The following is a 144,179-nucleotide window of genomic DNA, read 5'->3' as shown; positions in this document are numbered from 1 at the left end:
GATTCTACAAACCTGAGCTCAGGAGCACACTTGGAGCTTGGCTGCTCTTGCTTAGGGAAGGAGTGGGGCCAGCTAAGAAAATCGAGTTCACCATCAAACAGGCACCATGTGGGAGGCTTTGCAACAATTGCAGAAAGAAAGATGGGAGGAAAAAGGGATAGCAAATTGGTCTGCAAAAAGGAATTGCATCAGAACAAGTATGGATAAGTGATGTAATTCAGAAATTCTTTGGGCTTTTTTAACAGCTTCTGGAGAGCTTGTCTGAACACAAACTTGAAAGTGGATTAGAAGGTTAGGCTGGCAGGATCTAAACTTTCAGGTATTTCTTGAGATCCATGCTTTGTTCCAGGCTCTGCTACTGGCCTGGAAGGAAGAAGAAATTTGGAGAGGATATTTAATCTGTCTTTGATTTCCTGTAAAATCAAAGCAGTGATACCAACTACCATGAGAACATGTGGAGATAAGCTGAAGGAAAGTTATTAATTATAATAGTAAAATCATTTCCATGATTGTCCATGGCAAGTTTCCCAAATTAAACTCTTGAGTTAACTTTCAGTAAATAAAAATCCCTTGTTTATGCCTCTTTCCCCCTCATGTCCGGAACACAAGAGGGATCTCAACTTTCTGTTGCTTCCACTTAATTGGATTAGTCAACTACCTCCAGAGGTATGTGCCTCAGGTCCAGTTCTTGCTGACAGCCAAACCAATGGGCCATTACATGAGGTAGATGGAATCCAGCATCAAAGCAAAGAGCAATTTGGGCTGGAGAGATGCCAGGACCTTTTTGTGCTTAATCAAATACCTGCATGCACAGAGATTTTTTTTTTCTCATTGCTGCCCATGCTTCTTTATTGTATGTTGAGAAGGATTAAAGCCTCTGCTCGTGAGCAGGGTTGTGCTACCCTTATCTCCAGTGCCCAGATAAAACCAGTGTGGGGTTGATTGTGATGTGGGAGATCAATTCTCACTTCCCAAAGCTGGGGGCTCCGGGGAGTGACAGCGAGTGCTGCAAACAGCTACCTACACATGGGATTCTTAGCAGTGCCTCCATATGATCATCTCTTCATCTCTTCCTGTCACAGATTCAACAAAGAAAATTGAGGCTTGCCATTGTTATAATGTGGCAGGGGGCGGCTGCAAGGAGAAGGGAGCGCAGAGATCCTGCTGAGTCCTTCTAATGAAGCTGTTGCTGCAAAACAGCTTCCAAAACATCTGTGAAGGTCCCTGGAGAGCCTGTCAAAGCCGTGGCATTGCACTAGTTTGTGTTGCCCTGGTATAGACCTCGGCAGTGTGCTCTGTGCTCTTGGCTGTGGTAGCTCAGTGTCCCCATGGAAATGTCACTCACTGCAGCAAGGACCACCTGCACCCTGAGAGCAGCTCCTAAACAGACATGGGAAAGCTGGAACTGTCTCAAAGCCTCTCTTTTTCCTGTTCTTCAAGAGACTTTGAAGTCTCTTGAAGAGCAGAAAAAAAGTCAGATAAATATCCAGTCCAGCATGTGTGAGAAATTAATCCCCTCGACCTCTACAGAGCTGAGTGCAGCTGTTTTGCAAATTGACCCCTTTGGTTTCTACAGCTCAAGAGAATTGTGTTTACTGTGTTATTTCTATCCTGCTATCAGTATCCTCCTGGGAAAATGATCTTTGTGCTCCATTTCTGCTGAGGAGTTTGGAAGCAGTGGCAGAAGGATGGTAACTGGGTTTTGCTTCTCCTCAAAGTTACTGTGGGGCCAAAGCCAGTGCACAGCTAAGGCAATCTGGAGAGATCTGCTAATCAAATTGTTGGCCAGCCTGCTTGGCACAGCCCATCCCCTGCTCTGGGCCTCAGTTTTTGTGTTGAAACGTGGGAGATGGTGCTGATCTTTGAATTACTTTGTCTGGAAGAGGAAAGAGATGTTTGAGCATTGCTTATGTGGGACCCACCCTCCTTATTCCTAGTACATGGAATTGAGAGCTTTGCTGCAGTAATGGGCTAACATGAGGAGCAATGAAAACAAAAGAGTTTGCAAAAAAGCTCAGGACTGGCCTCAGAGATGCAGCCTTCCCTAGAGTATCTGCTAAAGCTGTGAGAGACCCGAATTAACTTATTGGGAAATTTTTAGGGCTGGGGCACTCTTTACAGCCCACAATACATTCACAGCTCCTTCCCCACCAGGTGCACAGTTTTAGGTTCTTTTGGTGTGAGGGTTGTTGGGACTTTTTGGTTGTTTGTTTCAGTTTGTTTTTTGTTTTGTTTGGCTGCTTCCACTCCTCCCACTTTTGCTGTGCAGATATTCAGCTTTTTCACAAGCCTTGGGGCAACTTGCCCGTACAGATCAGGCAAGCTACAAAGACTCCTCTTGAAAGTCTTGTCCTGGGGGTCTGCATCTGTAAAACCTGGCTCTATAAAACCAGCATCTGGGTATGGTTGTTCCCAGCACAGGATAATGTGTGAAGTCAGGAATTCCAGTGTTAGTCCTGGGTGTGGATTTGCTACTCTGACTTGCTTTTTCTTTTCTCTTTCTTTTTTTTTTTTTTGCTTCTAAGGAAAAGATATTCTTGCTTTATTTCCAGAGGCGAGCCTTTCCAAAGTTGTGAACACAAGAGCTTGCCAAATATTAGCTTTCAAGGTTTTAAGTTGCACAGTGTTTACTCGAGTTACCTCTTCTTGAGGTCTATATAAAGAGTCATGTTTGCTCAGGCACACTCCTAAAAGCCCCAAGACAAGGCTCTGGAAGGAGGTATGCAGCAGCAAATGTAAATATTGCTGTTCTTAAAACTGGAAGCCTTCTCAGTAATCTATAGAAGGAAATAGTAACCTGAGGAAAAGGCCTTAGATTTGGAGGAAACTTTATATGATTTGGAGGTGAAGACTACAGAACAGTACCTAGAATTGATAAAATCCAGAAATCCAGGGATATTGTAAATACAGTTTCTCATGGCCAAGGCTTAGCCCTGCAATCACAGCTGCTCTCTTCTGTTCCCCAGTGTTTCCCTTTGCTGTCACCAAGGCAGCATTTTCCCATACCCCAGACTCTGAAGCAATTGCTGGGAACTGTTTTTAGGGATTTTGCTGGAGAAACTCTGCTGGCCTCTTGCTGTGGGACAAAGTTAGAAACAAAATATTTGTTGTACTTAGCTGAGTGATCCCCTCCCACCTTTTGTCAGTAATTGGTGTCATTTTTCTGAGAAGGTTGTGGAAATGTGAGCTGAGCTTCAGGTGCTCTGTGATATGACAAACAGGAGAGGAATTTTGCTGAAGAAGTGCCTGGATACAGTGCAAATAAAGAAAAAACAATAGAATTAAAACTCAACCACAACATTTACCAGTCTCCCCACCTGCCTGTATATGCAGGTATGCTGAGACCAAGTTCACATCATGTTTCCTGCAGTGGAGAAAGAGTGAGCAGAGTGCTGGCTTGGCTGAGGAGAATATCTCCCCTTGCCGTGCTACTTTTTCCATGCATCAGGCACATTTCTATGTATCAACAGGCAGCCCACCGAATTCCCACTTCCTTTCTTCCTTTTATGTACACAGCTATTATCAGCCTTAAATAAATGCAGCTGCAGCAGAAAAAAAAACCCAAAAAAACCCCCAAACTCCTGTGCACGAGTTTGTGCAGAATTACGTAAATCATTAGTAAAGATTTCAGCTTTATCTAGTTTGTGCAGAACTATGGCACTTATCAGTGTATTTATCTAATTCCTGCGGAATTACGGCACTTCTCAGTGTATTTATCTAATATCTCTGCTCAAGGATGAGCCGAGGCTGGGGCAGCAGGAGCGCTCCTGCGGGGTTCTGGATTTGTGGTTTCCCGGTGCCATCTGCTGGCACACAGCTCGCTTGTGCCTGGAGCCCTCCAGCTCCTCTCGCAGGCAGATGCTGCAGCTCTTCGCAGATGCTGCAACCCCGATCCGCCCCTCCTGGATGATTTCTTGGGCTTTGCAAAGCGAAATTCTCCCTGCAGCCAAGCACCTGCGAAGCCGCTCTGCTCATGGTCCCCTCTGGAGTTTTGTTCAGCTGGGAACCCCCTGGGCTTTCCACATTTCCCTTTGTCCTGCTGTAATCCTCTCTGCTCCATGGGAGCAGCTGAGCACCCCCAGATGCAAGGGGAACTGTAAATGGAGTTGGTTTTTTTTTTTTTTTTTTGTTTGGTTTTTTTTTTAAATTTCCTTTTTTTTTTTTTCTTTTTTTCTTTTCTTTTTTTCTTTTTTTTTTTTTTTTCTTTTTTGGTAACCTTACAGGCTAAACTTTTAAATTCATGTGGTTTTGAGGGAGAGGGTTTGTTTGTCTTCTGTGCAGAGTGATAGCAGTAATTCTGCTGAGGTAGGGTTATGAAGACAGTGCTGGGAGGCTTTCAGAGCAATGGAAGCTTTACTTTTGTATAAATCGCTGAAATGACCTGAAAAAGGAAAGAAAAACAAAAAGAAAAACCCAACAAAACAAACAACAGAAAACCCCCATCCATGTGACAGAGGATGTAGGGGAGTTTTTCCTTTTTCTGTCTTTTAAAAGTGATGTGTGGCAAGCAAAGATGAGCTGTGATAATGACATTAGTTGGTGATATTCCTTGACTTTTGCAGTTAGCACTCCAGATAACCCGTGAGAGCTGGGTTTATGCTTTAAATTTGCACTTTAAATTTGAGTTCACTGCCTCCATCACAGCATCTGCTCTGGGATGGTGTGTGCTGCAAGGGAACTGCTCTCTTTATCTTCCTTGCTCCTGGGAAGAATTTTCATGTGTGCCAGAGTCGTGATGGTGCCCACATGCACTGCATGAGTCTAAAGACAGGACATGTGTCAAAGCCAAGTCACTAATTCACTTTTAATCTTCCATTTTTTAGAGGTAATATATAATTCTGTGTACAGAATATCATTGTTTTATATATATATATATATATATAAACTTGCTTCATGCACCTTGCTTTGACTTCAGTCCAGGTTTGCCCTGGGCTTCCCTTACTTCTACCTGTGGGGAATTTGCACCAGTTAACCACAAACAAAGCAGAGTTTCTGACACTTAAATTCTGGTATGTGAGGAGTGGGTAGTGACAGGACCTAGCTGGGATCTGTATTAGCACGTTTGCAGATACAGATCAGAGGTTTGAAATCCAGATGACACGAGGATGAATGAAGAGGAGAAATTGCTAATCAAATTCTCCAGGGCTGCAGTGCAATAAACCAGGGTAACCTGATGGAAAATGTAATCAAGCCTTCTAGTCTGTTTTTCAGCTACATCTAGGCTTCAATTTTTCAGCCTTTGTGCCTCCCTCTCACTCTGACTTTAAAAGGAAGGAGGATGTCTGTGAGGATCAATGAAGTAATTTAGTTTTGCCAAGAGAGTCCAGTAATCCTGCTGAACAGATCTCCCAGAGATTTCTTTCTCTTAATCGGGGAAATATTGTAAAGAAATTCTCAATCTTCAGCCCATTACTAGTATACCCAGTAGTGCCAAAGTGCCAAAATATATGGCGCCAAGGCAGAAGCATAACCTTGTGGTGGAAATGGATTTTTTACCCCTCATTGGGTCAATAAGTGGCTACATTTGAGGGTTGTTTTCTCTATATTGCATATATAAATCAGCTTTTCTGAGTTTAAACATCTGATTTTGTGCTGGGGGATATTGGTACTTGTGTTCACTGCCATCTTTATCAAAATGATTCAAATTAATACAGAATATTTAGCAATAAAAAGCATTTGTGGGCATTACAATGGGCTGCATGCATTTTTTTGAGATGACAGGATGCAGAAAGCATTGCCCTCACATTACTGGATGGAGGTGTCACCTTGTTTAGAGATTTTACTGGATACATAATTTCAGATATTCTGACATTCCTGTGGAATGAAAGGAGCTGAGCAAGTTCATAGTGGAGTTGCAGGTGTTTGTTTTCTACAAAATAGAAAATTTTCCTCTGAAAAATGTGGTGTAAAAACTCAGCAGTAGCTGTCATACTGCCTCCATTTTGAATTTGAGCCAATATTTAACCTAAAAAAGTCATGATCAAGCACTTTGGGTTCTACAGTACTTCAGATCCATCACTTTTCATGTTTTAACATTGGCCAGGTGCAAGAGGATGCACAGAATTGCTGCTTTAAGTCTTAGAAGGTCTCTGCAAATTAATATCTTCATTTTTCCTTCTTTTTTCCTAAAATTTGCTTGCAGGTTGCTTGCAAACCATTGTTTTGACAGAAGCAGCCTAATTAGCTTTCAGGAAAAACGATAAGCTGCCAGCAAGCTGTAAGCACCAGTGGGACCAGATTGCTTTTAGACAGAACTTTTTTAGTTCCATCTCTAGAGGTAATTTGAATGTCTACAAGGGGATGTGTCTATGTATGCTGGGACAGTCTTACAGGGAGGTTGTCAGCTCTTCCAGGCCAGTTAACAAATTTAAAAAAAAATAGATGGAGAAACACTTGAGTGATCAGACCTCGCAACGGGTATCACCTTAAAATGGGGTTTAACTGGCAGGGTTCAATGAGGGTGTGTCACAGCCATTTAAAGGATTTCAATGTGTAATTTAAAGTGCATTTCAGGCTGTTCTAAATCATGGGAAGGATGAGGGTGCAACTTATAAAGCACCTGAGTCTGGGGGATTTGAAACAGCAGCTTGTCTACACTCGTGCTGCACGACTTTTAGGGGAGCTTGACGAAGCTGGAGGATGCTCTGGCTGCTTATAAAACACACAGGTTTGATTTGCTACTGAAATAGAAACAAAAGTTCAGGAGTCCAATGGAAGCAGCTGCCCTTGGAAGCTCTGACATTGTCTGCTCTCATTGCCTGCAATTTTCTACATTTCTGCCCCATTCCTGCAGGCCCCAGGACCTGGGAACTGGCTGGGCTGGAGAAGCTGCCCCTTGTGCAGTCAGCAGAGATCTGTGAGTGAGGTTTGCTTTCACTGAGCTTTCAGTTTCATGGGGGATGAGCCTCTGTGCCAGAGTCAAAACGGGATTTGAAAGAAGATTTTTGGTGTTTCCATATATCAGTGTTAACACTCACTGGGAAGGAACAGGAGAGCTTTTATATTTTGTTTTTATGTTGCCTCTGCATTGTTTTGCACTGAACTGATTTGGTTTTTGGGCTTGCTCAAAATTTCCATGTGGTTTAACCCAGAGATGGTTATAGCTGGGAGTGGAAGAGGGTTTACTGGTATTTGAATGGTAAGAATGCTGAACTATTTAGGGGATTCAAAATAGGAACTGCTACAGGAAAACCACAAGGGCTCTTATTAAGCCATTGTACAGTAGAGGGAAGACTCTTGTTTTCTGGTGGTCACTTTAGGTCCCTCAGGGTCCACTTTCACCTGAGGGCTGCCGAAAGCTGTTGGGAAAGAAAGAGTTGGAAGCCAAGAGCTTCTACCAAGATCATACTTTGCTAAATTCTCACCAGGATGCTGGTGTTCAGGCCCTAATTTCTCAGCTTCCTAATCAGAAAAAAAAAGGGAAAAAAAAAAAAAAAAAAAAAAAAAAAAAAAAAAAAAAAAAAAGGTATATTTCTTTGATAATATCAAATTTTGCCTGAAAATCAGTGACATAAGCCACTTGTAAGGAAATACAAAGGCTGCAGTCTGTGCAGGGATGTTGTCTGAGTTGCAGCATCTTCTTGAGATTTCTGCTCGCCACGGCCACAGTGCGGCAGCAAAATCCGAGCAGGATTCCCCATCCTAAGGCATCGTCGGGAATGGGGAATGAGCCCGTGGAGCTCCACCGGGTGAATCCTGCTATGGGGAAAGGCTGCTGGGGCTCACCTCCAGCAGTGCCCGCTCCCTCTGGGGCTTTGCTGCTGCAGGAACTGGGCTGGGTGGGAGTGACACAAACCTTTCTAGCAGTTTCCAGAAAGTTTTGGTTAGTTGTGAGGTTTTTCGAGGAAATTATTGAACTTTTTTTTTTAGCCTCTCTCTGAGGGTGCGTTAAAGGCACAGCAGAAATCAGTCTGGCTTTGGAGCAGATGTGGTTTATTTCAGTCCTGTCATATTGTTCTTACAGCTCCAGGGTCCTGTTAGGATCTAGAAACCCAGCATAAAACCATTCCCTAACCAGTCCTTGAAGCCTGAAGAAAAAGCAACAAGGAAAAGACCCTTAAAAAAGCATGGAGGCAGAGGAAACTTCCTCTTGTGGCTAAGGATTTCTCTAGAAACAACTAAGAAAATGAGTCTTTATAAAAAGTCTAATTCCCTTGGGATAAAGTCTTCAAGCGTTTGAATGCTTCTTGCCTAAAACTCCACTGGAAATACCTTGGGAGGTGACTGGAAAGCAAAGTTTTATCACAGCCCTGGTTCCAAACCCACTTTGGCCTGAGTCATAACTAATAAGCAAGGACAGGGCTGAATGGCAACTAATCATCTATTATAAAAGAAAAATACTGCAGCTCAAAATGAATTTTTGCCTCCTGGTACATAAATATTCATCACTTCTCTGCTTGTCTGGGAGGACAGGAATTTCTTTGCAACCAAAAAAAAAAAGATGTTGGCTGTGTCTGTAGCACGCCCAGCTCAGCAGAAGGGAAATGCTTGTTCATTATTTGCAGCCATAATTAGTAAGGGACACCAGTTAAAGGAGCAGGTGTTTGCTAAGCAATCACCAAGTGAGATATGAGGCTCTGGGAGCAGCATGGGCCAGCACTTGCTGGGAGGAATGTGGTCATACAGGAAAGCAGGGCAAAGCACCACCAGGTGTGTGAACTCTGCAGCAATTTTTTCTGTCTTCTTCATGAATGGGTTAGAGACAACTTGAATACCTTCCTCAGTTAACACCCTTTCCTATAGATGGAGTAATTTACTAGTTTAAATAGGAAATAACGTAGTACAATCTATTTAAATGACTCATCAGACAGAGTGAGGCTGATCCAGCCCTCTGGTTTCCACCTGTCCTGTAGGAAGGGGCAGGCACACATGTGCTGCACCCCCAGAGCACAGGCTGTCACCTCCTGCATGGCACCAGGGGCCTGTTCAATGCTTTTATTCTCTTGGCTTTTCAAGTTTGCCAGAAATGAGGTAAACACACCTGTCAGAGTGATGTGGGTGCCAAGGAATTTTACAGAGAGATCGTCCTGAGTGGGATTGCAGGACAACCTGGGCACCAGGCCCAGCCAGCACAGGGTGTGAAGGGCAGGTCCTGCCTGAGCAGCCTGATCTCCTGTGGCTGACAGAGCTGACCTGAGCTCCTCTGAGCTGACATGCCCAGTGCATGAGGGAAAGGGATATTGCCTACCCAGACTGCAGTAAAACCTTCAACACCATGGTGGGTTAGTGGTTGGACTCAAGGATCTCAAGAGGTCTTTTCCACCCTTAACAATTCCATTATTCGACAGCTGAGACAGAAATAAATTATCTTGCAGCTTACAACAGCTGGATGCAATAAAGAGGGTATTGTAATTTTAAACTTTTCTTTTGATCGCTAAACAGTAATTATAAAAGAAAAATAGTAAATCCACCCAAAAATGGAAAATTTGCCCAAAATGGATCTTTATCTTCTGGTTGATTGTCTAGAAAAACAAGAATTTCTTTAAGGTGCTATTGATCAAAATGAATGCTTATCTGTGTTCAAGGCTGAACACAAGGCTGGAACACTGGCACAGTCTGCAGACTCCTTATGATTTTCCACCACACTTTGCAAATGAAAAGTTCTAGCAGAGAATCTGTACTCATTTCACTGCAAGCGGCTTTTGGAGGGGTACTCTGACCATGAAGGTAACCTGGATAACCTGGAAGGTTGGTATATTCTTTTAGAGAAAGGAATTAAACAGAATTCTTACAACCCCATGCCTAGGCAAGCCTGATGAAACCCTGGCCTTGGGGATTGCTGTTCTTGGGAAGGTACAAACCCTTCAATAGGAGGTGGCACGAATACTCTGGGTCTCACCAGATACATTTTTGTGCATCTCACTGTTTCTCTTCCTCTTCTGTGTATACTCTTAACCTCCACGATAAATCTTTTATTTTCCTCCCTCAGTTAGTGCTCAGGCTTTCAGCCCCTCAGTGCAGTGCCAGCTTTGGAGAGGGGTTGAGTGAGCACCTCCCTTTCTCCAGGGCCCCGTTCCATCAGCTCAGTCAGTCTGTGATCCCTCAATGTGCCCAGATCCTGTTCTTTGGTGTCATTCCTGCTTGCACACGTTCTCTGAACTTTTGCTGGCTGTTTGCATAACCAGGAGTGTATTTCCTGGCTGGCTTGTGGCCCTGGGATCTGTTTATGAGCAGTAATCCTGGATGGGGCGAGCTGGTGCTCAGAGCTGTGGCCTTGTGCTTTCACAGGGTCTGCCAGGTCCTTAACCCCTTGTCTCATTCAGTCACCTTGATTTAATTTCTGGCCTCTCCTCCACCCCAATATCACTGTACTTGGAATTTGTACAAAGATAAGATTCCCACATGGGATCCTGATGATGATCTGAGGGAAAGTGCCTGGTACCACACTGCCTACTTCAGTTCTTCTCAAAAGTTTCTAAACATTTTCCACCTTCTCACCACGCAACTGTAAACTGAGACTGTTTTGAAAGGCAAGTTTTCAGGATATGGAATCATTTACAGAGACTGAACAGTAATAATGCTTCAAATGCACTTTGAGCTCAAGCTTTTGATATTTCTGTATACCCATTTGTTATCCATCTCATTTTCAGATTCAGTGGGGATTTTTTGCAGACTGCAATTCTTCCTCCAAGCCATCTATCTACTGAGTGTCAACTGATCACCTTTAGTGTCTCAGGCAAGCCAGGAGACTATTTCTTTGCTTTTCCTCCTGTGTTTGCCATTTCTCTTGCTGACACCTGATGTCCATTTGGCACCAGAGCTGCACAACTGCACGCTGCTCATCCCCTGTACCTTTTGTCTCTTCTGTCACCAGACCTGCTCTCTCTGGTGTTTGGACTTTCCAGCTCATCTGAGGGTAAAACCTGCAGCTCAGCCAGAGGGGAGGAGTGTTTCTGTGCTGCTGAGACAAGGGCAGACAAAGCCCATTTGTTGCCTGAATGCTGCAGAAATGCCCTCCTTGGCAAAATGTAGAGGCAGCCAAAAACCAGCCTGTGCCCATGGCCTTGGAAGCTCATGATGGGGATGATCCAGGTGTGTCTTTATTTATCTCCCTCATGTAAGAGTGGTGCTGTTCTGAGTACTGTGCCATGAAGTTTAGTGGGATAGGAAGTGGAAGAATTGTGGTGATGTCAGTCAGTATAGGTTAACAAGCCTTTTTAACCTTATTTAATTCAGGTACAGAGCAATTCCTATGCAAGACAAACAAATGGAGAATCTGAGCTGTTTTGCCATAACAGCTACTTCTTTTCTGTAGAGTTCAGCTGCTGTGACCATTTAAAAATGGAAATGCAGTTAATAATGAGATCATGTATTTGACAGATTCACTTATATGTGCGACAGAACCCATGGCCTTCCATGACCAGAAGGAAATAATATTCTATAACAGGGCTATGATGTGGTTTCTCCCTGTCAGAGAGAGGCAGAGGAAGAGAGGGGAAATATTCATTTCAGGCAGAGGAGAAGGAGAGGTTTCCATCAAGTCTGTCTTGAGTTGTCAACACTGGAGAGAAATATTTCATGCTTTTTTATAACTTTACTAAATCATATGGGAACATCAGGCTCTGAATAAAGAATAGCATGGAGGAAAAGAATGACTCAAAAGTTGATCTGTCTTACTGAAAGCACAGCTAAACTCTGGGCAAGCACTATTCCTGAAACTGTTTTCCCTGCTCTTAAGGTTTATCCTTGAAATCTCTGATTTGCTACAGCTATTGGAGGAAATGAATGCTGGAGTCTGTACAGGATGTTTGTAGTTCTTCTAGTGGTATAAAAATAACTTTCCCAGTTTTGATTAAGTTGAGTCCTCATAAAGATCATTTTGGGTTTATGTAATGAAATCTGGCAAAAACCTCAAGATATTTTCTATTTAACTACCAGTCTTAGAAACAAGATTGTCAGTGTACATCATTGATATATCAGCTGTTAGGAGTGATAGACTTGTAAAGAAGCAGCATTTTCCTGCCATCTTAGTGCTATAATTTTGAAAATCAGTGTAGTAACCTTCACTTTTAAATTAGACTTTATTCCTTACTCTTGAATTTTACCCTTTTTTTTTTTTGAGATTCAGACTGCTAAAAAAGATTTGTTTCCTTCTCTGAATGTGACATTTTGACCCTTTAAATAAGATAATCCTAAATTTAATTTCTCTGTAAAAATTGTGGAACTAAATTTCATACCCATGTAAGTTTTCACTATTTCTTCTAAAAGCACAAAATATGATTGTGGTGATGGTGCAACAGCTGCTCTTTGGATAGGCCACAAATTGGAGCCAGTCTGTAAGATTTAAGAAGTTTTATGCTATATCTGACTTTCTCAGCATTCCTACTCCTTCTCACAAAGGTTTAAAGGTATGTAAAATACAGCCCTGTGAAACATTCACAAAGGCAAATGAAGCAATAGCCCACACTCATGTGGGTTTTTCTCCTGTGCATCGAGAACCAAAAAGGGGAAGTGTTTTCATCTTGCACCATTTTTGGGCAGACAAATTCAACCCAAATACTAATACATAATTTTTAGAAAGGAAATTCTCCTCAGGTGGGAAGTGATTTACTTTGTAAGAATCCACATCTGACCTGGTTAATCTGCTCTGTCTTTGGGAACCAGGGCAAGACCAATAATTCTACTGAGAAGGTTTGACCTGAAGAAACCATAAGGAACCCTGTGGTGTGACCAGTGAGTTCCTCTCCTTGGAGCTGAGATACTGGAAAACATTTCTGTTCCCAGGTGATCCCTATCACATCTCAGTGGTGGAAGTGCTTACCCCACTGGAGGCTTTGACACAGGATCTGGTGCTAGGTGGACTGGGCTGAGTGAGCAGCAAGGTGCAGGAGCATCTGAAGGGGGCTGGAGAGCAGGCAGAGTCCCCATCTGCTAACCAGACCTATTAAAGCAGTGTTTAAAAGGCTGTTGAAGCTCAACTTCTCCTTCACAGCTACAGAGGAGAAGGGTTCAGGCAAACCTGATTGTCAGCTTGTGTCAGCCAAAATAGTCACTTGAATTTATGCAGCCAGTTCAGGTTTTTCCAAGTGATGCAAAACCAGGCAAAGTGGGAGAGTCTCACTGAACTCAGGGTTTCCAGAGCTGAATGAAGAGCAGAACTCAAAGGCCAGACTATCTAGGAAGAGTTTAGTGAGATCTCTGGGAGAAGAAAAGGATCTAGAATAGCTTTTTTCTCTGGAGAATGTAATTCTTTAGCAAAAGGTGGTGAAGGGGGCAGGAAGATCCGTGTTCGGTGCTTGAGTACAGGATTAGAGGCAGTGGGAGGGTAACCTTGAAGGCATCTCCTAATTAATGAATTTCAACTGCACCAATATGAATAGGACTGCAGTGTTTAGCAGTAACTCCCCTTGTGCTGTCCCAGAGCAGTGGAGCTCTGTTCCTGTGTGCCCCTGTCACCCCACGCCCTGGATGCTCAGAGCTGTGTCCTCTCTCCTCTCCCAGGTGGAACAAGTAAGTGTTTGCATGCTGAATCCCTGCTCATTTCAGGGTGTTGTTTTTTGTGGGTTTTTTTTTTTGTTGTTGTTGTTGTTGTTGTTGTTGTTTTGGTTTTTTTGTCAGAGTACCTTTGCTTTTCCATCAGGATTGCATCACTCTTGGAATGTGTCTTCCCCATCTAGTTATGGAACATTGTGGAGTATTAGCCACAGGCAGAGAAGTGATGTAAGGGGAGCCAGGCTGGGCATGGGCAATAATTCAGGGTCTGACCAGAGAATATTGCTCATTTTTGGAGGGTAAAGTTACCATCTTCATGTTTAAAATATCTTCTGTTAAAGGAGTCTAGAAGAAGAGAAAATACTCTTGATGTTTTTATCTGACGTTTTTCTGCAGAACTTTGTTTTCTGTACCTTGTGATCTCCTATTAAATAGATGTAGATTGGTCCTAAACTACCAAGAGCATTTTGTGTCATCTGGGATAGCAAGTAAAAGTTGTGGACATTCCCTGAATTGATCACCTCTTCTAGGGTTGCTTTTGACTGCAAACCTTCTTTCCTATACCAGACTTGAAGGAGTTTACTTGTGGTGGGGAGAACTTGTACTTTACAAACGAACAAATATTTGTTTCCTTTACCCAGTACACACTCCCTTCATTTCCCTGGTTCCCTCTCTAACTCTCCAATTTACTTGCATGTTTTCAAAATAAGAGTCTGGAAGGATTCCCAGTTTGCTCCACTTAGGCATCATCACAATTATAATTTCACATTTGGCCTTCAGCAGAACAGAGTGTCTCATCTCTTAGAAAGGAATATTCATAGGAAAACAAATAAAAGCACTCACCAGCTGGTGCCTGGTGAATTATACTGTTCGAAGTTCAAGGATATTGAGGATAGTATGTGCTGATTGGCATTTATATGGATGTTTCACTGGCATCATTTGACTCTTTCTAGCACTAAATTCAGGCAGACGTACAGCAGTGGAGTTTTGGTCTTGCTGTGTGAAAAAGATGTTTAAGCTCTCATGAATTTTCCTTGTTCCCTGTAGAGACTTGACTTGCAAATGGTCTAGGTTGGTTCCCCTCTTCCCTGATCCCACAGAATTGCTCTGGAGTCCTTTATAAAGCAGAGGTGGAGGCAGGCTGTGGCAGCAGCTGGCTGCCAGGAGTGCCCTGATTGCAGTGTGATCCCAGCCAGGAGGAGTGGTGGGATCTGCTTGCCTCCTGTCAGCCCTCAACTCATTGTGTTGGACAATTCTCCCCCTTTCCTCCTCCTCCTCCTCTCACACCACCCAGAAAGGGGCTTGGAAAACTGCACATGGGGGTTAAAAGGAAAGTAAAATGCTCTGGTGTTTTCCCCCTGGTGTAAGAGGAATCATGTCACAATATCCTTCACACGGATCACAGCTTGCAACATGGAAATGCTGTCTGTGGTGAAAGAAATTTTAAAAAGTTAACATGCAGGAATACTTTCCCCTAGAATCTTGGGGGATTTGGAGCCCTGGTTTCCACTGAAATAGATGAACAATGGAATTGCATCATTTGTCTCCAGGATGTAGAAAAAATAAAACATTTTGGTGCTAAGGCTGCACTGCAATAGTGGTAAAAATCCTGATTTTTGAAGAACAGAGTCTCTCCCAACTTGGCTGCCCCTTCTCAATACTAAATTATTTGCATCAATTGGAGATTTATAAAGAAAATTAACAACAAGATGCTTAAAGGATACATAATGTTGGAACATGCTGCCATGTGATTTATAGAAATGCCATAAAAACACATACATGCATTATAAATGCATTTATGCATAACAAAACCCTTTAAAACACCCACACTCAACAGGTTGTTTTTCTTCTCTATTTTCTTTTGCTGCATCTTAGTTCTAGCTACTGAGGATGGTAGATGTACAGACATAATTTGGTTTGGTCATTCTGTACTGAACCCTTCATTCATATCCCTGTGCAAAGCAGAAAATGCTTTTATTCCCAACTTATTGACGCCTGCCTATCTCTTATCAGCTGTGCTGAAGCTGGATGTATAAAGCACCTGGCTGTCAGCTCTGGCTGTTACCTGGAAACATCACTCAACTTTTAGTGCTCTTTCACCCACCTGGTCCCTAGGTTTATATTAAACTCAAAAGGTTACTGTTAAGGTTTTTATCAGGGAGGCAGGGGGAAGAGCAAGCTCAAAGCACTTCTGTTATACATATATATTTTATGTCAGCCTCCAACTGCTGAGACAAGAATTAGGTGGAGGTTTTTTTCAGGCTGCAGTGCCATAAATCTCCAGACTGGCTCTTGTAGTTTATCGGGGCTGAGTGGCTGCGGTGATCCTCCATAAACAACTCAGACATGTGGAAGATGAATTTTAACGAGTGTTCTCAAAGCTAAGTGCTACCTCTTGCTTCTATGCCTCAAATTCACCCATTTTTTATTTTTATGTTGTATCAGAGGCTGCTCTGTTCTTCTTTCCCCTCTAATTATCTACACTCAAGCTGAATTCTGTCAAACCCAGAGAAAAGGGAATATAGCTGTGTACACAGAGGTGGTGTTTCCACCTGGCCTCACTTATGCAAGGGTTTAAACTCCCAGTCAAAACACCTGGACTTTTAAAGAGGAGGGATTAGACACTTGTGCCTAGGGATTGTTTCATTTGGTTTTGCCTGTGCAAAAGGCTTTTGTGCTTCATGTCCTCTCTGTAAAATGTTCAACCTTGTTCTAGGAAAGACTCCAAAGTAAATTAGAGCAGCCTCAGGGGCTGTTTTAAATCATAGCAGCTGAGGCCTTACCCCAGCACTTCACACTCCACCCTGTGTCTCTTCCACCAACACTCTCCATAATAACCTCAGATCTTCACCTTTTCACAGAGACAACTCTTGGCTTTGCATCACTGGTAGGTTTTCCTAGGTAGGCTGGGAAATCATCAGATATGGTTCACAACAAGCAAAGGGAATGAGAAACAGAGCCCGCTGGCCTTGCTGGGAAACAGGCAGTCACCAGTTACTGTAATTCAGTATTCCTGTTTATATTCTGGAGCACGCAGACTGACGAAGTAGGAAAAACACAGCTACAATAATTGCTCCTGGGTATTGTGCTTTCATTTACAAACAAAACCACTCCTGAAGCTGCTGAGGATAATTTCCCTGGACTTCCAGCATTGTGCAATTGTTCCTATGCCTTCTGCGGGGTTTCCACTTTCCTCTCAGCTCTGACAAATAGTGGTCCCCAACAGAGGCAGGACAGGGAAATTGATGGATCAGTGGAACGATCCAGTACCAACAAATTTGTGGTTACAAAAATAGGCAGTTATTCTTATCATTTCCTTGTTCTGACACAATTTCCTGCCCTCCTCTCAGGCTGTTCTGAAGATTGCCTGGATGACAGACCTGCTTTGAAGCCTGTCAACCCCTCTGCAGAGCACCTCTCCTGTTAGGAACTGGAGAACAATGCCTGGGAGCAGGGCGAGGGGCTGTGCTGTGCTAGCAGCCTTTGATCACACCTGGCACCTGTCCAAACAGGGCCTGCTTGTGGGCCCTGCTGGGCTTTAGCATTTCTGATCATATCACACTGGAGTATGGGAGCTGTGCTTTGCCTGGGGAGTTTTATTAGCCCTCCTACAGATTTAGTCATCTCCATCCCTCTTGGGGCAGCTCAGAGCAGGAGAGGGATGTGGGACTGGAGATGCTCCTGATCGAGGTGGTGAGGGCATGTCTGCAGCAGCCAAGGCAGGAAGGTGAAGGAGTTTAATTAACAGGGTTCTGCCAGCGCAGTTTATTTTGACAGAAGAGGATTAATGAGCTCTCACAGCTGCAGCCCAGCTGACAGGTCTGTGTGTGATGAAGTTTGGCACGGGGGGCAGTGTGCAGATGGAATTGATAACCTCCTTGGCACGTGCAGCTGTCCTTGGCATAGGAACCACGATGGGCTTTAACAGTTCCATCAGGACCCTGAGGGACCTATCTACTGGTGGCTCTGAGGATGTGTGTGACACCTGGCCTGGCTTTGCAGGTTTGTCACCTTTAGCTTGCCGTTCTCAAACTGTTAGGTTTAGTTATGGCCATTCTCAGCTCACCTTTGGCAATTTCTGGGTCTTTAATATTAAAAAGTAATTGAATTTAAAAGACTAAAGAGTCCATAGGTCAGTGTTTCGTAAAACAAAGTCTATTTGCTCATGGGATAACACTTGGAAAGCAACATTAGGTGAGGCTCTAAGTAGATCTTTGGCCATGCCTACATGCAAACACTTGCTCTGATCCAGGAACTTTAATACTGAAAACTCATTCAACATCCAGGGTTATGTACAAGACTAACCCTTAATGTCAGTTGTTCTATGTTATTCTGATTAAACAGTACTGGAAATATATATTACCAACAGGGATGGGATCTGTGCTCCAGCTTTAGGCTATGGATTTCAGCTTAGTGAGAGTTTTGTGCCATAATAGAGTGATAAGAACCCTCCAAATTATTAGTAGTAGCAAAAATAAAAAAGCAAGTAAGTATTTTTCCTGATTCGAGTCTGTTGTAAGGAATGTAAAGCTTGGGGTTTAGCTATCAATTATTAGACAACATGGTTGAAAACTGCTGTGTTAAAACCTGTATAACTTTCTTCCTTCAGCTACCCCAGATCACAATTTATGAGCAGATGCCTGTTCCACCAGGCATGGTTCAAACTAGGAAAATGCTCTCTTGAAATGCATTTTGGTGAAAATAGACATAAAGGAAAACAATAACTTACTTGGTAGAGTCTAGAGAAAAGTAAAACTGTTACATTCACTCCTGGGCCTGTGCTCTGTCCTCTAGATCCAGGACTAGGTCTGGAGCACACAATCTCTAGTTTGTGTTTGTGTCTTCTTCCCAGCAGGATCACTTTGTGAGAAAGCAGGTAATGGTACACCAATAATCAGCTTTTAATAACTCTGTACTTGTAGAAATGGGAAAGGATATTCAGGGGAAATTTTACAAAAATATTGAAAGACTGGGCTTTTTTTATTTGGTTTTTTTTTTTTTTTTCCCAGCCCTTTGTTTATCAGTTATCTGCATTACTCAGACTCTCCATAGCTTGTGAAGCTAGCATGGAGAGCTGGCTTGGCATAGCTAGCCAGCCTCCCCTCTTTCAAGGACCAAATGTCTCACTGCAGGTCTGGTAAGAGACTGGGCTGGGAGCTGCAGACACTGGGGTCCAGTTTTTCATTTTCAAGAAGTACAAGTAGAAAACCTCAACCACAATAACTCACTCATCATTTCCTCCCCTACCAAACACTTTGATATTACTGGAAGGACCAAAATTTCATATTTTATCCCTGACTCTCACTGGTTTCCTGTCTAACCCTGAGCCAATCATCAAAAAAACCCCTTTGCTCTTATCAGTCTTTTTTTTCTGACAATACTTCTAAGATGTATGAGGATGCATTGGTTTAATGGTGGAAAATTCCTTGGAGATTCCTGGATACAATTCCTTATTTAAATCCCTGACTACACTTTTGTTCTAGAAGTTGTCAGCTGGTCCCAGGAGCCCACAGACCCACTGCTCAGCTCTGCTCTACTCTTGGGATGAATCAGAAGCTGAATTTTCTAATGTTCTAAAAGCTCATTGTTTGCACAAGAAACAGTCCCCAGCATTGCTCCTCAATGGATTGTCAGGAAAATGACTGCACAGATTCTGAATTATAAGTTCTGTCACAAAATGTAGCCTGTTTAAATGGCATTTAAAAGCTAATAATGAATCCTGAGTGGTTGAAACAATTGTCTCACATCTTTGTTCTTTCTCTCCTTGTACAGCTGATGGAAATGTTGTCAGTGCTGTTCAAATGCTGAAGCTGCACACAAACACGAGCATGGGATTGAAAAAGTGAGGAGGAAGCTTGAGGTTGTGATGGTTTCATGTCTGTGAAGTTTAAGCTCAGGTTTGCCCATGTGGCATTTCCACTGTTGAGACATAGAAAAAAAAACGGTTAGTGACATTTCAGAGCAGAGGATCCAGCCCTAAAGAATGCATCACACATTTAACTGATAAGGTGTATCATAATGATGTTAAGTGGGATTGAAAATATGTGGCCTTTCAAAGTAACCAGTTGGAGCTGAAAGCAAGTAGTGAAGCCATAACTAATTATCATTATTCATTTATTAATCCCAGACTTACTGACATGCTTAAATCTCCTTATAGTCTTGAGTGTATTCATTTGTGCAATTGCACAGAATGACTTAAACCTTGCAGTTGGGTTAGTTTGTGTTCTGGGAATGGCTTAACACTCAAAGACCTGGGAGCAAGCACACCCTTGGTCCTGTTCCAAATTCTGCCTGTAAACCAGGTGCTCAGCTGCAAGGAAAATGGGCTGCAACTCAGGGACTTGTAAGTCTGTATTTTGGGGTCACCAGGTCTCTGGGACCCACTTGTCCAAAAGAAATGAAACATAACACTTAACTCCTTCAGGAGATTTTACTTTGGGGTTTTGAAAAGCCTTGATCAGCTGCACATCTGAGGGGCTGTGTCCCAGGCTCACAAACGCCCCAAGCAATCTGTCAAGCCAAGGGCTGTAAACTCCTCAGTAAAAGTGGTGCTGACCAGGTGGGTGCAAACAGAACTGCTCAAAATCGTGATAAGGGCATCTTCAAAGCTTCTGGTGGTGCTTCCAGTGAGCACCTTCCTCTTGTAGGTGAGATAAGAGGAGGAATTACTGACAAGCTTTTAACTTGATTGAGCTGCAAAGTCTTGTTACCAGGTACATTACCAGTGAGGTCAGGAAAAGGAGTTTTAACCTACATGGGAGGGAAATTCAGAAAGAAATTCTTCCCTGTGAGAGTGGTGTGGCCCTGGCACAGGGTGCCCAGAGGGGCTGTGCCCACCCCATCCCTGGCAGTGTCCAAGGCCAGTGTGGAAGAGGATGGGGCACTGAGCATCCTGTTCTACTGAGAGATGTCCCTGCCCAGGGCAGGAGGCTGGAATTAGGTTAACTTTAAGGTCCCTTTCAACCCAAACCATTCTATGACTCTCTTCTTCTATGATTTGATCTCCTTGTGTCCCTGTGCCCTCCTCACAACCCTGAAGAAATGCTGCTGCAAACAGGCTATGTGAGGGGGGGCCATACAGAAATGCTTCACTTGCTGCCTCTCTGAAAGGTTGCAGATGAACCTGTAATTAGGAAAGGAGCCAAACCCATTATTTTCAGCAGCCTCACATTGATCCACATTGGCCAGGGTTTGGTAAAGGCTGAGAAGGTAATTTTTTCTTTCAGCAGTCAGAATACAGGGTTACAAAATGCAGGCAAAGAAGAAAAGTTGCAATCTTTTTTTCTTTGCTGAGAAGACAGGTCTTCTTTCCCTTCTGAGAAAATGAGATATTCACACAAAAGATGAGTAGGATTTGATAACGCCAACCATGGTTCTCAATTATATATTTTCTCTTCCCTCACAGGAATTGATAATGACATCTTTAATAAAATCCAGAAGAAAAACATTTGTGTGCCGAAGAGAAGATGTACAAGGGCTCCTTGTGAGTATGGAAAGCTAATAAGAAATCTTGCTTAGACATACTCATTTCAATTTCTCATACTGAAATGTTTCTGTTTGCTGTATTTGTAACTGTGCCTTTCCTTTCTTCTTTTTTTTTTTTTTTTTTTTTTTTTTTTTGGCAATGTGTTTTACAGGGGGATTTAATTAATGCTCAGTCTTAAGTCATACTTAATGATATACTGTTATAATAATGCATATCTTGGCTCTTGATGGCTTCAGATTACATTGGATGCCTTCATAAATACCCTCACATTTATGTTTTGGTGACATTTCCACAGTTTCACATTTTCTCCTCTCTTCCCCTTAGCCTGCCAGTGATGTAAATTCCCTATCCCAAGGATCTTCCCACTAATGTCCTTCTTTCTTATTCTTAGTTAGCAGTGAAGTAACAAAGAACTCGATATTCAGCATTCTGTGGCCTTATCAGCATCCTTAATACAGCTACATGATGCCTAAGACAAGAAAATTTCTCAAACTAATGTTTTGCAGAGCCCATGTTTGGGTAATATTGTAACAGTTAATCAATTTATCACTTTATTGCCACTAAGTTGTGGCAAGCTTTTCTCATTTGGGTGGATATTGGCTATGAGAATTTAATTTCTGTATCTCTTTCTCCTATTGCACCCAAGGAGCTCTGTTACATTTCATTTTGGCAGAGGTACACACAAGCTGCTTTCCTTTGCTTCTCCCGAAATCAGCAGCCACCTTTATTAGATTGCCTTTGGGCATGTTTACAGTTTCCTCTCTCTTGGCTGCAGCCTTTGACAAAACAGGCACAGAACTATATTTGATACACATTTTGTGGGATCACACACCTAAGAGAAAAGTGCTTTAAAGGCTGTGTTGTTTTAGTTCTAAACTTATCTAATTATCTGAATCTGATATTTTTCTTGGTTTAGATGAAAGGGAAACAAAAACATTAGTGGCAGAAATTTCCTTTCTTCTCGGTTTTCATCTGAGATCATTGATTAGTTTTCTGATCTCAGCCAACTTCCCCTTAGATTTTTGACTGCATGAGCTGAGTAAAACTGTTCTATTCAGCATGTAGACAAACAGGAAGGTTTATGCAATTTAGGAGTTGCTGTATACCTATAACACTGTCTGCACTAACCAATGTTGTTGTTGAGCTTGTTCTGGAACATCAGGATCTGTCCCTTCAAACATAACCTTTAAGTCAGGAGGCAAAATAAAGCATTGCCAGTTTTTTGGGGTTTTTTTCCCCTGTTCCTTTAAAATTGCTCACGTGTTCAAGCAATAATCTCCCTGATGTGTAGCTCCTGAACTGATGGTTCCTGATCCTCATTTTGTAGATCCACATCTACAAAATGTAGGGGCTGTTCACAGGTGTGAACTTTTACTCTGCAGATTGTGTTGAAAGAATTGGAGTAATGGCTTTTACGTCTTCCCCACATTTTTATTCAGTGGTTAGAGAACTATTCTTTGCACTGTGACAAACCCTTCCCACCTGTCCATGACCATTTCTGTTTTGCAATGGCACAACGTGGTTGCATCACCGAGTTTCACCCGATGGTGTGAGATGGGTGTCACTACGTCAGCGACGCTCCTCGTAGGCAAGGTGTAATTTCTGATCACAATGACACGTGTGGAATGTAAACTGGTTCCATCCCCAAGCCTGTCTTTCCCCATCTCGTTGCTCTGCACCTCCTGCAGTGATCCCACCCTGCAGGGATGTAGAACACGGCTCAGGGGAGTGGTGGCTGGGTGAGCTCTCCGGGAAGGTGTGAGACCCAGGGTGCTCCAGAAAGAACCTGGCACCGAAGGCGTTCTCGGGAGGTGTTTGCCTCTCCACGCTGTGGCAAACTCATGAACAAACACGTGTGGGACCATCTTTCAGCTGCAGACACGCCAGGTAAGCACGTCACCTCACCCTGTCCTGCCTCAGTTTCCTTGCCTGGAACGCAGTTGCAGCCCTTGGCTCTCTTGTCAGGACCTGGAGGTGCTGCCAAAAACTGTGTTGGGAGCTGCAGCCAGGAACACGCGTTACGTGGCAGCAGCGCTGCTGTTGATTACATTTCCCTTGGCCTGTCGTCATTCGTGTGATTTCCTTCCTAGCTCCACCCTCGCCCAGGGCTCTCCAGGGCAGTGCTGCCGGCCCCCTGCCCTTCCATCCCCGGCCTCCCTGCGGTGTCGGGGTCGGTGGGAGCGGGTGCTTTGATCGCGGTGTGGAGCGGGCGGGCAGGATGCAGGTCCGGGAGGGGATGCTCCCAGCGCTAGGAGCCGCAGGGGGATGCTCCAAAGGGGTTGTCCCAGGAGGATGCTCCCAGGGGGATGTTCCAAGGAGGATGCTCCCAGGGGGATGCTCCAAGGGGATGCCGCAGGGGGATGCTCCAAAGGGATGCCCCGAGGGGGATCCTCCAAGGGGGGTGCCGCAGTATGATACTCCAAAGGGATGCCGCAGGGGGATGCTCCCAGGGGATGCCTCAGGGGGATGCTCCAAGGGGATGCCCCATGAGGATGCTCCAAGGGGATGCCGCAGGGGGATGCTCCAAGGGGGTGCCGCAGGGGGATGCTCCCAGGGGATGCCGCAGGGGGATGCTCCCAGGGGATGCCTCAGGGGGATGCTCCAAGGAGGGTGCCCCAGGAGGATCCTCCAAGGGGATGCGGCAGGGGGATGCTCCAAGAAGGGTGTTCCCAGGGGATGCTCCCAGGGGATGCCGCAGGGGGATGCTCCCAGGGGATGCCTCAGGGGGATGTCCCAGGAGGATGCTCCCAGGGGATGCCTCAGGGGGATGCCCGGGAAGCGGCGCGCAGTCGGTGCCGGCGGGGCGGGTTGCGGGCAGCCCCGGAGGTTCGGGGGCGGGCGGGCAGCGGAGCGCGCAGGGAGGCGCCGGCGGCGGCACCGCCCCGGCAGGCGGGAGGGGACGGGCCCGGGCCCGGGCGGAGGTGACAGAGGCGACAGCCGGGACAGCCACACGTGCCCGGCCGGGAGCGGCGGAGCCTGTGCGATCCATGGGCGGCTACGGGCGCTGCGCGGCGCCGGCCCCGCCGGCAGGTAAAGAGGGGAACACGCCCCGACAGGGCAGCCCGGCGGGTTCGGGGAGGGTGCTGCTGCACTTTGGGGCTTTTTTCTCGTTGTTTGTTTGTTTGTTTGCTCGTTTGCGGTCTGGCGGGTCTCGCCCGCTCGCTGCCGGCTCAGTCGCGCTCGCTGTTCCGCTGTTGGTGCTTCCCACAGAACCAACTTTGCCGCGGGAGGCTCGGGGTTACTTCGCTTTTTTGCCGTGTGTCGCTTTAGTGATGCTGCTCCGGGGACTCGCACCTTGTGTCAGTAATTCTTTTTGCTGGCTTTGATGTGAGAAAACGATGCTGGGGAAATTCTCCCCTCCCTCAGGCAGCTCTGACTGAGCCGACGCATCCCCGTGTGCACTTGCTGACTGAAATTGAGTTGGTTGGCTGTTGACTTTGACTAAATAAATAAGCCACTTAGCAGTAATAATAAAACAATCCCTAAACTAAAAACAAACAACAGAGTGGAACATTCACACAAGTGCACTGACATAGCAGAGTTGTTTTAAGGGTAACTTTGAGGGAAATCTAGTGTGTAAGGCATAGTTTGGCGCTTTTTTTCCCTTTTTTTTTTTTTTTTTTTAGATCTGTTCATACGATTGTGAAGAGAAATAGTTTGGATTTTCATTGATATTCGCCTAGCACAGCTGTGGGAACTGGCAGGGATCAGGTTGGTGCCCTCAGTTTTATGACAGTCAAAGCGCTCTGAAAGCTGAATTGCTGCTACGTGGCATTAACAAAATAGAAGTTCTCACCTGGTTATCTTACTATTAGTTTACTGTGATTAAACTGTAGAATTTGTCATGTATTTTGCAGTAATTCTCAGAAGATGATACTGTTGAGTGAGTCGATTTAGCTGTCAGGATGAATGAGTGTATTTGAGTAATAATCTTGCTTGTTTGATTTCTTGCTGCTGTTCAATGCCATCATAAAATAGCTTATCATAAAGCAAATAAACTTGCATGTGCTGCAGCCTGAAGACGGATTCAGTATGTGTAGTTTCACTTTGCTATACCCGTGGAAAGCAAAAACCAAAAATGTTGCAGAGAGGAAATTCTCGTTTTATTTCTTAAAAATTTTGCGCTTTTGTAAAAATAAGAACTGTAAATTTTGTGCTGTTAAGAGAAGTTTAATTTTGATTATATTAAAGGAGCTGTGGGATGGTTTGTAGATGAGTGGATTTAAGGTGATTTAAGTTATAAATAAAGGAATGAGGAGAGGCACTGCTGTCATTGCCAGGAAGGTGGGTGTCTAAACAGCCCAGGGATTCCTGTAATCATCCCCTCCTGGGACAGTACATGAGGCTGTAACAGTGCTAGAAGTGTTGCTTGTCATGTAATTCAAGGTAATTGGAACCATAACTGGCTCAATTTCACTAATTTCACTGCAGGTTTTTTTCTCAGTGTCTTTTGTATTTGGTAATATAAGCAGCTGCTTTTGGACTAACTGCACCTCTGATGTGAACAGATGATTGTTAAAAAGTCTACCTGCTGGGGCAAGGAGCACTCCTGAGGAGAGCAGTGGTTGCACCTTGGATGTTGAAGTTCCCTGGGGTTTGGGACTGTCTGGTGAAGCTGGGGTCAGGTTGTGTGTGTGGCTGGAGTGGGCTTGGGATGGGGGATAAAACTCACCCCAGAAGTTTCTTGGTTGCTCCCACTGACATTTCCAGGCAAAGCTGAGTTTTACTTTTCCTCCTTTAGCCTACACTGGGCAGATTTGCCCATCTTATCTTTAATTTCTCATTGACAACGTGAAGGCCCCACCAGTGGCTGTCAAATGCAGGCAGGATGTGTGCAACAACTTGTGCTGTCATTTTGTTGTGAGGATTTTGGGTTTTGACTGTTTTGTTCACCATCACCTGTACCATGGACTAATGATGGTGTAGAGTTTTGAATTCCAGTCTCCCAAAGTGCAGGGACTTGGGGGTCTCCTCACCTGGGGTCCCTCTGCCTGGGCATGGGGAGAGGGAAGCTTTACCTCAGCAGAGCAGAGTGAAGCATGCCAAGAATGCTCTGCATTTCCTCTGTGTTGTTTCCACCCTTGAGTGGAAAATTGCTCCCGATTTCCTCAGATTTGGAGGATTTACATTGGCACTCTTCCCACATTCCCATTTTACTTCCAGTTGTACTTATTAGATAACACACTTGCAGAGAAGCTTGCTAATAACAAAAACTACATTTTTCTTCAATCTATTCCCATTTAACTTAAGCAGTTAAATGTTCCCTGGGTCTAAGGGGTCTGTTTCTTAAGGCAGAATTGTGAAGATGTTGGAACCATGAGTGCCTTGAACTCTGGTTTTAAATCGTGTATCAGTCTAACAGCTGATCCTGAGTGCTCCTCTGTTTTCTAAGATGTTGATGCTGTAAAATCAAGTCATAGAACCAGATGGAATATTCATATTAAGACAATTTATGTATCTCAATATCAAGGCTTTCTTTTGCTGTAATCCACATAAGTTTTTCTGTGATCCACATGAGAATTAATTCCCCATTGTCCTCTGTGTGAGGGTTCTAATGAAGACCAAGAGTGATAAGAGAAACTGGGCCGATCCTCCCACGTTAGATCAAATGACTGATCACCTTTTTATCTACCTGGCAATTTCTGCCTTGGAGAAATCAGCTTGGGTGTAACTACAGGTTTACCAGCATAGCCTTGGAGTGGGTTGATTGCTGCATGGGCGGATGGTTTTGGTCCAATTTAGGGATCAGCAGGAAGGAAGCCTTGTTGATGGAGACTTTGTTTAGGTGTTCTCCATCTTCGCTGGATATTGGGTATCTTGTGAGCTGTAAGGCACTGTGGATGTGCAATCTGTCTGTCCTACCCTGAGGATGTCACCTCCTAAGGCAGATTTGACTTTTGCCACCCCTGTGGGCTCATACCTTGCTTAGGTAAACACTTGCAGGAGTATAATTGTATTTACAGTAACTCATCAAAAAGCTACTCTGGAGTGATATAAAGGAGGGTCTTGCTCTAATTTTTTTGAAATATTTAGGGATTACAAAATTTTCCTAATCAAAAACTTCAGTCCTTTAAAAAGCTACACAGCCAGAGGCAATTTTCATACCCTTTAAACTATTCTTTCAACTTAGAAATTACTTGGTAAAATATTTGTAAGACTGTGGAAAATAAGATGTTAATTACCTTTTCTTGAAACGTTCCTAGATGGTTTTGAACTTGGGTTGTTTTGCATTACATTATATATTCAGACAAATCAATTATCTTGGGGGGGAAGCCTGTGGTTTGTGCCAGTTCAGATGTTTGGATGGTGTAACATTAACCAGGTTCCTTGAATGAACCTCTCTTTCAATTAAGAGAGATCATTAGAGAGGAGAATGCAGAAGTGGGAACAATCTGAGTGATGTGGAGTAAACAGAGAACAATTGTTTACAATTTCACATAATTCAAGTTGTTAAAGAGGTTAGAATAAATGAGTAAGATTCAAAGATTTTTTTTCCTAAGGTCCTCTTCAATAAAAAAAAAAATCTTCTATAGCTAAATTATGCTTCTGTTTCACACAAGCATAATTTATCAGTGGAACTCATTACTCCAATACCTTCCTGTTGTTAAAGATAGAAATGAATTTAAGAGTTGTTTGGCAAATTAAGAGAGAAAACGTCTGCTGGGGCTGTTAATCACAAAGATGCAGATACAATTTCTAGCTGAAGCAGCTCCTAAATCACAAGTTCCTGGAAACCAGGAGATTATCTTGCAGGCAGAATCACGGTATGATTCCCTGACCTTATAGTCTTCCCCTGAGCATCTGTTTTTGGTCAGTGAGAGGCAGCTTATTGGGCTGAGTGGATATTTTGGAGTGCTGTGGTCCCCTTGTGGTCCCCTGTGCGTGATGGAAATTTGGATGGGTTTTCCTGGGATCGCTGCTGTTTTGTCTGGAATGGTTTCAAGCAGGTGAACATCAGATGCAACTTCAATTTTCACACTTGGGGGAAAAAACCTGAAGTAAATTGTGTGCTCGGTGCTGTGTTTCTTTAAGTTTTGATGAACTGGCTATTCATAAAAGTAATCTGTAAAGAACACAGATGGAGTTGACCTTTTACAAAGCTGCACTACTGCTGCAAAGCTCTATTGTGAAATAATTGGATTATTGTGGGAAAATCTGGAGCATGTAATAATTTTAGATTTGATTTCTATTCTCTTAAATGCACACTGCTTTTCTAAGAAGACTTTTTTTTGTTCTTTTCTTCCCATAAGCAGCCTGCTGACCTTTGGGCACTTTTTTAACCCTTGCTTCTATTCTTTCACTGCCTCCTATCAAACCCTAGGTCGGGACTAATGGGGACAAATTGTGTTTGTGCTTTCCTATTGACTTCCACTGCTGCTTTTCTGGGGAAAACAGAACTGGGAGCTGGGAGTCTTCCAGTCTGCCTGTGGAATTGAAGCTGGAACTTCGAGCCTGATCATGCAGGTGTCCAACCCCTGCTGCCACCAGGGAGGACACCCATGTGGGTAGGTTGGACGCATGCTGTGACCACCTCTGGCCTTAAAGGAGAGCCTCTAGCAATTTCTGGTGGGCTTTAGCTCCAACTAATTGATTTCCTTGCTTGCTCCTGGTGTTTTGGTCAATGCCTGGTGAGAGCCAGAGCGCAGTGACGCAGGGGGTGACTTTTCCTCCTGCCGTGGTGGGTGCCTGCTTCTTGTGTATTTACACAGATGCTCCTTCACTGGCTTGTTTTCACTTTCCCACAAAAACAACTTGCTAAAATGCAAGCTAAATAGTAACGTAACTTTGAGATCTTTGTTTGGTTTTGTTGGCCTTTTGGGATGGGGAAAAATAAAGGGAGATCTTATTCATATCCTTCCTTTCTGGGATGTACTTGTACCCTTGACAATTCTTCCTGCTGCCCACTCCTGGAACTATAGATGTAGTCTGTGGAGTAAATTTTGCTTTACTGGAAACTTTAGGTTTGGGAGAATTTCATTGTTTTGGGAATTCTTGGAATTGTATAGCTTTGCTGCCTTGAGATCAGAGCTAATTTAGAAATAAAACAGTTCTGCTTTTGCGTAACACCATAAATTAAGAAGCAGCTCTGTCTTTTTGGGATTTATGAGTGTGCACTTTCATTCTCTCCTCCCAAATAGATCAGCCCTGCTCTAGAAGTTAAGTTTCTAGCCAGGACAGGGTATAAAATCTATATTGGTTGATAATCTTTTAATAGGGGTGAATGGAAGTGAGGGGGCCACGCTGATTTATTTGAACAGGCATTTGTCTGTGTTGCCATTGATGTGGAGGTGGGGATGATCAGGAGCTGTCAGTGAGGATGGGGCAGTCTCTCTCTCAGCTCACTTTATCAGGATTGTGAAAGTTCTTTTTTTTAAGTCTGACTCATTTAAGTGAGCAGAGATTGAGAGCTCAGTTCTTTGAGATTTTATTGGGTGCAGGCTCCCTTTGAAGTAAAATCTTACTGAACCTAATGGTTTTGACAATTTCAAATAAAAAATATCCAAATGAATGAACATAACTCATCCCCTTGCTGCTGCTTCCCTGGGTTTGAGGAGGAATTGTTTTACTGTCTTCCCTCATGGGAAACATCTGCAGATCCAAATGGCAGATCATTAATGCTCGTTCAATAGCAGGCTTTGTTCCCAGTTTCTTTGACTTGGAAACAATTAACTGGAGAGTTTTGTTTTGTCTTGTTTTCCTTTTTGAATGCAAACATCTAATTCCAGTTATATATTCCAGTGGATTTTGTAGAAGTCCTGCTATTTGGGATTGCTTGCAATTATTTTAGAATAAATGCTCCCTGCCCAAATTCAGATAGTGTGAACAGTGCCTTTGTGGTTGGGGTGCAGTTTTAATTTATTTTATTGTATAAGTGGCTGAATTTAGTTCAGCTGTGTAAAGCTGTAAGATACACATCTCATTACAAGCATTTGTGTTCAGGAAGGCTTCTCGTTCTTCCCATTCACCAAATGCTTCATCGTAGCATTTAGCAAAAAATCTCTCTGGTTTTTGATAGAAAGCAAATGAAAGTTGATCAAACATTCACCTACTTGGGTGCAAAAATTGTCTGAACCAGGAAACCTGCAGATGTGTTTAGCTGGCTGTGAGCAGTTTGTACTTCAAGACACTTGCCACATTGGTGACTCCTGTCCATACCTGCTAGACAGAGGAACTGAATGTGAATAGCTCTTAAATCCATTTTAAAAAACATTACTACATCTTTAAAGGGTTTATTGACACCTGCTGAAAAATTCTGGATTTGAGCTTTATGTGATTTTAATCCATGAGCCAAACCAGGAAATTGTATAATTATGACAGCTGAATTAAAATACCTGTTAGTCAGTATTCACCAGTACTAAACATCCATGATTAGTAAACTCAGTGTTTTGTTGGTTAATTAAGGGCTAAGTAGTCATAATTTCTGCACTTAACATTTACTTTGAGAATATGTGAATGGAGCACGATAATGACAAGTGGTCAGCTTGATCTATTCTAAATTATCCTGCCTGGAGCTATGAGTGCATGAAAGGAGGATTAATAAAAAAAACCCCACTGTTGTAGCAGTGTACAGAGGAGTAGCCAGTGTGGTTGGGCAGCAAGAGCTGTAAATATGCAAATATGCTTAAGGGAAGGTATTTAAAGTTTAGGAAACCACCCCACCCTGCCTATGGCAGGTTTGCCCCAGATGAATCAGGGCCAAGTAGTTTTTTTAAGGACTGCATAATGTGTCTGCAGGTTTTCACGGAGCAGGTTTGTCATAAAGGATTGTAGAAAAACTGAAAGTGAATTTTAAATTGCTTCATCAGGTGTCATCCTAGCTCAGCAATGCCAATATTCCTGTTTTGTGGAGCTTTTCTGATTGGATCACTTCCAGGAACCAGAATGAACAAAACCAGGCTTTTCTATAGTTGAGGTTCTCTGAAGTTCTGCAAGTGAACTCCTAAACAGGTCACTTGTTATTCACCCTAGCAGAGTATTCCTATATTTAATTTTGTCCCTTTTATTCAAGCTTAAAATGGTTACTGGAATCATAGTTTGTGGTCTACTTACGATGCTGCTGCTGCCTGTATTTAGAGACTTCATCTTTAGCAAACCAAAACCCCACTTTTAAGACTTTGGAAGTGCCAAAGTGTAATTGCCAATGCACATGAGTTAAATTTACAAACTTCACCTGATCTTCTCAGTGGAAAAATAATGCTGTAACAGAAACTGGAGACAAGGTGAACATTTCTAGTGCCAGGAAGCTGAAAATTCAGATGGTGAATGGAAAGAGAAACCTCAAAGCTGTTTCTTTCATGTGAAAAATGACTGGCATTTCAAGATGTGTGCTGGCATATGTCCAATCTTTACAGTTGGAAAAAAAAGGAAGTTTAAAGGAGTTAAGGGAGTCTTAGGGTTTGTGCTGCTGTTTGTATGCTGAACACTTTGCTGCCATGACTTCAGGGGAGCAGTGTGACTGGTTTCAGTTGTATGCATTGGCTTCTTCATATTTAAAGTACTAAATTATTGTCCAGGGTGAGATCTTCAAACACTTCACTTCACCAAGAGGTTCCTGAGAGCTTTCTCTGTCTGTGGGTTTTCCAGTGTCCCTTCCAGCTTTCTCAGGGTGATGCACAACTCCAGGTATTGAAGTGCTGTTATTTTCTGTAGGGAGATCTGCAGCTCTTGCAGAAAATCAGGGCTGCTGCTGGTGCAATTCCCTCATTCAGGGCTGTGCTACAACACACCAAACTCTCTTTTCTTCAGGGTTCTTCAGTCTCCTGCCTTTGGGAATTTAAAGGATGCAAAAGCACTGGTTTACTTTACCTGCAGATATACCCGAGCTGTGTGGAGATGTTAAATGTGAGAGGATATTTAATCACCCAGATCAAACCAGATTCAAAATAATCTCAAGTCTCCCACGTGCCCAACTCTCACTGTGAGCTCTGAGCCTGGCTTGTGCCACGATGCTGTTGGAAAGAGGAACACGCTGTAGTAAGGATAAAAAAAAAAGGCAAGGACATTTTTGACCTGCTCAGGTTGTCATCAGGCCATTTTTATGAATCAAAAGTGTTCTGTTAGGGTTATTTTGGTAAATTGTTAAATAAAGAATTGCACAGAGCTTTTAATAGACCTTTCCTGTATAGTCACTGAATTTTGATAAGAAGTGTGACAGTAATAGTAGTTATTTAGGGAGAAATGCTGGCACATGGACAAGTAATTTGCATATAGTCACAAGCTTCTTTTATTGAAATATATGCTTTCAGTGCTAGTAAAATGCAAGGTTTGATTTGGCCCGTGGAAATGAGTCTCCGATTTCCTTCCTAGGTTTGTTTTCCCTGGGAGTTATGGAAAGGGAGGATATATTTCTGTGCACCTCTTGATATAAAAATAAACCTTTTGTTATGAGGGGGAGTGAGCAGGGGCTGGAAGGAGAGACTGAGGAGGAAGGAGGCTGCAGGCCTGGATTCCCACCAGAGCAGGGACCAGCCACTTCAGCGTGGGTGTCCCTGCCTCCATCCTGGTTTTGTGTGAGCCCTGATAAACCTCAGTCACTCTAGAGCTCTTTTTATCTCATTTTTATTCTGCTTGTACCTACACCTCCCATTCCCCTTGCTGCTCATCTTCCCCTCTCCCCCTGCTCCTCGAGGTGCCCTGCTCTGGGTGCCAGCATTCCCAGGGATCTTCTGATGGGGTTGGGGACAACGAGACAAATTAGGAACCAGATACAGTCAGTGGTGAGGGAATGTCCCAGCTGCTGGTGGGATCTCAGCAGAGGGCACAGAGCTTCCCAGGAGAAGGATCTGCCCCTGCAGGGTCTTCCTTGGGGTCTGGTTTGAGGTGCCTGGCTGCAGCAGGCAGATCTTTGTGCACAGGTGTCCCTGGAGAGATCTGCTGCTCAGCAGGTGTTGTTTGCACTGTACAGATCATATCTGATTGTCCCATTCTGGTACAATCCCACGAATTAGACTGAAAAAGGTTGAAAGGGCCTTTTTGCTTGCACAGGTACAATTGCAAGCCACAATATTTTGAAGCAAGCTCAGAGAGTGGAAGGAACTTGTGAAATATGTTTGTAAAAATACACCCAAACACTTCCTCCTTCATTTCCTCTATACATACTCATCATTTTTCTTCCGTTTTAGAAAAGACAGAAGCAAAATGAAAGCAATACTTTCATAAGCTGGAGGCAGGTGCAGGGTATTTTCTCAGTAACTTTCACTATCAGATGCTATTTTAAGATGCTTGTAGCAGCTGGTCGTTCTCTTACTTCTCATAGTCACTGTCTGCTCATAAATGTTGAGAAAAAAGCCCTCCAGGTTGTGCAAAAGAGTCTCTAAGGAGTTAAAGTGTCCTTGTTCCTCTCTTGATGCTAAGTGGAGGAGGATGTGTGCTTGTTTCATGTGTTTGTGAAAGATGAAACTCATCACATTTGAGCCAATTAAAAATCAAAAAGCCAAGCATGAGATGTAAAAGCCCAGAGCCTAAAGCCCATGAATCTATGAGAAAACCCTAAATCCAAAATCCAAAACAACAAACCCCAAACCTAAAATAGCAAATATTCCTTTAGCTGCCTTTATTAACTGCATGTAACAAACAGGTTTTTCTTTAAGCTTTGTATTTCCCCTGGATGTTACTTATGATCTTCTGCAGAGGCTGTAGATTTCTTTCACCCCACATCAAGCAAATCAAGCTGGTTTGTTTTGGTTATCTCGTTTCCATTGAAGCATGTCAAATGGTTTCTCATGAAGCACTTGTACTACTTTGGCTGACAGCAACAGGTCAAGTCTCTTTCATTTTATATGTTTAAGTTTAGCATCCCGCTAGGCTCTGCAAATAAATCTGTTCCAACAGAGCAGTGGAAGAGAGCAGGGTCTGTATCCACAGCCTGGCATCATTTAAAGCCCTACAGGGAAGCTGAAGCACGGTGGGAATATTTGGAAGCTGCCCAAGCCATGACCCTGCTTTAGCAGCAAATCACCTGTGCAGTGAAGACTTCACCTGCACTGCATCAGTGCACTCCCTGTGATGCTTGTTACTGCTAAAAATAATTTAATTCTAGCACTGATTTCCCCTGGGTAATTAGCCTGTGCAGAATCAGATTGAGATTAGATGCCTTTTTTTTTTTTCTTCACCCCCACCCCCCCCTTTTTTTTTTTCCTTTTTCTTTTTTTTTCTGGTGACTTTTCAAATTTAAGTCCAGGTATTTGCCATATGCTGCATGGAGAAAAGGCTGTCTCAGTTTCTCCATATGTGTAGAATTCAGTGTCCCTTGCTGCCTTCTGGGATCATACCCAGCTCAGCCTTCCACTTTGGACCTGTTTATTTTTTCTGCTAAGGAAGCACAATGCTTGCTTGAAGGTGTTGATGATCCAAGGAACATCCTGGCCCTTTTCTTTTAATAACTGGTGCTGGTTTTGGAATGCTCCAGGGCAAGCTGGTAATGCTGAACAAAGGGTTACTTTATTTGGATGATATTTTCTTATCTCTGTGGCTGTTGGTGCTTAGCATAAAGCATTGCCAGATAAGGTACTGAACTATGCCATTGCAAAGAAGGAAGTGTCGGTTTCTTTAGAAAAAGTCATTCCATTCCTAGTAATGGCTGTGTTTGAGCTACAATGATATTAAAAACCTGGGATACGTGGTATGTTCTGTTATAGAAATAACCCCCAGCACATACAGTGGTTGTTCAGCCAGCAGAGAGCTATTTCCCTGATATTTTCCTTTCTCTCCCAGGGAGGAATGGTTTCATTTATGGCTTCTAGAGCCAGAAGACTCAATTTATAGCAAAAAGATAAAAGAAAAAGAAAAAAAAGAAAAGAAAAAGATGAAAAAAAGTCCTCAGTCCCTTACTCCCCTGCTCCCTTATCACCTTCTTGTCAGCCTTGTTTCTCAGTGCACTGAATTCAGAAATTATAAACCTAATGGAGGTTCTAAACTCATATTAGAACTTTGCTCAGTCCAATATTGTGTTGCATAACGGAAATGTAATTATCTAACAGAAATGTAATTCTCCTTTCTTGCAATTTGTACAATGTCTCATGAAGTAAGTTTTAAGTCAGTGAATGTGCCAGACAGGCAGAGATTGGGGTGAATATCCTATTCCAGAACAGCCAGAATCAATAGAGGTTTTACACTGAGGGAATTCCATTTGTTCCCTCCAATTTGAACCTGTGTTAATATGCATTCAAGTGAGGAGCATCTTCCTAACATGATGCACGTGTTAGCAATTTCAGCAGCCATGGATTTAAGTGTTTATTAGCATTTAGTTGTAGCTGAAAACGCACTGAATTCAACCTCAGAGGTGGCTGGCATGAGCACTGACCCAAAGTTTTCACCTTCACCAGATAAACAAATGAATACAAGAATTAATACATTGAATTAATCTAGAGCTATAGTAGTGCTGGCCTGGTGCTCAGGTGTGTTTTTGTCATCTTGGCTGACTTTCAGGGTGATACTTTAAAAATATTAACCAGGAGCATCTTCAGTGTGTGTGGGGCACTGCAGGGAATGGTTCCATAGTGAAGAAAGACAATTTCTTCCATAATTTCCAGTGTGTAAATCAATTTGGGTTTGTTCAGTTTATTTGCTTGGTTATATTGAGTGCTTTTATAATGTTTTCAGAGCGTCTGCAGTGTTTCTCACTTGTGGCTTTGCTGGCTTCCTGTCAAGACAGTAAGTGAAGCAGAATTGCAGGATGATTTCTCTAGGCTTTCAGTGGCATTTGAAATATCTCTTACAGCCACCTGGTAGAACATCTAAAAAGTCATTTAACTCTAAATATTATATGAATTTAAGGGAGTGCATATGGAGTGTTTTGCTGAAAGAAACCAAAGCACATAAAAAAATTTAGAAATCCCAAGGACTATAATTAGAAGATGCTTAAGGGAGGAATATTAAGGGAAATATTTTTTTAGTCATAGTGAGCTGTGACCAACTTTTCTGTCTGTAATCCTTTCTCTCTTGTCCCTATTGCTCCCGAAAGGGGAGGAGATGACAAAATACAGGTGCAATCAAAAGCAGTCTCTCTGAAGGAAGAGATTAAAGTATGTGGATTCTTCTGAGCATTTGAGATTTGGCAGTGTATTAAAGAGAAGGCTGAAGGAGATAGACTGCAAACATTATTTTTTTCCTTGTTACATAAGAACAAGGAGCCGTTCAATTAAATAAAAAACAACAGAGTTAAATTGATAACAGGAAGTGTGTCTCTTTGAATGTTTTCTGTTTGCAGATTTTTGCCACAATGTGCCATTGAAAGGGGAAGAATAAGGAGGCCAAGCTGAGACCAAGAATTTGGCAAAGTGTGTTTTTTCCCTGTGGTTGCTTAGGGAATATTTGGCCATACACTTGGCCATGAACTTCTGAGGCTGAGGAAGGAAAAGAGAAAACTTCTGGCCTGTGGAGGATAAGGACTACATGATGAACATGTTGGTACCAAGAGCATACTTTCTACATGCAAGGGAGAATTCCTCTGTCTTTAAAATAAAGTGTTTCTATTGATGCTGTTCTGTATGGAAGAGAAAAGCAGAGGAAATTGATGTAGGAAGAAAGAAGATTTGTATGTGTGAATATGAGCTGGCCTGGCACCCCTGGCTCCTGCACCACTGGGGAGGAGGGTGGTCCCCATTCCCAATCTTCCAGTGATCTCCCGAGGGAACATTTCTTGTCATGGTGGTGATCTGTGTGTCTTCTGAGGAGGTGAAAAAGGGCATAGGCAGATGGCTGATGGCAGAGTTCATTTGTCCTTCAGACTGCATTTACCCTTTTCTCAGACAAGAATACATTCGTATTTGTTGTGTATCATAGCCATCATTTGGGCTAATTTATCTGTAAATACAATACTTATATAAGAGAAATTGTAGCTGCAGCAGGAATGTGGGTGTAAGTGTTTAGAGGCAGAGTATGGTTAAACTTCCAGGCAATCCAGTGGCCAGGGATGGGCTTATTTCTCCCGATGGCCTCAGTTCAGGCAACCTGCTGCTCCTGTGCAGCAAATACACTGATGTGTTGCTGCAGTGTAGGAGCTGTGAGGTGGCAGCTCAGTGGAGCCATCCCTGCTGTCTTGACAAAACCCTTTTTAAAGATTTTTTAACTTCTTGATTCCACCGTGGTTTCTGCCGGGCTTGAGGAGGTCTCTGCTCACTCCGGGTTAGATGCAGGTTGGTCTCACAGTGTGGTCCCTGCACCATCCTTTCTGAATGGGCATTTCCAATCAGCAGCTCAGGCAATGTGACTGGGAAAAAGAACATTTGACTTGGGGAAGGCAACTGGAAAAACCTACAGGAACAAGTCTGCTGCCTGGTTACAGAATCTCAACGCACACCAAATCAAAACAACGGCAGTGGGTCCTCGAAGTGAGAGGGGTGGAGAATAACAGGAAGGGAATAGGAAGCAGTAAGTGCCTTGGGAAGTGGATGTTGAGCTGGGCTCTGCCTTTATTTGCGACATCTTGGCTCCAGCAGGTTTCAGTACAAGCAGGCGAGCCATGCAGAGAGCACAAGCAGGAGATGAATTGTTGAAACGACTCCCAACAACGTGTTTCATAATGTTTTGTGCACATGTTTAGCCCAATAACTTCTGTTGCTGGCACGTGGTGTAATGCCACCAGGGAGGCCTGTGGCTGCCTTGTCAGGATTTTATGGAAAGAGGGAAGGGCCTGAGTGAAAGCTCTCAGCTGCTCTGAGCAAACCCAGCCATGTCTGGTGAGGCTGTGCAGGGCATCAGGGGCTGCTCCAGCATGGGCATCCCTCCATCCCCAGTCAAACTCCTTCTCTCCTTCTGTAAATCTGCTGTGCTTCAGCCCAAGTCCAGTGAGAAACAAAGGCATGGTGGGCCTTTCTATGTGAAATCTTCCTTTGTGAGGTTCAGAAAATTGTCTTTACTTAGTGGTTCTGTAAAAGGAAAAACAATTTCAGTTGTCCATGTGCACTTCGATGTTGTTGCTGTGTTAAGCTGATACATCTACACTAACATGCTTTCTTGTTTGGGCAAAACCTGTTACTGCCTTTTGAATGCATGCTTTGTTATTAAGCTTATTAATTTATTGTGTTGAATATAATAATGTTGATATTATTTATCTGCCAATATAAATGGGGGAGGGGAGGATTGTGCAGCTTTAGTTACACAGCAATGCAGTTAGTGATTTTTTTTTTGTAGATTCCTGAACACTCTGCAAATGTGGCGAGCTTAGTCATAAAGTTATTTAAATAAGTTATTAAGTAACTGGTTATACAGCCTCATTCAAATTAATGAATGCAAGGGTAGATTTCTTTGAAAGCAGGCAGTAATTTCTTTGTGTGGATTAATCTAACAATTGTGTTTCTGTTGCCTGTCCTGGTGTTTTTCCTACTAATCAGGAAAACAGTGGGAAGTTATTTTTTTGTTGAGTGTGCAATATTTAGGAGGTAAACATGCTGCCAGTTTAGGGAGCAGCCCTCATGTAGTTAATGAGTGTATATTTGTGAGGACATGAGTACATGAAGACATGTACTGTAACCTCTGTGTGTGACTGTAAAAGAGTAAATCTGCAGGTTTCACCAGCTTTTTGCTTACTGAGTGTTGATGATGGTTTGACCACCTCTTTTCACAGAGTAAGGATGATTGTTCAGCTGCTAACCACGGAAGAGTCTGTCTGTGAGGATATTCCTGTGCACGGAAGTGTCCCTGTTCCCTTACCATGTACATACAGTGAATGATTTTGTTTCAGCTCTTTTATTCCTGACCCTCCCAGCTGTGTAAATGCTCACAGTGAATCAACTCAAAGGTGAGTCCACCAGCAGGTTTTCAAAAATTATCCACCCATCCATTTTTGTATTATTTTTCTCTCAGTTGCCTACTTTACAAGGAAAAATAATTCTGCAGTTTTCACTGGCAGTGGGTTAATGTAAGGGAGTATTTTGGGGTCCTCATGTTCAATGTGCCCTCTTCAGCCTCAGCTGCTTGGTTTGTGGAGCTGTCTTTCTTATGTGCCAGCAACAAACACATTCTGTAAGAATTCATGTAGCCTTGGAAATAGCCAACAAAGCCCTACATGGCCTGGGAAAGTGGCAGCAGAAATGTCAGTGACAGCTCTGCCAGCATGTTTCGTGTGCTTGCATTATCACGATTTAACTCCCATCAGTAAGCTTTGTACAGAAACAGTTTCAAATTGGATAAATCTCAAGTTTTCACAAATCAGGACTTGACAGACAAAGAAATATAATGTCCCCTCTTAGCAATCATGAAGTAGTGGGCAGACATTGCATTTTTGTGTAGGAATAAATACTTGCTCTGGCTGTTTTCCTCCTAAATAATCAAACCTACCCACCAGATTGCATTTGGAAGCACTTAGTAATGTGACATGCTCCGTTTTAACTGTGCAGAGAGATGACTGAAAGTTTTAAGATGAGGCAACATGAATCATAGTCTTGAGCGGCTGTTCACTTTTGTGATTGACTTGCCTCCTTCCTACGTTCCTTTTAGTCACCCTGGGAATCGCTGGAGCTGTTCTGTGCAGGAGGCATCGCTGAGATCCCCCTCGCAGCCATGGACTTGGATAAACAATCTGTGTGGGGATCCCTGAAACAGAAGACCCGGCCGTTCCTGCAGAACCTGAGCGTGAGGAAGACGAAGAAGAGGTCTGGCAAACTGCTGGAGAGGAAGGGCCACTCCTTGGACCGCTGCCTCAGCGTGTCCGTGCCCGACATGCTGGAGGTGGAGACTCTCATGGAAGAAGAAGAAGAAGAAGAAACGACCTACTCGAGTGCTCAGGTGCTGTCGAGGTGCTCCCCCCAGAGCTTCTCCAGGTCTGTGGTGTCCCTGAGAAGCAGGAGCGCTTCGGTGAAGGCGGCGGGAGAGGACTGGCTGTGGGCGGCACAGCAGGGGACAGGCACGGAGGTGACAGTCACCCCCCCAGACACACAAACTGTGGGCATTCACCTGCTGTCCTCACGAGGAGCTGAGGCTGTGGGCAGCCCTGTGTCCGTGGGGAAGAGGAAACCCAGCGAGGATCTCTTTGAGCTGCTGCAGAGCTCCCGCCTGAGTGCCGCGCTGAGCGACGACGGCACAGAGGTGGGTGCTGGAGCAGCAGCCAGGCTCAGCGGCCACCTCCCGTGGGCTCCTGGTGCCTCTCCTTAATTTTTTGGGGTTATAAAGGGATGGAGGATCCAGCCAAGGCCAGGTTGGGCAGGGCTCTGAGCAGCCTGGTGTAGTGGGAGATGTGCCTGGCCCATGGCAGGGTGCTGGAATGAGATGAGCTTTAAGATCCTTTCCCACCTTTCTGTGGGGTTCATTCCTTGACCCATTCTGTTCAAGGAATGAATGAGCAATACAAACAGGCTAAAACTTTGCATGATGTGCACATTATCCAAGACTAATTCAGCTATCTTTCCTGTCAGTTCGGGGCTGCAAATAACACCTCTCCAATTTTTTGTTATTCTTTTGTTATTCTTCTATTTTATTTGTTATGATACTGCAGGTTTTTCAGATTTGTTGGAGTTGCTTGCTCAAATCAAAAGTTGCTGCAGTTCTCTGTGCTCTGAAATGAGGTGCTGATACATTTGCTTTTTAGTTAATATAGTTACCAGAATTGCTATGTAGCACAATCAATTTGCCATCCACCCACTCAGGACTCTGGTGAAGGCAATAGGTGAAGGATGGCTGAGCAGGGTGAACTCTGCCTGTACCTGGAATTAATCAAAACAGGCATGCAATGGGAAGCAGAATATGTAGCATCACCCTCACGACTGTTTTTTGGGGTTTTGTGGTGATGATTTAAAGAGGTGAAAAACGGAAATGTTTTCTCTGCACACCCTGTCTTGTCCCTCTTTCCTTCCCCCCTGCCTCAGTGGTCAGCATTTGTGTCTGGACATGAGGATCAGAGACCAATCCTGTCATGAAACTAATTCCTGCCTGGCCTGAGCAAATTGGGAATCCTGAGGAGCTGTATGATAGCTTCATTATATAGACAGCAGGTGAAGATCGTGGCAGCAGGAAACGCTTCAGGCAAATTTTGTTTTATTTATATTTTATGGAAGTATGTCTGCTCCTGTTGTGTACTCTATGGGAAAGTTACATTTTGAACTTTCTGAGGCCTTTTTCTCGTTACCTGATTTTTGCAGTTGTGGGAGCTGCCTCTGCAGTCATCCAAGATGCAAAAATGGGAACTGCTAGTTTTTGTTTCAAGTCTTCCCTTGGGAATGGGGATTTCACAGGTTAATTGTTTTTTAACTGCACCTTCAAAAGGATGATTAGCGCTGGTGTGGGGAAAATGGTCCTTTCTGATATAAACTGCTTGTTTTGCATCTCAAAGGCCTGTGTATCATACCAAATGGGTGTTGGCTCCCAGTCTGCTGTGATGCTAAGTGTCAGACCGGTAGTTACTGACCATCACTTGTGGTTTAGTGTTGCAAAATTGTTCATAAATTGGTTTCATCTGCTGGAGTGTTTATTATTTTGGGAGGTATCTAAGAAAAGCGACTAAAATAGTATAGTGCTTTGTTTAACCTCTGCTCAAACGTTACTCGAAAGTTGTAGCACCTAACTCGGTATATGGTAAATATATGAACTCTCATTATTTTGGAAGTTTTTCCAGGTTGTTTTAATGATAGAGGCAGTTTTTTCCTGCTGTTGTGTGCCAGAAACCCTAATCTAAAATCCACCTCAGCACAGCGAAGTTAATGCTAAATCCTGCACTGATTTTGGGCAAACTGAGTGTTCTAGGAGAATGAAATACCTGTATAGTGATGAAATAGCTTAACCTCAAGTCAAGTTTCATCCAGATGCACAATCTGAGTCTGGCTTATTTTCTTCACCACTTAGATCTTTCCCTAAATGTGTATTTCTATATTTGCTAGTGTGTGTAAATCATTTGGTATTTGCTTGTATGGCAAATCATCTCGCTGTGTGAATATGCTTCCTTACTGTAATCTGCCTCCAGTGCAACTTACAAAAATCTTTTTCCTCGAAAATGAAAGGAGAGAGTGAAGCAAAGGAAAGTAGAAATTAATAAGGAGTACTGAGCAAATTTAATTATATTGAAGCTGGTGAAAAACAAATTCAATATTGGAAAGAATCCATGTCAGGGAGGTTTGAACTGAATGATCTTTAAGGTTCCTTCCAACCCAAACCTCAATATTCTATGATTCTCTGACAATTTCAATATTCAGCTTCGCTTGTGCTTAATTGAACAGCTACTGGATTTGTGCTGTGTGTGTCTCGGATGGGAATAGTTTGCTACAGAGGTTTTTGGTCCCTGAATGCTTGGTGGGGTTGCTCAGAGGAGCACAAGAGTTCACATTGTTCTTGTGTGAGCATCACTCCCCTGCCCAGGGAGGCAAACCAGCAGGAAGGCAGATCCCTGAAACAAAACAAACTAAAAAAGGCAGAAATGTAGGTTGAGCTTCTTCTCCCCCTCGATTGCTTGTCACATGCCACCTACTCATTTCCTGGTTGTCTTTGGCCACCCGATATCGTGAGATGCTGGCCGAGCCCCGTGGGTGAGATCAGCGTGTTCTTGTGGTTTCCACATTTGTCTGAACCCTCCCTGCAGAGCTGGGGGTGCTCAGCACAGCCCATCCTCACCAAGGCTCTGCCCACAGGTGTCATTTTTCCATTTGTGGTGAGATTTGCTCTCTGTTCCCCATTGCACCCAGCCAGGCAAGCCTGAAGAAGCATGTGAAGTTGCACTGAATGAATCCCTGTGGGATTCAGGTTGTAAAGGGTTCCTGTAGTGCCATTCTTTTTTCTTGCCATTGGGTTTTGTCCATGGCCACGTGTCATTGCTGAAGTGCTCTGATGTCTCTTTATCTCCTTGCCAGCACTTTGCTGTGAGTCACTGGCAACCCAAAGCCTTGTCCTGTTGCTGATGCACTCAGGGGTCTTGTATAATTCTTTGAATTATACAAATTCAAAATAATTGAATAATTTGAATTTGAATAATTCTTCTGCAGAAAACAAGGGGACACAGAGGTGGGAACGCTTGTCAAGAAGAACTTTATCTATGTGTATATATATGTATATATATATATATATATATGTGTGTGTGTGTATATGTATATATTCTTACCTCTATGCTTGCTTGATTTGTTTTCATGCAGATGCATTTGGGGCTGTGACCCCTCAGGGTGTGCCCACTTTTGTTTAAAATTGAGAAGTGCCACCTTAGTTTGATAAAATCAAGGTTTCACGACCATGTTTTCACCAAGACTTTTATCTATATTCAGGGAACTCATTGCAGTTAGCTACCTAGAATAACAGTAATTTGTATTATGTGGAGCTAAAATTAAACCCCCAAGTTTTTCTAGTTAAAATTATAATTGTTCAGTATCTGTGGATATAATGCAAGTAAACAAAAAAATTAATAAAGAAAAAATCATAATTTTGAGGGTAATTTTTTAAATAAATGATACCAAGGTAGCCAAGACAGTACTTTTAAAATTATTATAATTTCAATGCAGTTCTTTGATCCTGTGTTTGTGCCATGTAAAACAAGCTGTAAAGAGAAACCAACCATTGCCAATGATGGTGCCTGAAGGAGATTCCTGTGAAGCCAGAGACTCCAAGAAACACTAAATTTAATGCACATGAGTGAGATTTTATGCATACTAGTCAGAAAATTCAAAGTTAGGGTTCCCCTAGCAGCTGTAACTCAGCTCCATTGTGTGAGAAAATTCTTCTGGTGCTCTTTATGATGATAATTTTTCCACTTTTAATGTGTTTTTGCAAGGTGGCCAAGTTATGATTACTGTGGGAACCATAAAGTTAGATTTTTGTCTGTCGTGCAAGGGAAATCTTACTTGCAATGCTGGATTACTGTACTTCCTGAAATGTAATATATGCGCTTGCGGGAGGAGGAGGAAAAGAATCACACAAAGGGTATTTATGTTTATTTCAGCGTGTCAGTACAGCTAAGATTTATGTACTTTGGTGCAGGAGCTGGTTGGTTTTTAAATGTTTTTGCTCTCATCTGAGGGGTTTGTCTGTTACCACACTGCGCATGGAAACGCTTTCACATGAGGATCGAATTCCACCTTGTGTGCATTCCTGCAGGCAGAGATGATCCTTAGCACAAATCCTTGTGTTTGAATGGGCTGAAATTCTTCTGCACAGGCCAGAAAAGCTTTGTAGGTCCTCTTCAGCTTTAATGATGGTCATGGGTTGTTGGAGCAGCCAGAAGAGCGTCAGAGGTGTCGTGGCTGGTGAATCACTTCAGACAGACTCCATGCTGGGCCACTGTAGCCTCAAGTTTTTGGATGAGTCAGTTTTTAGGAAGAAATGTTCCACTTCCTCTCCTATAGCGGAGATCCTTTGGATCTTCCAGTTACTGCAGGAAGGTGGGGGAAGTACATGTTCTTTGTATTTTTTTTCCTTTTTTGTCGGGGTTTAACCCACTAGGCAGCTAAATATGGCACAGCTTCTCTCTTACGCCTTGCTCAATGGGAGCCATCACATGCAGGAGAGAATCAGGGGTAAAAAGTAAGATTTGTGGGCTGAGATAAACACAGGAAAGGACAGAAAAGGAAGAGGTTATTATTTTAATAATATTCTCTGTATTACAATATATTATAACATTAAAGTCTAAAATTTTGATTATATTAATTATATATTTTATATAATATTTAAAAATAATTAATATTTTAATAAAAATGATACAATAGTTAAAATATTCAAAACAAGTGATGCACAGTGCAATTGTTTATCACCTGCTGATGCCCAGCCAGTGTCTTAGCAGAGGGACAGTACTTGTCCAGCAACAACTAAAAACATCAGTGTGATATCAACACTGTTCTCACCCTAAATCCAAAACAGAACACCATACTAACTACTAGAAGGAAAATTAACTCATCCAAAACAAGGACACCTTTCCCTTCCACAATTTCTTTGTACCTTTTCTCCGGAGCACTTTTTTTTTTAAAACTCAAACCAAACACCCCCCCCCTCCACACAAACACAAAAACCCCCGAACATCAAACTGAGTAAAAAAACTACTTAAAAAAACCTTGAAGTGGAACTTGCTTTTTGGATGGTGAAGGAGAAGTTCTGGTCAAGTGAGAGCAGAAGCCACCAGACACAACAACCTGCAGGCATCAGGAGAGTTTGTGATAAGGACTTTCAGCACCCAGTGCTGGGGAGGACAAGAAATTTATTCCTAGCTGGAAGCGGGCACTTATTTTTCCTGGATTAAAAACTCAAGAGACTAAGTGCAGTTACTGTAAGACTATATATAAGAAATATATATTTAAACTATCTATATGCATAAGTAAGAGCATTTCATTCATTACACATACATATGAGTAATTTCTTGACTGATGCCTGGAGCATTTTCTTCCTGTATTGTTGTCTAATTCATTGTATCTTTTGTTTTACAGTACCCCTGTGGAGAAATGGATTTTGACTCTTCCCTATCATCTCAAAATTTTGATGACCAAATGGTAAGTCCTGTCATTTTGAAGCTTGATCAGCAGCACAATTTCTTTTTGCTTTAGATTCTTTGCTTCTTACAAATTTAAAAACTTGCCAGGTGAAGAAGCCAGCCAGAGATTTGCCCAGTGTGGGTTTTGCTTTTATTTTTTTCTCATTGTGTGGATTTTGTGTGTTAATTGGCCGTTTTGTGTTTTTCCTGTTGTTTGGGTTTTTAGTAGTTCAAAGTGGTTGCTAATGTTTTGAGTAGACCCAAACGTTCTGGATTTTTTGAAGTACTCTATAGTATCTATCTTATACTAGTAATTGACGAGACCATCAGCATAAACTCTCAAATAACAGTGTAGGAACAAACTGGGTTAAAGTAAAGACAGCCGATAGCACAGCTGTAGGCTTTGACAGACAGCAAAATCAGTTTTAGGGCAGTGTGAAAGGCATTGGCAGTTCTGTCATGTTATTCTCATGTAAAGCATGTTTGCCTTGTGGATGAACTCCTCTACTTTTGCCCTCTGATAACCTCTCAAGTGCTCTCCAGAGCTGTTTTCACCCAGTGTTCTGGCTGGAGGATGATGCTGAGGTGTGTAACCCTGTGGCAGCACCTCTGATGAACAAAAATCCTCTGGAGTTTGCTTCTGCTAAACCTCCCAGGCAGCGCTGCCTGCCACTGGGCTTCTCTCTTTTGGAGCTGCATAAAGAAATGCTGCTGTCTCCTCCCAGTAGCTGTGTGAAATGTGTTCTTCCTCCTGAGGCTGTCAGATGGATGCAAAGGACTCCCTGATCTTCAAGGGTCTCCTCTTCCAACTTGAGAGATTCTATGAATGCACAGGAAACAGCTCAGAAAAAGATGTGCTGATAGGCTGATAGGATTTGGAAAACCTGTGCGTGCATTTGTGATTGTTGTATCACCACTCATTTTCAGTTAAAACCCTTGCTCTTTGAACATACTTGATGCTGATACTTTGCTACTTGCATAGTGAAGTGAAGCCTGGGAAAGAAATATTTTTTCTTTTCCCTCTTTTTTTTTTTCTTTCTCCTTTCTTTTTTTCCTGTCAGGAAAAGCTTGCCCTAAAGGGAAGAGCAGAACTTTATCTCTGCAGCACTGGGAGCACACCTGCCTCATTTATGATCTCTTCAAGAGGGTGTGTGACTGATTCCTTTGTTCTCCCTAGGCTCTGGAGGAAGCAAACGACTGCCTGAGTGACCTGCCCAGCCCCTTTGCCTACCTGCTGACCATCCACCTGAAGGAAGGCAGGAACTTGGTTATCAGGGATCGCTGTGGTGAGCCCCACCTTCCCTCTGCCCTCCTGTAGAATTCACACAGCTCTCCTTTATCGCTGCTCTCAGTTTGGCAGCGAGCTGGCTGCTTATCTGCAGTGCAGCAAGTCGTGGACTCCTCCAGGTCAGGTTTTATCCCCCCTGGATAGACAGGGGAGGGAGCTGCCCTCTGCTTGCTGCTCCTGTGTAGCTGCAAAACTCCTTCTTGGCTGCCTTTAGCACCTATACCCATTCAGGAACTGCAAGGAATTCTATTTGAACTTAAAAAAAAAAAAACAAACAAAGAATAACTAGAGGCTTATTAAATGATGGAGCTGCTCCTAGGAGTGCTTTTGGGGTTTTCTGCAAAGTTGTTAATAAAAGGGTGAAACCACAGGAGCAGGGCTGTAAGCCAGGTGTCCTCTCTAACCTGGGATGTGGTTGAACAATGACAGCATGCTAAAAACCCCAAACCCACCCCCACATGACTTACCAAATGAATGATAAAATATTTGGGGAATTCCTGGGAAAGAGGTGTGAAAATGCCTGCCCTCAACCTGGCTTTTCTTCAGGCTGTTGAAAGAGGGAGTGAAAATGCTGATAAGCAGCCAGTCCCTTGCTGAGGAGGGAAGAGCTGTCTGTGCAGGCTGCAGGACTCTGAGGCAGCAGCTGCACCAGGACCTTAAATCTGAACCTGCCAGAGAGCTCTTCCATACGTCCTGTCATCATTTCATACCTTTTTTCCTGCAGGTGGAAACAGTTCTGGTAGTTTTGTCTTGCAAAATGTCTGAGCAGCTTCTTTTGAGGTGAAGCCACGGGGTTTATTCATTCTGTGTTAAACCAAATAAGCTTGCACAGCCTAAAGGCCTGGGAAGGTTTGCACCTGGAGGGACCTGTCTGATTTAGCTTCTCCCACGAGGTGCTCCTTGGGATTTCTGTTATCTGGTATCTCAGTTAAATTTTCCCATGCTGGATTTTCATGGCTTCACAGGGCAGTAACTTTTGGTTGGAGTGTGTGCTTGTTTTTCCTACCAGTTTTTGGAAGGAGTGAACCGGTGCTTAGATTAAGATCTTTACTGGTTATACAGAAGCCCGTATTTCCTAACAGTGTAGCAGTTCATCAGATTTTACAAGCAGGCTGCACAAGCCAGGACACATCCAACTGCTCTTATGAAAAAGCTAGAAATGAGCAATTCCAGAGAATTGCTTCTCTTCTAGAGAAGACAGAGCATACTTTGCTCTAGGCTGTGTTTTGTTGTGTAAGAAAGCAAATGCTTGTCTTTGTGAAGCATTGGACAGTGTAGTGAAACAACATAAGGAGGGGAAAAAATCCCTTTTGATGAGTCTCTGTTGCTTTGTGGCAAATGACCTCTCATTTAGTAAACTGAGTATGTGAGGTGATGCTTCCTTCACTAAAACTGCTGCTTTTTATTGCACAGGCAGCAGGAGGGGAGAAAACAGTGAAACATTAACAGACTTAATGATTATTCATCAGTCACCACCATGCTGCAATGGTGGCTCCTTAAAAAAATAAAAAGCCCACTGTGGTTGCCCATCCTTACAGCCCTGTGCTGTCACTCTGGTTATGTGACATCTTTGTGTGATGCTGGGGCTTGACCTGCAACCACTGGGCTTTCTCAGAGTGCCTTTGCAAGTGGGAGGTTGTCAGCTCTGCTCATCTCTGCAGTGTGAGAAAGCCTCAGAGATAATTTGTGGGCTGGGAGTGTGTGACTTCCCTCCTCTCCCCCCACCCTGGTGCTGGGTACAGCTGCTGTGCTGGGGTGTATCAGTGTGCTCTGAATAATTTGAATTTAGCAAAATATTCACCACGGAATGAGTGGAGAGTTTATTCCTCAGCATCTTTAGCCTAAATAAGCTTTAACATAAGTTCTGTAATTTTCCTAAATGTTAATTTTCAGTTATTATGTGATCAACGATTTATCAGGAAAAAATCTCAAGGCAGTCATCAAACCCATCAGTTTACTTTTTTTGAGGGAGTTCCTTTACTTAAAGAGAAAGAAAATGGTATTTAAGTGTGGTGTCCTTTCTTCTCATGTTTGCACTTTTCCCTCTAATTTTGTTTTACAACAGTTTAAACAGCTCAGGCTTAGGGACTGCAGTGTGGGTGAGTGATGCCCTCTCCTGGCAGCTGAGTAAAGTCTCTTGTGCTCATGTTCAGTCTGTTTCTGCCTCTGTTTTGTCCCTGTGTGAAAAGTATTTATCTGTGTGCATATATAAAAATAGATCTAAGGTGTGTTACCAAGGAGAAACATTTCATCCTGGCACTACTCATCAAATTCACAGGATTATCCCTGAATTTACTCATTATATGCTTAACAGTTATTAATTAGAAAATAATTATGCTTGGCCAAGTAAAGGTGAGCAGGAGTTCTTCTCAGAGCTGCAGACTGTAAGACCACCACGACTTCACTTTTTACCAGCTTTCCCAGTATTTTTTCAGACTCTTTGCCTCACTATGTACTGCTCTTTCCAGGATATGTTCCCTTTGGTGTGATATAAAGTTCTCCTTCACTTTACCAGATTTTTATTACTTTTTTTTCCTCTTCATAGCATTAATCCTTTTAACATCTGCTCTTTCCTATGTTTTCCTTCACTTTTTACTTCTTGCATTGCTTTTTATTTGTCTCTTGTGTCTCTGCAGTCCCTGACTTTCTGCAGCTCCTCTCCTTGTGCTGCTCTCTTTAGAGAGCATCAGCCCAGGAGACTAATTCAGGTGCATGTGCTTTCTCGAAATTGTACAACAATGCAGAGAAGAAAAATAAATCAGAATTTCAGTGTTTTCTTCTCCTCTTTTATGTATTTTTTGAAGGGTAAGTGAAAGAAAAAGCCCTGTACAGCAGCACTCAATATGTGTGCCCCAGACAAGGAATCCAAGTGCTGCTAGAGTGGGATCTTGATTCTGGTGGAAAGTAGAGAAGCTCCAAAACCCCCCTTTTTGGGTCAAAATCAGTCTCCTGTCCAGGGATGCAGGATGAGAGAGGCGTTACCTGCTGGTCATCAGCTTGCTTGGAGTCTGATTTACTTGCTTACAGTCTCACCCAGTCACAAGTGGAAACTGCCTAAGCAGATGGTAAATTCGACGTGTTGTCTGTGTGCACCTTTGGGGCCAATGTTAGGCAGTGCACGGGTCCTACATTCACAATTCTTGTAGGGAATGAGCCAAACACTGAAGCTTGTGGGTCTCTGTGTGTAGGTACAGGCCTCCAGAAGTTTGATTTTCACGTGTTTTTTATGCTATTACTGTTACTAGATGTGTTTCAGTGATGGCAAGGAGTTGGCGTCCCTGTAGTTTTAATACTGCAGGTGTTAAGACAGCAGAAATGTATTTTTTTTTTGATTACAAATCTATGGAGCACTGCAGCAGCTTGGCAGAACAGAGAGATGATTGTTCTATATCTCATTTGGCTTTAAAAAAATATCACTGCTGCTCTAAGTGTTGGCATCTTGTTGCACCCTTGGTGGTTTGATGGCCTTGTTGACCCTTGTTTTGTGAAGCTCAGCTCCATGCTTTGAGCTGGGACAGGCTGGAGCCCATTTCCACCTCCTGGTTCACCTTCCCAGGGCAGGGTGATGCCTCGTGGTTGTTAGAGTCAACCTGAAGAAATCTCAGCGGTCCTGGTCCCTTTTGGCACTGGGATGCTCTAACTGCACGCTGCTCCTGGTCGTGTCACTCCTACAGAGCAGTGAACAAAGTGATGCCACAGCTGTAAGGAAGGGCAAACTAAACATAAATAAACACAAACTGGGTTTGAGTGCCTGTGAGGGTGAGAAGCCTCTCCCATTTCCAAATTCTGTGCTTTTGAAGTTCATTTTTCATCCGTTGAACAGTGTAGTTAGAAGAAACACTCTTCTTGGATGTGGCTGTGGTTGGTGTCTTTTTTCGTTTTCTTTCCCCTTTAACCAGTTCCAGCCTGAACTTTGTGTGTATCTCTTTTCTACCTGGTTTTGTGTTTTGTAGATCTTTTTTACAGGACCTTTGTGCCCTTCTCTGTTTATTCCTTTCAGGTTTCATTTGTTTCCCGTTGCTGCACCTTGGTTTTCCTCTCCTTTCTTTCTTCTCATGATAGTAGTGAACATGCAAAGGGAGCAAGGGGAGGTGCAGTGGTACAGAAGATGCATGGGTGCATCCTGCTTTCCTTGCCCTCAGCACATCATCCTCTGCTCTCACATCTCACAGCCCACACTGCCAGAGAGTCCTGGGGGGCTCCCTGAGAGCTCTGCCAGAAATCAGCCTCCCAAGGACAAATTAAAAGGAGAAAAAGATTGTAGAATAACATACACTTTTAACTTTCAGCAATAGTGAGCCTGCAGGAGCCCACCACTCATAGCTCTGGGCTATCCAGAAGTTAGACCTTGGTGATCCCAGTGGGTTTTGCCAGCTCAGGGTGCTTTATCACTCTGTGATTCCCTGCCTGGGTCTGTGCTGATACCAGAGTGCCAGAGGAAGGGATGTGTGTGTGCTGTGCTGGGTGCTTGTCAGCTTAGAGCAAGTAATTGTTTGGAAAGCAAATGCTCAGAGCAATTAGGCTGAATTGCTCTCTGCAAACACGCTGATTAATTTAGACTTTCTCTGTTTTCAGGGTATCTGCAATTAGATCATTAGGCCTTCAGATTTATTAATTATTGCCATGTATTAGGCAACTTTTCACACTTCTTTTTGAAAGGCGTAATCATGGCTAATTTGCGGATGCTGAGAGTTTGAATGTTTGGATGTTTTCTGGATGCCATGTGGCTCTGTGAGCAAGGGCTTGTGCTGAGGGTGTCTGCCTGTGCCCAGCCCAGTTTCTGCAAGTGCAAAGTGTGTGCCTGAAACTTTGTGATCCCTGCGAGCATCCTGCCTGCACTGGTGTGGGAAAGGAAGGCACTGAGATAGGAACCTCAGGAGAACAGGAGGAGTTCAAACAAACAATTTCTGTGTCTGGAGGAGTTCAAACAAAAGCAATTTCTATGTCTTCCCATCCTTGTAATGTTAAATTAGGAAGTGTAGGAATGATAACATAGGAGGAGAATATTTGGGCCCTGAGAACACCCAGTGACTCCTCTTGTGTCGGAATTTAGTTTAGAAAACAAGTTTCTTAAACTGTTCTAGCTCTATTAGTTGTCAGAGCTGAGTCTTGGGGGCACCTGCCTGCATTAACAGCTCACACTGCAATTTTCTGGGACCTTGTAGGAAGATTTTATTAGGATGACGACTCAGAATCCAAGAAATAACGCTGAGCTGGGGTTGTTCAGCATGCAGAAGAGAAAGCTCCAGGGAGATCTTGGAGCCTCTGCTCCAAGCAGTGCCTAAAGCAGTGTTCAGTTGGACTAATTCTTACCAAAGACAATTCTGTGTCTTAGACTGACATAATGTATGTTACAGGGCATTTTGGTAGGTTTTTCTCAGTTCTTTTACTTTTATTTTTTGTGTTTCTGAAGTGTCTTGTATGGAAAGTGCTATATCTACATCCTTCATTCTATTAATGTTAAGTTCATGTATTTTTTCCCCACCTTCACCCTTCCTTAAACTGTTGGTTTGCACACCTTTCTCCACACTTCTCTGGCCTTTTCAGTTTATTGGGTTTTTTGTGGTGGTATTTTTTTTAGGTTTGTGTATATTTTTTTTTTCTGGTTGGTTTTATTTTCCCCTGGAACCTATTGGGACTGCTTGTTTCCAAGCAATGTTTCATTTCCATCTGGCCACGTAAAACTAGCTGGGCACAGAACTTTCCAAAATCACCTGAATTTCCTGCCAGCAGAATACTTTTTTTTTTTCTGATTTCCCCTTTAAGCCTTGATCTCGGCTGTTTCACTACAAGGATGTAGTGGTTTTCCACTTAAAAAGAAAAATGTGTGTTCCATTTTAGAATGTCTTTTACTCCTTGTCGTAAATAACTCCAGTGATTCTATTTCTAGGAAGATTTTCAGATATTTATTCTTTACATGCATATAAAATAAATCCTTAATTTCCTTCTTCAGATTAAAATTTAGTTTTTTAACCAAAACCTAAGATGGTCTAGGTTATATTTCACAGTGCTCTTTGATTTTTTCAAGATTTGTAAGGCAATTTGGTGGTCATTTTTATTTATTTATTTATGGAACGAGACTTGTTTCATATGCTACATTTCCAGTAAGTTTGCTCCCATAAAACAGTGTGTGGCTTGAAATTATATTGGGTCTTCTGGGTTTGTTGGGTTATTTTTTTCCTCGTTCTGGAGCAGTGGATGTGATCCATCTCTCGGTAGCTGCTAGAGGGCAGCAGTATCCATTTAAAAACAACTTTAACAGTTTCTTGGGCTACTAAACCCTCTCCTGCTGCTCTGTCCCAGCAACTTTTTGCTCACTGAAGCTTTCTCAGGCTTTAGGTGATGTCTGGTCTGCCTGCACTCGTTGCTTTTTAGCATTAGTGGAAGAAAATAGAAGTGAAATTGGTATTATGCAAAGGAATTCCAGGGAGCATCACTGTTGAGATGAATGTTCTTTCTCTCATGGGGAAAGAGGCCTGGCTGATGGAATGATTTTTTTTTTTAAGAAGTCAACCTTCCTTTTTACTTTTATTTGGTTTGCTTTAGGCTGAGAAATAGATTATCTTGGTTTTTTATATATACTTTGTCCATATGTTTTGCTGTGTGAGAACCTACTTGTTTCTCTGCACAATATACAAATTAACCTCAAAACATCTTGCTTTTCCCACCAGAGAGATATTTTTTGTGGGCAAAATTCTCAACTGGCTTTAACAATAATCCATTCCCCTGTTGATACTGCTCCAGTTGATGTGAGTGAGACCTTGCTTTCAGAGGAGCCTGCATGCACGTGCTTAAAAGTTGTTGATTCAGTTGCCTTCACTAGGAAATGGATGCTAAAAAGCTTTTTTTTTTTTTTTTTTTTTAATTGGTCTGGCTTCTTCAGAAAATTATCCATTTCTGTCACAGTTAAAAGAAGATTATAAACAAAAAATCCTTTTTTTAGACTGGTTCATCTCTAACATCACCAGGCTCTTTTCAAAAAAAGTTATGTTTTTCTGCCTAGATTGTAGATTGTCTCTTATAAATAGCTTTTAATAGACCCAGACGTCTTTCTGAGCTTGAATCCAGCAGGCTTCAAGCCCTGAATTCAAATGCAGTCAGTAATTTGCAGTTTGCGCCGTTCATCCCATCAGCACTGGCTTGCCCACCTGGCTTATTTCTCATTCCCTGTCAACTGTTTTGGTCACCAGGACGCACTCTGGGTGTCTTAGAGAAAACCAGAACACAACGGGCAGGGAGCTCTGTCAGCATCTTGGGAGCGACCTGTGCCGGGCCCTGGTGGCTGTGCTGCCACGTCCACCCCTGACATTTCCCCACCCAGGCCATCCAGCTTGGCCCCAGTGACCACCACCACCCCCCAGGTGCTCTGTGTGCCACCACCCAGGTGACAATCCAGGTGCACAGAGGTGCCACCCCGCCGTTCACAGTCTGCGGCGGCCGCGCTCCCTGTCCCCACCCGCCTAGTTGAGATGTCACCCCCGTGACAGCCCGACAGGCGAGCTCTGCAGGCCCCCCACACCCCACCACAATTATTTTCCCTCACAATTAACACCGGTGCTAACTTGACACCTTTCCCTTGTTGGGTTTTGTAAGCCGCCGTCCCCTCTCGCCGTTAATTCGCGGCATTAATATTTTGCGCGGCGCGGGCGCCGGCGCTCACCCGTGAAGCCGCTGGAACATTATGGAGCTGTCAAGACAGCGAGGGATTACCCAGGCTGCCTTGCCGGAGTAAGTGACACCACTGAGGCCCCGCTTTGAGATGTTTATTTTGAGAGTAAGCTGACAAGCATGAAGGCCTGATCCCAGAGTGGCAATCGTATTTAATTAAGGGCCTCTTTTTATTACGGTTTCCCCCCCACACCTTTCTTCTTTTCTTTTTTTTTTTTTAGAGTGTACAATATTTGCTTTCATGTAAACAAAATATCTGTTCCTTTTATATATGATCCTTTTCTATCTATTCCTTTTATATATGTGTGTATGCTTTTATATATAAATACGTGTAAATGTGAAGGATGGGTTTATTAAAAATAAATACGTGAGAGTGATTGCTAAAGCCTGGCTCGCGTGAGCAGTGCTGGGCAGCCCTTCCCTTCCCCCCCACCTTTTATTTTCCTTTACTGTATAACAACCTGGAAAGCTTTTCAGGGCAGTAATGCAGTTGGGAGGCTTACTTAGCTGTTGTCTTCCTGCTTCCCATCCTCAGAGAAAGGGTTAGAGTTTTCTGCTTGTTGGTATTCAACTTGCTGGCTGTTTGCTTTTATTCTGTATCTCCTATTTTTCTCTTTCTCTTCAGGTTTTTGCCCTTTTTCATGGGTTTTCCGTGCCAAAAGCAGATGAGTTATGGCCATAAACCACCTGCCTCCATCGTCTCTTTGTGCTTTCATTTTATCCCTTGCTTTCCTTGTCTTGGCCAGTTGCTATTTCATGCACAGAATAGGTTACAATTATGTGGACATTATTATTATTCTTACTTTTCATTATGCTGATTTGTCCAGCTTACTCTGTAAATAAAAGTCAGGAGATCTTTTACCTTTTTTTGTTCTTTTAAAATCTTTTTGAAGAGACACCAAAGAGCTCAGCGCTGTTATTTCTTAATTCTGCATCTTCTGAAGACTTCTGCCCCCCACACTGTGGGGCTGTGATCTATCTGTGTGTTCCCACTCCTGGAAATTGTGCTGGATGCTTTGTATAAGAGTATAATCACAGTTCTGAGAAATTTTTAGGGAAAGGTCTAGTCCTAACCCACTGGGAACAATGAGAAGCTGCCCTCCGACTTTCCTGGCTTTGGATCAGGCCCTTTACTATTATTCTCTCTTAGAGGACAAGAAAAAAGAAAAAAAAAAGAAAATTCTATTTAAGAAGTCTGCAGCTGCTTTTTTTTTTTTTTTACCAATTTTTTTTTTCAACAATTATTCAGGAAAAAGATCAGCTGCAGACAGTATTTGAAAGCCAACTGATATTTTCCTTTTGTGAATGAAACACAGTTTATGTGCAAAATGGACCAGGTTCTGCAACTCTTCCCTTTTGAAATTAAAGCAGAATAAAAACTTTCTATAATTCTTAGAAATATGTCTGTCTCCCAGGAGTACAGTTCTTTGCAGTGCTGCATAATTCCAAATAGATGCTTACACATAATTGTTTTTTTCTTGAGTTTAGGTCTGCCTTTATATAATGCTAATGAGAGCTTTGGGTGTTAAAATACGGATTTTTCACATCCTCACAGGTGCACCAAATCATTGGCAAGACTGAGTATTGCTCTTAGGCTGGGTTATCCTGGACTGCCATGTGTTTGTTGGGCCAGTGGGAACCAGGGAGGACAGGTTCAGATTATTTCTGACTCTGAAGTCTGCTGTAGAAATCAGTTTTTTCCTGCAGCAGCCCTCACTGCAGGCTGGGGGGCAGCCAGGACCATCACCTTAGCTGTTACCCTTCTAATGAAATTGAACTGTTAGGAGGGAAGTTTAATTCCAACAATAATGTACAATACATTGCCAGAAAATGCTGGCTATGACAGGTGAATGGCACCTAGGCTCAGTTAATTGTAGATGCTGCTATCTCAGTTAGATTTTTCCCCTTTATTTGCAGCCTGTGAAGATTTTTTTGCAAACTCTGTATGAATAACTAAATCAACCACCATCTAGTTAAATCCTCCCTGTGCCTTGTTCCCCCTCTTACCTGGTGTCCTGCACGGTGGTTGGTGTTAGTGCAGATGCCACCAGTTTAATAACAATAATAAAAAGTTGATTCCCTCTTCTGTTTTCCTTTGACAGATGCAAGTCTTTCTATTGCTGCCGAGTGGCACGAGCCTCACCCTCTGTCCATGGACATCTGCTCCATAAAAACAGGGGACATTATTGCCATGGCAAATTGTGCCACTTGAATTAAAAAACGTGTTACCTGGGCAGTGCTTGTTTTTACAGAGTCTGTTCTCTGTGTGGTTTTTATCCTGAGCTGATGAATAATGTCGCTATTTTTTTTTTACTGAAACCTCAAATTGGGTTTTAAGTAAATTGGCAAAGCGACACCAGTGATGAAATCCTGACGGGTATTTTAGCTATTGTTACTGGTTTCCTTGGAGCTTCTATCCCAGGAGTTTACGATGCTTTGGAGTTTGGGTCCTTTGAATATATTCCTAGTCACAGCATCACATTTTCTCTCTTCCACTGTGTCATTAGTTGGCCTGTAAATAGCTCTTCAATGCTGCTTCTGTTTGCTCTTTTACCAAATCAAAATTTTAACAGAGTTGTTAAACAACAATTGATGTTCTTTAAAATAAAGCAACAGAGATCAAGCAAGTAAGATTTTTTTTTTTTTTTGTTATCTGCTTTCAGACAACTTTCTGGTTCTGTCTATAGATTTCCTGTCAGAATGAGAATTTTTTATATATGTAATTAAGTATATGCTTATATCTGTAAAATAGGTAATTACCATTAACTGTTTTTAATTATTTTATGAAAATATAATTTAAGGTTGTGGAGCTGCATATGGGCAACTCTAAATGCTGATCTATTTTTTAATTACCACAGGTACAAGTGACCCGTACGTGAAGTTTAAACTGAATGGCAAAACCCTCTACAAAAGTAAGGTAGTCTACAAGAACCTCAACCCAGTTTGGGATGAAACTGTTGTGCTGCCCATACAGACCCTCGATCAAAAACTCTGGATCAAGGTAAGTTTTGAGCTCAGATTTTTGTAAGACTGGCCAATATTTTTTTAAGCAATTATTTTCAACTTTAGAAACATATTGATTTTTATTCGCTGTAGCAGCACGGCATAAAACACAATCCAGTTTAAGAGCTTCAGCAATTTCAAATTAAAATGCACATATGTCTTTCCCAGATTTTACTTGCGTGTTTTGCTTTCCGTCTGCAGAAACCCAAGTTTGAAATAAAACTCCCTGACTGGATCTACTTAAAGCTGTGGAGCTGAATTCTGCTCCCTCTCTCTCCCCGTGCTTGTGCAAACTCAGGGAAACCAGGGGTGGTTTCAGAAGCACGTTTTAGGAGTGCAATTTGGCTGGGCTGCACAGAATTATTACCTGGGATGCAGCTGTGACAAGTAGCAAAGCCTTTTCTGGTTATGAGGAACGTTACAGTTACCAGAACCGCGAGCTACCAGTTGTGAGCACTAATTGCTAAAACATCTGTAAGCAGCAGTACCTGATTTTTGTGCAGCGTTTCATTATGCTGTCGTGTGGAGTATAAAGGAGCAGGCACAATCCATAGCAGCACACATGTCTCTGTTTACATAATATTAGGAAGATACTTTCAAAATGCTGGTTAAATATTTAGCTAAAAATATAAATTAAAGCAGGGAGATGGAAAATGATCCCTGAATTATATCTAAGCTTTGATCTTTCAAATACAGAATTGAACTGAAAGGGCTTAAAATATCTGTTTTTTCATTGCCTGGGATAAAACTGGCTTATGATGTGAAAACTGGAAATATTTGTCTTATTTTGCCACCAGGTGTACGATCGTGATTTAACCTCTTCAGACTTCATGGGTTCGGCATCTGTAGCGCTCACTGAACTTGAACTCAATAGGTAACACTTTATTTAATTAAAGGTTATTAATGCAGCTTAATTGAGAAACAGAGGGAAGTAGTGAAATGCTTTTTTTCTGACTTGGAATTTTTCTATTCATGAAAACTTACTTTTTGAGAGAAGAGTGGAGATTTCAAGAGAAATCACTTGAGATAAATCTTCTGCACATGTTTTTATCCAGTGTCACGCACCGGATTCAAACCCAGCCTGGGCAGAGCCCAGTTCTGGGACTGAGAATTTCTGTGTGCAGCATTGTTTAGGGAGAGCTACACCAGGACAATTTATGGAGGTGGAAGAAGGAAGAGGGGGAGGAGGTTTGGGACCTGTCCTCAGCCCCTCAGGGTGCCTTTGGCCGGCTGCTGCCAGCGCCCCTGTTCCAGCCTCCCCCCGCATCCATCCGTGCCTGCAGCAGCTGCATCTGGCCCTGATTTAGTGCCGAGGCAAGCCCTGTGCCTTTTGTCTGCTGCTGCTGCTTGGGCTCAGTGTGGAGCTGGAAGCCAGGAATTCAAGTTTTAGTTGTTTCTTTTATGCTCCCTTGCTGCACGATGACTTTTTTTGGGGACTGGGAAATGAGCTCTCCCTGTGTGAGGGGTGTTGTAGCTCCCGTGGCTGTTGTATCTGAATTTCTAGAAATGTTAATTTGTCCATGAGATAGTGCCACCAGGTAAATACCAGCATTCCTGTTTTCAGCAAGGGAACAGAGTCATGGAGGGGAATTAAAAGCAGGCAGAATAAATATCTCTGGAGTCAAATACAAACCATTAATATTAGAAGATTGACTTGGATGAGTTTCCCTGTCACTCTTCTCCGTGTAGTGGAGGTAGTAGTAACTTAATTCAGTGTGTACCTGCACATGGAGAGTTACGAGTAGGGAGCAGTGCTGTAGGAACACTGTGCTGCATTATTAAAAGAGGGGTGTATTTTGTCAGAACCAGGGAAGAACTCTGAAGATTTCCCATTTTAACATTTAAACTCAATATTGGGAATTTCAGACAAGAAGCTGAAATTTGCACAGCTCAGCTTGACCTTTAATAATCAACTTGAGTTAACTGGAGTCAATAAATGCACAACTTTTTTTTCTTCTTTTTGTTGCCTTGTAGAACTACTGAACAGGTTTTAAAACTGGAAGATCCCAACAGTTTAGAAGATGACATGGGAGTGATTGTATTAAACTTGAGTCTAGCAGTCAAGCAAGGAGACTTCAAGAGAAATGTAAGTGGCTTAGGAAATCAAATTTATAGCTGGAATTTGTAGGGGGGAGAAAAGAAGAGCTGGCATAATCTGATTTACTGGGAAATGCCACCTTTATTTTCATCCTCTGAGACTCAATATTGAAATCGAGATAGAGCATAACTTTAAAAAAAAAAGTCCTGTATTTAGCTGGGTTAAAGTTGTATAGACATTTTTAGCTGGATGCTTCTGTCTTGTCACTGTGATGTGCACTGTGGCAGTGCTCTCTGTGCTCTGGGCATGTGTCCAGTACTGCAATGGGCAGGTTGAAGAAAAGCTATTATATTTCTTTTTTTTATGTTTTATATATATATATATATTTAACAATGAAAAAATGTATCCATGTGAAATCTAAAAACTGAGCTTGGATGTTAAGACTTAAAGTGCCCCAGTCCTGTGGGGGAGGCTGAGAGGAGGAGGTTGCTTGTAAAGCGCTGATCTTCCCACTGACAGTCTCTTCCCTGAGTTAATTGCACTTGGCTCCTGGTGCAGAAGTGTGGTGATTAGTGATGTTAGACACCCAGAGAAGCTGGGCAGAGACTGGGAACACCAAAACTGGTGCTGATAGGGTTTTTAAAAAATTTCAGATCCTTGCTTCTATTTTTAAAGTTTTTTTCCTAGTGTTTTATACAGAGTGTACAGCACACAAATATTGGTGAACTAAGCCTGCTCCTGGCCAGCAAGGGGTGAATACCCAAAATCAGGCAGTTATTTGGACTGTCTTAAAAACCAGACCTAGTTTTAAATATGTGTAATACATGCTAAGAGAAAATATTTCTACAGGTTTTCTGCAGTGTTGAGTATAAAACTTGCTGTTTACAGCACAATTTTGAATTATAGGTATGGAATTCCAGCCTGAATGGGATTATTTATAGAAACATAAATGCTTCAAGGGGTTGGAAATCAAAATAAGAAGAAGCAGCTAATGTGGGATATCTGCTGTTCATTATTTATTTTTCAAATAGATGCCTTTTTGAGAATTGTAAAGTCTTAATTAATAACAAGGTAATGATAGATTTATTTTTACCTCACTGTGTGATTATTTGAAAGCTTAATGGCAACATATAAAATAATGGTGTATTTATATGTCTATATTATGAGATGGCTTTTATTTGGAATGTGAACTCCCCTCTAACTTGTACAAGACAGCATTGTTGGCATATGTGACTGAATTGCAGGAAGGGATAAAGCAAAAATGTAAAGTTACTTTAGCAAAAAAGTTAGTTTAGTCATAAGAACCCCAGGAATTCCAGGATTTTTCGTAAGGCCTGGGCAAAAGTGGACCTAGCCAGTGGAACAAAGCTTGTTGGTTTAAATAGCAGCTTTGGGTACTCTTGGGTGCTTAGTTAACATTCAGAGTGCAGATGATAGAAGAGCTGGTGCACACTGTAATTTTTTTTAAAGACAATGTTTTAAGCCCTCATATTTCAAATGCAGATTGCTCAGCCATTTCCAAAGGAGTCAGAACAGTGAAATAGCTCTGTCCACATTAGCACTTAACAGCAAGATGATTTTTTCCCCCCTTTTTAAATTAGCTTACTGTAGAACCAGATGGCACCAAAAGTATAAGCCATGTTTCTTACTAATGGCTCTGGGTCCCTCCACTTTTTATTCTCAATTACTTTTTTTTTATTGCCTCTTTTTTTGGTGCAATGCAGGTATTTTGAGTTTGTTGATTGTTAAGTTCCGTGAGGCAGGGAAGGTAGATGGAGATGCAATTGTAGATTTAGCCCCCTATTTTGTAACAGGCTCTTCTTTTTTGACGAGCTACTGTTTGAATTATTTTACTAAACACTTTCCCCATTTTATTCCTCACCTGTTCCCTTTCCCTGGATCCTCTTTGGTACAATAATGGGGAGTCATGAACAGAGATGGTCAAGTCGAAAGAAACGAACTTCATCCAAGGTAATACTTTTTTTTTTTTTTCACTTAAAGAAAATTAAGTTACTCTCCCAAAATCTGTGCCCTCCTCTGAAACAGGCTAAACAAAGGAAAACTCGGAAGTGATGGCTGTCATAACCTCATGTCTTTTGATTTCCCTATTCATCATGATGGGAAATTGCTGTTGTTTTCTAATTTTAAGTAGTGTCTAGTGGCAAGTGAACGTAAGACCCCATTCACAAAGAGCTGCAGAAAGAGAGGCAAACTTTCTGTACGAAGGAAAGGGGTGTGAATTCAACCAAAATGAAAGGAGCTGTGGAAGGTTTGAGTTGTTTCAGAGCACCTGGATGGTGGTGGGTGCAGGAGTGGAGCGAGGCTCTCCTGGATCCCCGTCTGTCTTTGGGGCTGCCTCTCACCATGGGTGGAATTTTGTGAGGCAGTATTTCTTCTGGTCGCCCCTGTGGGTTTTGAAATTCCTTTTGTTCTTGGGATGGAGGCTGAGCAGGGAGTTTTCATTACCTCCATTGTAACAGGATTTCCAAGATTTGTGTGTTGCCACATGTCCATATAACTTGCTTCCCTTGGTCTCCTGTAGGATCCCTGCAGGCTTCCATTACTTTTATATTCCTGTATCATTTTTTGCATTAGATTTTAACTTGTTCAGGAAACAGACTGTGGCTTTTTATGTGTTCTGTAAAGCTTTAATTTGCTATTGAGTAAATAACAATGATACAGACACTGCAAGCCCCAGTACCCAGCTTGAGAGCTGTACAGTCTCAGTCTCTGAAAAGCAGAATTTGGCTCTTAAGATGAGTGTGTTCTCATGATATTTTCCCTCTGTAACTATTGGTTTGTGCCTAAATAAATTGAATCATTAACCTCCTCTTGTTTTATTCATTACAACCGTGGTGTGCTGTGTAGAGGAGCCAACCATCTCAGGTATTGTGCCAGCAAGAATGTTTTTGTCAATAGAAGAAATGCAAAGTACAGCCTTTGGAGCCCTGATTGCAGGGTTATTGCAGTGCTTGGAGCAGAGAGCTGCCAGGAGTTCCTGAATGCCACTTGGTAGAAAGTGATGGAATAACTGAAGAGCTCATCACTTCAGTTTTTAACTAAAGCTCTGGAAATTACTGTGCCCTGGCTTGGTCAGTGTTGCTTGATCCCCATTGTTCTCACACAGCTGTCTCTGGATGCTGGTTGGCTTTGGGACATGGGAAAGGGATTCAGGTTTTTAAACTCAGGTTCTTTTTCTTCAGAATAGCCAAAAATCTGCCTTGGCTGCTGTCACTAGAAGTTTTGGGGTGGTTTTATTTTCGTTTGTTTAGGATTTTTTTGTTTGGTTTTTCTTTTTTGTTTTTACTCAATATCTCATTTCATTTTGTATAATTCTTTTACATACACGTTTTTAGACCTTTAGCTGTCAGCCTTTCAGCTCTCAAGACTCTGTCTTGTGCCTTAACAAAATAAAATTAAGAGATGCTGAAGCGTGAATTTAGGAGACATAAAAGTATTGTTCAAAAGGAAAAAAGCTTCAACCCTGTGCTCTGTTCTGTTCCAGTCACTAGAGGGTAGGAGAGCTTCAGCTCTTCCTGGGGAAGACACAGTTCATGCTCCAGTGTGATCTCTAAAGAAAACCTCTGTGACCATCCAAAGGCAGTAAAAAATATTTCCCAGCATGCGCCGGAAAAAATCTGACAAAGCAGTATTTCCTGGTTTATTGATTCTGCTACTGCACTAAAACACTAGTACTGTACATCAATAACCATCTTTAGTTAGGAAACTCTGCTCTGTGGAAGCAGTACTAGCAGTTTGTGGCAGAACATAAAGGCTAGGAAGAAAAATTGTGTGCATGGGGAATATAGGTGTCTAGGGAAGGCACAAGAGGTTAGGGAAGAATAGCCAGAGAGTATGATGGGGTAGAAAACAATGTTGCTGGACGAGATAAAGATACAGGGATAAGGAGGGCAGGGGAAATGGAGAGAGCTCTGTAATGGATACACAAGCTTGTCTGTTTTTTTGGCTCCTGAGCTGACTCTGGTTGGGTGTTGCAGGGGGAAAACACAGTATACCTTCCATTTGAGCAGCTGAACTGAGACATCTAAATTTCCCGTCTTTAGGTTTAGGCAAATAAAAGTTTTCTATTTGAAATAGTTTTCCTGGGATTTTTTTTTTAAATGTGCTGAACTGCAGCTGACCCCTATTGTAATATTTAGCTTTTCCTCTTCTATAAATACAGGGAAAATGACTTATTTTAAGGATGGACAAAATGAATATAACTCTCACAGCTGTTTTTTAATCTGTATTGCCTACATGAAAGAAATCTGATTATCCTCTAATTTGACCATTTTGTGTTGTCTTAATGCAGATTTGGCACATCAGTGTCCTAAATGAGTCTTTTCACATTAATCACGGGATTCTTGCTGACTTCCCAAATTTACCCCAAATGTTGATGGCATTGGTACCTGTTGCAGCTCCATGTCAGACTGGCTCATGTGGGCTGTTGTGGATACTGTACTCTCTTCATGTGTGTTCCCTGAGCTTTCTTGCTTTTTGAAGAAAGAGCTGCATTTCAGACAAACAACAAGAACTGTGTCAGCACAGCATCTCCAGCCCAGCTCCAGTAGCCTCATGGTCATTACAGGGAGTATGCAGGAAGGATTCCAACAACTCAGTATGGTCTTTTAAATAATTTTGGAGCCAGAGCTGTTGAACTGCATGATTTAGGTATCTCTTGATTATTACACAGTTTATATTTTTCACTGCTGCTGGAAGGGAATCATTGAATATTTGTGCAGATTCCCAAGACATGGGCAGCACATTCAGATCCCTCATTTTTCATGGGAGCTGAGAACAGCATTGTCCTCAGTGGGGGCTGTTTTCAAGAGTGTGGCTTTCTTCTTTTCTTCATAGAGGGTGGCATTTCAAAGGAAAGAGGATGCTATTAGACAGCATTAATATATTCACTCATATCTGTGTATTGACAAGCTCTCCCCTCTGTTCTGCTCTCCTTCCTGGGGCACAGAGGGAGTTGGTAGCTCTCTGCTGGAGCCCAACACGCTGATGCTCAGTACCCTTGTTTGTCCCGGGTGGCTTGAGTCTCACCCTGAGTGCCCTGCACGCTATTTCCAGCATTAGTACAGCTGAATAACCTTTAAGTGTTGAACATCCAGGAGGCAGATAAGCAGGTCTGCTTGGGGTGGATTGACCTGCAGCAGCTCAGTCCTGAAACAAAAGCGACAGAATTGCCACCTTGATAGCCTAAGCTGATTGAACAAATTGGCTGAAAGGCTGACCGGACCCAAGGGCTCCTCAAGCGTCTCATGGCAGGGGAAAATCCCTCACTCTCCTTTCTCCTTTTTTTCCTTTTTTTTCCTGTGTGGGCTGTTAGGTTTCATTTTTGTCTGCCTGGTTGTGTTTGGCTCTCTCCCCCAGTCCCCCTGGGCAGCGGAGCTCTCGGGGCGCTCGGCGGGGACTCGCTCGCCGAGGGTCGCGCGTGGCGCTGCCAATCTCGTGTTGGTTCACTTGCCTTTCCCACCGCCCTCTCCTCTTTCCCAGGGGGAAACTGCCTCTGCAAAAATGGTTTCTCTGCCTAATGAGGAGAGGTCCGAAGAGTCCTCCCATTTGTGTGTTGTTGTTTTCTCAAATGGCGAATTACGTGGCCCAGTTTTGACGTTGACCTCTTCACGGGGATTGCAGCAGGCTTTCTGTTGTCCTGTCTCATCCTTTTAAATGAAAGATGGGAGAGATGGGCTCGCTTCACACTTGGCCACCTCGCCGTGTCATTTAAATGTGCAATTTTTCTGCATCTCTTTATTGCTTCAAAAACAAGTTTGAACTTGGGGCATGTATGTGTGTGTCAGGAAGAGAGACAGATTTGAAAGCAGCCCTGATGCACCAGAGGGGATTTGCTGGGTGCCTATAGAGGGAGATTATAGACAAATGGAGTTATCAGGGAGACTGGAGCTCCTAAAGGATTTTGTGAAGCTGGGTCAATGAGCCGGTTCTTTCCCCTCCAAAGCTCTGTCATTCTCGTTCAGCTCCTGTATTTGGCTCTGAAGGCAGAATATAGCCCACCTGCTCATCCTTCTTTTTTAAACCAGAACCAGAAAGTGATAAAAAATTGAAAGTTGATGTGAGAAACTTTTATATTAATTTTGAAACCAGGAACAAGATTTTGAGAGTGGTGATGCAAGCACTGATTTTTAATTTTTCTGTTCATAGCTGTAGGATATTTTTTGGGCAAGTGTCTTTTCTAAGCAGTTGGGAAGAGAACCATCTTCTGGTCCTTTTGTGGCAGGGTCCTCTTCCATACTTTTGCTTCAGAGATTAATCATTACTTATCTGATGAGTTACAGTCCTAAAATCTGCAGTGGACATTGGTTCTTAGACTTAAAAAACATCTAGTTTGTTTTAAGGAATAAGGATCTCTGGATATTTTTGTGCTTATTCTCTGGTTTTTGTTTTATCTTTTTTTTTTTTTTTTTTTTTTTCTGTCTGGCTTGTTTGAGGGATGTCTTTAGTTCAAGTTTTTATCCGTTTTACAGCAGTGGACTGCTCATAAAAGACCTTTATGGTGTTACTGCTTATTTGCACACAGAGCCCGGCCAAAATCAGAGCTCTGTCTAGAGACAACGCTCAAATTCTGGTCTCAAGGCTGCTTTGATTTCAGAAACGATGAGGGGAAGGAATAAGCAAGCTTGTCCAATGCCTTGTGCTTGGGACATGTGCCAACTTCCATCATTAATCATGTGTTTCTTAATTTCCAGCCCTGTCTGGTAGTCTGATCACAGGTTCAGCCAACTTTTCTGTACCTCGGCAAGGCACCTTTACTTGGGTCTGGGATATAGTCAGAGTGTGAGCAGGGAGCTTACAAGAAAATATAGCAGGAGAGGCCTAAAGGACCTGGCATCCAGTGTGGGAGCACAGCTGGAAAGAGCTCAGGTTCAGCAGGGGAGGAGCTGCAGTACCCAAGTGTGGAGGCATCACTAGCCTGGGAGGTAGCAGCAAAAGGAAGAGCTGAATAGATAAAACACTTCAAAATTGTCGCTGATCAAGCAGTTGCATCCTCATTTTCTGGCCAGTATTGACCAGGGCTTTGGCTTTTCTGGTCTCCTTGTGAAGGCAGGTTGGCGTAGTGGTGGCTGGAGGCAAGGGAGAGTGTTTGGGGTGTTATTTTCAGTGCTTGTTTTGCCCAAATAACTTTGTTGGACTAATGGCCGTGCTCCTCTGTGCTCTGCTCTGCAATTGTTTTGCCAGCTCAGAGGGAGGCTGTGAAGTTTAATCAATTAGCTCTGTGTAAATCAGTTTGAAATGAGTAGGTGTGGGTATCAGAGAGGAGGTAAGACATCTAAAATAAATAAGGCAGTATCATTTTCTTGTCACCTGGGAGGCATTTTCCATAGTGCAGACTTCCCTAGGCAGCACTAAAGTTGACTCATTGAAGGCCCGGGTCTGTGGGCCTACCACACATCTGATTTTCCCCAGACGTGCTTCCTTCCAGAAACTGGGAGTGGAATCTGAGACACTGCCTGTTTCACCGGGGTTTGCATCAGGGTGGTCAGAGGAACAGCCTGCCAAATACCTGGGGAGGCTGGAGAGGTGGCCACAGAGCCAGCACACAGCGGCCCCTTGGTGCTACGAGGCACAGGAAATGTGCCAGACCTGCTGAGCAGACTCTGTGGGGGCGACCTGGGCATGTCCAGGAAATCCAAAGCATTCCTCAAGCGCTGAGTCTCGCAGGGGTGTAAGGCAAGCAGCCTCCCCCTGCTCAGTTTGAGAGAGCCCTGTGCCCGTGGCAGGGCTGGGGGAGGTGGGAAGCTGGGAGGATCCTGTGTGGAGCTGCTGCAGGTCAGCACCCTGCCCTGAACCAGTTGCAAACATCTTGGCTCCACTCTGCAGTGGGATGCTCCCAAGTGATGCTGGATGTCACGCAGGTCCTGTTAGCTGGAGAGCAGCACACCCCTGTTCTGAGAGGAGCACAGGTTCTGCAGCTGCACAGCCAGAGAAGGGGGTGCACGAGGCCCTTGGCTTGGGGCCACCTGTTTTGGGAGGTCAAGGTTGGTGCATTGCAATGTGTTCCAGTAATACTGAGCGCAGGTGCTGATTTTTCCTGGGGCTGTGTGGGATCCAGGCTGGTTTGGGTACCTCCCAACAGTCCTTTGAACTGTCAAGTCAGCAGCTACAAGGGTGGGGTTGTGTGTGCTGTAGAACTGGGGTAGGAAGGTCCCCAATGCCGAGTGACTCCCTAAAATACTGGCCTGGATGAAAAAAAAAGAAAAGAATCCAAGTTTGATTTGAAAACTGAGTGATAACAACTGTCTTTTGTGTTCAGCCTGGAAGCTTTGAAGAGAGCTGGATGCTTTGTTTTTAAAAGAAATTGTAATGTGGATAATAAACTTCATCTGGGGTTTTTTTTTTGTTTTGTTTTGGGTTTTTTTTGTGAACTAACATCAAATACCTCTTCCTCCTCCGAGGAAGGAGCAGGAGGGGGAGAGAAAATCCTTGCTCCTAAAGCAGCGAGTACATCACATCAAACATGACTGTGTTAAATACTAAAATGTTCAAAGTACAAGCGAGATAGATAAAGGCTTTGATGGGAAGTGGATATTTCCCAGGGACATTACAAGCAATAATCCAGATGTTATGGTGTAATGCAATGAGTGTCCATGGATAGATGGGGAGCTCAAGCCAAGCAGCGCCTGCTGTAGGCCTTAGCCCTCCACTCCCATGCTGTTACGCCATATGGAAGCAATCTCCAGGCCCCCTTAATAGCCAGCTTTGGATTCCATTTTCACAGGGCTCATAGAGCTAAGTGGAGCTGTTTTATGGACAAGTTAGATAGAAGCCTTTCCAAGATAAACATCCAATTCGAAATTAGGACATACCAAGCTGCAAAATTATTTTAGGGCATATTTCATGGAAGCACTGCCATTTTTCTAAGGCGATTGCCAGACTGTAGAATGCCCTTTGATCCCTTGTGGACATTACTCCCTTTTTTATAAAAAGGATTTTGAAATAGTTGCACTGTTTAGGGAGGAGTATATCTGCTGGGACTTTGAAGTATGTCCATGGGAACAGTCATGCTTTAGCTTTTTGGCCCAAAAGACGAACTTTAAAAAAAAAGAGAGAAAAGAAATTACATTGCAGCTGGATTTATGAATCAAAATCTCGTTTTCTTTTTAAAGGTAGGAATTTTTACCCATTGTGCCAGGAAAGCCAAACGGGGTGTTTAAATAGAAGTATATTAATGTGCTTGTGGGATTCAGAATTCGGCATTTTAACCAGTAAAAAGCAAGTAAAAATTTTGTGAGTTCACCACCTATGATTTAAGAATTTTGTTGCCGGGTAATTGATCCATAAAAAGTAATCTTCAGACATCAGGTGCTTTTGCAATCGTTTTATTTAGCAACAACATTTCTTCCTTGCTTTTAAAGCTAGCACGTCCTGTTTTAAAGTGACTTGTGAAATCTTCTCCTCCGTCTTGCTCCCACCTGTACATGACATGATTGAAGCTCCAAAGTGTAGCGAGTTAAAAGTTGCTTCAGGAGAATAAAATATGGCAGGATTTTTACTGCGGGAAGAAGAGTATAGCCTTGAGTTTTAATGTTTCCAGCTCACTCCCCCCAAATAAAGGCCTATTTAATCATCCTCTGTCCAATAAAATATTGCCAGTTAGCAAACTGTTAGCGCAGCCATGCTGTGCAAGATGAAGCTGTGGAGGTAACAAATGTGGCTACCAGGTAACCATAACTCCAGATAAAGAGCCTGGTGGTGTCAGTGTTTTTTCAGCAGGCATCAGTATTTTTGATTCGTGGGCTCAGTTTCTGGAAGCAGGAACAGCAAAGGCAGCGGGCAAAGAGCTAAGGCGGGCAGCTGAGTGATGGAGGAGGTGGAAGGTGCTGCTCAGCCTTTCACCTGGCTGTGGGCTTTATGATGCTGGGCTGCCTCCACAGAAAGGACAGACACGCGTTTTATGGACGTAGCTGGAGATGTTTTAAGATTTTTTTTTTACTTTAGTTTCTCCCCTGTTCCGTTCCCCATCGCTCTCCAGTTTCTCTCCCTGAGCCAAGGTACCAGGTTGCTCTCAGTGCTTGAGGTCTGCTCCTGCCAGAGCTCAGCCAGGGTGGCTGAAGGTGACTTCTCTGGTGGTTTCAGCAAACCCTGCTAATTTTGCTGTGACATCGAGCACCGTCCCTTCACAGGGACCATAGTACAGTCGGGCAGAAAATCCATAGCATCCTACTGCCTTCCATTGCCTGCCTACCCTAGGGGAAGCATGGTGTCTCTCTCACTCCTGGTGTGCTTTCGTAGCACAGTTAATGTGAGCACAAAAATGTGTTTGGGTCTTGAAACATTTCGTGTTGCTGCCTTGCTTTTCAGTCAAGTTTCACGCGGAGCTTGCGGCTCTCGGAGTCTCTGCGCAAGAACCAGCTGTGGAACGGGCTGGTCACCATCACCCTCTTGGAGGGGAAGAACATGCCCAGAGGGGGCTTGGCAGAGATTTTTATTCTCCTCAAACTGGGAGATCAAAGATACAAGAGCAAGGTGAGTATTAAGGATTTCCTTCAGTTGTCTGAAGTCAATAAGGTGCTCGGTGCTTCTTTTACCGGTGTTGCTGCCTCAGATGGAACTATTCTTGATACTCTTTTAGATAAGTGAGTTCAAAACCAGGAGACCACACCAGAAACATTAACATTTTGCTCTGTTTTCATGCCAATAGAGAAAGAGCAAGTTAGGAATAATGTGTGTTATCAGTGTTTTGTGCATTTAACGTACTCATCATGTTGATGGATTTTGACATTAATATGAAATGAAATAAAGCTACAAGCATCACACATGTGTTTTGTTCTCTGCCAGTACAGAAGTTGGACTTGCAGTGCTAGATCTGCTGGAAAAGTAGACCTGAAATGGTTTTCAGTGCAGGGGAATTATCATTCTTTAAAGTACTTTTCTTGAAAAATATGTTACATACTGCAGAACCTGCCCCCCAAGCAGAGAAAATGTTCCATGGTTTTGATATTAATTTTTATTCTTCTAGGCTGTGTTTATCTATATACAGTTCAGTTATATAAGAATTTAAGAAATGAATGGGGCTCCCAAAGATACACATTTCATCTGGAAAGTCTTAATAAGGAGAAAGGCTGTAATTAAAATAATACTCTTTTGAGAGAGCAAGAGCTCTGCATGTCATGAACTGGAAGTGCAGAGGAGGAGAAAACAAACCTCCTCCTGTACAAAATGTACAGAACAAGTTCACAGAACATAACATTTGGATGTAGGCGCATCTGAAACCTGCACTCTGTCCCTCACATCAGACCTCAAACTAAGGTCATGATATGGTTCTTATTTAGAAAAGTAGTTTTGAAAAATAACAAATGGTTTAGTTACTTTAGAATAAATAGATCTTATTCCCATTATAATCCCTTTTTATGTGTCTCTTTAATGGTCTATAGATGTGTTGTAAATCTGCAAGGCTGAGCTGTTTGCTTAACACAGGAGGGTGAAAAAATCCTGCTTTGAGTTCTTTAATTCATTCAAACCTGTTTCCAGGTGATTGTCCTCAAAAGGGTTATTCCTGATTTCTTCCAGTGTGTGATGGTGATGATAACCACAGTCCACTGGAAGTGGAGCTGGTGGGGTCTACTTTGTATTTCCAAAATTTTCCAGCCATTCATTTAGATAAAAACTGCATTTTTATTGTTATTGAGACAGAGGAAAGAGAATATTTAAGAAGATGAGATTATGTGTGATGGCTGGGGAGCTTTGGTTGGAATGACATTAGTACTTGATGCTCCAACATCCAGCCTTATTATGTAGAATTGATTTATTTTTTTCTTTTTGATTTACTATGAAAATAAGTATTGTTTAAGAAAAGTAAATATTATAACTGCATGTTTTCTAGAGACTGTGTAAGAGTGCAAATCCTCAGTGGAGGGAACAGTTTGATTTTCACTACTTCTCTGACAGGAAGGATATGTTGGACATTGAAGTGTGGAGAAAGGATAACAAAAAACACGAGGAGCTTTTGGGAACGTAAGTTTGGTTTGAGTTAGATTTTATTTTTTGGGGGGGGAGAAATGGGGTAAGTACAAAAAATAAAGTTATTTTGATAATTTTTTTAAACTAATCAATTTATTTTCATTACCAGCATCCTAATTATTTTTCTGTCCTTATTCCAGTCATATCCAGGTTATATTATGTTTATTAAAACCTATTTATGGGTAATCGATTAGCCAAAATCTGAATGCAGAGACACCCAAGCTACCTCTGAAACCTGAAATACTGTGGGAGCTCAGTGGCATCAAGAGGCAGGATTTTTCTGTATTTTTGTGGTGGTATTGCTTCACATCTTTATATGCCCTGCTGGTGCCAGCCCAAGGATTTTGTGCTCCTTTTGAGAGCGGTGTCCCTTTTTTCTGTTTGCACTTTGATGTTGTGTTCTTCTAAGATTCTTTAATTCCATTCCACTCTATCTGAATTCATACAGTGTTGTTTTTCTTAGTAGTACCTCTCTCTTCCTTTCTTTGGCTTCCAGCATTGTCCTGTGGATCCTCTCCCCAAACACCATCTGTGCTGCTGGGTACATGCAGCAGCACCAAGAACCACGGGCTTTCCTGGACACCCCTTTGGTCTGTCCATGCTCATCTGCTGGCAGGATCATTGCCACAACTCCAAATTTCCTGAGGGTGGGGGCCCTGCCTGCAGTTGTTAGCTGCTCTCACCTGGCCAGGGTTTCACAATGTGCTGACCAAATAACAGTAACTCATAAGAACATTCTCTAACTTCAGGCATTCAAATAGTTTGAGACTATTCACTGAGAAGAACAATGCCCTTTGGCTCTACAAATGTTTGTGGTTTTGCAGAGCAGGAAATTCTTTCTGGCTGAGTGCTGTTGCTCATCACATGGAGAAGTGGCTGAAGATGAATCTGTTCCTTCCATTCTCACAGTTACTTCCATTACTTCTGATATTCTGTTTAGAGTTAAGAAATAAAGCAGTGTTTGCAGCTTGCCTCAGGTCAGTCTCTGGTGCTGGAGCAATTCTTCCTTAGGTTTTTCCCCTTTATTTTAATTTTTCCCTAGACCTCCCACCCACGTTTTTTCCCTACTGTTTTCTGGCAGGTGGTGTTTAGCATGGCAAAAATTCAGTGAAATGCTTATTCTATTCAGCACTGGTGAGGTGTGTGTGGTAGATTTACCTTAAAGGGAAGGTAAATCTTCTAGAGTAAATCCCTGGAAGTGTTCAAGGCCAGGCTGGATGGAACCCTGAGCATCCTGGTTTAGGGGAAGGTGTCCCTGCCTGTGGCAGGGGGTTTGGAACAAGATGATCTTTAAGATCCCTTCCAACCCAAACAATTCTGTGATTCTATGTTTAAGTATTTATTTTTGATATCTATGTGGAGAATTTTTTTTTGCTTTTGTTTGTTTTAAGCACAGCAAATTGGCTGTAGCATCAAAAGAGAAAAAAATACCCTAGTTTTTGAAGAGCAATTTCAAGAATAGGTAAACACCAAGTGCATAATGACAGGTATTGTTTTTACAGGGTAGAAACTTTTTGACACCCTATAAATAATATTTTATGAAGGGTTCAAATGCAGTCTAATCTGGAAAAAGATTCTGTTGGAAAAACAGCATTATGAGGTGCCATGTTTATTGTCTCCATGATTTCCAAGTTGAGTTTTGAGATTTCTGGATTTCACAACATCATTGTAAGAAATATTCTTTAGTAAAATGTTTGTGGGTTATATTCGGTCATTACACACAGCAGTGCAGCCAACTGCCCTCAAATAATTTGCATGACTTTAAGGAAAAAGCAAAATTTTCTGGATCTGACTTAATAATTTTGTGGTCAATTTATGAGTAGAGTTGGAATTCATTATGGTCCCTTCCAGCCTGTTCAACCTCCAACTGTGTTGGTTAAACCTTTAAATATAGTCACGTTTTTAATATTTAACTGAGGTTTGAGGTGCTCACAGTGGAGTCAAATCTGGTAATCCTGACTGCAAAACTTTTGTGGCACAAAAACTCCTGTTAATTCCTTTAGACCCAGGATTCCAGATAGTAGGGGTGGCTTAAGAGTCTGGAATACAGTTCTTCTCCCAGGCATAATTTGTTCTCAAGGTAAAATATTGTTCTTGAAATAGGACCTGAAGTGTCTGTGGAGAGCATGGAACATGTAGAATAAGGAATGCCTTGGACCTCTGGTGCTGAACACAAACACCTGGGGTGTTTGTCTGCTTCTGAATTAGTGAGGAAACACTTCATGTCACCCTTCTATCACAAAACAAACCCTCACTGTCAGTGCACATCACAAGCTAAATTATTACATCCAGCCTACCTGCAGTCTCCTTAGAGTTTCAGCTGGGTCCAATTTCTCTTCCTCACTTAAAATCCCACAGCCTTGAGTGGTTCAGCTGCAGGCTCTGACACTGAGGGCTGGCTGCATTTTGGTGCTGGATGAAATAATCCCTCTATTTAGTCTGCACAGGACTGTTAGTAATGTTTATTGAGTGCTTTTCGTGTCCTTTGGGATAAGAGGCATGCTATAAACAGGAGACGATGTTAATGTATATGAATAAACAAAGGTGTTAACGTGTGCAGAATTTGTCCAGGCAGAGTTAAATTGTTTGTGCCAGGTTGTTAGAAAGTGTTTCTGCATTAGGGGATATGTTCTGGAAAAAGAGATGCTGCAGAACATTGAAGGGTTTTCATTCACATGTTTACCTCAAGAAAGAGATTTTACAAAAATTGCCAAACTTTAGGACCATAAGCTCTGAGACTGGAGTGTATCCAATATCTTTATGATGAATGCCTCCAGGAACCTGTCTTTGCAATAAGAAACAACCATGTTTTAAAGGCTGTGCTGTTGGGATGGAGCAGTAAAATTCACATTATGGCTGCAACCAATACCTTCCTTAAATCTTATCAAGCTGTAGGATGAATCGAAAAAACAAAATTTGTCCACTGAATAACTCATAATAAGATCTTATTAATTATTTCCCTGACACCTGTGGCATTTGAAATTTCAAGTATTAATCATAGATACATCTTTCTCTACTCTCTGATGACTGATCTCTTCTGTGAAGAGCTTTCAAGAAGTCTGCAGGGGGTAAAGTGGAACTGTTGTGTACAGATTTTTTCGTATGTATTTTTATATATTTAAAGATTTCTGTCATAATTTGATTAACTGTGGATGGGAAAGTAAGATACCACTCCATGGCTAGTAAGAAACTAACCTCAGCACTTTTTAGTGAAATTTTAACATGTGATTTCCTGATAAACAAATATTTTAATCCCAAATTTACTGTGTACTATCCTCAAGTGCTATTTCTCTGCAAAATTATTAAAAACTTGGGGGAAGGGAAGGTACAGGTGAGGGCTTTAAGTCAGAAGAACAGTCTCAAGTGAAAACAAAAGCTGTACAGGATTAGAAGCTGATGTAGAGGTGTAGACCTCAATACTGATCAGGAGGAGGAAGGAAAGCATTTAATTAATTGTGAAAAAAAAGAAAAGTGATACAGTTGTGTGCACAATGCATTCTTAGCTTACAGAACTGCAGCCCCTATAGATTGTGCATTCAGCCACTTGTGTGAAAGATTATGTGTGAATTTAATATGTAACATAGCAAAAGATGACAACAACCAGAGCTATTCTATCCTAAGACAGAATTACTGTTGAGAATTTAACTCAGGAGCTCATTTGCATCACCTAAAATACAAATGTTCTGAGAGTTTTGCCCTTTGCATTCAGAGCAGGCAATTTTAAACAAAAGTGGATTACCTCCATTAGTTTGATTCTGTGCCCATCATAATAGTCTCTTAGCACTTTCCTGTGAAATAATTATCTGTAATAAGATCTTGCAGATAGAAAGCTGAGAAAGAAGGAAAGGGAGAGTTTCTGTTTCACGAGAATGAGGGAAGTAGTTCGGAAATCATTAGACTCATTTTAATAGTGTAGAAGTGTTAGTGTGGAAATTGCTGAATTTATATAGTAAATTGAATGTCTAATTGTTTTACGGAGCTGCATTCTCTGCAGTCTGGTCAATTATGTTGTATAACCTCAATGAAACAGATTGTCTTTTTTTGTTTTTTTTTCTCAAGCCTTTTGCCAGTGCAAATGTGGATTTTCTTTTCAGCTCCTCACAAGAAAATGTAGGCATACCTTGAGTGAACACAGATGTTTTAAGGAAAGTTAGTTTGCACAGAAATCAGACATGATTTGAGGAAGAAATACTTACACTCCACCTCCTGCTGTTTTCCCTTCCACATGTGCATCCCTCCAACCCCCACACCCTTATACTCCATCTTTTCTTTGACCTTATGCGAATCAAATTCTTTTAAGAAGAGAAACAATTCCAATTTGACAAAACAAGATAGAATTATATTTAACTTTGCCTTTGACATATGATGGAGTTCAAGGTTATCTATTGGTGGGAGATGCACTGTTGTCTAAACAAGTTGTGTTTTCTGTCTTACTCCATGGAAAGTTTTAAACATGAAGAGCAACTGCAGCTTTTCCCAGTTGTGGACTGTGTTGAGTGGGTGGTGTATGAAATGCTGATGTGGGAGACCTGGCCTCTGTTGCCAGCTGAATCACAGACCAGCTGGGTGACCTTGAGATTTCCCCTCTCCTTCCTTCAGTTCCTGCATCTAGAAAAAAAAACCCAACCAAACAGCAAAAAACTAAACTCCAAGATAAGGCTACACCCCCCCTTTTGTGCTGATACCCAAAGTGTCACTGACACTGCTGCAGCCTGAGACACAGCGGTGTTAACACAGCCACGATGATGCTGACCTGCTCTGTGGACGTGATAAGGGCTTTTTCCCAGAAAGAAATAAGGTCTTTTCTCTTTCTTTGTTGTTGTTTTGTTTTCCTTCCTGCTGTAGCTTTTCCTGTCATATTTTTCTGAAGAGCCTAGGTGTAGCAAAGAGCTTTAAATGCAACCTCTCACACTTGGAAATGGTGTTGAGAGGCAGCCTACGCGCCGAGCCGTCTTGGTACTCTGCCTGGTTTATTTTCCTTCTCTTTCAAAGCACTTGAAAGCAGTTAATAAGAGTAAACTTGAAACCTGTTGTACCTCCAGAGCAGTGGAGAGAAAAGAGCACACTTAAGGGAAAGTCATTCCCATTGATTGTGGTCAGGGGAAGCCTAAGGAGTTGTGTTTTAATACATGGACAACTTAGAGAGTCATCAGAGCAGTGGCTTTTACTTCATAACATGGTTTCTTGGGTTCTCAGGCTGAAATGTTTTGAGATCTTTGCCTTTTTTTTTTTCTTTTTTTTCACCCCCTTTAGCATTCACAGAAAATAGGCTGTTAAGAAGCGGAAAGCATGCAATTTATAGCAGATGGGCATAAACTGCTCCAGCTCTACTACTGGAATGGGATCAATCAGGAACACTACATGCACCATTTACCCAGAAGAAACCCACCTGGGGGAACCCTGTGGAATTTGAGCCTATTAAGACAACACCTTAACAAGTTTAGTTTAAATAAAAACTTGTCGGCAGGCATTAAGTGAAGCAAAACCCCTCACTCTCCATCATGCACTGCCTGTCCCTTTGAGGAATGTTCCTCTTGCAGTGTGGCAGCAAAACTTCTCCTTCCTTGTTTTGTTTGTTTTCTTTTCTTTTGTTTTGTTTTTTTACCCTTTTTTCATCTGTAATTTTGTTCAACCTGTTCTTACAAGCCAAGCCCCACGGAGGTTCAAGAAAGTTCCACTCCATTTACTGGACTTCTAAATAGAAGGCATTTAACCCAGCCAAGTGATTAGACTTTTTGTTGCATTTAACCACTCCCTTCATGTGTAACTGGCTGCCTGGTGATCTCTCTGCTTTAGCCCATACTCATATTTTATTGCTGTCTCTTTATGAATGTTTCTCTTTTATCCTCTTTATTTTTATTTTTGGGGGAAGCATCAGCTTAATGATACATGTTAAGTGCAAGGAATGGGTGGGGGAGGACTTTTAAGACAATCCTTCCCTTTGGGAAATATAACAGTTCATATAACAGTACACTGAAAATGTAGCTCTAGTAAGGCTTGTAAAAGAGATTGGGGCATACAGTATAATGTAGCATAAAATGGAGTATGTGACTTTAAAGAAACTAATCTATTTTAGGCTAATGTTTTAAATTTTGCATTTGCCCCTTTTCTTTTCCCCCAGGTGAAATAAAATTGTGTTTCAAATCCATCACAAAACACTGGGGGATTTTAGAGGGGAAGTGAGGCAGGCCAGAGTTAAGTTTTCCTGTTGTACTTGCAGCCCAAACCTTTTACCTCCCCTTACCTGTAGACAGACAAAAAAGCAAAGTAAGTGCAATAGAATCTGCTTAATTGGTTTCCCACGTTTAATTTTGGAATAATTTTTTTTGCACTCTTGGTTTCCTGAAGAAGCAATAAGTTTTGGTGCCTGCTTGCTGCTGAAATCAATACAAATATTGCTTTATTATTTTTTGTTTACCATCTCCTTTTCCTTATTAACCTTTGGCAATGTCGTTCCAGGTGCCACGTTGACATTACTGCCCTGCCAACAAAGCAGACCAACTGCTTGGAGCTGCCTCTGGAAAAACATCCAGGGTCCCTGCTGATGCTGATTGCTGTTGCCCCATGTACAGGAGTGTCTATCTCTGATTTGTGTGTCTGTCCTTTGGGAGACCCCAACGAACGGCAGCAGATTTCTCAGCGTTATGTGAGTTTGTCTTCCTCTTTTCTTCTTTTTTTTTCTTTTTTCTTTTTTTTTCTTTTTTTCTTTCCTTTTTTTTCTTTTTTTTCTTTTTCTTTCTTTTTCTTTTTTCTTTTTCTTTTTTTAAAATAGTCAAAACTGCAGAAAAATAAAAAAGATTCTCCAGTCATAATAACATGTCCCCTACCAAAGAAAACTTTGAAATGGAGTAATTGCATTTCAAATGACAAGGAGATTGTCAGGGCAGATAGACCAATGCAACTTGGCTGTTTGTATTTGTTGAGTTTTAAACTAATGCTGTTCTTTGCAGACTTTGAATTGTATTAGGAGATTACAATGGGGAATGAGACACTGAATATCATGAAGAGATAATAATATACTTATTCTCTCTTTTGGGGAGATTATTTTCTGGACTTTCAAATGTTAGGAGATAAAGCTTTGTGATGACTTCCACGTCCTCAAAAGCTGGTCAGGAAGGAAGAAGTGTATCTCAAGTTGTGCCAGGGGAGGTTTAGATTGGGTATTGGGAAATATTTCTTCACCAAAAGGGTTTTCAACACTGGAACAGGCTGCCCAGGGAAGTGATTGAGTCATTAGTGCTGGAGGTATTTAAAAGAAGGGTAGATGTAGCTGTCAGGGACAGGGTTTAGTGGTGGGCATGGCACTGCTGGTTAATTGTTGAACTTGATGATCTTAGAGGTTGCTTCCAATCTAACTGATTCTGTGATGTTATTTAGTGCTCCAATAATCTCTGTTTCTTACTGAATTGCAAACAAAATACATATTTGTGCTTTTCTTCTTGCAGTGTATAAAGAATTCCTTTCGGGACCTAAAGGACGTTGGCTTCTTACAAGTCAAAGTTTTAAAGGCAGTGGACCTGATGGCAGCAGATTTTTCAGGTATTTTATTTCTGTTCTGCAGCATATGCTGTAATATATTGCAAATGATAGACTTTGTGCAGTACTGTCAGTTGATCAAGGAAAAGTAAATCATCCCATCATCTCTCCGGTGGTGAAACCTGCCTCAGGAAACTGAGATACCAAATGGCTTTGACTGCCAAAAGTACGTGGGAAGGTCCAGTGGATGGAGATCCTAATTTCCCATTAGACCTGAGCACTCTGACAGATGGCTTTACAGCAGCACGTCATGCTGAAGTGTTTTTTCCACCAGGAATAGGTAAAATAAGAGTTGATACAAAGCGATGGTGCCTGCAAAGCACCTGCAGAGCAAAGCATCTCCATCTTCTGTCAGGTGCCTTGTGAGTTTGGAGCAAGACTGAAAGATTTTGAGGTGTCTGATGTGTGTGGGTTTGGGTGATGCTGCAGGCTGTCACCTGAAAGAGAAAGCTTGTCAGCAACAGGGCTACGAGTGTGAAGCTTTCTCTTAGAGCTTGTTTGAGGTTTCAATTTGGGATGACCTTTCTGGTGCTCTTACTCCATGAAAAGTATGGATTTTCCACTGAGCTGTTCCTCAGGTTGTGCTTGGTCCTGACAGCAGTGGACACTAACACCTTTTAAAACCACAACTTTATATTGTACCTCTGGGGAAAGTCTAGGAGGTTGATACTTTTCTGTAGCGACTGCCTGGATATTATTATTTTTATTATCATCTTTTCCAGGATTCTGGAGACCTTTTAATTCCCCTCTCTATCTCACAGCAGCTCATAATTCACAGACACAGCATTGTGTGCTGTGTATTTGCTGACACAGTCATTTTTTTGAGATAACTTGTTGATAAAGGCTGGAAAGATGGTAGAGAGAAAACATTCTTGCCCCATTCCCTCATATTTGTGAAGGCATTATTGCATAAGAGAATGCTGCTCCTAAAAGAAGGAAAGCCCACGATTAATCATGGTACTATTTTAGGGCTATATTCAATTCACTGCTTAATGCTCAATTGGAAAATAGTGTTTGCTGCAGAGAGCAGTACTTTAAGGAACTGAATTTAAAAAAAAAAAAAAAAAAACCCAACAAAAAAACAAACCAAAACCTGTCAATAACGAAAGGTAACTTGTAAAGAAATCCATATCTAAATTGACGTAGTATATAGGTCCATATGGAATTAGGAGTGTAACTGCACCTTGCTGACTAATTTAATTTAATTTAATAAGTCTAGCACAGGAGAGCAGCCCCAGCTTTGCCACGTGCCAAAAGTTCCATCTAGAAATATGTGAGGTTTTAATATAGACAGAATTCATGGAAAGAGCTGAGCCCAGAAGGTTATTTACCCTCTGGAAAACTTTGCTGATGCTAAAGCAGTTGCATCAGTGATGGATTTGGCCCCCTCTCCCTCAGTAGTCAAACAGGAGCATGTGGGTGGATAATGAACATTGGAAGAGACACGCAGGTTCTTGATTCTGCAATTCAAAGACTTTTCATACAGAGTATGTGACACACATTCCTTGTGCATAGCACAGAATGAAATTCTGCTTAAGTAAAAGGTTACTCAGTCTGTCATTATATTCAAAATAACCCAGGCTTTGAGCCTGATTCATGAAGCAAATGACAAATTGTTTTTCAATGGCAGTGCTGAAAATATCCTAGTATTATGCTGTAATAGACCCACCAAATTGCAAAAGGATGCAGCCATTTTAGGTAAAAATAGCATAATTTCTGATCATGAAATGAGAGACATAAAGATTAATTATCTGTTCTGAGCCATTCATAAATGATTAGTGCAGCAATTATGGGCTTCCATAATAGAGCCCTCCTAGAGCACTGCCATATTTCCTGCATTGCCAAGGAGACTGCTCAGATTTATTGTTATTGATAAAAGTAAATTCAAAGTCCCAGCTAAAAATCTAATAAAGGGAAAATCGCAGAGGGAATCAGAGGTACAAAGATTTCCAAGGGTTAATAGAAGAGCAGTGTGAGCAGGTAGTGTCCCCTCTGTGTCACTTCCCATAGCAGTCACGAGCCTTAAATCCCCCAAGTCCTGCAGACCATTGGGTATGATGAGTGTAATGCCACCTTACACCTTATTCCCACAGTAAAGATTGGATTTTGGCGTGATTGGGATTTTGTCAGTTGCCTGTATGTTGTCATCATAGATTTTAATTGCAAGTTTTTAGCCTGCTGTAATAATAGTGATCAGAAAACACACACTATCTGCTTTGGTTTTGAGCAGTGTTCTGAAAATCCATATTTTACTCTTGGACATAAATTTTTGGGCTGGTTTCCAGACAGCTGTATCATATATGTAGAAGCTCTTCAGCCACAGCCAGCCCAGTTTGAGCCTTCCACACTTTTATATTCCTAGATAATAGTTCTGTTGACGTGGAAATGACTTTTTCTGCTTTGTTGGATGTTTTCTGTGTACGCATGAGAGTTCTTCTCAAACACTGCATTTGCTCACTGACCAAAAAATAGCATTCAGAATACCAAATTATACAGTGGGATTGTTTTTGGCATATACCAGTTTGCATTTCAAACAGTTTCTCTGAAAGGCTACATGCATTTTGCACACTTATCAGGGAATGGGCATGTAAGCTGAAAAGGAGAAGACAAATAGATTCCAGTAATACACATGGTCTTTAAACTTTACCAATATTGACTAGTTAATACCCACTGTTTACATACTGAAAAGATTCCTGTTTAGTTTATAAACTTCTGAGAGTAAGACCCTTAAAATCTCTGCATTAATGATACACAAAATAAGGATTAAGAAAAGGACAACTTTTGCTTGAATATCTTGTTTGTCTGGTATCTAAATCCCTGCATTGCTGACATATTTAGTTGCCTACATAGAAGTTGGGCTGGACTGTCTGTGGCTGAGTTGTACATGAGCATTGGAGATGAGATTAAATCAGATACTGAGCCAGACATGCTGATAAGGGGCACTCTGCTCACAAAGGAAACTGCTGAGCTGCAATGAGTTGGGAAAACTACAAATTCATTTAATGTGAGTGATCAAAAAATACATTAGCAAACATGTGTTCACCTAATAGATTCCATGTTGACATCCTTCTTAAGAGGGGAGGATTTTTATGCCTTTTTTGGTTTTGGTTTTGTTTTGTTTTGTTTGTTTTGTTTTGGGGGGTTTGCTGTAAGTACAATTCCTGGATCATGCATGGATTCTCCAGTTGATGTTGGGTTTTGTTTAAACTGTGGCACGGACGTAGAGCCTTCATAGCTTCAAGGACTTGCTCACATGGAACTAATTGAAGAAGTGCTTCTGATTTCAGTCAGTGTCATGCTTCTTTTCTCATGATGTGGATACTTAATCCTGTAATCAACTGAAGAAGACCACAGGCTCTAAGCAGAGGATAAAATAGGGAGTGTAACTGCAGCACTGCTCCTTCCCTGGCTCAGAACAATGGTGCTGCTTTCCTAAGGGCAGCTGAGTAATTGTCAACATGAACAGATCATTCTTGCTGTAAAGACTGAGAGATGATTCACTGAAAGTCTCAGATTTCAGGTATTAGAGTGAAGCCCCCTGAGTGAGCTGTAAGGTAAGTGTTGGAGTTTCCAGAACTGGGGATGATCAGAGGTATTGTTTTTTTTTTTTTTGGAAAGTTGTTCCAACAACTGGGCACTTCACAGTTGCTTTAGTGGATCTAATTTTATTTAACCAATCACTTCCTCAGCCCTACTGCAAGGAAAGGGTCTGCATACTAAATACCATAACTGGCCCACTTTTTTTTTTTTTCCTTTCCCTAGGCAAAAGTGATCCTTTCTGTGTCTTGGAGCTGGGAAACGACATGCTTCAAACACACACCGTTTACAAGAACCTCAATCCAGAGTGGAACAAAGTTTTCACATTGTAAGTGAATTGTTTTGGAAACCATGCAGCAACTCCAGTTATCAGCTTAACTGGGAAAGCTATTGACTTTGGGAAAAGACAAAGGTCAAGTTTAAGATATGTCATCTTTTTCATAGTCAGAGAGGATGTTGGAGAAATCTCAAATATGACTTAATTAAAGCCTTTTGCCTTTTACTAGCTCTTGCATGGAGTTTATTAATAGAAGTCATTAAAAGAAAAATTACTGTGATATTTATAGGAAGAATCATGAGTAGACATAATGGAGTCATAGCTTGATCCAAGAGATAATGTAACAGAAAGCTGAGACCAGATACTCACGCCTACATTTTCCGTAACTTAAAATAAAATATGTTTCATTGAACCTTGGTAGAATCCTTGTTTAATTTGAAGTAAGCAGAGAATTAGAGCTCTTGCTGGTTTTGGTATGTCTTCTGAGCTTAAACTAGTCAAACACGCTCCAAATTAGATGCTTAAATTTTTATGGAAATCAAGGTATTCTTTTATTTGTCACTTTATTAATAATAAAAGTTATAATTTAGGTATTGCTTTTAGGCAGCCCAATTTTTTAATCTTGCTTTATGCTGACAAAGTGAGTGGGATAAATGTCTCCCAAAACTGCAGCGGTCTGTGCAAAGGCTGGCAGTGAAGCATTTGTGACATTTGCATCTGTCCACTGGAAGAACAGTTTGAAAATTATGATCTTCTTTCTAAAGCAACATTCACAAATACCAGGCTGGATGAGAACATAAGAAAAACTATCTGATTTCTTTAATAGAAATACTTTGCTGGATTTCTGTTTAATTCTGGGGTGCAGCTGAATGCATGTCTCTTGGAGTCCTTTCTCATACTTTGTTCTCAAGAAGCTTCCACTCGTCACTGTTTTTTCTGAGACTGTGCCAGCAGATGAGTCTTGTCGGATGTTCAGCCAGCAAAATAAATCCAATAACAATCCAGATTTATTTTATTTAAAAAGAAAGTTTGTGTCTGTACTTCCTGTTGGTCTCAGAAATGGTAGCTATGGACTTTCTCTAACTTTCTTATTTAAGTTGCCTGGCTAATCCAAGCACCAAATCTGCAGAGCCAGTCAGGCACTCGCATCTCTCCTTAGATTTTTGTCCATTAAAAAAGAATTAATTAAGCCCCTTAAAAGCTATTGATGATTTAGATTTGTTTTGGAGCAGTGTGGATTGTTTTGGGTGGATGAGTTAATTTCAGCTGGAACTTTCAATACCACTAAAAGCCCTCCCCATAATATCCAGATTTTCTGCAAGACGCTTATCTGTGTGTGTCACTGTGCAGCTTTAATGCAGTGAAACTTTGAATTCAGCCCTTGACCTCTCCCAGTCACCAGCGTTCTCTGTTGGAGAGATGAGTTTTACACTGTTAGCATCACCAATACAAAAAATACCAAAACATCACTGTCTGGTAGTTTCCTCACCTAGTTATGCAACTGAAACATGAGGGGAAAGCCTGGGGAATACCCATCACTTGATTCATTTTGGGGGGGAATTTAATTAAATGCTAGTTATATACCCCAAGGTAATACAAACTTAATTAGTAAAACAGTAATCTCAGATCTTTGTGGAGGAGACTGTGTGCATGTGTATTGAATATTATTTTTTATGTGTCTGTACTTTTTTTGTTCCAGCCCTATTAAAGACATTCACGATGTTCTGGAAGTGACAGTCTTTGATGAAGATGGAGATAAACCCCCCGATTTCCTTGGAAAAGTTGCCATCCCTCTGCTGTCTGTAAGTTACCTTTACCCATGGCTGGCTGGGAACAAGTTGCATTTCTTTTCCCCTGCAGCACAAAACCCCACAGATTTAAACAGGTTTTGTGATCTCCCCAAGCATTAGTTGGTAGTGTTTATAGCCCTCCTTAGTGTAACAAGTATTGTCAGCCCACCTCAGTACAAATTTGGTTGATTGGAAAGCAAATTGCAGAAATGTCAGTACTTCATCAGCGCCACGTAGGTCTGAAAACATGAACACATACTTGAGTTGTTCTGTGTGTTTCCACATCATCTTCTGAAGGTAACATTTTCAGCATGTCTTTGTTCCATCTTGCTTCTTTTTACTCCAAGAAAGTAATTGCACATCGCAGTAGGATTGACTAGAGATAGCTGTTGTTATTGGCACAGCTGAGTGAAATTACCTAAAAGGGGTGTTTTCCACTCCACAGTGCTTTTAAAGACTGGTGGCTTTTGTTCTGTAAACAAATATGTGAGGAGTGAGCTCTACCATGGGAGTATAAAATCAAAACTGGAAACAAAGCGAGCTCAGGGGAAAGTGGTTGCTCTGGAGATTAAGGAGAGTTGAAGCTTTTTCAGAAACAGCCAAAAAAAGGCCAAGCTATAGAGAGTGGAACATGAAAGGATCATTAAAAGACTTAAATAGAGTAATGGGGGAAAAGCAGCTTTGTGTTTGGTAAGACTGATTTAATTTTGAAACAAGACTGGTAGTAATAGCCAGCAAACCAGATCAAGAGGACCTAAACAGCTCCATGTGCATGTGCAGAGTCACAGAAGGCTCTGGGAGTTTTTACAGTAACGTGTAGGAAGAACTTTCTAGGCTGTGACTTATTAAATCAATTAGTAGATGAGGCTTGGAGCATCATGGGACTCTTGTGTCATATTAGCCAAGTTGTGCAAACATGTTTAGCTGTGAGCAGGGGGTTTCTGTGAGTTGTGAGGCAGTGATGCTTTGCAGGAGGTTCCCTGTGCCGAGGGGAGGCTGTGACAGGTATTTGTGCAGTTGAGCCCTGTGCAAACATGTGGGGAGGTGATTTGCTGTACAAATTGTGGTGATTCCTGGGGTTGTCCCATGAAGGATTTGGACTCAAGGCTCCTTGTGAGTCCCTTTCAATGATGACATTCTATCATATTCTATCGTGACATTTACGCTTTCCATGTGTAACCCAATTCCAGGCTGTGGTGAGATGCTTTTGGTGTGATGCTGTGGGTAATAGCAGTCTCAAACAGGCAGATGGTGGATCCTGATTGAAACTGCAGAGTACAAAACTGCAGCCTTGTTTTGAAACATCCCAGTGAAAGCAGATTCACCTCTGCAGAAAGGCTGGCACACATCCCCCAGGGTTAAGGCAAGGGTTTGTCTCTGAGTTTTAGCTGTCGGCTGCTGCAGGAAAGGCAGTGATGGATCTGTGGGGCTCTGTCCCAGCAGAGACTGGAGAAATGGGAGATTTCTGGAGGGAAAGCAAAGGTCCCATCTGATCAAGCCAGGCCATATAAGCCTCACAGCATCAGCACAGTTTAGGTAAGGGGCCAGTCCAGATCAGATAGGGGGACTGAAATATTTGGTATTTCCAAATAAATAATGAACTGCCCAGAAAACTCTTGAACTGACTTAGAGGATATGATCCTGAACTAAGGAATGCTTTATAGTGGTAAAGAAATAGGTCTGTGTGCTCCAGTTTTGTTGTGATTTTGTCTAATAAGTGTATTTATTGTATATATGAATTAAAAGCATTGTGGCTTCTGAATCTCTTCACAGAAGTGTGTATTCACTGTGCTGTTCACACGGGTGTCTGAAACAGGGGAACCCCAGCAATTTGGGGATACAAAGAGCCCAAGACAGAGGAGTAAATGCTGAGTTCTCAGTGGCCCACGTGCTGTTGTGAGCTTTACAATCCTCTTCCCTCTGTGCCTCAGACTACGTGATCTTTTTGGGGATATTTCAGATAGTTCATCTATTTTTGTAGCTTGAGTCGTCAGTATCTCCTATTTTAGAATAATATTAGAGTCAGTTGGGCATGGAGGATTATTTGATGTTTACAGGGAGGAAAAAACCTCTTAACATCTTTTATTCCATTTTTGATCACTCTGTTAATTTCTCCCCAAGTCCTCGTATCTCTGATGTTCCTGGAAGAGAGTGGCTGGAGCAGCTGCTCTCCTGCAGACCCAGTGCTTGCCAAATGGCCTGCACGGTCGGCAGCAGGCTGTGTGGGCTCACAGTGAGAAGATGTTAGATTTAGATTTTCTGTTGATTTTATAGGCATTTGTCAAGTATCCCTTAGGAAGCATGTAACAAGGCAGAGGAGGGGAGTGCATGTGTGTGGTAACGTCCAAACTATTCAGTGTAGGTTTTTCTGTGTCCAAGGTTTGGGACAAAAAATAAAAAAAAAAATTGTTTATGCTTTCCCTTGCCAACTGATCTTCTTCCTTCCCATCCAAACTTCTCTGCCTCCTATTTCAATGAAATCTAGTGTAAATATACTCATCTCTGCTTCTGATTAAAAACATTTTGCACCTATTAACTTGGTGTGCTCAGAGAGAGAACTGTAATTTTCTAAGCTCTTTTTCTTCGAATGGGAATTTCAATGTATGTTGTCATTTTGACTGTAACTTTGAATATATCCTTTGAACCATTTAGATAAATATACCAAAAGAGAACAAAAGTTAAAGACTCAAAGAAGCCTCACAATCATGTAGATTTAATTTCTGTATGTAATCAGGCCTAATATTTGCCTGGCATTGAATTGTCTTTTGAAAATAGATGTGCTTTTGCCATTCTTTCTTCCTGTTAAAAATGCACAAGTTTGACTTGTGAGCTGTCAGCACGTGAAGTAAGTTTACTTCAGGAATTGTTCATGGATGACTAGATTCTTTTCTTGATGAAAAATTGCCTTGAATAAAGTATATGTTGGAGGGATATGAAATGTTTAATTAATATGACACCGAATTTTGGGTTGAATGTATTCAGTAGTCTCACACTGGCATTTTGCAAACATGACTACACCCTCATCATCACATTAACACAGGAATAACCTTATGGCACAAAAATCCAGGGATGGTGAAATTGTGTATTCTTTCCGTTCATCCTTGACTGTGATCTAGGATTGTTACAGGAACCAAATAAGAAAAAGAAAAAGCTGGGCAGCATGAGAAGAATTTTAAGGTGCCAAATGATGAATAAAGCTGCAAACCTCACATTCTGGTAGACGTGATAAAGCAGAATTGGATAGATTTTGCTAGCAATAAACTGAATTCGGGAAGAGAGGGAGAGAAGTTTGTAGTTTAACTTTTTCATGTTGATGAACCTATTGTATTTTTTTCTCCTTTTTGTCAAATTATTGTCCTCCTCTAAAGCATGTGTGAGGCCTCATCTCAAACACTGCTCTGGTCAGCCACATTCACAATTTACACTAGAAATGACACAAATTAGTGTTGCCACAGTATCCAGCAAAATGGATGCTTCTCTTGCCAGAGGTGACCCGTGGAGCATGGCTTGGCCAAGCCTTGGGCTGGCAGGGAGATCCTGGGGCGTGGGGAGAGAAAGGGAAGCCCGTGAGCCCTGAACAGAGCAGGCTTTTGTGCCACAGACTGGGGAAGAACCTGGGGAACAGAGAAGTAGGGCAAAAACTTTATTACTTCAAGAAAGAAGTTTGATAGGTTTTAGAAGTTTTGTAGGTTCTGGGAGACTTGAACTAATTATCAAAGAAGTCCTTTCTATCTCTGTGTTCCTTTGTGTCCTAGATCTTAGTAAAGGCAACCGTGTGTCTCTTTGTGAGGGTCTGTCTTTTTTCTTCTGCTTCAAGAGACTCCTATCTCCTAGAAGGCTGCAAGTTATTAGAGACATGGGAGCATATAGTGTGCTTCAATGAATTTGAAAGCAGAGTATATCAAATATCCTCATGTAGAAAGGCCTTTGAGTGAAGAGTTGTAGCACAGAATGGAATGTTTTTTATCTGCTGGATTATCAGCTCAGAGTAGTGCTCAGCTGCACCCCTTTTTTTCCAGCCAACAGGAAGAGGTCTATGAAATATTCTCAAGTGCCAGGCAAGGTCAGTAGCCAACGATAGGCTGAAAACAAGGAGTGTGCCTTTGGCAAGCTTAATTGTGTAAAGGATGGCCTGGATTCAGAGAGCAGACACCTGATGATTGCACTTACTTAGCACTTGACCATAAGTGCACAGTCCTTTCCAGGAGAAAGTTTTAGAGTTTGAGAAAAGTGTTTATGCAGTGGAGGCAGCTGTGAAGTGTGCTGTCTGTTCTGACTTTTATCCTGATCGTGAACTGGGATTTTTGGAAGGGGGTAAAAATCCCCCACATCTCTTCCAGGGAAAACAACGTCTTGTTTCAGACATTAGATTCTCCCCCAGCCACTTGCTGCTCACTGAAAAGGTATGAACAGGGATGTTGTCTCAAGTATCACCTAGGATCCTTGTGCCCCAGGGTTTTCAGCTCCTTCTCAGACTGGCTTGAAGCCCTCATATGAAAGTCCTGCCTGCTTTCTTTCAGTCCATCAGCTCCATATCTCTTTGGTCTTTGGATAGGAGTCCTCAGCCAAAAACCCAGTCTCCATTCCATTTGGATCCAATCTGGATCCTCCAGAGGGTTATTCAAACTGAAGTGTTTGGAGTAAAAAGAGTTTTAGGATGAAGGAACAGGCATTTTGTACAAAATTGGTTTGGTGCACGTGGCAGGACTGGGGAGGAACAAAAACCTCTTTATTCACCTACAGGTGGATCAAATATGTGGCTTGCTTTCATCTGTTCCTGAGGAAACACGTCCTTTGATAAGGGGAGGCGTGTGTCTATTACAAGACAGCTCTATGTTATTCAGGGCAAATGGGATGACATTGTGCATCAGCAATGAGCTCAAGCAGGAATATCAGAGGTCCCAAATGCTTTAGATGAATTACCCTTGGAGAGTGGCCATTACCCTCTCCACACGTCACGGGTGTTGATGTACAGAGGTTTAACCCAGCGTTCTTCTGTCAGGTCATCAATATATGACATTGAATCTGCATCAAAGCTGGATACAGAGTGAAGTTTTCTTAAAATCAATGTAAAAAAAAAAGCCTCTAAACCATATTTCTTTAAGACAAGAGCAATGAAAAAACACGCTTTGCTGCGTAAGGGTCCTGTCTTCTCCGTGCTTTGTGTCATATCAATCTTGGCTTTTGCTATTTCATTAAAATTCCCAAGCGGTCAGAAGGTTGTTGCTTAATAGATTTAGCATTGGCTGGCTACATCAATACTGTGTTTAGTCACATTTGTTTTACTGGGGACATCTGTGCAAAGAGTTTAGCAAATATATTCATTCATTTGAGAGGAACCTGGTGCACCTTGGACCTTGACTGGATGGTGGTCTCGTGTACCTCAACATTTCCTTCAGTTAAAGGAAACTTCAGGCAGTGTTTTGCCTCAAGTGCCTCTGTAGCTCGAAATATTTATTGCAAAAAAGAATTTCAGCTTTTCTTCCAGCTGATAATTCCCTTTTTGTGGTCCTGTATGGCAAAGGGATGTGACATGGAATATACAGTTCTTTCTGTGAAAATGTGGATATGGTTTTGTCTTTTTGTGTTGATCCAGAAGAGGGAAATGCCCCAAATATCAGAAATTCCCATGGGATGAAAATCCAGACTATTCTATTTCTGACAGTGACCTTGCAAAATGCAGCATGTGGGTGTGGTGGGCACTGCTGTCCGTCCTCGTGTTAATCCCAGGGTTGTGGGCAGTCTTGCTTGGTGGTTGAGCCCCAGAAAGCTATTAAGAAACTTTCAGAGAATGCAGGCATTAGTATTCAGTGAGGATATAAAGCATCATCAATAAAGGAATAATATTGATTATGTCTCTTAAAGGTGCTTACCTGCAGATATTTTCACATTTAATTTGGATATTCCTTTCCCTTCCTTTTCCCATAAGTAGGTGTTAAGCTGTTTTAGACACAGATATCAGAACTGCTCATTGAGTCAGATCCGTGTGACATCATCAGGTTTGTAACAAAAGGTGTTTGGGTGACAGAAGGAACCTGATTTTCCTGACATTCAGGTTCATCCTGTGATCCCAGCCCTGCTGGAGAGAGCATTTAAGCAGTCTTTGGGAATGGCAGAGACTGGGGGAAAGTGCCCAGAGAGCAGAAAGAAATAGATGCAAAATGAGATTATTGCAACTGTCTGTCTCTCAGGTTGGAGGAGGAGCTGAACAGAATCTGAGCTCTGCCCCAAGAGCAGGATGCAATGAAAATGAGAAGTGTTTAAGGCTCTTTTGCATATTCTCTTGTGGGCACAGCTGAGACATGCCACCAGTGTAATCTCCATGCAGTCATGGGTCTTAGAATTATCTGTACCTTTTGTTGAACCACACTGCCCTAGCACGGTGCCAAAACTGTAAGGGAGTCTTTTGTTTGGCTTCTTTTTCATTTTTTTCCTTTTTATCCAAATGAAAATGCAATGGAGACAGGCCATTTCACAGCCTGCCATTCTTCTCTTGTGCTTTTTTTTCCCTCTAAAGTTAAAATATCTGTATGAATGTTTAGTCCTGGGCTGTTATAATTGCATATCTTTTTCCAGACAGTTTGAACACTTAGAATTAAATATACTAAATAAATCTGACTCTAAAACTTTATTTGTACTGCATTACTTCCTGCCCTATTCAATTTAAGAATAGCAGCAGCAATAATAAGGACACCATTCAAGAAGTTTCCCAAGCAACTCCTATTTACAAATACAGAGGTGGAAATTACTTGTTGCTGATTTAAAACTTGCTGTTTGAAAACACCTGCAGACACACCCGAAATGTTTGATTCAGCTCCAGCTCTTAAAATGAGAAGTCTTTTCCCCAAAGCATTTTTTGAGTGCAGAATGCCACAGTATCAGCCTCAAATACTCAGAAACATTTCTTTTCCTTTTTCTATCAATTTAGCTCTGTGTCATATTTCTTTTCCTTGTGGGTTATGCTCTTGAAAGATGCAAGAAAGAAATATATCCCAAGGAATATAAAGAGGCCTTCCCACTAGCTGTTGCTTCTGTTGTAACTGGCTGAAACATGAGAAATATGTGTACCTGAAATACAAGGAAATTCAGCTCTAAAATTAATAACCATGGAGAATCCAGAATTAGGATATTGTGATATATACTGGACATCTGCATCTCTGCAGACACACTGGGAATAAAGTACATTCCATCCTATCACAGCAGAATCCATGAATCAAGGCTCAGGCTAAACCTGTTGCTGGGGCATCCTCTTGCACCAACGCCCCCAAACCAAATCCTTCTGTCTCAGTATCCCTGCCATCAGTAAAACCATTCCTCCTTTAATTCTTTAATTTGTAAAATTTAACAAAATCATTGTTTTGATTCAGTAAATTTAATTTTATTTTTGGTGGATTTTTTTTTTTTTTTGAAAGGGGCAAAAGCAGAGTGGTGAGGGAGCAGAAACCTTTATGATGGGTTGGTTGACAATGCTGTATGTGGCAGTTGGCCCGAGGACCTTCTGATGCCAGTCCATTTGGCCCTAGAAAAGGGTCTGATCACTTTGGCAACTCTTCTGTTTGAGGCAGCAGGACTGCAAAATGTGTTTTTTACCTGCCCCTTTCCTGGGAGCTGCAGCATCCTTTGCTGCCAGCTCCAGCACTGTGTGTGCTCTCTTGTGGTGAAAGCAGAGGTGCTTTGTGATCAGTTTAGTGTTACTGGTGTTATTTATTGGTATTAAATGAATTCCACATTGGTCTCTGTAACTGTAAAGCTGTGGATGAGAAAATAGGAAATAGCTGGAGTTCCTGGCTGTGCACCACTGAGGATGCAAAGCTGGTCCTTGTGAGATTTGTCTTCCCTTTCTACCCTTTGACAAGCTGCTTGGGTAGAGAAAGGGTGGAACAACACTGGGAAAGAAAGTGACCTTTCCCTTGTCTTGTGAAATCATTTCGTTCCTGTTGCACCTTTTTTTTTTCCCTTACTAATTTGTACCATGGTTTATATGAGTGCCTCTTCTAAATGCCAGAGCAGCAATAGCCATTTTAAATATGGTTGCAATTTCATGCCCCCAAATTTCCTCTGTTGTCTTTAATCTTTGATCATTACAGTCCCTCAATATAGCTTTTTGGTAAGCTGCAGTTTTTTATGTTACTGCTGTTTAGAATTAACTGGTCTGCTTCCTAAAAAGCCAAATGTTTAATCAATACATATCCTACCGTGTATAATAAATACATTTCTGCCATCATTTCTGAAGAGAGAATGCTTTTGCTTTGAGCCAAATAGTTTACAAAATGGCAAGGAAGATATTTTGGTTTTGGGCTGGTTGTTTTTATTTTTTAATAGATGCTTAATGAGATAAGGCCAACCGGTTGATCAGAGCAGAGAAGTGATATTGAAATTCAGAGGTGGGGTGGGGGGAGAAGTCTTTTACAGGAATTAGTTAATTTTGAACATTTGTTACATTAGCATTCCCTCCACTTCAGCCGATTCATTTCTTTGGATTGCATTTGTTTGCTGGGTAATAATTTGATAATGCTGCAATAAACTAAGCATTAAGAAGTGGTTTCGTGTACTGGAGTGTGCAATAGGTAGGTAAAGTTGTTGTTTGTGGCTCTTTTCCTAAACTTTGGAAGAAAAATCCCATTTTAAACTTGTAATAGCAGAGGCTGATTACTTCCCATCAACTCACTGGCTTCCAGGGCAGAATTTTCAGACTGGTTATTGCATGCACTGCTCTACTATAAAGTACAAGGTCTGAAAATTAAAGTTGGACCATAAGAGATTTAATCTGCAATTTTATAGGTCTCTTATCCAACGGTTGTTTTGTATTTCAGGCTCCAAGTATATTATCAGGGTTTGGGGGAAGTTTTTTTTTTATTCTTTTGTGCTTGAGTTATGATTATTTATTTATTTGTTTGCAGTGTCTTTAAATTACATTGAGGATTACAGCCAGGAAAATATTGATGCTTTTTCTCCCCTTCCCACCCCATACTATAGATTAGAAACGGTAAACAAAGTTGTTACACACTGAAGAATAAAGACTTGGAACGTGCTTCAAAAGGAGTCATTTACTTGGAGCTGGATGTCTTATTTAATCCTGTAAGTTGAAGTATCTTCTTTTTTGTTTATCACTGGTGCAAGAAAAGTGTGAATCTGAAGGATGAGGGTGGGGGTGAAGTTTTAAAACCAGGAGCCAAGCCAGAAAAATCCTGTCCCCGCTGCATCTGGTGGTGGAGGGATGTTTGGTGTTGTGAGTGAAGAAGATTTGGGCTATCAGAGCTGTGGCCCCTCCAGGTGAATAGGACAGAGAAAGGGCATTTCTGGAGGGACAAATAGCCACAAGAACATTAGGAAGGAGGAGGTGATTGCTGCAGCCACAGCTTCAATTGCAACAGCCAAAAGAGGGCCAGGTTCATTTTATTATACATTACTTTTAATACCTACTTCTCCCCCAAAAAGCTGACCCAGGATGTTCTCTTCCCAGGGTGTTGACAGGAAAATTAATGAGGCATGGACACAGTGCTTAGCTTTTAGGTGGCTGAGTCAGTTTATGCCCTCCAGAGTTTTACTGAGTTTAACTCCTATTTATTAAAGCCATCGTGGGCTGTGCCACAGCTCTGCTCCTGCTAAAGCCTCGCCCAATTTAACTTGTCTGCATTTTCCTTAGCATGGAATCATAGCTTGGTTTCCAAGGGACTCTAGAGCTCATCCCATTCCCCTCGCCTTCCCATGGGCAAACCTTCCCCTACACCAGGCTGGTCTGAGTCCTGAGAAACCTGAATATTTCCAGGGATGGGGCATCCACCCTCTCTGGCCAACCTGTGCCAGTGCCTCCCCATCCTCACTGTAGAAAATAGAGATTCTGAAATTCCAAATCTTCCTGAGCAGGGCTGCTGCCATACAACTGAAATAACTCCTTTAAAACTACATGGTGTTATTTTTATTGCCTTTTCTTTCTTTCTAGATAAAAGCAAGTATTAGAACATTCAAGCCCCGAGAAAAACGTTTTACTGAGGAGAACCGCAAATTTTCTAAAAAGGTGAAAACTGTGTCTGGGCTAAGCTTTTGCATCTGTTCCAGAGAGATTTGAATTGCTGTAGCACGGTTGCAAGAACAAAACCTATTTATGCATAAAATGCCGAACACATGTAAATTCAGTGTATTTCTGTATATATTAAAAGGTTTGTTTGTGTTAACATGAAATTGCTTTCTGATCTGGCTTGCATCAGTAGTTCTGCTTTGTGCTTCAGAGTGAGGAAAATGATAGCTGTGGATTTTGCACAGTTCGCAGCACTTAAAGCTCAATGAGACCCTTATTCCCTTCTGTGTGAAGGAAGAAACCAGGGCTAAATTCCTTATGCAAAAAAGTCCATAAGATTTTAGAACAATAGCCATTTTCTTTTTAAAATAGTGAGGCCCTCTAGTAAGTCTAAAAATCCCTATTTGTTTGTATGGACTAGTCCAAAACATGTAGAAAAGAGGAACAGACTACATTCTCCCTGTCCCTTTTCCTGAGACATTGGTGTATTTTAAGAATTGAATGAGGATAGAGGTGGGTTTTTTATATCTGGGTTGTTTTTTTTTTTTTCAGTTTTGGCATCAGTTTATTCCTTTTTTGTTGAATTTTTTTTTCTTTGTAAGGGATGAGGAAAATCTGGAAGGTTTGGGTGTAATCAGAAAGCAGACAGGAGCTGGTGAATGTGTCTGAAATAGAGGCTTTATTTGTAATATGTGCCCTGGCGTGTATTTGTAGCTTAAATTATCCCTGTTTCTGAAGCAATAGTAGGATATTAGTGTGTTTGATTAAACTCCTCTTCTCCTCCCCTCCTCCCACTCAATATTTATCAGATCTTATCAAGAAATGTTGATCGCGTGAAAAAAATCACCATGGCAATATGGAATACAATACAATTCCTTTGGAGCTGCTTTCTCTGGGAGTCCACGGTGAAGAGCCTGATAGCATTTGTGGTAAGTGGATTTCTTCTTTTGTTGCATGGGGCTGGGTGATCTGAGACCTGGAGTGTTCCTGTGCCTTCCTCCCCGCCAGCGCCAAGCCCAGTCTGGTTTGCTGCTGCTGCTGTTCTGCGGCTGCAGGGCAGCTTGGGCCACACTGGGCCTGCTGGGGATGGAAATCAATGGAAATCAGCCCTTCAGGAGCAGCCTTTCCTCTGCCTTGGAGCAGAGGTGTTCCCCTCCTGCACCCAGCACTGAGGATGCCCCTGTCCGTGGTGGGTGATGCCACCGTGCACAGGCTGTAACCATGAGGGGACTCTGGAATTTTTAATTGTTTTTAATTTGAAACATGGCAGCTGGGGAAAGAAAGGGCAGAGGATGGTAGCCAAGAGGGTGATGTGGAGAGATGCTTTTCATCTGGGTGATGCAGTGAGCTGATGGGTTTTGTCCCTTCCATCTTCCATTTCAATGAGGCATCACTTCACTGCATGTTATCAGTTCCTGCTCTGCCTGTGTTGGCATTGCCAGTTGCAAATTTATTCTCCTGACTAATTATACATTGTTTAAAAGAAAAGAAAAAAAGGAGAAGGCTGGTCAGTGAGTTCTAGTGCACTCTGCAAACAAAAAGCCAAGTTCTCCACCTGCCTATGGCACTTTTCATCTCTCTCCTTTTTCCTCTTGGTAGTAAACACCCCATTTGCAGTTTTCTCATAATCCACTCAAGCACAAACATTTTCTTCATGCTTGAAATGTTTGGCATGCCATTAAAGGTTGCAAAAATCGTTTTGTGGTGGTCCAGCATGCAGAAATAAAGTTTTTGAGTTGAGTGTTTATTAAGCAATACAACATCCACATCTCTAAGATTTTCTCCTGTGTTTACTGTCTGTGAATTGTAAGGTGCTTAAAGGCTTTTTAAGGAAAACACTTCAGTGTATTTGCCACAAATGGGTAAAGTAGACCACTCCTGATTGAAAGAATCTTCAGAACAAGGACAGAGGAGCTGTCTTCACCCTCTAAGTCAGAGGGATGGCTCACACAGATGAGTGGGTAGGATGAAGAGGGTCTTTTCTCGCTACTTTTTTGTCTTCCTGTTTCTTGAAGTTCATGCAGAAGATATTATCTTATATATATTATGTATAGTTAATGGCTGGAGAGCAGAGTGCTTGGTACCTCACGGAAGTAGGAGTGGCTGTGCAAGAGTTCTGTGATTGTGTCCAAGGGAATCAGATGCTGGGGCTGGAAAGAGAGGGTAAAATCAGTGTACAGCAGGAATCTAAGCACATATTTAAAAAGATTGCTCTTTTTTCACCAAAGTGCTTGTGAAGTTACAGCTGTCAAGTTCAGTTTTCCAAACCTAGGAAAAGTTTGGAAGGGATGGAGAGGCAGAAAGCTAACAAGGTGGGAAAATGAGTCTACAGAAAAAGGAATTTATTCCCAGTGAAAAGGAGTATGAGCAGGTTACAAGTTACAGGTTGATAACATCTTTACTGGATACCATAATACTCCTGGTTTCCTGAAAGGGAGTGGGTAATGGGAAAGGAATAAAAATACTCAACTCCAAGAATAATTACCACAGGCTTCTTCTACAACCCAAAATTTAAGTCTATCTGATTTTTCTCACATGGAGATAATTCAGCTCTGGCACTAAAAATGAAATGCTAATTATATATCTCTCTCTCACTATTTCCAGCGTGAGCGTTCATAGTATTGAGAATACGCACGCAGCGCGGTAGGTGCAGCCTCCCTCCCTGCCCGGGCTGGGTGGAAAATCCTCTCCTCATGTGCTGCTTAAAAGATGAGGTGAGGAGGATGCACAAAGCCTCTCTACTCATTTTTCAGCTGGGTTCATGGAACCCTCATTGGTAGCTTCGATGCCAGTTAGGCCCTGAGACTAGAAAATTCATTTTTAAAAAATATTTATCCTTACAGATGATGTCCCTCGGCTATTACCATTTTGATCTGGTTCTTCCCCTCCACTGAGGGAGGAGGAGGAAGACAAGCTGACTGTGCAATCCTGAGAGCCTTGTTTCCTTCAGCAATGAGGCAAAACCCACTGCCAGACAGATAAAATATTTGTGAGGTTGTCAGAGGACAAGCAATAGCCAAGGACATGGAATCTTTCACCTTCCTGTTTTAGTTTTCCCTCCCCATTAGTGTGGCAGCTCATGGTGTGACAAGGACATCAGCTGCTTTTGGGGGTGTAAGAGGAAAAGAGGGACAGGTAAAGACGGGGGGAAACAGAGGACAGCACGGGCAGGACACAAGTAAATGAGAAAAATGCTCTGACTCTGTTTCCTCATTTATAAGATTCATCATCCCAGGCTAAATTTCTTTATTAGGATGTAATGGTGAGAGGAGACAGTCCAAGAACATGTGAGTAGATGAATTTTTTTGTGCTATAAAAATGTAATCACATTTTTCATCAGCGTTCTGTGCTTTTAATCTGATGATTTTTCATCTGAGTTAATTGTATAGGCACAGAGGACACTGGGCTCTGCTGAAGCACATGTAAAATCAGAATTTTTTCAGGCTTAGTTGTTTAAGAAAGAGGGTTGAAAGAGAGATGAGATGAAGAGCAGAATTTCACTTTTGGTGATGTTTGCCCTGTGCATAAAGGATTTGGTGGAAATGGTGTCACACAACCAGAGAAAACATCCTGGGTCAGGAAAGGGTCACACCCAGGATTTCTGGGTTCTTCATAGTTTAGCTCTCTTCACTGGTCTGGTGTGAAAAATGGTCACACATGGTTGTGTGTGCTTGAGAATATCAGGAATATTCTCCCACGTGAAAAATGTTGCCTGTAGAGATGACAGGTTCATATACCAAGAGACACCTTTAAGCACTTTGTGTATTCTTCTTCATCTGTTCAGGGTTTGGGGGGGTTTGTAGATTTTTAAGACCAAAAAGACCTTCAAACATTCCTTTCTGTTTAAACTTAATATAGTTATCTCTGTATTCAACCCAATATGTTGTTTTGATGGAAACATACGTCACTAAAAGCTCTTTATTTTGAAGATACCTGGACACACAGTTCAATACATCCCTGTATGGTCCTTCTCGTGTGCCTGACACACTTCACACCCCACCTTGGACATTTTTCTACCAGTTTGCAGTCTCAATGTTGTAGTTTTAGCCTGCTCCTCTTCACTCCTTCCTCGTCACACTTTTCCCCATTGAGACATCACATCCACACACAAAAAGCTGGAGTTGTGTGGTATAATGTGCCTGGGGGAATGTCTGCTTACAACTCAGCATGTAAGTCTGATTATAACCTGTTTGTTTCTCCCACTCATGCATACAATCACTTGTTTTCTTGCCTTCCTCTTGCACACTTAAACCAAAATTTTGAAGCTTCCTTCTGTATGCAAACCCTCCCTGCCTGCTTTGCTCCCCCTTTGCTGGTTGTGGAAATGAAGTCTGTAATAACCAAACCATTCTTACTGTATTATATGTATTCTTAAAATATTTAAAAGTTAATTTTAGTCACAATGATTTTCATGAGGAATTATGCATCATTGCACATTGTGCTTGTGATTTTATACAACATAATTACACCTTCTATTGACAGTTTTCTCTGCATTAATGGTAATTATGCCATTTAATGAAATTACAGTAATTGCATTAGAAAAAAAATCTGGTGCAAATTAAAAGGATATATTGACTGGAATTTTTGCTATCATATATATATATTTTTAAAGTTTGTATGATAGTTGCAGGAGACGTTGACAGGATCAGGCAAACGATGGGAAACCAGGCACCAGAGCACCTCTGGTGTGACTGGCAGTGCTGCTGCTGAATTCCTTCAGGGTCCCTGCACACTCACCCATGCCAGAATACTTCATTTTCACTGGCAGCATTTCCCACTCTAGCAGGTTTAGGCTTCTTGCTGATCCAGGCTGGGGACAGGTGGGAGGGATTTTTCCAGCTCAGCCCTTGCTGGCAGCCAGGGCCAGCCAGACAAGGAATGCAGCAGGCACAGGCGGTATTTATTTACTTTGCAGTGACATTGCACTGTGTCTACTAATTATTTTATGATGGCTTAGTACCGGGAGGAAGGGGAGGAATGTGTGGTGATGCAGCATAATGTGCTGGGAATGTGGGGCTTGTGGTCAAACTCACTGCAGCTATTTAATGGGGGCAGCTGGGAAAATGACAGGCATGGGATGGATCATTTTGGAGCATTTTGGGCTTCCCAGAAAGCTGGCTGATCAAGAGTAAGGAAGCTCTTGGGGCTGTGGATGCAGCAGCACAACCCAAATGTAAGTTTTTGTGCTGCTTGCTGCAGAGGTGGGATTTTGTCTCTGTTCTCCATTGAGATCTCTTTAAAGCCAGAAGGGTGCCTGGGTTTTGGCACCATCCCCCTGGGCTGTGGGAAGGTGGGAGGCTGAGCAGCCCCAGGGCTGGCTGAGGCTGCAGGGTGTGCTTTGCTCTGCCAGTTTGCTTCAGGTCTCACATGGGGCAGTGCAGAGAGAGGGGACAGAGCCTGCAGCCTGTGAACTCCTGGGCATCTCCACTGAGTGTGGGATTGAACACTGCCACTTCAGCTCCTGATACAGGAGCTGGATCTGAGCCCAGCTAAGCTCATCTCAGACACCAGATACCAATCATCTTACTAGACATGAACAATTTTTGATCCCTCTTGAGCTGGGCTATATTTATGGTGATGAACTACAGGCAAAAGGGCATTTGCTTGTTGACAGTATCCTCTAAAATTGCTAATTGCCTATCAGTAAGAGGGAAATGTTCTTTATTCCCTCAGGAAGGATATTTGTTAACTCAAAATCTGAGCCTTCTGGAGTTTACTTGGGGTAAATCTCTCATTCTGTATGTGGACAAGTGTCTCCTGCATGTGATGGTTTGGCTTTCCAGAGCAAAGTACAAAATGTTCCAGCCCTGTTTGTACTGAGCATAATTCAGCTCTGGACATGACAACAATATATGGGTAAAACATCCAGTTTAACTCCTGCATTGTTTTGCAACATAGTGATTTATTTTATTTTGTTTCTCCCTTGATGGGAGGGTAGTTATAGATCAATAAGAAGAAATTCTTGGGATGAAGGTTTCACAGGGAACATGAGAAATCTGTGGAGAAGGGAGACCAGTAGCAGCTATGGAATAAGATAGAGTCACCAAACCTCTTTTGCACCTCTGGCCAACCAAGCAGAAGAGAGAGGTTTAATTTAACTGAGTATTTACCAGTAGGTGGTAATAAGTCACTCTTCTGTAGGGTGGGGAAGCAAGATGTGCTCTCACATGAGCTCCCCTAAAATATTTCTTATTTTCCCTGTGGATTGCCTGCTAATTTTGAACAAGCAGTTCCCTGATACCAAGCACAACCTGTGCCATGGCTACATGTGTAACTGATGAGAAGGGTCAAGTCTTTTTTCCTACCCCACTTTTTTTTCATCCTCACAGCTGAAGATGAAATATAAATCATTGTTCCCAAACTATTCGGGAACAGCATTAAAGAAATGGTAGATTAAAATGTCTCCACATTAAAAAGCTAAATAAAATGAATAGATGTAATCCTAAAGAGAGAAGAATGAGTATTCTTCAAACACTGAATAGGGGACTTGGAAGAAGAAAAAACTTAAAAAAGAAAAAAAAAAAAAAAAAGAAAGGAAAAAGTATTAATGCAAAAGAGATGGGCTTTACATCCGCTTTAGTGTAGAGCTTTTGCTAAGGGCTGTTCTCAGCCCGTTTGCAGCTTGTGTTTTGCTGCAGTTTTAAAGAAGCAGTCGGCAAAGGAACGCAGGCAGTTTCTATTTAAATAGGGGAGCTGTAAAATAACACTTCTGCAGAAATTCGTTCATTTTAAGGCTAGAGCTGGTGCTGGAGGAGCAGCAAGAGGCAGGTTTCAGGAATTTGACCTAGTAAGTAATTCTTCAGAGCCCCCAACATTTCTTCCCCTCTCTCCCTCTGCAAATCCCTGGCAAAGGCACATCTTTAAAATCGTCTGGAACTCCAGTGAAAAGGCTGGAGTGGAGAGGTGTGTGTGTTTTTATTTCAGGCTGTTACATCCCAGTAAAAGAATTTTCCTAATGACGGAGGGAAGGTTTCCATCCTGCTTCCCCCTGGCTGCTCGTGGCAGAGGCACCAGCTCTGCCTGCAAAGCTGTCAGGAGCACGGTACCTGACACAAGTGGCTGCTCAGATGAGAAACAGGCTTCTCCACACAATTAAAGGAGGGAGTTTCACCCTTTCCCCAGCAGTTTTTTTACGTTTCCACTATTATTCTTCCGTGGTTGAGGGGGAATACAATTTAAGCTTGAGATCCCAGACTTTGCTTTGCTTGCAGCAGTTAAAATTCCTGGAATAGCAACAGTGATATTGACGATGCTGAGAGACACACAGCAAAGTAAACACATGTTATTTCCAGCTCTTTCAAAAATGCAAGAACAAACAAGGACAAAGTTAATAGGGAAATAACCACTCTGAGCCTTGACAAGACAATAAACAATATTTTAAAAGCAAAGTTCGAAGCTTTGGAGTCAGGGTGAGATGGAGCTGGGCAGAAACCAGTATAAATATCCCTTTTAACTTTGAAAAAGATGGATGGCCTTATGTTTCCAGCTTAGGAGTTTGGGGGATTTGCTTCTTAACAGGGAAATGATAGAAAATAAAAATAAAAGCAAAACTATGTTTTGCATCTGAGGAGTAGTTTCCTCTGTATGCTTAACAAGGCATTTACCCTATATAACAATCCCCTTGATTTTGGGGTTGGGGATCTTCCTCTTAAATTATGCTGTGCTGATATTTTTGAGGCTTTCTGTGTCATGTACTCAAAACTTGAATAAATCACATCGAAATGATTCCCTCAGCCCTGGTAATGAGAGGGACCTAAATCACTGCCTCTCACTCTTTAATTGCATTTTGTTGGGTTTAATTGATGATAAAGCCTTTTAATACCTTGGCTGTGTGTGTTAAACTCTGTGCTCCAAGTATTTGGGTAAAAGAACAGTCCTGATGTAGGATAAGCCTGTGTGCAGCTGGTCAGCAGGAATGTGTCTGCAGGCATCCAGTAGAGAATTAAGGCGAGGAGAAAGAAATTCAGCTTTGCTATAGTATGTGGATTTATCCCCTAGAAGGTGTCGGTGCTAAGACAACTAAATAGATACGTGTGTCTGTCACTCTCCTGAACCAGATTGGAAGTGCAGTTTTCTTCTCTTGGGCTGTTTAATGACAGCCCACAAAGCCAAGAACAAATGTGGATACATTTTATTTAATTAAAAAAAAGAAAAAGCAAATGAAAAAGGGCTTTTTCTACTCTTTCTAACTAAAACCTGAACTAGCTGCATCCACAAATCCTTCTGCCTGCCTTTGTGCTCAAGTTGCAACCTGTTGGAGAACCCTGCTCAGTGCTTGCGTTTCCAGCTAATTTGATATCGCCTTTTATTTCTTTTATTTATTTTTTTTTCTCCCGGTGGCTGAAGCTTTGTCATTTGTTTCGAAGCTGTCATTTTTATTGGTCTCCCTGGCTGATCTTTTTGGGCTCTCGTCAGGTGGTGTGTGTTCTCCATTGTCTGCCTGCTCTTGGCAGGCTGCAGGTCCTTTTATTGCCATACGACGTGGGCGTGCTTGCAGCAGTAGCCTGTAATTATACCCACCACAGGTGACAGTTACAAGAGCTCTTTGGTAATAATTTTAGCTGCCTGATCTGATGTTTATGAAGAGCAAACCCTCTTTGTGGTCTGGCTGGAGTTTGCTATATTGTGTTGTACTTTCATTTTTTCAGTTTTTTAAAAATTATTTTATTTGTTATTTCTCCTTAATATACAACATCTTGTGCCTCTCGAAGTCCTGAAGTTTTGCAAAAGATTGTTGTTGATACTGTTTTGTATTTTTCCTATTTATTTTTGCATGCCTTGTATTTATTTTGCTTTGTTCAGCACAGTAAAATAATACTCCTGCCTGTTGCTGGGTTTATTTGTATATTTAACACTGCTGAACTCCTGTATTCAACGCCTTGCTAGCAGATATTCTGTGTTCTCCCAACTGTGAGAGTAATCACACATTAGCATTTAATTATTTAATTGTTTTTTACCTTTGGTTATTATTTAACTGCTTTAGAAAAGGGGAAATTCTCTCTCCGGGAAGGCAGCACTGGTTCCTTTCCTCCCAACAAAACTGCAAAACTTAGATTATGTCAAAGGTGAATTTGGCTCGTGATTTTTATGGTTATCTTACAAACCTCCATTGTGACTTTAGGAATTTGCCACAAAAAATTTGGACAAGGCTGATGTACCCAGCACCTGAAAGCTGGCTTTTCTCTTGTGCTGTTTTTCTTTTTGCAGTCTTAAATTGTTTAGAGGAACTTCAGATTAAAACTCTTCTGCATCTTCTGAATTTTTGATTCTTGCACAGGATTCTGACTTGTAATTCATCTGAACTGAATGGCAGTTAAAAACCAAGAGAAATTTATCTGCAATAATTTGCTGTCTTATCTGATCCTAAAGGGATGATTTTCCGTGTCAGGATCCAGTCATTTTCATTTTCCCAATTTGCCTGGTGCTTTTTCTGAAAGTTCACTTTATTCATAGACTAGAAATTGCATAAACAAAGATGAAATTAGTATTCTGAGTTGAATGAATGTTGCATCTGCGTGAGACTCATTAAACAGGAGTGTGAGACAGAAGCTACTTACCCACCACTATTGGAAATACCAGAATTTGAGAAGCTTATTTGTAAAATTCCCGAAGTTGGCATGGATTTAGACTCTGCAAGCTGTATGGGAAAAACATACGGCTCAGCCCAAACAAACAAACAAAAAAGGCAGGAAACCCATGGCATGTAGGATGAAAAAGGTCTATATAAGGAAGCGAAAATTCAATTAAAATTAAAAATTCTTATAGTTAGTGTGCTCTTTTTCCCCCCCCCAGAGCCACAGGTGTATTGATTTTCTTTCAGTCAGCATCTGCTTGGGTTTGTCTCATTATTCACATTCCTTTGACCTGATACCTCTTAGAAAATACTTTAAAGCACTCAGTTTTACTGGAAAATTGTAGACATTGACTATTATTGCCCACGGCATTGGTGGAACACCCCTATCAGTATTTTTTTGTTCTTTTAATTATAAAAAGGTAGATTTTTTTTTTTTAACATAAATGTAAGCTTACACCAACACTTCATTCCTCTGCAGCATAGAGGAAGTTTTTACTCTTCCAAAATGAGGGAATAAGTAGAGACATGTCTGTAGGTGGTTTAAATCACTATAACTCCATTAGCTTCAGCAAACCTATGTTATTTAACATCAGTTAAAAAAATCTACATCCTCGTTTTGGGCAAAAGTCCTGTGTGAATAGAGTGATCAAGTTTTCTGAGAGCAGGAAAAGCCTGTAGATGGCGATGGACCCTCAGGAATGAGCCAGCTCTGGCATTCAGGCTTTTGTCAGATTTTTCTGGCAGGTTTTCTTTCTCTTGCTTGAACTATTTTATTTTTAATTTAATTCACCCTTTCTCTCAGTGCTAATGTAACACTAGTTGCAGAAATCGTGACAACTGGAAGAAATTTCCTATTTGAAGGTAATGCAACATTTTGGTTTTATGATGGAGACAGATACACCTTGAGGGATTTCTCTTAAAGCATTCTGCTTGTCAGGCATTTTTTTCTTTTTCTTTTCTTCTTTTAAATAAGAAAGAGTTGGATCCTTTACAAGTTCTGAAATAAAAAGAGATTAGTAGAGAAGCTGCAGAGCAAATACACTCTTTCAAAAAGCCTGTTCTCATTTAGCTTTACTTTTCTTTATTACAACTAGGATGTGCTTTAACTTAGAGGTGATTCTTAAGTAACCAGAAAGTTCTTGGGTTGTTTGAGGATAGCAGTAATAGTAAAAATACCTTAAATCAGGGTGTCCCTTCCATTATATATATAAATATTTTTAATATTCAATTGGAAATAAACCTGGAGCAGTAGGATGACTGCAAAATCACACAAATCCGATTTAAAAAATCTTTACTAATTATTATGTATAAATCTGACTGCTTCCACAGTAAAGGTTTGCACTGCTACCAATAACATCAATAGAGTTTTGATCTCTTCCCCTACAACTTTATGAAAATTAAATCTGTTATTCTTAATTGTGGCATTCATGCTGTAGTCAAGCTTAGCTGGTTTCTTTTGGTGTTTTGCTGTGGGTTTTTTTTTAGTGTTATATTTAAAAGTAATGCTGTGATTTTGAGAAGTGTTAATAAATATGTAAAACATGTAGTGTTTTGTACCAGTCTAATATGCTGATTTATTTTACCTTTAGCACACCCATGTAAAGTCAGCATGTTTACTGAGAGATGAGTGCCAAAGGTGAGCAAAAGTCTTCACTTAAACAGCTTTTAACTACTTTTCCAGCTCAGGTTCAGAACTTTTTACTTTTGTTTTGGGAGAAGTCGCTGTCTTCTGTACTTCCCTTCAGCTTTCATCTTTTAATGGAAGAGAAGAGCACATCTCTGTATCAAAGCCAATTGTCAGCTTTCATTAGATGCATTCTATTGTTTGTTCAGATTAGAAATAACTGCATTACACTTTGACTTTGAAGGCTTGCTTGTTTTTAAATGTACTGGGTATATGTGACCTTTTTGTCATTTGTGATGCACTTGGCTTGGCAAATTTGAGATACCCATTTCAACAGCAGCCAAACCTTTTTGTGATGCAGGTACTCCACAAAAAGGCACATTTTTTGTAGCTCTAGAAAAGTAAAACAAAATCCTGCTGCTAATGAAAAGCATTAATAGCCTCATTTAAATATTTGTAGCCATAAGGGTACCTCAAATGCATTGCATGGAGTGGGGGGAGAACCCCCAGTGCTTAGGGGGGGCTGCAGCACCCATTTTTTAGCAGTGAGTGGGAATCCAGTGAGCTGCTTTTATCCTCCTATTATTTATTGGCCATAGGAGATGTGGCTTCTGTCAGAACATGATGGCAAGAAAGTCTAATTCCATTAAAAATTTGCACTAAGCAAATTTTCTTAAAATGTTTAGAATATTAAATGGGAAATGCATAATTGATACAGTGATATTAGCTTTTTTTTTTTAACTGAAAATGCCCATCAGGAATGAGATGATGACTTGTTGTAGCAGTTAAGAAAACTTCCCCAGATACTTCCATGTACACATTTGGGAAAATTATTTGCAATGATATATTTCAATTTCCTTAATAAACTAGACCTGTCTTCCTAATTCCCTTTCCCTTAAGTCCCTCTGCAGGGGTTAAGAAATGAAGTATTTTGAAATTATTATCAGCTAACTGTTTCTATGAATAAAAAACTAATCTAAGCCTTAAAAAAAAAAATAGATTTATATTCCAAAGCTGGGAAATAAACAGTGGCAGTAGAAAGGAAATATGAGATTAATAAAAATGAAGACATTTTGCAGAGCTACTCTGGATGGTTTTAATCTTATTTTGTTTCTTTTTTTTTTTTTTTTTTTTTTTTTTTCCCTTCTTCTGGGAAGTAGTACTTCTGCAACAGCATGCATTGCAATGAAAGCAATTCCTGCTTTCTTTTTTGAAAGTTGTATGAATACTGGCAGAGCCAGTGGTCCTTTAGTGCCCAATGAATCCTGTCTCACACACTGGTACCTCTAGTAAGACACACAGAGTGGCGATGAGATCAAATGCTCTGCTTAAAAAGCCTTGGGGAAGCATTATGTGTCTGAGGTCTGATCTATTGTCTGGGAGGTCGGAGAGTGTTAATGCACTCTGCAAAGATTAAACTCCCTCTCTAATTGCTCCAACACTTCCTTAAAGGATTTAAACAGTCAGGAAAGGTGATGCTCCTTGTCAATTTTTTGTCTTCTGACAGCTGTTGAAGTTTATCTGTCTTTCCATGGAGACCACTAGATCATGCAAACCAAGCGGTGGCCAAAGCACAGACCCCGAATTAGGACTGAGAGCAATGAATGCCACCATTTACACCTATTCCAGCTCTTAAATACTCTTAATTCCTGAGACCAGGGTTGCTCCCACATTGCCATGCCACTTACTCTTGGTCATAGGAATTCCTGAAGTCCCATGAAAAACTGAGCTGCTGAATTTGATGAAAAGCCACCCTTTTAATTGGGAAATGCTCGTTGTGGTTTCCATCCCTCATTTCCATCCCTCAAATTTACTCAGAGAGCTGGTAAAGCTGAAGGCAGGGAAGTTTTTCTGCTTCTGAACCAGAATGTCCGTGCTGACAAGTACCTGACCCCTGTCACTGGATTTTTGAACCAAAATAGAAATTTGCCCAGCAGATCAGAACCACTTAAAAGGTTTATTATTTGGCAGTCTAGATATTCAAAATAGCTTATGTTTGCAAAGGATGCTGCTTTTGCTTGGAAAGTACTTTAAGGGCAAGGGATGGGAAAAAAGGTAAATGTTACTGAGAAAGGAGAAGCACAGCTCCACCCCAGCAGAACTTGGGAGATTTAATATTTCTGCAACGAGGCTGTGGTATCCTCACGTTCACAGTAAGGTAACATTGCTGTAACAAGAGTGGGATTTGACCCATCTTTTTCAAAATGCCCATTCCTGTTTCACAGACAGACATGAGTGTGTCCTGTTTCACTGCAGCTCACACAATGTGACAGGTCCTGCTGACCAGAGAGCCATGCTATAGTTATTTTTTCTGGTGGATCAGAAGCTTTTCAATTTGATAGTGTCTGTGTTTTTTGCTAGTCTTGCAGCATCTAAATGTGTTGGTGTATCGAATCCATTTCACACATAAATGTATAAATATGACCTATATAAATATACATATATTCAATGCTTCTTTTCTAGACTCTGAGCAGATGAGTAATACAGCTGTTCAAAGGAGAAAAGGATTTTTTCTTTCTTTCTTTCTTTTTTTTTTTTAAAGCCCTCTTGGCTCTGAATCGGAAATTGAGGAGCAGAATTCATCAAGTGTATTCTGATCGTTCTCAGATGGGTAGTTCCTCCTTCCCTTCCTGCATAGCATGTTCCTTTGCACTGTTGCTATATTCCATGAAATGTTTCATCTGTATATAAAAATTAAAAATTCAAACAAAAATCTGGCCCACATGAAGAACAGGCCCTTTGGGCATATGGTTCATTATGCATATTCGTTTAATTACTAAAACACTTGGGATGTCTCTACTGCCCTTGCTTTCAACTTGTAAAGTTGGATCTGTTCTGCAGCACAGAATATGTTGAACAGGCATGTGTCATAAAGGACTTCAGTTTTCTCCTACTTCAAACTCTATATAATGTTCTTGGCTGAATTGTTAGAATTTACTGATAAATAGTTCAATCCACTGCATCAAAACAGGATTTCGGGATCTCTTTTCTCTTAACACCTTCCCTAACCCCAGAAAAGCAAGTTTTACAGTGGTTCAGAGTTGTGTTTAGTGTTGAAGTAACGTGAGACCCAGGATTTAGATTTCAGGCACATTCCCACAAAGCACCTAAAGCTGCACGTTGAAGCTGTATAACTTTTATTAGCTAGGAAGGGATTGCTGTGATAGTGTGACTTTAATTGATTTTCAGGGCAAACAGGTGGTGATGGTTTAGGCATCCCCCCGTCTCCTGCCATTCCTAATTTGGAGTTGCACATATAATAGCTTTATTAAAATAAACAATCTTCTCGCTTTAGTTTTACCTGAACAGCTGCCTGAAATTGTGGGAGCCTTGCAATTTTTTTTTTTTTTTTTTTTTTTTTTTAAAGATTATTCTGTGTTTTGGAAAGCAAGATGCTACAGGTCTGCTAGTGGAAAATCTCTATTACATAGTCATGCTGTCAATATACAGGGGGTGTTTTTGTGTGTCACTGCTGTTAGCTTACAATGGTAACATATCCAGGGTATAATTACAGTGAGCCTCAGTCAGCTTCATGCATTGGTTCTGTAATGCAGCAATTTTGTCACACTGCAGATTATGAACCTGCTGCAGTTGTTTAAGTGTTGTGCAGTCACACAGTTCCTGGTGCCCTGGGTGTGTGTCAGGTGTGGGCTTCAGTTATGAACTGCATTTCTGCTCTTCACTCTGGGAAAACTGTCCCATGCACATGAAGAGACCTTCTGGGCTCTGGCATGGGGCTGTGTTGGGGCATCCCAGGTACAGCTTAAGGACAGAGAATAAATAATCTGGAATTCTTTGCCTGAAAAGATATCATCTCACTGCTTTATATCTGCTTTAGAGGTGTTTTTAAATTTCTGGGTTTGTGGTTTTGGTCTGCTAGTTTGTTGGTTTGGGATTTTTTTTTCCTTTGCTCTGTTTCAGTCTGGAAATGTTTTCTTTAGGGCTGGAGGTTTTGGAAAAGAGGGTACTAGGCAGTTTTGAACCAATGGTATTACAATCATCTCTTCCTCATTTGCTGCCAGGTTCTACAAACCTGGTTTTTGATTTTTTCTTCTTCCCCCTGTGCTGTAGCTGGAGATGCCAGGGAAGTAACCTCATGTGTGATTCTCACTGAAGACAGAATAATTTAACATGTTTGCTTTATTAGAGAACCCTTTTTCCTTTACTCATTCAGCTCTAATTTACACTATGAACATGAAGGAGGAATCATTAAAGTAGTTTAAACATATCATTTAAGACTCTCATTTGTTACCAATTGGAACCCAGTTGAGAGCCCAAATTTAAGAGCACTTCCACCACCACTCCTTCCCCTGCTCAACAATTACATCACCATCTGTCCCTTGCTGCTAATGTTTCTCAAAATGTTAACAAATACATCTCCAAATAAGTGGACATTTGTCAGCTCAGCCAATGATAATTTTTTTCATGACCCTTTTAAGGTGCTCACCTTATCCAGAATAAATAAAATTTGCCTACATTTTTGCCTTCTTCTAAATAGCACAAATGTTTTTTTTCTCTGATGCTTTTTGGAAGAATTATCTACTGTAAGATCAGGCTTTTAACTTGCATGATGCCTGTCTTCCCTGCAAATAGATTATAACTTTGTGTATGAGAATAATTCCAGAGCTATGACCCTGCTGATAAACAAACCAAAACATTAGAATTAAAAATTACCATTTAATTTATCTACAATGTAAAACAACAGATTTTATTTTTTTTTCTTCCATGTCACCCCCTCTTTGTTTTGGGATCTTCTCCAGTCACCTTGGTCTGTGATAGTAGCCCCTTTAGAAATAGCATGCAGATTTATTCCCCTGGCCCATCCCCAGAGGATTACCCCAAAACACAGAAAACTGTTGGGGTTTTTTCCTTTTTTTTCTTTTTTTTTTTTTTCCTTGATTTTAAGCTTCATTGCTTGAGGGTCTTAACTGTATTTTACTTGGTGCAGGAAATGTAAAATACGTTAGATAAAAGCATGAGGGAAAAATTAGACCAGTCAGCATGTTGGCAAACAGCTATTTCTTCAGTGTCTGCCGCCTAAAAGGATTTGAAATATTTTACTCTAAAACTGTTGTACAGACATAAATATAGAACCCAAAACTCGTGTTGTAGCTGATTTTGTTTTAACCTCTTTGAGAGATTAGGGATAAAGTAGGAGCCACAAGAAAATTGGGCAGGGACACCCACTAGACTCGTGGGCATTGGCTTTGAGGGTAAAATGCACACGTTTTAGGGGACAGAGGTGACACCCCCAGGCATGAACTCCTTGGTGTTGGAAATTATTATCCACACTGACCAATGGGCCAGGTAATCATCAAATAGCTGGAATACAATACAGAAATCTTAACTTACACACAGACTTTTCAAGTGGTAAGTTCAGTGAAATAAGTTTAGACTGAATGCCTCTTCCCTGACCTCCTCATTACAGAAATACATCCATGGCTCTTGGTTCCACTTTTCTAGGCTGACTAATCTCATTAACGTAACGAAAATAATCAGAATAAAAGAAAACTGTCACTTTTTAATTAGCTTAGTTTTTGTTTTGTTGTTATCTCTTTCTGATTCCAGGCATTGTTATGAGTAGGGGATAAATCCATTGAATGTGTTAATGACAACAGCAATTCAGGCTCAGAGTGGGGACATTTTGTAAGTGTTTGCAGTCTTGAGTGTAGCATCCCAACCTTCCCTGATGGAGTTTCCGACGGCAGTGTCCCAAGAGGATGGTGGAGAACAGATTGCAATATTGTCAGCTCTTCTGATTTCTCTGCGACTTTTGCAGAACATGCTTCTTCTTAAAGCACTATTTCTTAAGAGTCCTGTGATTGCACATGAATCACAGCTTTCATTTAAAACACAAATGAGTCTCTACTTCCTACCAGCAGCTAGAGAAAATGAGATCCCCCTGAAGAGTCTAAATCAGGCAATGACAAAAAAGGCCCTAACACATATTGACTTACACAGTATGAGTTTTTTTCGCGTGTTTTTGGGACTATTTTTGTTGGATTTGCATCTCTTCTTTTTGTTGGGAGTGGGGAACATTGTTTTTCTTTCCTTTTGCTTTTGAATATTTGCTAAAACTGTGACCATGCTGACCAGAGTTCCCATCTTCCACAGGCTTTATTCTTTTACTCCTTTTTCTTGTTGAATCCTCACATGGGATGTAAATTGTCAAGTTGGGTACCTCCCAACATGTTGGGGCCCCTTTTCCCCCTCGAGCTCATCCTAGGTCATTCACTCAGCAAGATGCAGTTGGGAAGAGTTGGGATGTGGATATGGCAGCAGGACATGACTTTGTGGCATTTAGCCTGTGCAGACAATTGGATTGGGCAAACATGGCTTGTTGTTTGTTATCCAAAGCATTACCTGAGGAAAAAAACCATTAGGTTGATGGTCGTGGTAAGAAACTGTGCAAACATATCCTTTATTTCTCCTTCTCAGTTCTGTGCAGTCATACATCAGGTCAAACAGACCGAGTTTTTTTGGGGCACAGTTTGATTCTTTGGTTTGGCTTTTGGGATGTTTAAGTGGATTTTTTGTGCCTTTGTTTTTGGATTCCGGTTGTGCTTACACTTGCTTCAAAGAGACTTTTGCCTTGTGGCACACCCTTAAAAAATTAGTAAGTTGTATGCTGGTATGTGGAGCAATGCAGAGATAATTTGTAACGTGGCATAAATATTTAAAGCCCTGTATTCCTTCAGGTCATTTTTGATTTTGGTCGTTGCCGTTCAATACAGTGCACGTTCCACGCCGCCGTTGAGATGCTCCACGTTCTTCTGCCGGGGACACAAAAAACAAATTGAATCTAAAGTAAATAGGTTTCTGCTGCCAGTGCTGGTTTATTTAAGTATAATTTCTCTTCCTGCCACGTTCTCCATTCTTGCATTGCAATGAGGGAGTGACTCTGCTCACCCTCCTCGAGCTCCAGTTTCACAGCTGTGAAGTGCAATAAGAGCGCACTCAGAGGTGAGGAAGCATCAGGTGGATGTGGGAAGGAGATTATCAGTCACAAGGACTCTGGAATGCATCTTTGGAAGAGGATCTTTAGTGGGAAGTACATGCTACATGGTTTCCTCAAGCTTTTTTTGCCATGCCTTGAGATGGGGCTGTATTAAGATAATTTTCGTTCTTTTTAATGGCGCTTTTTTTTTTAATACTCTCACTATTCCGTGCAAAGCCAGGCCAAGAGCACAATCCTCATTGCTGCACTTCCATCAGGCTGGGCCCTCACCAAGCACCCTGATTTTTGTCAGTGCAGGCTCAGCATTGCTGTGTTCCTGCATCCATATTGCCCGTATCTGGAAGAGATGGCTCCATATGCACAGCTATCTATGCACATATGCACAAATGCACTGCTCTCTGTGAGTGTGTGCATTCTCTCTGCTCTTGTACTCTCCCTATCTAAGGGCAGGAATAAGTATCTGTCAGAAATGATTTGTTTTCAACAGGCTTATTGCCTCCAAGGGATTCGAGTGCCCTTTTGGGGAGCCAGTATCTTATGTTATTGGCTAATATCCTGTATTCTGTCTGGAATAGAGGGACTGAAAGCTTAGAAACCCCCCAAAAATAGAGAATTTGTCCCTGAATATTTATTCTCAAAAATTTCTCCTGTTTTATAGAGTTCATTTGTGCGTACATGGCCACTGGAAACTGTGTAGCCCAGAAATAAGTTAAAAATACAGAATTCCTCTCCCATGTAAATAAGGGGTAGCACGTCTTTCTGTCTCAAATCAAATGCACTGATTGGTTTGGTTTAGTTTAGTTCAAAACCAAACTTGGGCATTCACAGCAGTATCAGCCCAAGTTTTTCTCCTGCCTTCACGAGTTACACAGAACGTGTTTATAAATCTCAAGGAAACTTTTGATGAAGCTCTTAGAAGTTTAGAGTTCAGTTAAATTGTGGGTTTTGAAACTTGGAGCTTCAAACAATATTTTTCACAGCTCTGCTGATGAGGCATTTCATTAGCATCGGAGCCTACCCTGGCCGAGAAAATAACTTTTTACCATAGGTTCCTCGCATGCATTTAATCTCCTTTCACTTTTATTTCTTCCATCTGATGGAATGTATCACTCTCCTCCCATCACTGGTGTTGTCCAAGAGTTATTCTGTCACAGAACACAGCATCTCTCACTGCACCACAAAGGCTTGCCAGGTCAAAAAGAGCCTGTTAATTTTACACTTAGAAAAATTCTAATTACTGTGTAGAAAAATGACGCAGAAAATCCTATTTACGCTAGGTTTCTAAGCCTCTTAAAACTGTTCTATCCCATGACTGTGGGTTTGCTGGTGACAAATGTTTTATGGGCATATTTTAGTAGACACCCGTCTAAAATCTGGTCTTAATAGTCAGATGCTAAATTGGAACCAGAGCAGCAGAAAAACCAGATTTGAAACGTGTTTCTAAGGGTTTGTTTTTACTTTCAGTTGAGACTGCCTTCTCTCATCTTTTGTACTGCTGTCAAAAGGGCCACTCTCATGGTTGTTCAAACTCCATGCTTCTTGACAGGAACAGTTGGACCCCTCTTCAATGATTTTCAGATGAAACGGCTTCCAAACCTCCAGAGCTTTAACTTGTAGTTATTAGGCCCTTTGAAATAGCAACACATTAATCAGCTGAAATCAAGTGGTCCTTTCTCCAAGGCTGTGATATTGCTGTTGTCTTTTAGGTAGAGCTCTAGTCTAAATATTAGTTTCAAGAGCTCTTTTTTTTCTTTCCCTCTAGATAGGTCTATCCTATTCCTGTTTCTATTTTGATCATTGTTTTAGAATGCTGTGAATTAAAGTGCTCACTTCTATAATAGGCTTTTATACTCTGAAATTGCATTAAAAAGAGTACTGTAGAAAACTCGTTGCTGCTAATTTAACTCTTAGTTTAGAAATTGGCTGCTGTGCTTTTAACTTCCCCCATGCACAGTGTGAAGCCCGGCAGAAAAAGTATCAATTATGTAATGGATTATGTCTGACAGAACTTGGTCTAACAAGGAGAAACATTGAAAAAAGAAATGGTTTGTTGAAACTGGATCATTTGAAGCAGGGCCATGGTTTGTGTCCCTGACTTTTGTGGTACTGGGAAAGTGATCTGAATCTGTTAATGGATTCTTTTGCTGGTTTATGTATTAGGCAAAAGGCAGACTGGGGATGACAAGAAATCAAGAAGATACTCTTCCTTGCATTAGCCATTATTTACATCAGCAGCTGAAACATTCTTGAGTTTCGGCAAAAAAAAAAAATTGATAAGAAAATAATTTAGGGAGCATAATTCAAGACCTTCTCCCATGCATAAAGTCCCCTTGAGGAGAGAGTAAAACCAGGCATGACTGAGGACCTTGTCATCTGGGGAGTGGGTATCTGTGTCATGGGCTGCTGGTGCTGTGGTCAGTGTCAGGGAGCTGCCTGCAAGTTGATAAAATAGGACATGGGCCTGCTTGGGATCTGCCTTGAAAACTGATGCTGCAGAACTACCCAAAAGGCTGTTGGAACAACAGAAATATTTCTATTCGCTCTATAAACACACTCTGAACTTTTATTATGTACTGTATGTTCACAGCAATCATTTCCCATACCTCCGAGGCTAAATAATTTCTGAATAGCTAAATCAATTTGTCTTGTGTCTGTGTCATGTCACAGTAATGAAAGTTCCCTGTACTGTGGCAATAGCAGCAAAGCAGCTCTTGTTGAGAGGATGTGGGAGCTCTATCAAAGCTTCACTGTCTGAGTTATAGCTCAGCAGCTGATTAACCAGCCAGCATTAAAAGGAAGAGATGGCATGCCTCAGCTACCCATTGAGCCTACAGTGAGATTTTTGCAATGAAGTTTGAAGTTTTGTTTGAGGTCTGAAACTTAATAATACACAAAATGTACTGTAATATCTAAAATCACCAAGGTCTTGATTCCGTAGCTTGCCTGAGTGACCTGTGATTGCAAGGTTGTGTTGCACTTGCAGCTGAGCAGGGTGACGTTCACATAGGATGGTGACAGATGCACTAAAATTGGGTCAAGTCCTGCAATTGAGTGAATGAAGAGAGGTTCTTCAAGAGCTTCATTGACTCTGTGTGGGACTTTGCCTGGCTGGCTGCTGGTGGGGTCTTTTTGCTGCATCAGGAGAAGGCTGAGTTTGCTCGTACCCCAGGGAGGTGGTGCAAGTACAGCCCCCTCCCATGGGCTGAAGCAAATGTTTTGAATTAATACGTGGAAATGGGAATTTCTATGAAAGGAATTTACATAAGGATCGGATGTATTTTTATATGTATGTCTTTATTTTTAAATCTGTGTGTACCTAAGAAAGATACCTGTGGAGATATGTACAATAACAGTTCCTCGTTCTTTGGAGTGACATTTAGGGTAGGACAGAAGCTGTTATCACCTTCACTTTATCTTAAGAGACAAGCATATATTCATCCAGGGGAGTTGGAGTAGCTTCAAAGGAACTTGTTCAGGTTAGAACTTTTCATTTATGGGAGATATTTTAGCTCAGAATATCAAAATTATTGAAGGTTTTATTAGCTAAAGTTATGCAAGGCTCCTGTAAGACAAATCAAGTACCAATTCTTGGCCTGGATTCATGTGTTTCTGTTGCCTTGCTTACATACTAAATGTGGCTGTGTGAATCATTATCACTTCTAATTTTTTAGTATGTTGAAAAACAGGATCAAAAAGGGAAAAAAAAAAAAAAAAAGGACCAAAACCAAATTGTCTTCCACATTCTTGTGCTGCAAATCAATAGCATGGGGATATATTGCCTGGATGTCAGCCCATTTTATAAATGAATATATCTCGAAGATTGCTTTACTGGCCAACAAATGCCAAGAACAGGATGACAGTCTAATTCCTCGCATAGCAACAGCTAACATGAAATCAGGTACACTCCAGAAAATTCAAGTGCTGTTTGGGCAAGGTTGTGGATACAGGCATTGTTTCCTGGCTTGTGTTTGGCCCATGGTAGGTATGAACTGGCCATTTGTCTGATGTCAGACAAATGTTTTTGTTTAAAAAGTTGAAATAACTGCTGTCTTGTGGGGGTGGAAATTCTCACACTGCTGAATGCAATGGGAAGTGTTTCTTTGGTACAGTGTGGTTACACTTTCAGGTCCACAACACAAAATACATTGCCATAAATATCCCATTCTACAACTGCCAGCATTGTCTTTATATGTAGTATTTGGCAGGCCAAGGATGAGGGGAGGTAGAGATTTTGCTTCCTCATCACCCATAGAGTTTTCCTTTGTTGTTTGAGATACTTTTACTGGATCTGACTCATTTCCATTTACCTGTATTATTCTAAAAGTGTGATTGTTGTTTCTGATCAAACCAGCCTCTTTTGGGGGAAGAAAAATCAGAAAAATCTGTTTGTGCCTTGTCTTTGAAGGAGATTGCTTAAAATAGCTTCAAGTTGCTACCAGCATTAGGCAGTCCTTCTGGAAACACTATATATGAGTAGAAAAGGAAATGGGATCACAACATACATTTTATGGCAGTTCTGGATTTAGTTTATTAACTTTGCATTGCCAACCTCTCCAAGTTTTCAGTCTGTTCAGGTGTTGTTGGTACTTGTGAGATAGAATTGTAGTTTGGCTTGATAATATTTTATTTTAAAAATCATGTGTGCTTTTTAGATCTCCATCGTGTTATTTGTGTGTTTTGCTGTTCTAGTTTGGCTTCTGGTTTTGCTTTTATTGGTTTTTGTCAGATACCAGTCCAACCATGCAGACTCATACTGGTTTTTAGGAGAAGAGATTCCAAAGAACCAGTGAAATCAAAATACGCTGTACTGAGAAATGGCAAGAGTATGAGAATGGGGACTAGGCTGACTGGATCCCTTTCCAAACTAATGCATCATGTACAACCTAAACCTTGCCTCCTGCAAGGTGACAGTCCTTCCTCTGTGCTGCTGTGCCAAGAGTATGGGTGGATTAATGGTGAAGATGCATTTGCTGATCATCCCCTGTGGAGTGACAAGGGAGTTCCTGTTGCACAAGAGGAAAATCCTTTTGCCTAGCCTGGGAAAAGCTTGCTGCCAGTTAGGGTTTAATGAAGTGGAGTTTACCTCTCTAAGTGCATCTGTTGTACAGCAGCACTAAGGACAAAAGGCTTTCAGGCTGGAGGGGTCCCAGGAAGGAGTGGAGAGAGCCTTTGGACTGACCTCATGTTCATGGCCCTCTCCTTCCCCAGGTACAGGGGAGGAGAAGCCAACGAGCAGCAGCCTAATGAACCCACAGAGAGTTCATAGAGAACACAGAGTGCAGATTTCTGTGCCAAAATAATAACAATCTGAGCAGAGATTTGAGGATGAATGTGCAGAGGGATAGTGACTGACAGCCCTCCTCACGTGTCTTTCTTTTCAACACTTGTATGTGTTCTCACAGGTGTTTGTGGTCACTGTCTGGACCGTGGAGCTGTACATGGTGCCCCTGGCTTTGCTGGTGCTCTTTGCATACAATTTCTCCCTCGTCACAACAGGGAAGGTCAACAATGCCCAGGATGCCCAGGCAAGTAGAGTGGCAGTAACATTTCTGGCAGCCCCCGTTTGCCCCTGAGCGAAGCGTCGTGTGTTTTAATGGCATTAAGCCGGTTGTGTAGCACTTCTATTTCAAAGTTACTGAAAAGAAACCTCAATTCTCTCAATTTTCATTATTCAATTAAAGCAATAAACCATTCAGAGTAGTAGGAGAAGAAGATGAGAGTGTGTAGGAGGAGGATTTCACTTACTAAATAACTACAAACGTTTTTAAGTTGAATTAAGAAAAGTTTGCAAAGCAGCAAGTTCCTAAAAGCCATTCCCCTCCTGCCATTACATTTTGCAACATACTAGTGATTCATGTTTTACAGAAGAGGAAAGTCAATAGAATCCAAAAAGAGAATGTAGTTCTTTGAAAACTTGTCCTGTGATCTGTGGTCTTAAGAAGCTTTTATTCCTCCTTACCACTCCCAGCTCTTAAAAGACAAGTTGTTTTTCCCCCCCCAGAAGTTTAGCCTTTGGTTTTTAACTTGGGAGGAAGAAAGTTTTAAATACATAAATAATCAAGAATACAGAAGTTTTTAATACAGAAATAACCAAGTATGAAAAAGTGCTACTGTTGGGATACGAAATGCTGCTGGATGTTGACCACTGTCTACTCCCATAGCGATGTTAATTAAAGCTAGAAAGGAGAGTGAATTCAAGAATTTCCATAATATTCTGTTTCTGAAAGTGAAATAAATACAGTAATGAAATGGAAGTCAAAGGATGGCTTCCTTCTAACTTTTGATGATTCTTTCTGACAAAAAGATGATTGACATTGGTAGCCATGAATGTGTCAAATGTATTTTACACAAAGGCATAATATTCTAGAATTAAAGAAGTCAATGGCTGATTTATTAGTTTTAGGGTGAAAATTTGGTTCTAGTTTAGTTTTCATCCACTCCCATATGGAAAGATTCTTAGAAAACAGAAGAAGTTGCATTATCCAGACCAGGGGAAGTTTGATTTGAAAACATGGTAAAAGAAACTTTATCCAGTTTCAGCCAAGTCCAGAATAATGCAGAAAGGTACTGTGTGTCTTCAGTGACTACTTGATTTCATCAAGAAAAGCAGAACTTCCCATGTGGGCGAATCCCAGGCAAACAGATGTTTTTGTTTTTTAATACGAAAGGCAATAAATAATAACAATAATAACATACTCAGAAAAAAACACACAGAGAGTGCCTTCCAGCCCCTTCTCTCATCCTGTTTTGCGTCTGTTGCATGCTCAGGTGAGTAGAATCTCACATAAGACAGAAAAACTGAGCAGAGCATCATTTAGGTGGACACTGCAAAAAGGCTATTTCTAAAAATACAGCTTATTGTGATAATAATAAAGAAAGGTCCATCAGGAGTTTGGCTCTTTTCCTGTCAAACATTCTGCAAGCAGCACCATGCCATGAAATTCAGGGGTGCATTTTGCATAAGCAAAATCACACGTCTGCCAAAGTGCTCTGCAGGATTGGGATCATATGGAACAAGTAGTCAAAGTGCCTTTAATATTACCTGATTCCTTTTTTATATGTGTCTATGATTCTAACCATCTGTAGGTCAAAAATAGACAATCAGGTGCTAGCCCCAGTCACATCTGTCCCGCAGATGAGAAAAGGTTTTCTTCAAAATGCCAATGCTTTTTACACAGTCATTTATTTATTTTTTGCTTCTTCAGGCCTTGGCTGGATATTCACTGCCTTTGGTTTTTCTGTGCCAGCACACACATTTTGTGTATACAGAGGAATGCAAGCAAGAGTCTTTGCAAAAGTGAACCTCAAATTCTCTCTGATTTCTGTGCTATAAAATGTGAATAACAGTATTAACCTTGTACTCCTGATCCACTTGCCAGGAGGCCAAATTCATGAATATTGGTGAAATGTTTTATGATTTACAGATGGGGAGCTTCTATAGAAATTTAAACCCTGATCAGTGTTAATTCAGATGCTCAGTGTATTCCAGAGAGCCAAAGAACAAATCTGGGTATCTGAACTCCCAGTACCTTTTACATCCTAATCGCAACTGCTTTTCAGGAGAAAAAAAAAGAAATTAAAAAACCCCAAAAGAGAAACACCCAACCCCCCCAAGAAACCCTAAATCAAAAACATCTTTTTATTGTGATTCTTCACATTCTTTGCATGTTTGCTGTATTTAAACTTGTAGTACACAGATTCAAATGTAGCTATTAAATAACCAAGAAAAAAACCCTGGAGGACCCTGTTAAAGGCTCAGTTTATTAAATACTTGAGTTGAAAGCCAAGTGCTCCTAATTCCAAGCCTTCGCCAAGTCTTTTGTTTTCTGTCCTACCTGTCAGCACAGAAGTTAAAGGAAGGAAATAATGCTGCATAGAAATCTGACTGTGATTCTCTGTGAGATTGATTATGTTCATACTAATGTGTTTTCTAAAGTCTAATGTTTCAGTAATGGCCCTAAAGGGAGGGAGCAGTCATTGTGGCAGTGGGGATGGAACAAGTTGAGTATAGAGTCCTCAGCCTTGACATACCAGTTGGTTCATTTGCAAGACTGAGAACAAAGCTGTTTACAGATAGTAAAAGTTGGCAATGTGTTTGAAAGCCTGTTGCCTTCAGATTACTGGACACGGCCACTAATGCTTTATTTAGACTTAAAATTTGTATAGGGTATTGCATGCTTTGTTCACAATACCACAAAAAAGAAAGGTCCTTGAATATAAAACACTATTTTGGAAAGGAGAAAGTGGTGGGGTTTTTTCATGACTTTCAATAGAAGTGGGAGAAAATTGTATAGTGGAACATTGTGGGAGTATCATAAGCTTTTTGAACATTGCCTGTCACTGAAAAATAAGTGTTGTGTTTTGTAATATGGACATCTGCTTCTGCAGGAGCTTATGGGCTTGGATGAAGATGAGGATGAAGATGATAAGGTAAGCATATCTCGTGATTGTGTTGGCTGGAATCAGAGGGAAGGTGGGAGAACACAAATGATCTCACCATAAATCTTCACTTATTATCTGTATTAATTGAGAAAACATTGGTCAGCAGTTTGCTGCTTGGCAAGTTTGAGAGTAGGAAGGGGTTGGTTTGTGTAACATTCCAGAGTGGCTGTTCCTGTGCAAGACCTGAGCCCCAACTGAGCAGCCCCAGGTTGTGCCTGGCCCTGTGGTGGGCACAGGTCCATGAATGTGCACCTACAGGGCTGTGTGTGTGTCAGGGAGGTGCAAAGGTGTGCACAGGGACCTGCATTGTGTGTGTGTAAGGGAGGTGCAAAGGTGTGCACAGGGATGTGCATTGTGTGTGTAAGGGAGGTGCAAGGGTGTGCACAGGGATGTGCATTGTGTGTGTCAGGGAGGTGCAAGGGTGTGCACAGGGATGTGCATTGTGTGTGTCAGGGAGGTGCAAGGGTGTGCACAGGGATGTGCATTGTGTGTGTAAGGGAGGTGCAAGGGTGTGCACAGGGATGTGCATTGTGTGTGTAAGGGAGGTGCAAGGGCGTGCACAGGGATGTGCAGTCCCCCCTCGCTGCCCTTCTGTGCTGGATGACATTCCCTGCTAATGGCTTTCCCCAAACGATTTGGCATTTCCACTCCACTAGGCCAGAACTGGTGTGATTTGTGCAGGGCTGGTTAGAATTTTCTCAGCGTTTCTTTCAGAGCATGGGAAAAAAAAATCAGTTTTAGTTCAGCAGCTGAAATGTGGAAAGAATTGGAATTGGCAAGGCCTGTTTTTTATTTTATTGGAACATACTTACTCATTCTTCTCACTGTGAAAAATTCATTGGATTTTTTTCCAAGTTTATCAAACCACAGTGACAAATGATAAAAGGATTAGAGGGCATGACATATGAAGAAAGATTAAGAGAACTTAATGTATACAGCTTGAAAAAACATAAGTAAGTGAAGGAGGATCTGATAATCTATAAATACTTTAAAGCTAAAAGGTGAGGAATTATTTAACGAGCAACAGCATGCAAAGGAACATTAGCTGTTAGGAAGAAAATGTTCATGAGGGGATGTGAAACTTTCAAATTGCATACTAAGTTAATAAGACTCTTCTTGAATATTCTATGTTTTAAAAATGCTACAGTGAAATTGTTGATCATTAAAAGTAAATCAATAACACAGCTAGCAAATACACCTTAACTCTTCTCAGTCACAGACCCAAGGATTGAAGCTCAGCAGACTAATTGATGGGAACAGTTATTTAAATTTAACTTGCTCTTCTGCTGTGGTTATATTTTAATGAGCAACCAGAAATCCATCAAAGTTATAAAGTGAAGTTTAGGCAATCCAGCTGAATTACAGGTTTCTTGCAACACACAATAGTTGTTTTAATGTTCTCATTTATAATTTACTCTTCGCATTCTAAAATTCGTCAACTGAATGGACTAATATCTGAAACTCATCAGAAGTTGCTAAATGAAAGTTGCATCTTTTTCAAAAGAATACTGTATATCTGTAAAAGTCAGTAATTTCTGTTTAGTGGGTACCTGGTTCTAGACACCTGTAAATATTATTTGTCTGATGCCTGAAGGTGTAACTTATTCACTGGAACAATCCTATTTACTTTTTTCTATTTCAATATTCCTGTTTTTCCCTTGCATGTGCTGAGGTGGGAAAAGAGAAGTAAGAATGTAATAAATAGGTATCAAATCCTCTGTTTCCTGTGGTATGCAATAGATCCACTGCTGCAATTGTAAAATATTCTAGGTTACATTTACTCTACGTTTAACTCCAGTGGCTTTGGTTCTCTCTACAGATACAGCTGGGTCACTTCAAGATGGATTTAATGATTTTGGGGTTTTGCCTCCCCCCAAACAGCTTCACTGTCATTCCCTTTCTTGGTTTATTTTAATTAAGTTGTGCAGGTTTGGTAAAACTCCTGAGAGTCAGTGTTGAGCTGTTGATGGCTTGGCCCTACCAGTTCGTAGTGGGAGCTGCCTGTCTCTCCATTTCACACACACTCCACACTGGTAGCACTGGCTAAAGCTCTCACAACAGACACCCCCAGCAGGCTTTCTCATGGAGATAATAACTTACATCCCAACATTACAGTAATAATTCATAATTCATCCTAGTTGTTACGGGTCCATGGAATTCTGATGCAGAGTTGACAGAAGAGACAATTGCCAGCCCCTAAATTTGACCCATGTCCAGGGCTGTGCAGAATTGCCCTAATGTCTTTACTGTGCCTTGTGTGTACCCCTGTGCAGCAGTGATGGGCCATGCTTGCATGACCCCCATGACTTGCATCTTTAAGTACATTAGGTTATTCTAAGTCACTTTTCCAAGTCTGAGGGTGGCCAATGCTCTCTGGGGAGTGTAAGAAAAATGTAATTTTATGACACTACCTCATGGCAATGTCAACATTTAAACAGACAACTCTGCTTTAAAAAGAAGTCTGTGTATTTTTTTTTCCTCCCTAATACAAGAGCTCCCAAAGTTGAAATCTGCTAGTTGGGCTGTGGTGTACGAGGTCACTGTTTCTGTTTCCTGTCATCCTGCTGTATCAAAATACTCTCACACAGAGCCCTTCTGGGTTCTGCTGCCTGTTAGACATAACAGACCGTGCTTCTGGGAATTGTAACACACCCTCGAAGAGATGAACTGTTTACAAATTATAAATACACAGACACTTAGTTCAAAAACCCAAGAGCAGATTAACTCCCTCCACCTAGACTATCTGTCTTAAATGACAGGGCTTAATTGCCAACTCCCCCATCCTTTCCCCCTCTGCCCTCCCCACATACCGGCAGGGAGGGCTGTAAAAGATAGCAGAGCTCTGTCCCTTTGGCACGAGCCCCTCAGTGGATAAATGCCTTCTCGGATTTGTGCCATCTTGGACACGGAGTTCAGGCTGTGTCCTGTCAGCTCTGGGGTCTGTCAGGCTGAGTAAGGATTGTTTTAAAATTACATCACTGGAGCATCTTTGGTCTGCCTGTAAGAAGGTATAGACAAGCTGCATGCAACTCAGTTTCACTTGTCTGATTGCTGACCAGTTTTATTTATTTATTTTTTTCTGTTTCTGATAATGACTGTAGAGTTTCAAGAGCAGACAGTTACCCTGTGAACGACTGTGTCATAGCACCTGACTGGAAAGAGCCTTGGAGTCTTTTCCATTGTCTGAATGAAAGTTTACATCTCCATGACAGACAAAATTAATTTACTACTATTTTCATGTCTGGTAACTGATTCAAAAGAAAATCAGAGACAAAACTAAATCAACAACATTTCCTGTGGGGTGGCTTTTTTTGTTTGTTTTTCAGGGTTTTTTTTTGGAGAGTTTCTCTCCTGTGGTGAGTCAGTGTAGTCCTGCTTGGGTAGTGCAATGTAACAGGGAAGAATCAAATGATACTGTGGCTTTAAGCCAAGTTATTTGGCAACTTCCAAGAAATGTTTAGTATCTCATGTATCGGAAAAAAAAACAGAAGTGGAAAAAAAAATCACCAAAGAATAAAAATTCAATGCCTTTAGTGTAGGAAATTCTCTGTCAAAAACAGGTACCAAAGATACACAAAGTTTTATGAACACAATTCAAAAAGACTCCAGCCGAACAAATTAAAGTCAAATTCATCCAGTAGCAAACAGCTGACATTTTCCATTTGAGTTAGATTCAGCATGTGGAAACCTTCCGTATGGATCTTATTTGTACGGGTGGATTACGATGAAAATTGCATTAATTTTCTCCGCAGTAAAGGTCAGTAATTGAAACATGAACCAAGAGTCTATTGTGTAAGATGCTATATCCCCATACTTAGGAAAGGTCATTCAAGACAATATCATCTCATTGTTTTCTTCTCTGGAAGTTTAAATAATTTCATTAGTTTTTTCTTTTTCTCTTCAATACAATTGCAATATAATATTTCAACATCCTTCATTAAGATTGCTAAAGAGAAATGGTGGTAAGGACTTGAAAACTGCCCCTTGATACATAGGGTACATTCAGACTGACTAGGAGCATCCATGTCCTCCATAAAATTATGGACAAAAAGACCCAGTGCAGGAGATGCTTTGGTTTTGCTCTGCTTTTTTCCTGGGAGCCTTCTTTGAACAAGAAACTGGAAGTTAAATGATCTCTTTTTAAGTCTTATTTGCACAGCAGCATTGTCTAGGGCTGGTCTTACCCATAGGCATCCCATAAATTGGCAGTTTTTATATCAGTGCCATGAGCCACCCACTCATAGGTTTAGAGGTGATGGGGGAGAGGAGTTGAAAGGAGGTCCTTGCAGAAGACTTTTAGATATCCTCAAAAGAAACCTTAGCAGCCCTACGGCACTCCAGATTCTCCCTCTTAGAGAGAATTACCTACCTAGATATAGGTAAAAGCCAACACTGTAACTTCTCCAAATCTCTGAAAAAATATTAAGTAGCACTAGGCAGGTCACAGGACCTAGCACATGAGCCTCAGGGAGTTCTCCTGCCTTAAAAATTCCAACTATTTAAAATGTTGTTAAATTTTTTTTTGAACTGATGAGATATATGAATAGATCTCTCTCTTGTACCCCAAATTGCTAAAGATAATTACCTAGATTATAAGTGATGATCCAGTAGTTTAAGTCTAATAACCACATGATTGTTCTTAAGTCTTGTGTATTTCCAGGAGAAAGAACTTACTTTGACAACATTTATTTTCTATCCCTTTCCGTTTTTTAAATCAAAGGTGACTGATAACTCTGTATCTCCATTCAGAATTGATTCTCGTTGCTTTTTAAGCATGTGTTCCTCATCTGAATTGTGTTTTAGTCTATTGTGACTGCTGATATTGCTTCAAAACTTGTGGCAATACCAGTGGACTCTGGGTTACTTTACACGTCTATGAAAACGTGAGCAAGTACAGAAAATGCTTCTTAAGCCCCCTGCATTTCATGCCTGTGCATAGAGAAAGAAACTGAATCACGACCTAGGGTTTTTCACATAAGATTTTTCTTATGGGCTTGGCTTATGAGACTTTGGCTGGACCCCTGTGCATGGATGAAATTCATCTGATGTTATAGGCAGAGAAGGTGCAGGCGTGGCTGAACAAGGCATGGAGTGGTCATCTTCTGCCCTTCAGGGAGTGTTCCCCAGCCTGAGCTGCAGGATGATGTGCTGTTGCTTTCCAAATGTGTCAAGACCGATGCTGCTCTCCCTCATACCAGTCTGAAGTGATTCTGTTGGCTCTGGTGGAATTATTCCAGATTTCACACCTTTTTAACTGAGAGCATAAATTGACCTGTATGTGTTGCATTTCCTCCGTTTGGTAATTATTTCAAGTACGCTCAGATTCGCTGAATTTCCACGGGCAGGCACATTTGCAGCATGGTGTTAATAAACAAAGAGATCCTGTGATGCACAGTTTCAGGGCTGCACGAGGCACTTGCTCAGAGCTTGGCAGCCATCCCCTCGTCGTGCCCATCCTCCTGGGAGTGCTGAGGAGCGCTCCTGGACACGCAGCAGACTCTGCAGCACAGGGCAGGGCAGTGACTCAGCAAGGCAGATCGCTGGGCTCCTCTCAGCAGCCCTTGGCTCCCACCAAAGGCAGGAGCCAGTTCAAGGTTGCTGTGGTGACTGTTTGCAAAGCTCTGCCTGGAATTCGTTTTAGCTACCAAGAGTCTGTCTGTCACTCCATGGCTGCCACCTCCCACTAGAGCTTCGTTCTGCTGCTAGACTGGAGTGTTAGTGGAGTATTGCCTGCAGACAACAGAGGCCAGTGGTCTGCTGTTTATACCCAATAAAATCCTTTTGGTTTCAGAAGTTCTTCATGGAGGAGTATTTTGGCCCTAAGGTGTTGTGTCACAGGTTTTGCTGGACACTGGTAAGGTCGGAGTTTTGTAGTCCAGCAGAGAGCAAGTTGCAAATTAAATCCAACTTTGGCTAAGTCTGCTTTTCTCTAAATAACTACAGCATGCTTTGTTGGTTTTTTTTTAAAGCAGAATAATAGTGGAGCAAAAAGGAATGCATGCCTGAGCTATTTTCCTTTCTTTTCCCTTTCCATCAATCTTGTTAGTTGCTAATACACTGAAGAATTAATAACTGGTACATTAGATAAATCCTGGTAAAACATGGCCCTAATGTGCTTGTAGCAGCAGTAGCATAATGAGATAGCTACTGTAAGAAAGCTAATCCTGAAAGTTAGGCCAGCCCAGGGCTGGGCAGACTAATTCTTCCAATCCCTGAAGATATTCAGGATTTTCATTCCTGATTGAGCTGCCTGTATCATGTTTTCTTCCTCCTTTTGCATTAATCCATAAATATGTTTTCTCCTCCCCTTTTCCTCATCTTTGCCCCCAAGTGTTCCTCAGCTTTATATATTGAGTTTCCCTTGGCACGCCAGAAATCTGCTGATGAATACCACTTGTTTGAAAGTTGCATGCAAGATTTTTCTCTGCAAGTGTTTTCTATGAAATCCAAGTGAGCAAGTATTATGTAGAACTTACCCATGGCTTCAAGCCTAACTTTTCGTTGTGTGAATATGATATTTGCAGTATACATCAGAAATACACTTAGAGAACAACAGCAAAAATGGTCTGTGCATTTGGAGCAGTCGCTTGCTGGTTTGGATGTATCCAGGGGAAAAATATTTGAAGGGTAGATTTAAAAAATAGGAAACAGCTTTCTGTAAAGATGAAATCTATTAATCATTGAAACAAATGATCAAAAGAAGTTAGGGGATCTCCACCATCCAAGCTTTGAATTCAGTAATGGATGCTTGGCTGGAGAAGAAGCGCTAATGGGTGGCATTTGGCCTTTGTTCCAGAGCAGACAACTGAAGAATTTCTGCCTTCAGTGTCTTCCCCCATAACTCTCAAGATTTTCTCTCTCAAGTCCAGCTCTGACTGTTGTAGCTCACCCATTGTGAATTGCTGTGTGAGTGCTGGGGACATCCTGTCCTGGCCTGCCCCATATTCCTACTCTCTTAAATTCCTCAGCATTGGGAGCCCCTCCATGCTGTGGTTGGGTGAAGTTTTCTTTTGCAACTGACTCTAAATGTCTCAGAGCAGCCTAAGTTCCTACCAAGGAAGGGAGATCCCAGAGCTGTGGTAACTCTTCAAGTGTTCTTCCATGTCCTGTTTAACTGTTACTTCTTTCAGAAACAGGAGAATCTAGGAGCATCTTCCAGTACAACAGAGATTTGGCCTTTTCATTTCTGAGTTCAAGTTGATGTATGTTAGGTGGAGACAAAGGACTTAATTTCTGAAATTGCTGGGTCTTGGCTGGTGTTGTTTTTTTTTTCCCCTCCCTTGACATGCTTAATCTTCTGAAAACCCCCTTTTGTGGTTTTGTTCAGGCAATTAATGTAGAAATGAAGGATTCTTAAATCAGGATATGCAAGGAAGGTTTGAAGTAACACACTGATTATATAAATAATTCTCAGCTGTAAATTCATTTTGATGGAGTTAATTCTTTCTCAGAGGCTGAAGACTAGTTTTGGTCCACCCACACTGCTGTGATCAGCTAAGAAATAAAGGAGGAAAAGGCCTTGAATTAATGGAAGTTATCACAACAGGTTTTAGGGAAATAATGCCAGAAACAGGCAGGATATTTTTTTTTCAATTCATGCAAAAGGTTCTGAGCTGTGATCCTAAACTATAGGTATCCAAATCCAGTTTTCAAGCAGTATAATACACTGAGTCCAAAAGAAAACAGAAAAGAACGATACCCGAAGAGGATGGAGAATTGTCTGGGTGGTGGGACCTTGCATGGATGAGGAAATGTGTTTAGTGGAAGGTGTATTTTGGATTATTTTTTTACATTTTCCACGAACATGGTGGTGTTCAAATATAGGATTCTCTGTGTCAGTTACCCATTTACTAATAAATAGGGTCCAGTGACTGTCATCCTGATGGACCCTTACTGCTTCTGACACTGCTTTGTGAGGCACTGGCTTCACAAAGCATAAACAACACTCCAAAACCTAAATAATTTGGAAAACCCCATTTGTTGTACTTCATTTGTCTGCTTCCCTGTTGCTTAACCAATGACCTGATAATCCTGTCCATGTGTTTAGACTGCAGGTTTCCAGAGCAAAACAACAATAACAAAGAAACAACGTTGACAGATTCCCAGGATTTTCAAACCATTATGCACACCATGCATACTGCATACTTACAGCCTATTTTTCTCTCGAATAACTGATTTTATTTACAAGGATTTCTAACCCCAGTTCATCTCTGCCCTTACACTGGTTGGCCATATTTTGCATCAGAAACTGAAAGCACTGTTGTGATTTTAGGGGTGATTTTAGCACGGGGCCAGGTGAGCATGGGCATGCAGTTGTCCTGACTTAGGGACTGGCAGTTTCTGCTTTATTTCCTGGCTCTGCTTCGTGGCTGCAGCAGGAGCTGTGCTGTGTTGTGTTGGTTAAACTGCGTTATCACCACATCTCTGAGCTCCATCGAGGACGTGTAAATGAAGTCAGCATGATGCAGGCAGAGCTGGTAGATGATCTTCCTTGCAGCTCTGGGCAGCAAGAGTAGGCTTGCCCTGCAATATCACTTTATTTAAGTGGTTTCTTTAGCCCTCTGCATGGATTTGGACAGAATGAAATTCCCACTGTCTGGTTTTCCATGAGCTGCTCCCCAGGTTCTGCTTCCAAGTTTGGTGGAAAAAAAGCCAACTATGGCTAAAGGATCATTGTACCATTCCAGTGAGGAAATAGTTAAATATAATTTCAATGTGTCATTTACATTTGAGCCTAACGAGATTATAACTGGAGCTGTGTGAAAATGACTTTTTGGTGCTATTTTCACATAAACTGACTATTTATTTATTTATTTTGTTCTGGGGTTATTTCACACCCCAAGGGTTTCATTTTTGTTGGTTGTTTTATTAATGTAAAAATACTCATTTTCACACCCAAATGTGTGATTATTTAAAATGCTGCTTCTATTCATTGTGCACTGACTTGCAACCTAAAGGCAAATATTCAAATGTCTGGAGCTTGATAACTCCATGGTGGTTTTGGCTGGCTTTTTTAAACTCAAAAAATTACTGGGAAGAGAAATGGGCAGTAAGTAATTCCAAGTGTATAAGGGCTGCATTCCCATGCCTGCCTCTCAGCATCCAAGGATGAGTCCCAGGTTATTCCAGCACCCTCTGTAGAGTGGTGCCCTGTCTCAGCCCCATACAGAGCCTCTCCCAGCGTGGTAGTGCCAAAATGCTGGGGCAGGAGCCCTGTGTGATTTTAAACAACCTCTGACTCTGTCCTGCATGGAGGAATAATGTGGATTACAACACAGAGGCAGAATTGCAGCAAAAAGTCTCTGGCCCTTGCTCATTCCCACCCACACTCTCCTCTTCCTTGGCTGGTGTGGGCCACAGAGAACAGGGATACAAAAATGTCTTTACCATCATCTCCCCTCTCTGGGGACAGATTGGTTAAAAGACAGCTTAAAATGTTCTGTTGGTTTGAGTTTTTTTGTTGTTTTATTTTTTTTTCTAAATTGGACTGATTTTTAAGTGTCTAAATGTGATGTAAAATCAGTGTCCAGGGCTCTGCATTTTGTAATAAGTGAATGTTTTGCTGATTTCTTGCTAGAATATCTGCAACCATGCCAATTTGCATGCCTGTATGTGTGTTAGATTGCTGGCAAAGAAATGCTGAATGCTGATAATTGTATACTGGTTTTCAAGCCTGATTTAAGTAATTTTGATTTTTAATTCATTCTATGCTTCCTTTTTATTTCTGCACATGTGTAGTAATGTCCTGTAATGTTGTTGCCTAAAATAAGCAGTAAGAAATGAAGTTGAGATGGCTGCTGTAAAGGGAAAAATGACATTTTTTCCTTTGATCCTTTTTTTTTTCCCCAGTAAAAGAATAAATCTCTCTATACAGAATACTCAAAAAATATTGCATTCACTATCTTGCTGCTAATTTATACACACAAACCAGCATGGCTGTGGGGAGCCTACAAAGCTCAGAAAAGTGATATTTAGAAGTTCTGCACAAGAATATTTTTGTTTTTGAGGAGCACTGAGCAGCCAGCACTCCACATCAGGGATGCTCAGCAGCTCTTGTGCTTTGGCATCCAATTGTGTGAAATCCTGGTTGAGATCCTGCAGTCAAGTTGTGTTAGAAGATGAAGAAACCTCTGCCCATGTTGAGGAAAAGGAAGAAAATACAAGGATCTATACAAATAATGTTAGTTCCATGTGATAAACCCAGGGTGTTGGTTCTGTCTTTTCCTCCAGTGAAATACTTGAGGTCCTGCATAGATCAGCACTGCTGGAAATCTTAGTTTCACCATATGTCTGTGAACAAATTATTAAATTTGTTAAATATACCCAGCAAATTATTAAATGTTTTGGTTTTCTGGTTTCTTTTGATTAGGAATCTGAGAAAAGGGGGCTAATTGAGAGAATCCACATGGTCCAAGATATTATCATAACTGTTCAAAGCATCCTGGAAGAAATAGCATCGTTTGGAGAGAGGATTAAAAAGTAAGTGATATTTTTTTCTTGCTTGACCGTGATTTGAACTAAAGCAGAGACAGGAGGATCAAGGTGGTGTAATTGCCTTGCTCCAAAAATGGCTGCAAGGTGCATCAGGAAAAGCTGGCCAGTCCCACCACTGCTTCTTCTCTTACAGTCTTTATTCCAATAATACCTTTGCAGAGCGCAGAGGAGAGGAGAAGCAGTGTTCTTTACTGATGCAGCTTTCATGTTTGCCTGAATTTCTGCTCCTGTTTGTTTGTGATGGGGTGGGGAGTCGTGGGTGCCACAGATGCTGCCTGAAGATGTGGGCACAGAAGCATCAGGCGTTTCTTTTTCAGTCCCATCACAGAAAGTGGCTACTGATGGTCAGCGTTGCCTTTCCCACGCCCTCCCCATGCTGACCTGGCTGTGGGGGTTACCAGTCACTTGTGTCCCTGGCCAACACATTGATCTGCTTCTGTCCTTACCATTTTGAGCTGTCTGCTTCCTGCTGGTGCCACGAGGAAGCCCAAAGGGGGTTTTCAGGGTCTCATGGCAAGGCGAGAGGCACAGAGGGTGTTCCTGACCTTACAAAGGAGGGAGGTGAAGAGCCTAAAAAAAAAAAAATCCCACACACAAACACACACAAACCTTTTATAACTCAGTCTTTACTGGAGCCTAATTGATCCATATTGTTGTCTGTTTTGAACACAAAGTGATGGTTTGTGACCGAGCCTCACTTTAATGAGGAGCTGGGTTCAAGCTAAAAATACAGCAACCACATGTGCTGTGGTGCCACGGCGGACACCCCAGCTGGGGTGGAAGTGGCCCAAAGATGTATTCCAGGCCATGAACAGGGCACTGTTCTGCCCAGCTGCATGGCAGGAAGGCTCAAAGCACTTAAACACTATTAATTCTTGTATTCATTTGGGTGACAATGGTCTTAAAGAACACGTTGGGTATTAATGCGGACGCCCGATGGAATTTCAGAAGAGTTCTGTTGTAGCTCGGCAGTGATGTGCCATTAAAAAAAATTGCTATCAAAGTTTTTTTTGTAAGTGACAGACTGAATTGTGCTACAGTTTCCGTCTGTCACTCCAGTTACACAATCATAGGGAGTTTTCATAGTTTAACTCAATTGAGCTGTTTTGCTATTTTTTTTTTTTTTGCTTTAACTTAAGCTACATTGATTGATAATGATGGGTCCTCTCCCACCTATTTTTACTTAATATTTAATACGTCTATTGAAGCTTAAATGTAATTCTTGAAGCGTCCTATTAATTTTATCTGTCAAGGGAAGTTTGTCTTATTTTATAGCCTGATAAGTGGTCCAGATTCATTCTCTCTTCTTCCTACTCCCCATCACTGTGATATGATGAAGTTAGCAGGCAGATTGTGTGAAACAGAGATGCCCAGATCCATAAATCCACCTGTGGACTAACAGGCATCCTTGTAGTCCAGGAATCTCAACATTTGGTGCAGGGCATAGGGTTATGTCTTACAAGAGCACAGGGGGACAAAGTAATTTCAGAGATGTGTTAGCAGTGGCTTCTCACCTTCAGTCCATCATTGACTTGCAGATGAGAGGTTTGAGTGAAATAAAATCCTGTTTTTCACTACAGTGTGGCCAAAGTCTGAAATGCTGTAGTAACTGAGCCTTTCAAGAGTGCTCCTCTTGGGAAAAATCTGATGGGGATTGTTGGCATGCAGAAGCTTGGGCTGCTGCTGGCTTATTACAGCTTATCCAAGCCAGCCTCCTATATTCAGAGTCGTAAAGAATTGCTGAAAATGTAAAGGTATAGGAGAAAATGTATGTGTATGTAGACAGACTTATATAGAATATAATGGCCATAATGTTATATGGAGAAATTACTCAAACTGCTCTTTCACAGTTTGGCTTCATAATTGATCCAATGCCAGTTATTTGTTGGGGTTGACCCTGGGCAGCTGCCACTCCTGGGTCATGCCCTGGACACACATCTGGTGTCCTCTCCAGTGTGGCCAGTGGAGCTGCCTCTGCCCTGTCCCCAGATCAGATAATCTGCTCATGAATAATGGAGAGCTGACTGGAGAGCAGAGATGTATAACAAGTGCAACACAGAGAAGAAGAAACAAAAACAGCTCACCTACACTCCTAACAACTTCACTGAGCTCCCCAGGGCTCCTCTTCCCTTTCCTTATCATGGTATCTGCCTCTCAGATATCTCCCTTAATCCATTATAACATCCAGGTGCAGGAATCTGCTTATCCACCTTCCAAAGGGTCTGCAATTTACAGCACATCTGACTGCACTGTTGCAAAGAGGCCATTAAATTATTATTGGGCAGCAGAGCACAAACAGTGTCCAAGAACAGAAATGTTGAGAGGGATTGTGTTTTTTCCTTACAGCACATTCAACTGGACGGTGCCTTTCCTCTCTGTCCTGGCCTGCTTGGTCCTGGCAGCAGCAACAGTTATTTTGTATTTTATACCACTGAGGTACATTGTTTTAATCTGGGGTAAGTACTCCACTGTGTCTCATTTGTATGGGATAAATACAATATATGTCTATGGAGTGAAATCAAACAAACTTTAAACGACCTGTTACACAGACAAACAAGTGCTGTTGCTTAGAGGTGAATAAAGATGTTATGAACTTCTTAAAATTACCATTTCTCCCCCCTGGGTTATCCGATAATTTGCTTTTCTTGGGGCTCTTTATAAGTTTCCAACAGCACCACAAGAAGAGCATTAGCCTAGATAAGCTACTTTCAGTGTGTTATTATTCTTCTGCAGGAAAGTAATTAGCTTCCTGGTGCTGGAGCCCTCCAGCTGGGAAAGGGTAGGAAGTGGACAAGATGTTTTTGCAGAACTGGACCATGTAGATTTGGACCCTGGGAGCCTTCTGGGTCTGAGTATCCTGGCAGTCAGGACAGGCTGTGCCCAGTGGGACACACTGAGCATCTCCTTTTGGCATGGGTCAGAAAGTATTTATATGAAGATACATTATGAACTAAAGGAGGAGCTTTTAGAAAGTAAAACTTTCCTGGTGGCATAATGAAGAAATGTGAGATCATCTTTCACAGCAGAAGATGGCATTCAAGGGCATAGGACTAAGGGGAATGGCTTTAAACAGAAAGAGGGCAGGTTTGGATTAGGTATAAAGAAGAAATTCTTCCCTGTGAGGGTGGTGAGGCTCTGGCACAGGGTGCCCAGAGCAGCTGTGGCTGCCCCATCCTTGGGAGTGTCCAAGGCCAGGTTGGACAGGGCTTGGAACAACCTGGTCTAGTGGAAGGTGTCCTGCCTGTGGCAGAGGGTTGGATTGAGATGGTTTTTAAGATGCCTTCCAACCCAAACCACTCTGATTCCAACTGCTGAAGACTTTCTACATTTCCAATGACCTTATTTAGGGTGCTAACTTTTATCTCAGCCCTTAGGTAGAAAGGTGTGAGGAACATAGTGCAGGTAAATCCTCACTGACCTGCAGAAGCTCAGCCCCAGTGTGGCTCAGACTTGTAGGGACCCCCTGTCACCCCTGGGGCTGAGCCATCAGCTGCTGTCTTGGGTGTAGAAAAGGGAGGGAATGAGAAGGTGGCATTAAAAAAAAAAGCCATTTTTGGGCAACAGCAACAAAGAAATAAAGGATTAAATCAAACAAAAGAAAGGGCAGAAGGAAAGGGGAGAAATTGCTGGGAGTAAAAAGTTCAGTAACAGAATATTGTTGTTCCTGTATGGAAGACATGGTGAGTACATGAAAACTATACATCCATTCAACATCATCTAGAGTGACAGGGCCTTCAAATATGATACATGTTAAACAACTACCCTGTGGCAAGGCCTCAAAAGACCTTATGGTATTTTCTGTTTTTTAAAAATCAGGTACACAGAAAATTGTGTTGTCATTTTGCTACAAGTATATGGCTTAAAAACTGAATCTCAGATGTGAAGCAGGTACATTTCAGGGAGAGGAGAGGGCTGGAGCAGCCATCACATTTGAAATCACTTTCAGGGAAACCACTATGAGATTTTGGACAGGGGCATGATGGAACTGAATGCTGTATTATGATCCTCAGAGGCAGCCAACCTTTGAATTTTTTGCTATTCTTTAAAATGGGTTAGCTGATTTTCTTCACCTAGAAGACCTTAAGAGAGGCAAGAGAAGACCTTATGAACTTCACAATAATATGAAACATTACACTCCCATGGATCTTCTGTCCAGACTAGGGACCACCTCTGCCAACTGAAGCTTAACCAAGTCCATGGAGATGGACTGCTATTGCTGCAGTTAATAAGCCTAATTATTCACACAAAGATCAAACTAAAGTGAACCTTGTGATAAGGTTTCACAGTGTCCCACAGCACCATAATATGGGCAGTTTGGCAAATGTGGCTCTGCAAGAAGTGGATAAGCCATGAGGGATGAGGAAGGGAAGCTTTCATTTTCTGAAGAGATGGAAGGGAAACAAAGCCTTTTTCCCAATTATTTTCAGAGCCTTCCAGTTGGTCATGTAGGGTAGCAGATTTAACAGCACTCTTGGTTTTCAGCATGTGTGTTCCCTCTCTGGTATCCCCCAGAATGAATTCATGCTGCAATCTCTTTTCACCACGTTGTTGGCAACTCGTGATCCCGAAAGCAGAGAATACCTTTACCAATAATGTCCTCCACTTCCTCCAGGAAGCACTTGTGAGTGATTCCACGTGACAGGGAGCATGTGCGTGGCTTTGAGTCTGAGGCACTGTTTTCACACTAATTTTTACTTGTGAATTCTTTCCCTTTTTCACCTTGCCTGAACAAATTTAGAGGGAGGGAGTAGAAAAGGGTTGCATTATTTTGTTTGCTTTTATTTTCTTCTTTTTTTTTTTTATCCTAGGCATAAATAAATTTACTAAGAAGCTTAGAAATCCCTATGCCATCGACAATAATGAGCTACTAGATTTCCTCTCCAGGGTACCATCTGATGTTCAAAAGGTAAGTAATGAATGGCCACAGCCAACAGAGGCAAGCAGTGACACTGAGAGCGGCTGGGTGCTCCGTTTGGGAATACAATGCCAAAGACTTTTGAATAACAGAGATAAGGAATCTGGGGAAAATCCACAAAGGGAGTGGGGGGAGAGTGTTAGAAGAGAGGGGAGCCAAAATCCTTTGTCAGAAGGATAAAATGATTGCAGAAAAATTATCCTGAAAAGACCTACTTAAAAATGATCTGGGAAATCACTCAGCATGGTTACTGAGCTATGGTTTTTGTCACCTTTCTGCTCCGGTATTTGTACAGAGGGAGGAGAAAAATAGTCTCTTTGATAGAGATAACCATCCAAAAGGATTTGCTGAATTCTCCTTTTTCTCAAGATAGGGGGAGGAATGGGGGGAATTATTTCTGTGACATTGTGCTTGAGCTCCAGGCCTCCTTTGGACAATGCCCTGCTCATCTTTTTCTTTAAAGAAAACCCTGAAATGTGTATAAAATACTCTACAGTTGATCAGATCAATCTTCTACCATTATGGAATTATAAGTTTTAATCTAACCAGAATCTATCCTCCCTCAGTTTCAGTCAAGTCTTGTCTCTTCTCCCATTTCTTTGAAACAACAACATGGTCTTCAGCAATCTCGCCTATCTTCCTGGAAATTATTTGAACAATAAATCCTTTCGAATGTCAAGATCTGTTTATTTCTCTTGGAGGAGGGAAAATAGTCTTGCTGGGTAATGAAGCCACACAATATAAAGGGTTGTTTCTTTTGTTTTAGCTAACTGGAATCTGTGTCCCCAGCCCTGATCCTGATGCCCAGGATCCCTCTGACGTTGTACCTTTCTCTGTGAATTGTGGCACATTCCCTGTGAGGTGCTGCACACTGGGAATGAGGGAATCACAATCTCACCTGTAGTGGCTTTATGCTGGTGGAGACAGAAACTGAATTGCTCACATGCAGTGTTGGAAAAAACTTCTGGTGACATTTATCTCAAGAGGCCACCAGACTGGTTGGTGGCAGCACTAATAACTGGAAAGAAATCTCACCATGGACTGGTGGGAGGAAGAAGGCTGAGCAAGAACAATCATAAAGCCATTAAGCTTCAGCGTATTTTTATTTGTTGCCATTGCTCTTGTAGAGGCCACTGGATTTGCAGTGATGGTTTGCATATGCCCTTTAAGTGTTTATGTTTAAAGATAAGCTGCTTTTCTATTTATGCTTTATTTAACATTTACACTTACAACATTTCCTTGAGTGGTTTCTATCATACTGAGATCCTTTGAGCTCTCCAAGGAAAATGATCACCATTTTCTATGGGAGGAATGATAGAAGTTCCTTGGATGGGACAAACCTTGGAGTTTTCCACTAGTGCTGAAAATAGTGACAGCCACACACTTCAAGGACAAGTCATCCATGGAAGCTCCAAAGCCCCTCTGTGTGCTTTGTTTTAAGTGCTATCAATGCATCAGCATTTCACTGGGGTTCTGCAGTGAGTTAGAAATTACTCCTGTCTGTACAGTACCCATTTACAAACACATCTGTTGGACAAAAGACAGAGGAGGAGTGGAAAAGATGGCTTGTTCAGCCAAATTTTCCCCATGATTTCAGTGGGAATACTTTTGTCTCACTAAACAGACAATTTGGAGAAAACACCATCGTTGACAGTTTACCACACACGTTTTAGTCATTATACTGTGTATGAATTTGTTTTTAAAGGTGGAAGCAGCTTTGTCCAGGTTCTGTTTGGGAGAATACTTTCCCTTTTTTTGAAATTATTAAGTAGTTCAGCATCTTAGGGTCTGTGTATGGTTTTGACAACTGTCATCTTACTGTCTGTTGGGATCCACTTGAATTGAGACTCCTGAGAGAAGTTTATTAAACTAATAGGTTAATGCCAGAAAGATAAGAAAAACAACTCCCAAACCAAAACAAACCCCAAAGATTGCTGAAATCAGGTAGAACCCCATGTATCTCATTAGAAAAACCTGCTTTTAATATTTTCGTTTCAAGAAATGATGCATGACTTCTCAAATCCTTCCTGCAATTAATCCCCCATGTTCCTGTGTTTAGAAAAATGATTCATTACTTTTGAACCTTCCTTGGTTTCCCTCGGCGTGTCCCGGGGGAGCCATTAACACACGCTGCAGTGAGCTAGAGTTACCTAAGTGCAAACGTCATGCCTGTTTGTTTTTACAGGTGCAGCAGGCTGAGCTGAGGCCGTGCAGCAGCTCCAGCCCCATCAGGAGGAAGCGGAGCGCGCTGTAGGATGCGGCGGGGTTGGGGAGCGCAGCACCTCCCTCCCCGTGCACACACTGCACCCCTCCCCTCCTTCTCGCCTCAGAACAACACTAGAGTCACTGCCACAGCCTTCCTCCTCCTTGGAAGATGTGGGTTTTGATAAACACACCTGTCTCGGGTTGCTTTTCCGGGTTGTCTTTTTTTGGTGTGGAATCCCAAAAAAGAGCAAGGCGAAATGTGAATTAGTTGGTGGGATGGGGAGGAGAATGGGAGAGGATGGTGCAACTGCACCTTTTCTTTTTCTTTTATTTTTTTACCCCCCTTTGATTGCAGAGACAAGGCTGGATGTGGCAGCACTCCCTGTGTTATGTAGGAAGAGATAATTCTGCTTAGTGTAGCAGATCAGCTGAGCTGATGTGAGGAGATGCTCTGCACCAGTTTTTAACATATCCAACAGATTTACATTAAGATATGAAAGCTATTCTTTTCTGAGTTAAATCACTGTGCCTAGAAAGGTTTAAGCTCTGAATTAACGAGTCTTTGATACCCATCTTCTGTTCAAGCAGTGTACATTTTAAAAAGTTTTTTATCATAATTAGCAGAAAGAGCTAGGAGCTCCAAGAGTATCTCAATATTTCATCCAGCACTTGTGGGTTTTTCTTTTTCCTTTTTTTCCCTTTTTTTCTTTTTTTTTTTTTTTTCCTTTTTTTTTTTTAAAGCCTGACTGTGGTTAACTCTTTGTATACTGGAATCATTGAAGATCCATTGCTGGCAATGGATGCATGAAAACCTTATGCCGTGAAAGGATTAAGAGAAAAGGCTAACTCAGTGACCTGAAAAGACTCTGTTGGCTTGCCTTTTATAATTCCATCTCATCTGATATCTTCAGCATAGCTGTTTTCCTGTCTAAATCCAGAGGGGTCAACACTACAGATCCAAGAGGAAAAAAAAAAAACACTTTATAGCCTTAAAGAAGCAAGTGTTTGTGCAGAAGGAGAGCAAGTGTCCAAAGAAGTGGTTGTGCAATAGTGTGCAGGCTTTGGTCCACCACTGATGTCTTCTTGCAGTCTTTCCTGGTGGTTCACAAGGAGAGGACCCAAAAGTAAAGTGAAGTGGAAACAGAATGGAAAGACAGAAGAAAAGACCCCATTTTGTGTTCTGTGGAGAATGTGATTTCTTGCTTGCTTACCAATCTTTCAGCAATTGTGCATTTGCTTTATGTATTTCAGAAAGCCAGCATTAGTGAGATTGCTTGACTGGGAAAACTAAAACACGGAATCATGTGTAAAATCTGCTTAATTTTGGTGATACTACAGCCCTCGGTCCTTTAGGTGCTGTGGGACATTTTGGGAGTGACTTGTCACCACAAGTCATTGGCAGCACAAGAGCTGGAGTTGTTTCTTATGATTCCAGGCAGGATTACCACCAGCATTCCCTGGGGTAATTGACAGTACAAAGAAATATAGAAACCTGAGAGAAAGCGTTTTTTGGAAAAAAAAAAAAAAAAAAAAGCTTTGAAAGCCATCTAATAAAAGGTAAAATGGTTAAAACCTTGCTTATGGATTGGTGATCCAGATGGAATTGTGTGTGATTCCATAGCACAATTCAGTAGTTTTTTCATAAGTTTATTTTTTGAAGTCCCACTGTGCCTTTGAATAAGGACAGGCACATTTTCATACACTTGATTGGCTAAAGAATGTATTTTGCTCATGCAAAGCTGTGTGTAGCTGCAAATGGAAGGATTGAGGAAAGATTATCCTGTTCAAAAAGCCACAAAAATGCCTCTTTGTTTGCACGTGTGGTTGTGTACCCATGCATATACAGAGTTGTGTATAAAGAGTACTTGTATAATGTATTTATAGGCGAGTGTGTGGGGGAAAATGGGTGAGTATACAGATTTAAAAAACCTTGAAAATGTTTATGAAAAATGCCAAAGATTCTAAAGCTTATCATCTCGCGTCTGTTCTTCTTCATTTTGTATCTTTCCCGGCATGTCTCTCTGGCTGAGCCAGATCTCTGCATGATTTGATTTACTTCAACTTAATGAAGCTGGTTGGAAAGAGCCTTGTAGAAATTACAAAATCTCCAGTAAATCTCCTTCTTGTACATACAATAGATGTCCACGGAACCCTTTTGTTAGACCAGTTTCTCAATCTTCTCTGTAAACAATGCCTCATTGTCTCGCTTAAAACTATCATCTGGTTTATCATACTGTAATCTTGTCATTTTGTAAGGACCAAAGTCAGGCATATTTAAGGAGGCGTGTGGGATCTGATTGTTGATTTGAGTGAAAACATTCAACTGCAGGAAAAACTGTTTATTTATTCAGAAATTTGGATTGATACTTTAGTAGTTTGGGGGGGTTTTCTTTAGGTTTTTCCACGTGGAAGTGATTTTTGTTCAGGAGACAGGGTGAAATATTTTTCTTCTTTTTTTTTTTTTTTTTTTTTTTTGCTGTAGATATGTTTGGTTTCAGAATAATTTGTGTTGATTGTTATGCTGGAGACATACCAAATGAAGGGGTTTGGATGGTCCAGTACCTATATATGTTGTGATGAGCTCTTTGTTTTGATAAATGCTGTTTGAAATGCAATAAACATTTGAGGTTAAACTGATGCCTTTAAATTGTCTGGATTAGGAGATATGTTTCACATTCTTTGCAAAATGGTGTGCTATAATATTTAGTATCTGACTAGGTAAGCAAGGACATCCCTTGGCAGTGCAGTATAACAATTCACTCTGGAGTTTGCTTGGAGTAAAGAGTGTAAGTGTAAATGAGGTAAAGCCTCATCTCACCTGCCTACAACTTTATATAGGGATTTCCTAGGCTCTGTTTAAAGGAAAGGAGGGTTATGTGTACTTACAGCACAGTCCACTTGCCCAGCTCTTAATTCAGATTTATCATGGGATTCTTAAAGTAACACTATTTCTCTCTGTCCATTTCCCCATGCAAATTATCAGTTTTTACATTTTTAATCTATTTGATGTGTAGCATAGAATTTAAAAACTTACATTTTCACTTCGAGGTACATTTTTCATGGTATTTTTAGTCTAAAGTCTCTAAGACCAGAAGCCATTTAGAAGTTCCAGTCTAACTTTGGGTCTTTTGGATTGTAGAATCATGGAGATAAGGGAATGTGAAGAATGAACACTAATTGTACAGTGTGTAGATAACTGGGTTTGACATGTATGTGCAAATGCAATATTTACTCACATTTGCCTAAAAAAGAGATGCTGCTGAAGGTTTGGGTTTTTTGAATATTCATGAATAGGACTGAGGACTTCACTTCCTTATGGATCACTGTTAGTAAAAGTCAATCACTGAAACACACCTTGTGGGAAGCAAGCAAATAACTGAGTACAGCACAGCTGGAAATGCCACACACCTTTCCTTTTTCTCAGCTTGAAAATCTCTGATTTTAACCTTCAGCCACGGCTCTGCTTCCCCCTCAGCCACCTCCTGAGGCACCCACAGAGCAGAGGAGAGCCCAGGGCCTGTCCTGTGCCCAGGGATCCCTCTGGGGAGCCCTGCCCAGCACAGCAGCACTGGCACCCCTGTGCATGGCAAAGGGCAGCTGCCTGTCCCCTAGAAATTAAACTGGCTGCTGCTAATTCCCTGCCTGGGGTAGGAGTACAACAGCGCCCTGAACTGGGCTGTCCCACCAGAAAACAGAGGCTTGCCATTTAATTTCCTGTGCTCTGTATGGGGCTACGTTTTATTTTATATTTTTAATTTGGAGGGCCTGATTCTGCAGGCGTTACCACAAGTGGAACTGGAGTTGTTTTCCCATCAGACCAGTAGGTTCACACCAGGAAGGAATTTGGCTTCTCTGATACCTTAATTAAAAAATTGACAAAATACGTTCTAACCAAACCTTAACCTTTAGATTTTCCATCCTTTAAATAAGCTGATAGACTGTTTTGGAAATGTTAGCTTTGGCTTTAGAGACTATGGCATGTGTTAGCAGCGAATCCTGTTCTGATTTTAATATTGTGTGGTTTTTTTTCTGTAAAGCTCCATGTGTCAGGCCCCTGGTGCATCTATCCCTGTAAATCTCACAGAGGCTTGATAAGAATATCTGCTCCTCTGCATCCTAAGAGTTACCAACTCAGAAGGAAGCTGAGATACTCCAAATTATTGTTGCTTTGTTGCAGAGTGTTTTAATCATTCACAAATTTGGGTAAATTAAGCCAGGTGAAATACGATTTTGGGACAAAGTATCTGCCTCAGAGTTTATCAGAGGGGAAGACCTTTAGCAGTAATTGAGTAATTCAAGGAAAATGTGATCAAACTATATGATTAATGTAAATATTCACCAGCATTTAGAAATAGTGTTGGAGCGAAAAAAAAAATCTCTTGACATTATAGCATTTTTAGTCTACTTTTCTCTGTGATTCTTTGACTGAAAACTACACAGAGTTTCAAGAGAATTTAGAAGGTCATTTTGTTTTGCATGAAAGATGTGCTCATCTGACATAAATCATGAAACTGAGCACGGGGAAGCAGGAGATGGCATCCAGGTCTCAGTGTTTGCACCAGCACCAGCACCTGGGCAGGCACGAGTTCAAGTTCTCAGTGTGGCTTTAACCTGGGGGCTGTTGATTCTTGTTAAATTTTACGTGAGAAAACGTTGCCAGTCGGTTCCTGTGTGCTGGATTGAACACCTGCAAATTCCCTCTTGGCTGAATGTGATGGTGTGCCTCTTGCAGAGGCAGAAAGTAAGAGCTGGAAGAGTTGCTGGTGTAAAATTCATGCTGATGTCCAAATGCAACCACCCTTCTAAGCTCTTGAGGAGTTCTTGCAGAGGGAAGGTGGGGCAGTGTCATGGACTGGCCTCATGCCTCTGGTTCTTACAGGGCCAACCATGGTCGGGTTTAGATGCTCAACAGATTTTGCCTCTCACTCTTAATTGTTGTCTGCTGGGATGGCTCAGCCAGCACATTTAGAGTGACTTTCAGTCCAGGAGGGAAGCACAAGGCCCTGGCCCTCCGTGGTTTGGGGCATAGATGGATGGGTGTGGGTAGGGAGCCTGTGCTGGGGAATGCTTCCCCAGGGAACCCAGGGACTGCTGAGCTGGGGGACATCTCCTTTGTGCTGGATTTGTTGTGATCAGACCTTCAGCAGATGAAAGAAGGAATCTTTTTGCTCTTGATCTCTGCATTTTGGTAAGATGCTCTTATGGTGGGTTAAAACATTAAATGTTGAACTGTCATCTACAAACTGAAGGTGACAAAACCCAAGGACTTGGGCCTGCCACTTCCAAATGCACAATCAGCCTGGATTCTTCAGTCCCAGAGGATCCAAATGCCTTCAGGACAGTGCACAGTCTGCTCAACAGTAGTGTTACAGTGCCCTCAAAGATGCTGGTGAGTACTTCAATTTCACACTCAGTACCAGTAAGTGAATATAAGGGTGAATGCCTTAGTGACACTATGCTTTATTTCTACCCTGGGTTTTTGTTTGGGCTTTTTTTTTTTCCAATGAGATCACATGAAAAGAAACAAACCAAATTATTTCTAT

At 41.6% G+C, this 144,179-nt stretch overlaps 1 protein-coding gene across 4 annotated transcripts; it reads left to right on the top strand.

Annotated features, from left to right (window-relative positions):
• The first annotated feature begins 23,792 nt into the window (after positions 1 to 23,792).
• Positions 23,793 to 140,262, top strand: MCTP2 (multiple C2 and transmembrane domain containing 2). Of its 4 annotated transcripts, XM_063412110.1 has the most exons (24): positions 23,794 to 23,947; positions 38,484 to 38,657; positions 39,356 to 39,943; positions 45,241 to 45,303; positions 46,462 to 46,570; positions 57,099 to 57,241; positions 58,041 to 58,117; positions 59,218 to 59,329; positions 61,217 to 61,252; positions 69,608 to 69,772; positions 71,130 to 71,260; positions 77,726 to 77,912; positions 78,712 to 78,805; positions 82,565 to 82,667; positions 84,316 to 84,418; positions 93,383 to 93,484; positions 94,350 to 94,424; positions 95,234 to 95,353; positions 117,983 to 118,105; positions 120,969 to 121,010; positions 131,392 to 131,501; positions 133,863 to 133,972; positions 136,325 to 136,422; positions 138,617 to 140,262. In XM_063412110.1, the coding sequence occupies exons 3-24, from the start codon at positions 39,419 to 39,421 to the stop codon at positions 138,683 to 138,685; spliced, it is 2,697 nt and encodes an 898-aa protein (XP_063268180.1). In that variant the 5' UTR covers positions 23,794 to 23,947; positions 38,484 to 38,657; positions 39,356 to 39,418; the 3' UTR covers positions 138,686 to 140,262. The 4 variants fall into 4 exon arrangements, with proteins under 4 accessions (XP_063268178.1, XP_063268180.1, XP_063268179.1 ...); XM_063412108.1 differs by having other exon boundaries at positions 23,793 to 23,947; positions 136,325 to 140,262; XM_063412109.1 differs by lacking the exon at positions 38,484 to 38,657 and having other exon boundaries at positions 23,819 to 23,947; positions 136,325 to 140,262.
• Positions 140,263 to 144,179: the final 3,917 nt, after the last annotated feature.

This window comes from Prinia subflava, chromosome 15, assembly GCF_021018805.1.
Source record: "Prinia subflava isolate CZ2003 ecotype Zambia chromosome 15, Cam_Psub_1.2, whole genome shotgun sequence".
In the NCBI taxonomy this organism is placed as follows: domain Eukaryota; kingdom Metazoa; phylum Chordata; class Aves; order Passeriformes; family Cisticolidae; genus Prinia; species Prinia subflava.
The sequence above is the reverse complement of the archived record's forward strand: the minus strand, read 5'-3'. Positions and strand labels throughout refer to the sequence as shown.

What these genes read in the sequence shown, in the direction of transcription:
- MCTP2 (XM_063412108.1), top strand. Translation starts at nt 39,419, where the DNA reads ATGGACTTGGATAAACAATCTGTGTGGGGATCCCTGAAACAGAAGACC. An exon ending in TTGCCATCCCTCTGCTGTCT is followed by an intron (nt 84,419 to 93,382) that starts GTAAGTTACCTT and finishes CCCATACTATAG; the next exon opens with ATTAGAAACGGTAAACAAAG. An exon ending in ATGAGGATGAAGATGATAAG is followed by an intron (nt 121,011 to 131,391) that starts GTAAGCATATCT and finishes TCTTTTGATTAG; the next exon opens with GAATCTGAGAAAAGGGGGCT.